The sequence below is a fragment of the Clarias gariepinus genome, chromosome 21 (genome assembly GCF_024256425.1).
Source record: "Clarias gariepinus isolate MV-2021 ecotype Netherlands chromosome 21, CGAR_prim_01v2, whole genome shotgun sequence".
NCBI classification, from domain to species: domain Eukaryota; kingdom Metazoa; phylum Chordata; class Actinopteri; order Siluriformes; family Clariidae; genus Clarias; species Clarias gariepinus.
In genome coordinates, this window is record NC_071120.1 from 3,024,889 (window position 1) to 3,135,050 (window position 110,162).

Genomic DNA, 110,162 nt, shown 5'->3' on the forward strand with positions numbered 1-110,162 from the left:
AATTGTGTGTTAATTAGTTTAGGAAGCATGTGTCAACAGGGGAGACTTTCTCATTCTCTCTATAGCGCTATTCCTGTGCATGGTCATGGGGGGTCAGGCCTATCCCAGGGGACTTGGGGCATGAGGTTGAGTACACTCAGGATGGGTTGCCAATCCATTGCAGGGCGCACACACACACACACACACACACACACACACAGACAGACAAGATACACACCAGGGTATTTGAAAATGTCAATTATCATGATCTGTCTGTCTTTAGGAGGAAAGTGGAATATCCAAGCTCTTTGGACTGTGGGAGAGAACCCGGAGGAAACCCACCAAGCAGGGAAACTCCATGCACACATTGCGGGAATTGAACCCAGGACCTAGAGGTGCAAGGTGACAGTGCTACAGTAACCACTAAGCCAGAATACAAGTGCATAACTTCCATGATTTTTACTGTGGACAAACCAGTAATACCAGTTACATTTCATACTGCAGATCAAAGCTAAATGAAAAAGGCCTTGTACATGTAAACACACACCTGGGTCATAACATGAAGTCATAAGGAAAACTAGGGCAAAGGTGAAGTGATGTATAACACCAAGACAGCAGAATTAAACCACTGGAGTCTAGAGACTCACATCCGCACAAAACACACATGTAGAGAAGTGCTGCACTGAGAGAGAGAATCACATCATGAATAGGAGTTTATATTTTAGGTGAATTATTAGTAGTGAAACTGGACAAAAGTATTAAAGTATTACTGGTTCTTTGTTATATTTTCCTCCTAATTTTATCCTGATATCCTGATATCTTACTTTCACTTTCAGTAGAAACTTTTTTTTCTATTTTAATTGGTCAGAGCTGTGATTCCTGCTTGTTAATCCCTTTTTGTCTCTATTTTTTCCTGTAATAAGATGGAATAAGTAAATTATAATAATAATAATAATTATTATTATTAGTAGTAGTAGTAGTACAGTAGTCATTTAGAGTATGAGAGTTTAGACTAAAATCTGCAGTGCAGTTATGAAAGCACTGATTTTTCTCACTTTTTTAAAAATCTTTCATCAGCAGGTGAGTCCTGTAATGTTTACTCTAATTATTAGAAAGTGACCGCTGAAAGAGTGAGGAACTTAATATTGAGCTATTGTATCGATATGTATAAATATGTCACTGAACTGAATGCCTGTTTGAGTTTATCCTTAAAAACTAAAGAGCTACATCTGTGATGTCACTACTGGTTGAGTGACATAAAGGTCATAATAAAACTAGGACAAATGATAAAACTGAGGTGGGTAAAAGAGCCAAAAATTGTTTTCAAATAGGAGTAGTTGTACTTCAAAATAATATTACTCAAGTAGAAGTAAAAAGTGGTCATCCAAAATATTTCTCAAGTAAAAGTTAAAAAGTATTCGGTGAAAAGACCCTCAAGTACTGAGTAACTGTTTTATCTTAATATCCGATTTATTTATTTTAGAAATTATGTAAGCAGCCAGACAAAATGATAAAATAATGTACAAATTCTGCCTTTTTCCAAATAATAAAATAAATGAAATAAATAAAATAAAATTACGGAGCCCTGGAAGTCACCTAGAGGAGAAAAAAAAAAAACAATCTGTGGCAACAGGTTTGTAATTTGTGCCCTCAGTTTAATAATCCGTTCCCACAACTTCTTAAACTGTTCCCTCAGTTTACTTATCCGTGCACTCAGATTTTGTAATCCGTACCCACAAATTTATAATTCTGTGCGCACGCTTTTGCAATCTGTTCCCATAGGCTTGTATACAGCCTTCTTTTAGAAGAACAGGAAGCTTCCCACTACGTGTTAATGAATCTTATTATCCTATTTATTATGGATTGTTAAGTGTAATACACCGAACTGTCTTACAGCATGCTTACAGTTATTCTCTAGCTATCAATTGTAGCAGCTTTGAGGTAGAATACTGTGATTTAATAAGAATGATTTGCATTAAAATCTTGTGATAATCAGTACATTATTATAATTATTATTGTTGTTATTATTATTATTATTGAGATTATTATTAAATGAGGAAGAAAGCAGTTAGTCAACAGTCTGTCATAAAACACAAATCCGGGTTTATTAAATAGTAATAATAATTATTTTTATTTTATAATTATAAAATATTACATTGAAGTACACTTATTATAAATTAATTCAGAAATGCTTTATTTATAAATAACCTGAAAATTAGTCCAAATCTGTCTATCCTATAGGGTGAGGAAAAAGTAAGCTCAAGGTGGATGGAAGCCTAAGGGTAGACAGAGACTGTCATTGGGCAGCAATTCATATGATGTATATAAACCATAAGATGCTGAATTGACTTATTTACTTTTACCTTTTATAGTCGGAAAAACACATTTCCCAAGCTATAATAGGTATGCTATAGTTATAATAATAATAATAATAATAATAATAATTACTACTACTACTATTACTGCTAGTAGGCGTTTTGTTACATTTAGGCTATGCATTTAGAATAAGTTTTTATCCAAAAGAATTCCAAAAGAGAAAGAAAGCAATTAATAAACAGTTGGTTACAATACACAATGCCAGGTTTATTAAATAATGACAATAATAATAATAATAATAATAATAATAATTGTAACGTGCTGATTATCACAAATTATCACAATATTTGCATTATAAGCATGCTGTAAGAGAGTTTGCTGTATTACATTTAATAATCCACAATAAAACAATATGTAATAAGATTCATTTACACGTAGCGAGGAGCTTCCTGTTCTTCTAAAAGGAGTCTGTGTACAAACCTGTGGGAACAGATTGCAAAAGCGTGCGCACAGAATTATAAATTCGTGGGTACGGATTACAAAATCTGAGTGCACGGATAAGTAAACTGAGGGAACAGTTTAAGAAGTTGTGGGAACAGATTATTAAACTGAGGGCACAAATTACAAAACTGTTGCCACAGATTTTTATTTTTTATTTTTTTCTCCTCTAGGTGACTACCGGGGCTCCGTATAAAATAAATGAATGAAAATAAATATATTTAGAAAATATTAAATTAAGGAAGAAGAAACACAAATTTCCGATTCTCACTTTTTTTTCACAACATAAAGCTTTTGAAACAAATACCTACTGTAGGTATCGTGTATGTTTAAACAGTGTAAACTATTTCCAGTGTAAGATATACTGTATATTCAGTTTCAGTGGGTGTTCATCCTCTTCTGTTGTAGCATTGGAGACAGGTGCCTCTGCTAATTTTTATGCTTTCATCACATCTACCACAGCTGAAGATTTTTTTCCACGCTAAGCAGCCAGTTTGTTTGTGGTCATGTGACTACATGTGGTAATTGTTATTGTGGCTTATTGGTCAACCTCCACCTGCTGAATTTCTCAAATTCAAATCTACTCAAGTAAAAGTAGAAAGTATGGTGCGGTTGAACTATTCATAAAAGTTTTTTTTTTTTTTTAAGTTACTTAAGTAAATGTAATGGATCAAATGTAACTCGTTACTACCCACCTTTGCAAACACATGAGGCAAAGAAGTTTATAAAAAGTAAAATAAAATTTAAGTTTTGAAAATAAGTCACTTTAGAAATAACAGTGCTGAAGTATGACAGCAAGTCATTAAAAGAAGTATTATAGGTAAATTATCTTCTTAAATTTAGTGTTATCTTCTATATAAACATAAACTGTTAGATTAGATTATACTGAGATTATGGTATAAAAAAACAACAACTTAAAATCATATTTCTTTTATTATGTTTAATTTAATGTGTGCTAAAATCTCTTGCAGGGTTGGGAGAACTAGAGGGCAAAACTTTAAAGAGACTTCCGAATCAACGTCCATTACATCCCATAATTATCATCCATGAATTCCAGGCCCATTCCATTTAGACACTGATTGATTCAGGCTCCAACCTGAACCTGATCAACTCCTCCACAACAGGAGTTCTCTATCACTCATCACACACACACTGCACCTCCTTACTTAAATTAAGGATTAAGGCTAATTACTCTAAGTAGATTTTTTTTTCTTTATTATGAACAGATCTTGCTCCGCTGTTGTCCTCAGCCTTCCCCAGCTATGCCTTCACACCCTGCAAATTGACTGGGCTATGAACACTATCACAAAGTGTAGGCCGCCCTCCTGCCCATCATCCACTGTGCTATGCTGTTTCTCCATGTCCCATTGCCATTACCAACATACCTGCCAAATACCACAAGCTCAAGCAGGTCTTTAAGTCTCACAGCATTTCACTTTTTTCCACATCAACCATACATGAAAGGTCGCCTTTATTTGCTGGCACCACATAAAAGGGAGGGAGGCAATGAACAAGCATAAAAGGTTCTTCTTATTTTAAAAAAATAAAATAGATCCTTTCTTCTCTTTATTAATTATCAATGGCTAATGAGATAACTAGGAAGAACCACTACATCCTTCCCCTTATGACAACATTGAGTTTCTCATAACATTAAGTTTCTTCAGGAGCTCCAGAAACTGCTTAAAGGAAATTTTTACTCCAAGGCAGACATGTGCAACTTTCACAAGATGTCCACCCTGTTCATTGGTTTTGTAATTTTACCATTGAGGACAGAGATAAAGCTGACAAGTTGCAGGCGGTCAACAGGCTGACCCTGGCCAAACTATGGGAGCTCCAGAGGCTCCTGGTCTTTGCAAACTTTTACCCATACTTCATTAGGAATTACAGCTCACTAGCAGCCCCACTAACTTCTCTGACCTCTACCAAGACCTGTTTTTACTAGGACAAAGAAGTGGAAAAGGCGTTCACGGAACAAAACGTTCACATCTGCATAATGTTTGACAAGACAGATGGTCAATATTTTTTCAGGAGTCTTACTTGATGCTCTCTAACATCACCCTGAAACGCCCCCCCCCCAAAAAAAGTTCCACAACATGCAAGAGTATTCTCTCACCTCCCTGTCTGATCACCACTGCCAAACTGGGTATTGAGATGAAAGTCAGGGAGGTCCTAGCCCATGAAACTGGTCCCAGTAGTGATCACCTCTTTGTTTCCTAACCTTAGAGTCTCAAGTCCTGGCTTTAAGCTTTCATGTCACCTGGGCCCAACATGAACCCAACATGAACCCAGTGCATTGTTCAGCAACATTTTTGGTAGCTCATATTAAGGAGCACATGTCCAATTTTGTGGTGGCATGTGACATTATTTTTATGATCTTTGCCATGGAACACTTTTCCAAGACCTTACACTTTGTCCCACTTCCCAACCTTCACTTCACCAATAAAACCGCAGAGCTACTGATATCTTTTGGCTTCATGGTCGCACCTGTGGCATCATTTCAGGCCGAGGACCAAAGTGATTATTGATTTATTTGTTCCCAGATTGAAACACAACTTTTAAAGTCTGTTTTCACTTTCTCAGCTATGACTTTGTCTAGTGATTTATTTCTTTGATGACTGAAATCACAGCCTTTAAACTTTCACTTCTTAACTACAGCTCCTCCTTGTGATTCAGACTTATCTCTTTACTGATTGAAACCATGGTTTTTGAAGTTTTTGTTAAAGTGTCTTCTTCTTTGTCTTTTGGCTGTTCCCTTTCAGGGGTCGCCACAGCGAATCATTTGCCTCCATCTAACCCTATCCTCTGTATCCTCCTCTCTCACAGCATCCATAAGTCTCCTCTTTGGTCATCCTCTAGACCTCCTGCCTGGCAGTTCCAACCTCAGCATCCTTCTACTGATATATTCACCATCTCTCCTCTGAACATGTCCAAACCCCCTTAATCTGGCCTCTCTGACTTTATCTCCAAAACAACTCATTCTTGATCCTATACATCCTTGTCACTCCCAAAGAGAACCTCAACATCTTCTTTTTGTTAAAGTGTGAAAGCAACTATTACTGCTTCCAAAAACTACTTTTGACTTTGACATTTGTCCATATATTGTGTAAATAAAGTAATTCAGTTAGTTCTGAAATAATTCTTTACTGATTAGTAGATTCTCAGTCTTTTTTTTATCAGATATGATAGAAATAATTGTAATTATTTTATAGTGGTTAAAGACACTTTAACAGAGACACTTACAAAGACACTTTTTTAGTTTCTTTTAAATTATTCTTGTTATTGAAGTCATCTGTCATGATAAACGAGACATAATGTACAGTATGTTTACATTTTTGAATCTATAAAAACTGTTGACATTAGGTAATTTTAACCCCCTCTCTACTTTGGAGCCCACTTTTACAGTGTGGGTGTCCCATTTTAACCAAATCATAAAAAAAAAATGGGGTTTGGTCATTTGACATGTAACAACCTAAGCTGTTTAAAATCATATAATGTTATATATGACACTAAAACTATATTAAAAGAAGGCATGAGCTGTGCCACTTTACCTTATACTCTTACTGATACACACAGTTACCAGTACTTCTTTACTGGAGTCACACCAGAAATAAACTTCCCAGAATTCACTGCTGTTGGGATGCTGGATAAAGAGCAAGTGAACTACTATGACAGCAACCTCAGGAAGTTCATCCCCAAAGCAGACTGGATAAAGAACGCTCATGCTGATGATCCAACTGAGTGGGACACATATAGCTAGATGCAGGTTAAACAGGAAGAGTTCAAGCATGAAGTGAAAACATTAAGTATTGATTAAATGTAAAGGAAATGTAAATGTGTGTGTGTGTGTGTGTGTGTTTGTGCATGCAGGAGTTCACACTTGGCAGTGGATGGTTGGCTGTAACCTTGATGATGGCACCACTGAAGGTTACTACCAGTTTTGTTATGATGGAGAAGATTTCATCAGCCTGGATGTGAGAGCTTGAACCTGGATTGCAGCTAAACCTCAAGCTCTGATCACCAAACATGTTTGGGAGCCTGATGATTCTTATAATAGGTATGTGAAAGACCACCTGAAGTATGAGTGTATTGACTGGTTAACAAAAGTATGTGACTCACGGCAATACAATTCTGGAGAGAAAACGTAAATGTGTCGGCTCTGTAACGCACACACCCAAAGATATTGCACACTCCGGGAAAACAAGAGTGACAGCAGTCAACAAATTCCAAGAGAATTTACGATGCAACTTCACCAATCGTTTACATAATCAATCATCTTTGAGTAATCATCTCTTTTGAATCTCTGCATGTAACGGGTGCTGTGTGTGGGCTTTGAGAAACATATAGCAAAAGAGGTGATCAGGTGGGAAAAGGTCTTTTAATAAAGGAAGACAGAACACTCACTCACATAAGGTAAATAAGGGACAGCAACACGGGGTCCAAGTGAAACCAAAGGCTAAGTAAAACCGGACCTAAACAGTACAATAACTAAACTAAACAAGAGCTACGCTAAGGCAAGGGGGTAAACAAGAATAAGTGCTAGACATGACTTGGAGACACACATGGCTAGCTGCTAACACATGGCTAGGCAAAACCCAGGCTAGGCTAAGCACAGGCTAGGAGATAGCCTAACAACCTAGGAACAAAACATGACAGTACATAAACCAAACTTAACCCAAGAACAACACAAACCAGGAGCTAGGGAAGTGGCATGACACCAAGAACATGGAAGCATGCCACCCACTTAACTTAACAGAAGTTAACACATCAGATGCCAGACGCAGAGCAACTGAACAAAGGGCTATTTATCACAAAACTAATCAGTCACTTCTAATTAGATTCCTCGGTTCAGGTGAGCGTTCCCGTCACCTGACCGAGGTGTACTCTGGGAAATGAAGTTCTTACACAAGAAAACACAACTAAATTCAAAATGGAGTCTCTGCATCTGGCTCCCTCTAGGGGCTAACTGTGACACTGCAAGATTTGATTTTCTGCTAAACTTGTGTCGATGTGCATTTTGTACCTATGCTGTTTTAACAACTCAGCCATGGTGGGGGATAAGACTCAACCTGACAGATGGAGAGAGACTGACAGATCAAATGTAAAGCCTGCCCACTAAGAACAGTAAGAGGTTCACTTAGTGCAAGACTATTCATGTCTTTCTCTCTCTGAAATTAATGTGTCCATAGAATGGTGCTCTTGTAACGCGCTCATGCACAACATTGTTAATCACTGTAGTAATTATTCTCAAAGACTCTTAATCATTTGTTTACAGAAATCCATAAATTTAACTGAATGTTTTAAAATGAATGTCTCTGTCTGTGTCTCTGCAGTTGTTCCCGAGGTGTCAGTGTTCCAGAAACACTCTCCTTCTCCAGAGGTGGTGTGTCACGCTACAGATTTCCTCCCTAAAGCAGTGATGATCACCTGGCAGAAGGACGGAGAGGACGTGCATGAGGACGTGGAGCTCAGAGAGACGTTACCCAACCAGGATGGAAGCTTCTAGCAGAGAATCATTCTGAAAGTCCCAGCTGATGAGCTGCAGAAACACACCTACACCTGCGTGGTTCAGCACAGCAGCTTGGAGAAGGAGTTAGTGCGAGAAGCACCAAAAGGTCCTAATAAACTAGAGCTGTAGAGAGTGAAAGCTGATTTCTTGCTGCAGCAGATAATAAAGACTCTGTGCTGATTTAACAGGTGGAGGATCGATTGCTATCATCACTGCTGTAGTCGCGGCTCTCGTCGCTCTCGTCGCCCTTGTTGCTGGAATTGTGGTCTGGAAGAAGAACTCTGGTGAGAGGAGGAAGGAGGCAGATGTGAAGTTTTCAGACTAATTATCTTGTAAAAGCAAATCTAGTACACAGATTTGATATTAACTGTCTGTCCATCATCTGTGTTTCAGCCTTTAGACCTGTTCCACCTGGATCCTGTATGTGAACCTTTATGATCCATAAATGATGTTTAAAACCACTACAATATTTATACACAGTGTTTAGTCACGTGATGGAGGTGAATGTTTTACAGTCTCCGAAGAAGAGTCTTTCTCCTCTGGATCTGGAGATGTAGAGAGTGTAAGCTGATTTCTTGCTGCACCAGATTAAACAAGACTTTGTGCTGATATAATAGATGGAGCACTGATTGTTTTATCATTATCATGGTCATGGTTGTCATCGCTCATTGTTTATTGATAAAGAGAACTAAGAAGGCAGATATAAAGTTTTTAAAACTCTTATAAACTCTAATTCATAAAAAAAGAATTAAATTAATATTTTGCTTATTTTATATTGAACATTTTTACAACTTAGTAACTTAATTTAATGCAGTGATTCAAATCCAGTAAATAATTAGATACTTGCTCTCTGTCCATCATCTGTGTTGCAGGCTTCAGAATGTGAAAGATGCTGCAATCAGAGGCACAACTGAAAACAGACTTTGGCATTTGTTCTCCACTGATTTGGGACTTACACTTGTGTGGCAGGATATTAAGTCTCCAACAGACACAGTTATCCAGCCCATCGAGCCCTGGAAGACTTCTGTCAGGCCGTCAAAGTAGCATTGCTAAGATAGAATAATAATGTATATGACTGTTCTGCCTCATATCTTTAAAAGCAGCAGGTTCCACTAAAAACCTAAACCACACAATCAGGTTTATTTCACACACTAACTCTGGTTTACAAATGATTGTGAATTCTTTTTTTTTTTTTTTAACTAATAATAAATATATAAAACTTCATCTGCACTTAAAATCCTAAGTATTCAGTCATGTGACTAAACGGAACCTCTGTGAATCTTGTGTGAATACAGTTAGAACAAACTGGTCTGCATGTGGGATATCTGTGAATGTAAAAACAATCACATAATCTTAAAGAACACTAGAATCTTACCTTAATTTAAAGTAATAGTTCACTAAGGTCCAAGTATGGTAACTGCCACATCCTTAATTTAATACCTGACCATTAACAATAATAAAATCTAATACCTGTAAGAGTGACTGAAAATACTTTAACGCTGTCAGTGACTGCTCCACATCCACAGTGTTACATTTTATATTTTACACAACGTCTGAAACCCAATGGCCTATCATATATTTAAGTGTGTTAATCTTAATTTGTCTGGTCCCATTTTGTTTATCTCCTCAGGATTGGCCTATGTGTTTAAAATGTGTTTTCATTTGAATTTAACAAGCAGCGTCAGAGTTAATAAACTGACATTATTCACCTGCAATGAACATCTACAGTAACCTCGACAATCTAGGTTTTACTAGCCAGACTATACTTACCAGCTTACTAATAACTTACTTGAGGAGGCAATTCTATTCCTGAACACCATGTTGATTTGGACGGCCTACAATCCAGCTCTTGTTCTGACATCCTTATTTTTTACAGAGAGCTGCTGTACAAATCAATATGCTGCCCATATTTATACAGTTATATCAAATTTACCCATTTTAAATAATAAATAAGGCAAACAATAAGTGACAGTTGATTTTAATATAATAATTTAATGTGTGGTAAAAACTGAGTCACATCTGTTACTGTACTTCACTGCAACAAACACACAGATGTAGTGCATACACTAATCTTCCCTTTCCTTCATTTTATAAATCACTTCACCATGTCTACTGTACATCATGTACACGATTTTCAATCTGTGGTTTAAACTTTAAAATAATTTGCATGAAAAGTTGCATTATTCTTTAAAAAAAACTGTACATTTAGAGATTATAAATTTTCTACTTTTTTTTAATACACCAGTATATCTTTCACATGTTTAAACATCTTTCACATGTAATATTATACCCATTTTTGCTGTTGCACCACCAGAATAGAATGTAACATTTTATGTGACTTCGTTTTTGGTGGCAAAGTGATGTATTGGTAAGCACTGTTGTCTTGCACCTCCAGGGTCCGGGTTCGATTCTCAGTCAGGCTTGATTCTCGTCTCTGTATGCATGGAGTTTTCATGTTCTCCCCATTCTTGGTGGGTTTCCTCCACAGTCCAAAAACATTGGCATTTCCAGATTGCCTGTAGTGTGTGAATGAGTGTGCGCCTGTGTCTGTGTGCTCGCTCGCGCAGGGGTGTGTGTGTGCTTGCTCGTTAATATAGCAATTGAACACCTGCAAATTTTTGTCCAGTACTGTAGTCAGTCCCCCTTTTATGAATCACCAGCATACCTTTTGGTTCTGGTTAGCTGGAAAATACAGTGGAACCTCGGATTACGAGCATAATTCGTTCCGGAAGTGGGCTCGTATTCCAAAACACTCGTAAACCAAATTTAATTGTCCCATAAGAAATAATGAAAACTTCAATTATTCGTTCTACAGCCCCAAAAAATAAATACATAAAAAATAATTAATACAAAATATAAAGTAAAAATAAAACAAATTAACCTGAACTTTACCTTTCAAAAAAGTAAAAAATAAATCCCAGCAGATAAGTGTTCCCGTTTGTGCTCGCAGGTGCTGTGTATGTGTGTGTGAGGCTAGAGTAAGTGGAGATTTTTGCTTTCCGCCCCTCCTGTCTCCCCCTTCTTATCTTAAACGCACACACACATTAACTGAAAGACTGTTGTTCTCTTTTAAATTATTAAAGCTTCTCCGCTTTATTTGTAATGTTGCTTGCAACAGCGTAACAGCTCGTTAATTTATGCTCGTGTAATGATGAGATGGACAAACTGGTCGATACATGCCCGTTCTTTTATTTGCTGCATTGTCAGGTTATAGTAAAAACATTCGGGTGGATCCTGCACTTAAATCCAACAAAAAATAACTACTGAAAAACCAAACTCAGGCTCTATATCCTAGCTTACATCTCGCATTCGCGTTCACACACACTGGACTACATTACCCACAATGCATCTCCCGCACTGGACTATGCTTCCGTTAACAGCGGTCATAAATCAACGTCTCTCTCCCGCTACACTGTTTTCTCTGAAAATTAGCAATAAACATCGCTAATGACACTCGTGTGAGCGCAAACTAACAGAATCACTGCTGTAAAGTAAGACAAACAAACAAATGACCCAGCACCTTACCACTGAAAAGATTTGCGACAGAGCAGAGTGTATGTCCCCCGCCTTAATTTCTGTGCGCGTGTGTGTTTGTGAAGGGGGTTATGGCAGATGTAAATTCTTGAGAAAGGTAAAAAGGATGACATTTGATGGTCAATAGTTTCAGGTTGCGTGTGCAGGAGCAAGTGAAAGAAACAATGCTTATGCTGTTGCACCAGTTGTTTAGCATTAAACATACCTTGACTTCCCCGAGTTCCATGTCCTGTCCACGTGTTAAACAGAGAAGAACTGGGCCGGCTGGATGGCGTGGTCCGGCACCGCTGGGTTCAGCCATGTCTCAGTGAAGAATTCAATTCAATTCAATTTTATTTGTATAGCACTTTTATCAATTGACATTGTTGCAACGCAGCTTTACACAATCAAAAGAAGGAGGTTGCAGTCCCGAATGTCTCCCTGGAACCTTACTTTAACTTTTTTGTGCATGGGCTCTCAGCCTGTTCCTGATGCCGGCTTGTTTTCCTCAGGGCCGCCACTTCGGGTCGCGTCCTTTGTTCTCCCTCAAGATCTCACTCTGCCAACTTGGATCCGGGATTAAAAACGTTAAATTGTGAGTACATTGTATACCAATAGAAATAGGAGTATCTCTATCATACCTAATGTACTTAATTGTGATAAATTTGCCGGTTTTAGATTACTGAAAACTAACTTAAAGAACAAAAACAAAGAAAAAGGGGTTGGAGCGGTCATGACGGCAGCCAACCACACCAGCGCCATCTTTAAAACACTTTATGAGGCTAACCAGCTTCTGGTTGAAGCTAGAGAATCACACTGCTGAGGAAGGTCTGGAGAGATGTTCTTACAATCCCTCCACGCCAAGGTTGATGTTGTATTTCTGCTATACAAGTCCCGGTGAACTTAAAAGTAACATACATTCATGTTTAGACAGATGTGACAAAATACATTCAAACCTAGTGCTAAAAATGTGACTGACTGCAATCAGCAACTCTATCTTTAAATACAAGTTAGTGCACAAGAAATGGCAGCACTAGTTGCATGTGTGTCCTAGCTGAAGTGTTGTTGGTACATTTGTAACTCCCAAGTCTCACCATTTACCAGTCCGTCCCACTTCCAGTGCTGCCTAGGGTATCAACCACCCTTGTTTCCATCTCAGGAGGAGAAGGTCAACATCCTGTCTGCCCAAGCTTTCATCCACCTTTGTAGGAAGACTTGGTCTCTAGTCAGAAAGACACTGCTATGACTCCGCAGAGCCTATAAAAAGCTAGCAGTTTGTAGGCACTCTCAGGCCCCTAAATACAGGATAGGACAGAAAGTCATGCTTTCCACCAGAGATATTCCTCTAAAGACCACCTCCTGCAAACTCTCTCCCCTTACATCGGTCCCTTGATAATCCTTAAGATTATCAACCTCTCTGCGCTGTTAAGCTCTTGCTCCCCTCAACCATGCAACAGATTAACTCCATGTTTCACGTGCTATCCCAACTATGCCATCTCGATTCATGCCCACGCCTAATCGCACTTCCCTTTTGACTATGGCTTCTGTTTCATGTTTTTGGATTGTCGCCTCACTCTTTGATTTCGCGGCTTTGATCTTGCACTTCCACTTTTGAGTACCACACTCATTTTGCGGTTTGGCTTTGACACCTCACTGACTGAATTGGGAAATTTTTGATCCTCACTTCTGCCTTTCACCCACGCTCTAGTCTCCTGCAGCAGTCACTCATCAGCAGCAAAATCAGCCTTTTAGATTCTGTCAAATAAGGATGCCACAGTGCATACATCATGGTCCAACGTATGTCAAGATTCTTCATGAGTCAGTTAAGTGACTGGAAGTGATGATGGCTGATATATATAATAATAATTATAAAAATGAAATATATGATATTTTATGGAAGAGGATTAGGGTCACAATAATTTAAATTCTGAGGTTTTTTTTTTCTCAGAAAATTCTGAGAATAAAGGCAGAAAAAAAGTTTATTTCTTTTCCATAATATAAAAAAAAAATCTATGAAATAGTTTAATAGTTTAATAAAACTAAACCAGGGGCTGTACATGAAATCCACCAGGTTTTTGTAAAAAGTGCCCGGTCAGCTGCAAGTCACATGCCTGCATCCACCCATTGTTATTTTATAGATATTTTACAACATTTTATAGATATTTTACAACAGCGTCCCTCTCACACCTCCCCAGTGACTAACAATAGAAAATCATACTGTCCATTGCTCCACACCCTAACCCTCACAATAAACTTTACAGCTCCATCATCACCCCCTTACATCTCTTCCACCTTGTCCAACAACAATGATGTATCCTTTACTCTGCCCACCCCCCTCTCTGTTTCAAGATGTCAGGTGAAGAGGCAGCTGGAGAGACTGAAAACAAGGCTGCAGGTCCTGATGCCGTCAGCCCCGGAATTCTGACGGCCTGTGTTAACCAGCTACTGTATGTGGGATTGTACAGCATCTGTTCAACCTAAGCATGTACCAAGGCAGGATGTCTTCCACAGTGTGTAAACCTTCTCCTAAGCCTGACTCAGGAGAAGGTTCCCACACTGTAGAAGACATCGTGCCTTGTTCCAGTCCCTAAATGACTAAAGACCAGTTGCCTTTACATCCCATCTAATGAAGGTTTTTGAGAGGATGGTGCTGGCTCATCTGAGACCTCAGGTCAGCACTTTCCTAGTTTGCCTACTACACTCAGGTTGGTGTGGATGATGCCATCATTTACCTTCAGCAAACTCTTTATCACCTGGATAAAGTGGGTAGTGCTACAAGAAAAGTTGGAAAAGATGCATGTCAATGCCTCCACAACCTCCTCGATCATCTACTGATGGACAGACCACAGTTTGTAAGGTTGTGGAAATGTATGTCAGAAAAAGTGATCAACAGCACCATGGCACCGCAGGTAACTGTACTCTCTGCTTTCCTTTTTACGTTATACACTTCAAACTTCCAGTACAACTCAGAAACCTGTCACTTGCAAAAGTTCTCAGTTGACTCTTTTGGGGTGTGTTAATGGTGGTCAGGAAACAGGGTACAGAGACTTAGTGGACAGCTTTGTGAATTGGTGTGAGAAAAACTATCTCATCCTGAATGTGACTAAGACCAAAGAGATGGTGGTGGATCTAAGGAGGACCAAGTCTACCACGAGCACAGTCCACATTCTGGGTGAGGAGGTGAAGTTGGTGGAGAACTACAGATATCTTGGGGTTTAAATTGACAACAGATTGGACAGAAAATGCAACACAGATGCTGTCTACACAAAAGGACAGAGCAGACTCTACTTCTTGAGGAAACTCAGGTCCTTTAATGTCTGCAGCAAGATGCTGCAGTTCTTTTATCAGTCTTTTGTGGCAAGTGCAATGTTCTTTGCTTCCATCTGCTGAGGCAGCAGCATCAGAATCAGTGACTCCAAGAAAGGCTCAATACTGGGCACTCCCCTGGAGTGTTTGAAGCTTATAGTAGAGAGAAGGATGTTAAACAAACTGCTAACCATCATGGAGAACACCTTACAGTACATCCCCTCCACAACATACTGGATAAACAGCGGAATACTTTCAGTAAGAGAATGCTTCAGCTCTGCTGTGACAAAGAATGTTACAGGAAGTCTTTTCTGCCAATTGCAATTAGACTTTGCAATAACTCTGTTCTGTCTCAGCAGAGTGATCTCCTTCTCTGACATCACCATAAATATGCTCATATACATTCTATTTTCATTGCACTATGGTCACATCCTTCATTCTTTACATCTTCTTTTTTATTAGTACTGTATTTGCTGGTTACATACTTGCTGGTTCATTCTCTACTACTTGCTGGTGCACCTTATGTACATTTTCATTCCCACCTGTATTTACAATCATTATGCGCGTGTACATAGAAGCAGTATTTTCATATTCATATATTATTTGATAGTCTTTTTCTACCTCTTAAACTTGACACAATTTTTACCTCATTAATGCACCTTAAATTGTTAACAGTGTTCATTAATGCACCTTAATTGTACTTAATTGTAGTACTTCATTGCAATTCTTTCAATTCTTGTTTGCTGCTTAAATGTTGTATGTTATTATATGTTGTATATACTTCATATTATGCTCATGTGACATTAAGGGCAAAAAATAACTCTGTAGACCAGAATGTCTCATTTTTGTCAATGCAGAAGAATCTCCCTAAGCAAACAGGAATTTTTGGTTGGTCACGGGGAGTTCTGGGGGGCACATGTGCTAGGGCCAGGGGTAGCTCAGTGGTTAAGGCATTGAATTACGGTTCAGAAGATCCCAGGTTCAAACCCCACAACCACCAAGTTGCCACTGTTGGGTCATTGAGCCAGGCCCTTAACCCTCAACTGCTCAGATGTATAATGAGATAAAAATGTAAGTCGCTCTGGATAAGAGCGTCTGCCAAATGCCTAAATGTAAATGTGCAGCCTGTTCATGTCTCTGCCAGCAGCAGTGCGGTTGGCCTTACTTGATGCTTCTCTCTCACACTCACTGATAAACATAAGACAAGAGAAATATTTTTATGTCCTGCAACTAACATCACGAGCTGTCATGGTGATTCTTTATTAGAGAAAGTAGCTAAAATCTTTTCATTAAATCTAAACTAAATCTAAGTTGGCAAGGCTACATCATAATAATAATTTGATTGCAAACACACAACAGCCATTTTGCAGCTAAAATTAATTAGAGTTCATATTTAAAGTGAATTATTAATCATATTAAACATTGAATTATAATAAATGGAATATAATAAAATAATTAGTGTGGATTTCATTTACACAGCAGATATATTTATTTAACCTAGGACAATGCAAATAAACTAGGCCTAAATATAAACAAACTACAGTACATTTGCTTTGTAATAATAAATTGATATTTAACTAATTAAGTTTGAACAACAATAATCATACTACTCATCATCATTTTAAACATCTTTGCATTTAAAATGGAAAATAGAGTCATGATCATAAAATCTTTCCTCCTCCATTGGCATTTAATCCTGCACTCGTATAATCCTCCTCATTTCATCTCAGAAACTAATGACACACCCTAATCCTAGGCTCTGATTGGTAAGAACTCCTCCCCCCAGGTACAGGGAAATGTCCACATTAGTGTTAGTGTAGAGCTGTACTGTGTGAGAGTTTAGACTGAGAGATGTGGCGCTGCAGAGCAGTTATGAAAGCTCTGATTTTCCTCACATTTTCTTTTCATCTTTCATCAGCGGGTGAGTTCTGTAATGTTTACTCTCTTTATTATATTTATTTACTCTATAATATTAATGTTTAGCGCTGTGATAGTAATACATTCACTTTCACTCAGTCATCATCTATACCACTTTACAGTATCCTGTATTCAGGGTCACGGGGGGCCTGTAGCCCATCCCAGGAGACTTAGGTAATAGTTAGTTAACAGTGATAATAGTTAGTTAACAGTGACTTAGGTAATAGTTAGTTAACAGTGATAACCATTATGCCTTTGTGCTGCCCAGTAATAAATTTAGTAAATACCAAATAATTCAATACTCTGTAAATGCACACATTATTATTATTATTATTATTATTATTATTATTATTATTATTGGCTGGTCATTTAAATATTTTTTTATATATATTTTTGCATACATAACCAGCTGCTCATTTCAGTAAAATCACAACAGTAATGTTTAGATAAGTTCTGTTTAAAAATTCCTGTGGCACATTTTTCACTTCACCATAATTTATAATGTAATCTGTAAAAAATATACAAAAAAAATAGATTTTGTATTTTAAATTATATATTTTTATTTCTTTATTCATATTTAATGTGCACAGGGGTTTATTGCACTACTTTTTAATAAAAAAAACCTTAATAATAATAGATTTTGTAAGTTTTATTACAGAATATTAAAGTTGTGTTTTTACACTTCTTACAGTCACACACTCTATGCAGAAGTTCTACACTTGGGTTACACCAGGAATAAATGTCCCAGAATTTACCACTTTTACTCTTGTGGATGGAGATCTGTGTGACTATTATGACAGTATCATCAGGAGGTCGATTCCGAAGACAGAATGGATCCTAAAGGTCAATGATGAATATCCGCATTTCTGGAACTTTGTCACACAGAATTGTCAGAGTTTGCAAGAGATCTTCAAAGCTGGTCTGGAAATAATAAAGAAGAATTGTAATCAGACTACAGGTACAATTAATCCAAATTAAATATAAATGATAAGAATAAACAACTAAATGAAGAGTAAACGCTAGTGCGAGGTTTGAATGCGGCATATAGAAATAGATGGTGTGTGTATGTCTGTCTGTCTGTCTGCAGGAGTTCACACACTGCAACTGATGCTCGGCTGTGAGATTGATGATGATGACGGCACCACTAGAGGATACATGCAGTTAGGATATGATAGAGAGAGTTTCATGACGTTTGAATTGGAAACTAAAACCTGGATTTCAGCCAAACCTAGAGATGTAATTAACAAACATATTTGGGATTATGTTAATGGTTTGACTGCTGAGTACCAGAGGAACTATGTGAGCACCATACAAGTGGTTAAAAGAGTTTGTGTCTTATAGCAGGAAAACTCTGGAAAGGAAAGGTAAAGTCTATCTGTTTGGAATACACACACACACACACACACACACACACACACACATACTCAGATCCTGCACACACTATTAACACATTCCTTCACTAGAACACACACTTTTTAATCCCATACAGCACATAAAAGCAACATCTCATACACATTTTTAGCTCCGTGACTGATATTTACAGATATATTTAACATTTAACGTAGGCTTAGGTACTGTATCTTACTGATGTAATAAATAATCTGAATAGACAGTTAACCCTTCGTTAATCATGAGCATAATTTGTCCCAGAAGTGTCTATATCAAAATAGAAGCTCATATATCAAAGCGAATTCCCCCCATAAGAAATAATAGAAACTCTGACATTGAAATATTCATATTAAAATAATCAATACAAAATATGAAGTAAAAATAAAACAAATTAACTTGCACTTTATCTTTAAAAAGAACACACACACACACATTAAAAAAAATCACTGCTTTCTGACAGAGAGATTCTGGAAACTGGATCTTTAATAAGGAACCTTTTTAATCACACTTGTTTTTGCTTAACGCGCTTGCACACACACATTGTCACAATGTTATAGTAAACAGTACACACACAGATGCTGACTATACGATTGACGCACACTGAGACTGAGCATGGGAGACAATTACCCATAATGCAACAGCAAGAGAAAGAGAGAGAGAAGAACCATTGGCTCAAACCATTGGCTATATCAAGACCTTATTTGTTTATCATGTTTTTAAAAGGTTTCTATCTCATCTTGCTAAGCACTTGCAGACTGAGTTACTTACAATCCAATTTTTCTGAACAAAACTTAACTGTGCAGCATAAAGCATACAGCCAAAAGTGTTGATTATATAACAGCTTAATTTCACTGTGACAGAACCAGCATTGGGTGTAACACGTTAGAGTACTTGGATTACTTTTTTGATGTAACGAGTAATCTAGCGCGTTAGGTCGCCATTTAAGTACTTAGTTATTTACTTACTTTTTTTCAAAAATGTAATCCATTGTTTAGACAATGCATGTAATCCGTAAGCCAGACAGCAGTGATTCCAAATCAATTATTGTTTGTGTGTGTGTGACTATGCGAGGACCGACGCACGGAAAGATGGAAACCTAATCACAGCGCCAAAATTCATGTAGGTGATATAGGGGTATCAGTAGTTAACAGATTATGGGCCAAACGTCACTGAGTGATGATGGTAGAATAATTATAAAGGTCGTGACTAAATGAACCTGCATGAGAAATCACAAAGGAGTTTTTATTTTCTGCAATGGAAAAGTACTCAAACTAGTTACTTTTATCAGAAAGTAACGCTGTAATGTAACTGAATATTTTTTAAAGACAGTAATTTTGTAATGTAAAAAAAAGTAACGTTTAAAATGTTTAAAAAGTAACGTCCCCCAACACTGTGTCAGAACTAAGGTGGCAGCAGAATTGGGCAACGTGTTGCCACATGCAAATTAAGAGGAACTACTGTACAATTCACGCTCAAGTTTGCCAAAGCTCTAATGGAACACCTGTAACGTATTAATCCAAAGGTTAAATAAAGCAAATTAATATCAGGAAGTACAAGCTCCAGTGAGTTTCTCCTTATGTTACCAAGCTTTATTATAATTAACTGACTAAATCAGGTATGATCTTGTTTTGCTAGGTGAATTCTAAAAACTACTTTGTCCCTTGGAACGTTGTTTATAGATCACGTGACCTTTGTCTGTGTCTTCTTCATGATTTTGATATACTTTGTTTGCCTGGTTACAACTATAAAAAAAAAAAAAAAACTTTTACCTGCACTGGCATCCTTATGGTACTTTATAACAATAGTGCGACTGTCTAAATTATTTTGCATTGGAATCTATTTTTCCAATATTATTTATTAAAGACATCTGACAGAGGTTTAAAATGTCTGTCCCTCTGTGTCTCTGTAGTTGTTCCTGAGGTGTCTGTGTTCCAGAAACAGTCTCCTTATCCAGAGGTGGTGTGTCACGCTACAGGTTTCTTCCCCAAAGCAGTGATGATCACCTGGCAGAAGGACGGAGAGGACGTTCATGAGGACGTGGAGCTCAGAGAGACATTACCCAACCAGGATGGAAGCTTCCAGAAGAGAAGCATTCTGAAAGTCCCAGCTGAGGAGCTGCAGAAACACACCTACACCTGCGTGGTTCAGCACAGCAGCTTGGAGAAGGAGTTAGTGCGAGAAGTACCAAAAGGTCCTAATAAACTAGAGCTGTAGAGAGTGAAAGCTGATTTCTTGCTGCAGCAGATAATAAAGACTCTGTGCTGATTTAACAGGTGGAGGATCGATTGCTATCATCACTGCTGTAGTCGCGGCTCTCGTCGCTCTCGTCGCCGTTGTTGCTGGAATTGTGGTCTGGAAGAAGAAGAACTCTGGTGAGAGGAGGAAGGAGACAGATGGGAAGTTTTTTTATGTATTATTTTTTATGTGATATTGTCTGTCCATCATCTGTGTTTCAGGCTTTAAACCGATTCCACAAAACTCTGCTCAAGGTAAATAAATGATAGCTTCTTCAACGATATTTAAATTTAAACAAATCGTTTAGTTCAGTTAAAATTCTAACTCTGATTATGCTGTTTTACAGCCTCAGAAGGAGATTCTTCCTCCAACAACTCTTAAAGTGTGACTGTGTGTCTTCCTGCTGAACTGAGAGAGTAAGACATGATGGAGTTTACAGTCTAATATGGAATAAACATCTGTGTGTGGAGAGAAAATCCAGCGGAAAAGCCTGAACTAACATTTACTTGCAGCTCAGAGCTCATCCTGTTTCTGTCTGTTTGTTCTTTTAGGAGATGAGAAGAGCAAAATGAGGAACATGCACACACACACACACACACACACACACACACACACACACACACACACACACACACACACACACACACACACACACACACAATTCCAGTGGTGTACGCTTTCATTGCCAAACTGTTACAGCTCACGGCTATTATACACACGCTGTACATCAGCTTTTAAACCTGTTCTGGATGATGAACACACCTTCACACATGACTTAATTTACCTTCATACACACACTTTCTCTCTCTCTCTCACACACACACACACACGCACACACACACACACACACACAGACACACACACACACACATCAAAACTGTGATCATTGTACTGAATTTTCACAAAGAGGTGCAGTTTAATATCAGCATACATCAGTCAGCCATAACATTACAACATAAAACACTAATCCCACTATTATGTACACTCAAAAAAATAACTCTTTAAATAAACATAATTAAATTATAGAAATTAAGAATTTCCACCTGAATTAATGGCTTTCTTTTAGCATTAAGCAATTTTGTTTTGGCCCAACTTAATGTTTTTAGGTTCAGTCAAATTAATTTTATTAGGTTCATTTAACTTATTTACTACAGCTGCATCCAACATAATTTAATACTGTTAACATAAATGAATAGCGTTGGTACAACACATTTTTCAGTTGTAAATTAAGTTGATCCAACTCAAATAAATTTAAATTTCAAGCCCTGGTCAACAGGAAGGAAGCATAAGACAAACGGGATAAAACGGAGATTTTATTTTACACCAGCAGCAACTTACAAATGAGGTCTCAATTTGAAAAGTTGTACAAAACATAAAACACCACAAATAAGTATTAATCATAGAAAAACAATTAAACACCAACAGAAACGTTTTGTACTTGATAACTGTACGTTATGACTTTTAAATATGACCGTTAGAGACGGTTGGTCAGGAAACTCCTGAAGTCAGATGCAGACAGGACACTTTCACTCACAAACTCCTGTGGAAAAATATAGAGATAGATATTCAATTAAAATCACAAATTCGCCACAATTGCCCACTGACATTCCACTGGCGTTCCGCGACGTTCTGTAAGGACTGCAAGCTTCTGGGAGGGCCGGCAAAAAAATTAGACATGTTTAATTTTCCATTAAACTTTATTTTTTTTTGCACGGAAAGATGGAAACTTACTCACAGCGCCAAAAACTTGTGGTGAATCATGATGAACTGTACTTACTGCCACTGCGCGAAACCGCATAGGTGAGATAGGGGTATTTACAACTCATGAGAACAGACCGAAACCAGAACCGAACCGCAGATTAAGCACGCGCATATAACCGTCTGTGTTTTAAGTGTGATTAAAAATAAAAGAAATAGCTTAAACCTTAAGCCTTTTCCACACGCCCGCCAAACGTTTGTCTTCTCAACAAACTGTGTTCTCTTCTCGCGATATCTTCTTGTGATGTTTGCTCTGATATTTCTGCTTTTCATAGTGACACGATATCTTTGGTTTATCTCAACATGATTGAATACATGTAATACATGTTAAGTTGTTGAATTTCATGCAAATACAACATGATTTATTCATGTTTATCTTGGAAACATGAAATGATTATGTACAAAACACATATTACATTTTAGTACATGTAACAGGTAGCCAGGTTCATTTTTTTGAGTGTATGTTCCTCTTGTGCCAGATGGGCAGCTCTCTGGGCTTGGCTCTGCACGGTCTCCGTGTGGGTTTGCAGGGTGGAGACCAGGTCCTGGGTTCTTCAGATGTGAGAGGTATTGAAGTGATAAAGTGACTAAAGTGTAAAAGAACAGGAGTGAACACAGGAGAAGCAGGAGTTCATGCTGGAGGATCAGCAGAACTCCAAGCTTTTATTTTCTCTACAAGTGGAAACACAAATCAACTAAACCACACACTACTCATCACATTATTTGTTATTTAACTCAGTCTAAAGCTAAAAACAAACCATTAAACACCTTTTCACAGTGAAACTATTTGAATGAAAAACAAAGTGTATTTTCTTCACTCTGTGTTCTGAGGTTTATTTTATATCTCTGTTCTTTTAAAGCACATGATCTCAGTATCAGTTCTACATTTACGCTTATCTTCTCTACACAGAATACAGCTGAGGAAATGCACACATCCTACTTTTTTTTTTAAATATACAGTGCCATGCAAAAGTATTCACTCCTTTAGTGTTTGTTCTGTTTAACTGCAAATCATCCTGGAATTTTTTTTTTTCGGAGGTTGTGCCGTACCATTTGCTGAATACAAGACGTTTATGACTGTTATGAATATACTGTATATATATATATATATTTTTTTTTTTTTTTTTTTTTTTTTACAGAACCCACAATCGCCACTTCAACAGTTAACTACAATTTATCACACTTGAATCTGCAAGAGATTTCAGAAAAACAAAAAAAAAAGTGATTAATAAAATACCAGATGAGAAACATGATGGTTTGGTAAATGTATTCAGACCCCTATAGATCCTCTCTGTCTCATTCTTTTATAGCTGTGTATCTGCAGAAATGTCTTGCAGCTGCTGATGATTTACTTGTGTGTTTTGTGTCCCTGTCTTGTTATGTTGTCCAATATCTGTTAGTTTCATGTGATAGACTACTACATGTGATAGACTGTAACCCAACATTTCACTTTGAAATTTCCTGAAAGTGAGACTAATGATACTGATGATACTGAACCACCAACATTAAGGAAGAGACTCTGGTGTTAATCTGCAGTGTTTTTGTTGTCAGTATTTTTTTTTTTTTAGAATAATTAACAAAAAGCTGTTTGGAATGTTCACATAAAAATGCTCATATTTATTATAATAAACATTGTAAATAATTGCATATAGTATCGACAAGAAGAAGTTATTGTGAAGTTATTAGTTTAGAAGTACGTGGCATCAGGGGAAACTAAATACATCACCAGGGGAAACCATAATTAACAGTTCATTAATGTTAATCAATAAAGATGATTTAGAGAGCCAAAGTTAATTTGTAATAAATTATGGTTGGTGACGAGTGCATGAGGTAAAATGGATGGCCTGTTTACAATGTGACAGAAACACAAGTGAGTCTGAAGCATCTTCACTTAGCAGAATAATATTTTTTATCTTATCTGACCATTAACCCTCTTAAAGTCGCCACAAAAACACTAACAATAACACTGTTATGGAGCTTGTTTTAGCAAAAAAATAAAAATAAATAAACAGGGATATTGTCATGCTATAAAATTATGTTTTTAAAAGCTCTGTACAATATTCAATTTTATAATTTACCAACTGAAAATTTTTATCAACTTCTACAGGCCTCCTCTGAGCTCTAACTAATCATTGAGGACACAGAAGAGGTTTTGATTGAAATGATGGTAAAGTGATAAGAAAAAATCCCATGGACAGTGAAGACATTTTATAACTTAAGCTTTATTATATGCTGTTAAAGCACACTAATGGACATTAACATATTTTACTTATTATAAGCAGGAAACAAGTGCATGAATTCAAGCTGATTTGTATTGTGGCCAACACATAAATATCAGTTAAATTACACAATGCAGGTTAAAGCACAATGAAAAAGGCCTTGTACATGTAAACACACACCTGGATAATAACATGAAGTCATTAGGAAAACTAGAGGTGGGGCGGTTTATAACAACCAGACAAACTGGTTCGAAATTTACACAAAGCAGGTGAGTAGAAATAATCGTCTAAAGAGCAATAAACCAATGACAGGTCAGGGACAGAGACAAGAGACTCACGTCAATACAGAGCACGCATACAGAGAAGTGCTGCACTGAGAGAGAGAATCACACTACAGATGAGTTTATATTTTAAGTAAATTATTAGTGGCTAAACAGAACAACAGAAGAAAAACAGAAGAGTAATATTAATGCCTAGTTGTTTTATTTTCCTCCGGCATCATCTTACTTTCACTATCGGTAATGAGTTCTGATTGGTCCTAATGCTTCATTCTGATTGGTCCTAATGATAAGTTCTGATTGTCCCAATGCTGAGTTCTGATTGGTCAGGGTGGTGATTCCTGTTTGGTAATCCCTGTTTGCTGGTAGGGTTTTTGTTTAATACTATTGCCTCTTTAAAGACTGAGAGATGTGTCTCTGCAGTGCAGTTATAAAAACTCTGATTTTCCTCACATTTTCTCTTCATCTTTTACCAGCAGGTGAGTTCTGTAATGTTTACTCTCTTTATTAGAAGGTAAACATTAGAAAAGTGGGACTCTGTATCTTAATGTGTAGATATTTCACTAAGCAAAATTCCTGCCTGAGTTTGTCTGAATGTCTAAGTGACACTTCATTATAAAACTAAACCCGAGTTAGTGGTAAGTGAAATGACAAACACATGAGTGATAGAATTTTAAAAAAGTAAAATAAAATAAAAAAATTGTAACTTGGTCATATATTGAAATGTTGTCACTTTAGAAATAACATTTATCGGTGAAATGGGTAATCCAGTCATGTCATTTAAAAAGGAGTTTGTAGGTGAATAATCTCTTTACATTTAGTGAACTTTTGTACATTTTTATAATTTTTTTATGTAGATTAGAGTGTAAGACATCTAAAATATATATAATATCTAAAAATCATTAAAAGCCTTTTTTTACAGTCGCCCATAGAAATGTAAGATTTTTGATACTCTTTCACTTTTGCAAAATACATTTAGAGTCAAGCATTTAAGGTTGATATAAGGAGTCTACTATCCATATCCTCTAAAAAGATCTGGAGTTTGGTCAGTTAACATTTCAATTTAATTTAAGTTGGTTTTATTTGTAATAAAGTTTTTAACAATTGTCATTGTCGCAAAGCAGCTTTACAGAATGAAAAGTAATTATGGAAGTTTGTATAAATGTAAATGTGTATGAATTAAAATGATCAGATTGTGCCTGAGCAAGCCAAGGATGATGGGGACAGTCGGAAGGAAAAACTCCCCCAAGATGGTAATAGGAAGAAACCAGTGGAAGACTGACCATCTGGAGCACTGGGAGTTTTTCTGGTGGGCCGCTGGATGAAAACCATAATATTGCATCTCTTTTCTACACTGATGGATGAGTGAATCGATCGCACGGGCGCCTATTAATTAGTTTGTTCTATCCAATACGTTTCCTGAAACTTCTAATCCCATACGTGTCATTTCACTTCTACTTTACAGGGGAAAAGATGTTGATTCTTTCTCGATACAGCAAATTTCTTTGAGCAAATAATTAGTAATGATTTAATTGGAAGGGGGAAAAGAAAAAGCTGGTGCTGAGAAACATTATTTAGAATTAATATTGACATACTTTTCACTCGGGTAGCGAAGGGGAGGAGTGTTGGTCAACAGCAGGCACTGGTTCATCATCACTGAACCCACTGCACATTTAGCTTATACTGATGAGTGGTATATCTTACACTGCTTTAAGATAATCGGCCCAGACTAGCTTAAATATATATACTAGTAAGTGGTGTTAACAATTTGACTTCACATTAATGAGCTAATGTATTAAGATGTGGGATGTGGTGGACTGCTGTGCGCCAGGAAGTCCAGGGCCACTTTTTGGTCCCAGTCTGCCCCTGGAAGAAACCTTGAGAGGAACTAGACTCAACAGAGAACCCATCCTCATTTGGGTGATAACGGATAGCAGGGATTGATCTACAGTCATACTGTGTGTTAGGAAGCTGGAAGTTCAATATAACAGTTGATGTCTTTAAATTAATATGGAGTATTATTGGAGGCTCAGGTAGACTGTAGGAAGTTCTATCCCTGAACTCTCCCAAAGCAGACTACATGTGGCATCCATGTAATGAGGTCTCCAGCCAGAAGCAGGATAACAGGACGAGTCAGACAGGTCCAGAGGGCCAAAGAGGTCTGGATCACTGGCAGCTCAGGAACTACATGTATATAGCTCGACAGAGAGACAGAGAGAGGGAAAGAGCGAAAAGAGAGAGAATAGGAGAGAGCAGGAGAGAAGGAAAGATGACAGTTAGGTATGGTCACTGTCACACAATGTATAAGATTTATGTATATATTGTGCAGAGTGCAAGCAGGGACTTAACCAATCACTTTACCGTTACAAACCTGAGTGATCAATGAGAGTGAGGAAGACAGCATCTAAACATACCAGTTCACCATAATACTCTACGTCCATGAGTCCCCCAGATCTGCTCCTTTACCTATGGCAAATCTATTTATAAAAAGTCTTGTCTGAATAAATAGGTTTTTAGCCTGGACTTAAACACTGAGACTGTGTCTGAGTCCTGAACCATAATTGGAAGGCTATTGCATAACTTTTGGACTTTGAAAGAAAAAGCTCTGCCCCCAGCTGTAGTTTTCATAATAAGCGGTACTGACAAGCAGCCTGCATCTTTTGATTGAAGTAGGCGTGGCGACACTAGCAGTTCACTCACCATTTAATGCATTATATGTTAAAAGAAGTTTTTAAATCGATATGAAATTTCACTGGGAGCCAATCCATTAAGGATAAGATAGGGGTGATGTGCTTGTACAGTATCTTCTGGTTCTAGTGAGGACTAACTGAAGCTTGTTTATGCATCTAGTTGAAAAACAACCAATGTTTTTTTTATTATATATTGTATATATTGTTTTATTATATATATTCTCTAAGATCATAATAAAAAAGCAAGAAGATGAAATTTCCCAAACTGTACCACTTAACCAGTCTTCACCCTATATTCTTACAGATACACACAGTTACCAGTACTTATTCACTGGAGTCACACCAGGAATAAACTTCCCAGAATTCACTGCTGTTGGGATGTTGGATGGAGAGCAGATCAACTACTATGACAGTAACATCAGGAAATTCATCAACAAAACAGACTGGATAAAGAACGCTCATGCTGATGATCCGGATGTTTGGGACAAATACAGCCAGAAGCTGCAGATCGAACAGGAAGAGTTCAAGCATGAAGTGAAGACATTAATGCAACTCTTCAATCACACTGAAGGTGAAACACACACAGAGCTTTACACACTGTGTGTTACAATAAATAAGTTAACATGATCTTTAATATAAAAAAATCAATTACAAAATACAAATGAAAAAACAATTTTGTAAATTAAGAATAAATTATATGTAAAATGTGCTGTGTGTGTGTGTGTGTGTGTGTGTGTGTGTAGGAGTTCACACATGGCAGTGGATGGTTGGCTGTAACCTTACTGATAATGGCTCCTTTTACCAGTTTGGTTATGATGGAGAAGATTTCATCAGTCGGGATGTGAAAGCTGAAACCTGGACTGCAGCTAAACCTCAGGCTGTGACCACCAAACTCATTTGGGAGTCTGATGATTTTTATAAGAAGCAGGTTAATAACTACCTGAAGATTGAGTGTATTGACTGGTTAAAAATGTACGTGACTTATGGCAATGCGACTCTGGAGAGAAGAGGTAAATGTGTGATCCGCTCTTTACCTGTAACAAACACACATCTACAAAATAAATTAAATATTGCTGGGTCCCTGTGTAGGTGAAGAGGAGGACCGAGAACTGCCCGTCATTGTTATCTGTTCCAAATGCATTTTTTCGTCTTGGCTATCAGATTTAGAGTTACCTGCCAGTTTTTACCTGCAAGCCATCCTTCCATCCTTCTCCTCGATACAAAGGGACTGGACTGATAAAACAACACACACAAACACACACAAATCACTCAGACGAGCTAATAATATCAGGACTGATCTATAACCATCTCACAATTTGTTTATACCGACCCACCTGATCTTCTCTTTCTGCACTATATTGCACAATATTTATTTCCTTGAACTGAAACGTGTTACATTGTTGTGTTTGTCTGTAGCTCCGAGTTTGCACATTTGCACATACACTTTGTTGTCTGTCGTCTATTGTTGTCTTTTTAGTATGGAGTAGTTAACTTAACTGTATATGGTTGGAATGACTATAAAAGCCGACTTGACTTGACTTGACAGTAGCACTTCATTAGGTCAAGACTGGAAATGAAGTGAGCCCATCCCAGGTGCTCCACTAAGTCATACACTGGTGGGAGAGGGCAAGAGTCAAACTTAAAAACCTTTGTCAAGCCAGGGTAAGTTGTTACAAAGTCTTATGCTCTTATCAGGCTTGGGTAGCACAACAATGGGTTGGATCAATGGCTGGTGGATTTTTTGATGATGGCTCACTGGGAGCATTTTGGCTACCTCTCATTTAGCTGCTCAGAGGCATGCTTCTGGAGTCCAACAAGGCTGCAGAAAGACCACTGTTCCTAGGATTGTCTTAATATAGTTTTGGACTGTGTGGGTATGGCCTGGCTCTGTCAACCCTATTTTAAAACAGTCCAACCAGGATATGGTTTTCCCTACGTTTTTAGCAGATTTTTGTCTGTATGTGACTCTTTCTGTTTACCAGGCTGCTGCAGGCACTAGTTGACGGGGCCAGCTAGCTCATAGATTACCATGACCATGACAGCAGACCAGAAATTTGCAGTAAACAAAGAGTAAACAAGAGTGACAGCAAAAGTCAACACTTCCCATGTGACTGTTTTATGATGCAACTTTACCGAGCAATTTTTCATTCCTTTTTTCTAATCACATTTGTTCTGCAAAGTTGATGAATCACTATTATCCTTCTTGGCTTTATATAAAATCTTTAACCAATTATTAACTTTCATTTGCTTGATGCAGGCCAATGATTTGACTGATCACAACTATGGGAATGTCTCTGACATGGTTATTTAAGAAATGAGGAGCTCCTCGCTGAATCAGCTGGGCTTAAAATAATTGTTACCAGCTGAATCACATTAATCACTGTAGTAATTATCCAATCAAAGACTTTGCTTATTTAAATCCATAAATCTGTTTAAAAATTGTGTGTCTCTGCAGTTCGGCCCGAGGTGTCAGTGTTCCAAAAACACTCATCTTCTCCAGAGGTGGTGTGTCACGCTACAGGTTTCTTCCCCAAAGCAGTGATGATCACCTGGCAGAAGGACGGAGAGGACGAGCATGAGGACGTGGAGCTCAGAGAGACGTTACCCAACCAGGATGGAAGCTTCCAGAAGAGAATCATTCTGAAAGTCCCAGCTGAGGAGCTGCAGAAACACAACTACACCTGCGTGGTTCAGCACAGCAGCTTGGAGAAGGAGTTAGTGCTGAATGTGAGCCAGTGTCGGATCTTGACAGGTCGGGGAAACACTTTAAAATTAGATAAAACTAGAGCTGTAGAGAGTGAAAGCTGATTTTTTTGCTGCATGAGATAATAAAAACTCTGTGCTGATTTAACAGGTAGAGCACGACCTGCTATCATCATCATCATCATCATCATTATTGCAGCCATGGTTTTCATTGCTTATTGCACAAGAGGACAGTGCAGGTAGATGTAAAGTTTTTTTTCAATACTTTCTAATTCTTGCAGGTGCACTGTAAAAAACTACCTATAGAATCTACCCAAAAAATGTGAGGTAACAATTTGCATTTAATTTGTTTGGGTACATTTCACCCCATATTTTTCGTAAAAAAGTACCAAAATAAATTAGCTATAACATAAAAATTAAAATTAGGTAAAGCCTACCCATTGCATCACATGATGAATTACTTACTAAAATTAAGTAACATTATGTTTATGCAATGAGTAGGCTTTACCTATTTAAAATTAGCATGTTATAGCTAATTTATTTTGGTACTTTTTACGAAAATTATGGGGTGAAATGTACCCAAACAAATTAAATGCAAATTGTTACCTCACATTTTTTGGGTAGATTCTATAGGTAGTTTATGACTAACTAGCCATAATTTAAGTCACCCGACACAGTAGATTATGATTATATATATATATTTTTAATTAAACCATCATATAACAAAGAAACGAGGTACAAAACTATCTTTTATAAAAATACCAGAATAAGAGAATAACACTGAATAACCGTACTTGTGTAACTGTCCCCAACATAAAGCAAGGAAGCACTCTATTCCATTCAGTGTGGAGTTTAGCTGAGTTTACCTAAACAGTCAAAGGCAGACAAATGCACCCCATGCAGACAAATGAGTCCAATTCATACAGACAGGAAAATCCAAATCCTACAGACAGACATATGCACACTTTTATAAACATTTCAAATTGTCATTGAACATAGGATTATAACAATTCTTTATTTTTAACACATATATGGCATTGACCTAATCATAGCTCATAAAAGCACATCTTAAAGTCAGTTACTGTATATTCATGTTACAAAAGGAAAATGTTGTGTGACTGTCCTAATTTTAAGTAGTTTGTATCAAACCTTTTCATTTTAATGAAGAAATGGATTAAAGACATAATTTAGAAAACAAGTGTTCTAGATTTCAACACTATGTTAAACTCAATATCAACAACAGCACTGTTAGCATCATATACTGGACAATTGTATTTTTAATTTATGCACGCTTGCTGAAGTAAAAATTTATCTACAATTAAGTTAATATGTCTATAATTTTTCCAACACAAAAATACCATTTATTTGAGTGACAAACATTCTTAAACACATCTTTAAGATCAAGCAAGTGCATATTTTAAATGCTGTTGCTAAAGCTTAACTCCAAACTTCTTGTTTTACCAGCAAAAAACACAAATACTTATATTTAAACGTTAGCTTTCTGTAATTAAAGTTATTTCTATCTTTTTCGTTAACTTTATCTGTTAGCCTAGACTTTGGATAAGGCAGCCAGTAGCTAGCTACTGTATAAGAGTTGGCAATCTTACTAGCTAATGTTTCAGTAACTTAAAACAGATTGTGCTTTATTACTTTACAGGCATAAAATACGAGACAGTATTATATTACCGGTAAAACGTTTGAAATCGTGTTTTTTTTCCGTACTTATACCTAACTAATGCGGGGAAAAATACTTTTTCTCCTGTACATTAACATTAGCTAAGCTAGCTTGTTATGACAAATGTTTGCCTAAAGAAAGCTACAAATGTGAACTTCTCATCGAACATGACCACAAATCTTATGAGAGATAAGAATAAATGTTACCCTTTGCTTTCATGATATGATAAATAGACAGCATGTTACAAACATATCTTACCTTCAGCCCAGAAGCTTGACAAATGAACATGTGCCTCAAATAGCTCATGCTTACAACAGATCCAATGTTTTGGGGTATATATTACAATGTTTTTTTAGGTTGCAGTTATTACTATAAATAATTAGGTAGTGTGGGTGAATTTTACTCATTATTATATAATTAAACTTGATGACAAAAATAATAGGTAAATGGTAGACTATTTGCAAGGGTAGTATTTACCACCCACCAAAATCATTTTTTACAGTGTGGATTTATTTAACATTTTGCCCTCTTTTATTTTGACAAATTCTAAAAATTAGTACCTTAATTTCAATGATCCAAAACTAGTAGACAGATTTGATTCTAACTGTCTGTCATAGTTTCTGTCAAACCCTGTAAGTAAACCTTTATGATTCAGAAACCATTACGTTATTTATTTATTATTGTATAGTGCACTTTGTAATGGATTCTAATGTAAAGATGATTCTCTTCCTCCAAGTGCAAATGTATCTTTGTGTTGAACTGAGACAGTAAGACATGATATAGTTTACACTGTAATATGGGATAAAAATCTGTGTGTGGAGTAAAAATCCAGCAGAAAAGCTTAAACTAACATTCAGTCTCAGCTCAGAACCGGTTGTTGCTTTTTTACACTAGATGAGGTGATGGACGTGAGCGTGAACATAAAGAGAAGAAATACACCCCCCCCACACACAGGTTGGACAATGTTTAAATCAGTGATGTACAAATAAATTCTGTCCTCCATTACACTGAGGTTGACCTCATTAGTAAGCAGCAGGATTTCTGTTCTTCCCTGTGTGAAGTTTTGGACCTTCCTGTCTTTTGGGTGTAAAATTTCAGGAGATCACCTCCTGGTGGTGATGTTTCTTCCATTCTGATATCAGATGTGAACATCACCTATACCTATAGATTTAAAGTATACCTGCATGATTATGTGTGTCATGCATCTCCCGCCTATTTGGATGGTAGGATGACTCCATTAAAGTTTGGGAGTTCCGGTTTCCCAATAAAGTGGCCAAGCAGTGTTCAATTAAAACCAAAATGAGACAAATGTGTGTGGTGATGTCATTATGCAGCCTGTGATTGATTGAAATGCCTACTGAAGCTCCACCCTTGTTGCCTCAGAGACGGCATATACACAGAAATTAAAGAAGTAAATAGACCCCCATAGTTTTATGATAATATACTGTATATGCAAAGGAAAGAATAAGACATCTCCACCTTAGCCAGCTTAACAAATGGTGCACTCTAAACTATTCACTGTTAGGAAGCACCGTATCCTGTGTGCTAGAAGCGAATTATTTGCTCAAATTGTTTAGGATTGTAACAAAATCTAAGATATATAGATCATATATATTTGATTCAGGATATTTCTAAAATCATAATACTTACAGAATTGCAATACAAATCAAATCAGCACCTCGGTATTATAATAATATCGTATCAGGTGGCTCCTAATGAACACTAATAAACAAAGTGTTAATCATGTATTAATAGCTAAACCGGTGGCACGGTGGCTTAGTGATTAACATTGTTGCCTTGCACCTCCAGGGTCTGAGTTTGATTTCCAGCCTGGTTTGATTCCCACGTCTGTGCGCATAGAGTTTACATTTCTCCCCTGGTGGGTTTCCTCCGGGTTCTTCAGTTTGTCTAATTTCCAAGGACATGCAGATTAGGCTAATTGGTGTTCCCAAATTGCCCTCAGTGTAAACGAGTGTGTATGTGTGTATGCCCTGTGATAGATTGGCTTCCTGTCCAGGGTGTACCTCCTGGAATGAGCTTCAGGCCCCTGTGACCCTGAATACAGGAAACAGCATAATAGACAATAAGGGAGTGAGGAACATTTAACACATTTTGCTTCTAAGATCTGAAAAACCTGAGTATCAATTTACTTATGCATGTCTGTGTACATAACAGATACTGTTTCTTTTGAGGTTTTTATTATATTTTCTGTGTAAGTTAACTGGCTATTTGCTATACAAGTCCCTTTAAATGATCTGTTACTGTACAGTGTTATTGTGAAATATATAATAATATATCTGACTGTTCTGCTTCATCTGTTTAATAGCAGCAGCTTCCACTAAAACCTAAACCACATAATAGGGTTCATTTACATTATTATACATTTTACTGATGTAACAGACAGTTTTGTGTCAAACAGAGACTCTGTGTTTTATAAATGATTGTGCTAAAATTTGTGTCCAGATAATTATGAACAACTTTATCGTCACTTAAATATAATCAAGCTGTAACAGAAAATGTAAAGTCAGAGCAAGATCAGGTCAGACCGGTTGTGTTTTTAAATAGTACTGTACCTGTCACAGGTGTGTACTGTGTTTCATTTTACTTTCATTTTACTGTCAGAGAGCTTTCAGTGGTGACACAAATTGTGATTAATCACTAAATAACCTCCTGATCATGGGACTGAATTCATTTTATATCCTGAATTAGTTTTAAATCTATTTTTAAACCTTGGTCTCTGATCAACATGTGTGATATCTGTGACTGTTAAATACATGTATTTTGTATGTAAGTTATAATCAGTTCAGTTTCAGTGTTTCCTCTTGTGTAGTGATGTGTGACTGGAGAACTGTTTAAATCAGCTCAAACTTTGACCATAAAAACTCTACATGAAACACACAGGATCACAATCTCAGTAAAACTCTACAGTCAGTTAGGTTTAGTCTTAATAATAAAGTCTTAGTTTAGTCTCAGTCTTATTCAAACCCAAAGTGCCCCCTACTGGTGGTGTTGAAGTGTAATTAACTGAAGCAGTGTAATTATCACAATCATCAGAATCAGGAGTGAGAGACAGACGGTTTCAGCTCCAGCTCAAGATGAATGAGATTTAGTTAAACAAACAGCATGAATTTTATGATTTTATTAAATAAAGTGGAGGTTCATTCAGGTCTCCTGTAGATCCTCTCAGTGTTTCCTTCTTTCATGGCTGTGTATCTGGCCAGTGTGAACAGGTAATCACTCAACCTGTGGAGTAACAGCAGAACATCAGAGCAGGTGAAGAAGTCACACTTAAAGCTTCAGCATTCCTCTTTGAAACTCCTAATCTTCACCTGTTGAGATATCTGCTGACGTCAGGATCGGCTTCACCTGAACGCACTATAGGAGCCACGCTGCAGAGAGACAGGAAGTGACACGTGTGACCCGACCATGACCTCATAATCATACATAGATAAATCAATAGTGCAGATCCACAGTGTTTCTCTGTGTGTGTCACTGTGTCACTGTGTGTGTGTGTGTGTGTGTGTGACACTGACCAGCGCTCGGCCCGGCAACACACACGCTCTCCAGCTCCACCACAGGCTCACTGCTGAACTGCGTCTTCTCTGTGTAGAAGAAAAACACACTGAAACTAACACGCTGCACACACACTCTCACTACCCACACTGCTTATTTCACTGGACACACACTTATGTGACTCTCTCGGGCTGACGAGTGAGGAGTGGCCATGTTCGAGCCCACGTCCTGCAGCACACACTGGATCTGGGAATGGAAACAACAAAGCTGCAGTCAGAGACACTTTATGGTGCTCACACACATCCAAACACAACATGTTGTAAAATTAAACCAATGATTGATCCCCAAACACATACCTTGTCTACCATCTAGGCCTGATTGGTGGATTGCTGTAGAGATGGTTGTCCTTCTGGAAGGTTCTTCTCTCTCCACAGAGGACCTCTGGAGCTCTGTCAGAGTGAACATCGGGTTCTTGGTCACCTCCCTGACTAAGGCCCTTCTCCCCCAATCGCTCAGTTTAGATGGCCGGCCAGCTCTAGGAAAAGTCCTGGTGGTTTCGAACTTCTTCCACTTATGGATGATGGAGGACACTGTGCTCATTGGGACCTTTAAAGCAGCAGAAATATTTCCGTAACCCTCACCCGGTTTGTTCTCTGACATGAACTGTCACCTGTGGGACCTTATACAGACAGGTGTGTGCCTTTCCAAATCATGTCCAATCAACTGAATTTACCACAAATGGACTCCAATTAAGCTGCGGAAACATCTTATGGATGATCGGGGGAAACAGGATGATCAGGGGAAACAGGATGATCAGGGGAAACAGGATGTGCCTGAGCTCAATCTTGAGCTTCATGGCAAATGCTCTGAATACTTATGTATGTGTGCTTTTTTCAAATTTTTTTTAAATAAGTTTGCAAAAATCTCAAGTAAACTTTTTTCATGTTGTCATTATTTGGTGTTGTGTGATTGAACTGAATCCATTTTAGAATCAGGCTGTGACATAACAAAATGTGGAAAAAGTGATGCGCTGTGAATACTTTCCGGATGCAATATTCAGTTTAAAGCTAAAACAATCCATTAAACACTGGTTCACATTTGTACGACCCAAATCTCTCCCACAATGTATCTGTTCTGTCAGTGTAACAATCTAAATGAAGAAAAAAGTGGATTTTTTTAAACTCTGGATCAGTTCGATGATCATTTTCATCTTCTCTACACATAATACAGCTGTAGAAATGCACACAGAAATACATGTGTCAATTATTAGGATTTATTACTTTAATGACTTTAATTTATTACCAGAGAAACACAATCTTGTGGGACAGTTTCACATTTTTTAACAATTGTTCACCTGTTTCAGATAGATAGATAGATTTTATATTATGATTAAATATACTGTTCACTGTGTTTACATTCATAATCACACACACACACTATATTTACACACTCTGTTTGACACATATATATCGATATTAGATAAACTAAACTAAATGTAAACAAACTTATTTTCTTTCATAATAATAATAATAATAATAATAATAATAATATGCAATTTTAAAGTCTCCTTATATAAGATAATATATAGAGTGATGATGATAAACTCTTTCCTCCTCCATCATCTCCTGCTTTTACTTTCATTATAACCCTGCACTGCTGAGTTCTTCTCAGAGACTGATGACGCGCCCGAATCCTGAGTTCTGATTGGTCAGAGCGCGGGTTATAAAAGCCCCGCCTCCTTTGCTCAGAACATTCCCGCTGAACCCCGGACAGGACAGAGTGTGGAGTGTTTATCTCATCTATAAACTAGAGTTTTACCCGAGGATTAAATATGTGAGAACTTTTTAAAGATTATTATTAATCTTCTCTCTCACTGGATCAGAGTTTATACTGAGAGATGTGTCGCTGCAGTGCAGTTATAAAAACTCTGATTTTCCTCATATTTTATCTTAATCTTTCATCAGCAGGTCTGTAATGTTTATTATTTATTATATTTATTTACTCTATAATGTTAATGTTTACTCTCTTTATTATATTTATTTACTATATAATGTTAATGTTTATTATTTATTATATTTATTTACTCTATAATGCTAATGTTTACTGTCTTTATTATATTTATTTACTCTATGATGTTAATGTTTACTCTCTTTATTATATTTATTTACTCTATAATGTTAAAGTTTACTCTCTTTATTATATTTATTTACTCTATAATGTTAATGTTTACTCTCTTTATTATATTTATTTACTCTATAATGTTAATGTTTACTCTCTTTATTATATTTATTTACTCTATAATGTTAAAGTTTACTCTCTTTATTATATTTATTTACTCTATGATGTTAATGTTTACTCTCTTTATTATATTTATTTACTCTATAATGTTAATGTTTACTCTCTTTATTATATTTATTTACTCTATGATGTTAATGTTTACTCTCTTAATTATATTTATTTACTCTATGATGTTAATGTTTACTCTCTTTATTATATTTATTTACTCTATGATGTTAATGTTTACTCTCTTTATTATATTTATTTACTCTATGATGTTAATGTTTACTCTCTTTATTATATTTATTTACTCTATAATGTTAATGTTTACTCTCTTTATTATATTTATTTACTCTATAATGTTAATGTTTACTCTCTTTATTATATTTATTTACTCTATAATGTTAATGTTTACTCTCTTTATTATATTTATTTACTCTATAATGTTAATGTTTACTCTCTTTATTATATTTATTTACTCTATAATGTTAATGTTTACTCTCTTTATTATATTTATTTACTCTATAATGTTAATGTTTACTCTCTTTATTATATTTATTTACTCTATAATGTAATTGTTTACTTTCTTTATTATATTTATTTACTCCATGATGTTAACGTTTACTCTTTTTATTATATTTATTTACTCTATGATGTTAATGTTTACTCTCTTTATTATATTTATTTACTCTATGATGTTAATGTTTACTCTCTTTATTATATTTATTTACTATAATGTTAATGTTTACTCTCTTTATTATATTGATTTACTCTATAATGTTAATGTTTACTCTCTTTATTATATTTATTTACTGTATAATGTTAATGTTTACTCTCTTTATTATATTGATTTACTCTATAATGTTAATGTTTACTCTCTTTATTATATTGATTTACTCTATGATGTTAATGTTTACTCTCTTTATTATATTTATTTACTCTATAATGTTAATGTTTACTCTCTTTATTATATTTATTTACTCTATGATGTTAATGTTTACTCTCTTTATTATATTTATTTACTCTATGATGTTAATGTTTACTCTCTTTATTATATTTATTTACTATAATGTTAATGTTTACTCTCTCTATTATATTGATTTACTCTATAATGTTAATGTTTACTCTCTCTATTATATTTATTTACTCTTTTTTGTTAATGCTTACTCTCTTTATTATATTTATTTACTATAATGTTAATGTTTACTCTCTTTATTATATTTATTTACTCTATAATGTTAATGTTTACTCTCTTTATTATATTTATTTACTATAATGTTAATGTTTTACACTCAGGCAGTGATATAATGAAGATCTGACACAGTTACAAATACCTCATAAATAAATCATTAATTAATAACATTAAATAATAATATATTACTGTGTAAAACATGAACTTAGTATGCATTTTATTATTATTTTCTGGTAAAGTTGTGAGAGTAATTTATGCGCATGTGACGTCACTCCTGGTTTAAACATTTATCTGCGAAACTCTAACAAACCTATCACCTCATATCAATATTCTCTCTCTCTCCGTCATGTGTGTGTGTGGTGTTTTATCCTGTAAGTGTTTAGTAAAGTCTAAGTGTTTATTATTGACTGCAGCTCGTGCTCCTCACTCCCCCTCAGTGCTGTGTATATATACTAACTAAATTAAGATCTATATAGTAAAATAGTGTATATTTGTATAGATGTGATGTAGTTTGGTGTAGAACCGAGTCCAGGTCTGTCAGTCAGTCAGGATGAGGGAGAGCAGAGTGTACAGAACACACACACTACAGAGAGACACTCAGTCTTTATTACTCTTATAATCTCTTTATTTACATTTAATGTGATGACGTCATGTGTAAAGGAGTTTTAATATCTCATCAACTCATTTTATATTTTATATAAATAACGTTTACTGTGATAAATAAGTAAATAAATGATAATAGAAGTTGTGATCTTTTCTTATTATTATAAGATATGAACTTAAGGAAATGTTGAAACAAACAGATTAATGTGTGTAACCTGTTCATGTGTGTGTTTACACTCTTACAGTCACACACACTCTGCAGTACGTCTACACTGGAGTCACAGGAATAAATTTCCCAGAATTCACTCTTGTGGGTCAGGTGGACGGACAGGAGATTGAGTACTATGACAGTAACATTAAGAAGGCGATCCCGAAGACGGAGTGGATACAGAAGCATGAGGGAGAAGATTATTGGAACAATGAGACACAGAAAAGTCAGGAATGGCAGGAGATTTTCAAAGTCGATATGGAAACACTGATGGGTCGTTTTAACCAGACTAAAGGTAAACACACACACACACACACACACACACTCTCTCTCTCTCTCTCTCTCACACACACACACACACACACACACACACACACACACACACACACACACACACACACACACACACACACACACACTGCTGATACACACACACTCCTCTCAGCACTGTAAATAACACACACACACAGACACACACACACACACACACACACACACACACACACACACACACTATTCTTAGTGCTGTAAATAACACACACACACACACACACACACACACACACACACACACACACACACACACACTGCTGATAAACACACTCTTCTCAGCACTAATACTGTTTACACTTATATGTGTGTGTGTGTGTGTGTGTGTGCAGGAGTTCACACACTACAGTGGATGTACGGCTGTGAGCTGAATGATGATGACGGCACCATTAGAGGATATGAACAGCACGGATATGATGGAGAGGATTACATCAGCTTTGATCTGGAGACTCTAACCTGGATCGCTCCGACACCTCAGGCTGTGGAAACCAGGGACAAGTGGGATTCAAATAGTTGTTATAATAAGAATAAGGAGAACTACCTAAAGAACACCTGTGTCGAGATGTTGAAGAAGCACCTTTCTTACGGCAGAGAGACTCTGGAGAGGAAAGGTATAGTGTGTGATCTATTACTGTAACACACACACACACACACACACACACACACACACACAGTATTTACTCTGGAATCAGAATCAAATTTCCTATGATCTCAAAGAAAAATCTGATCCTTACACAATAATCTTACAATAAACTGCAGATCCATTAAATGTCAGATCTTTAAATAAAACCTCTAAGCAAGATTTTTAAAACAGTGCCCGTGTTTTCAAAACAGTACTCACGATTAGCACAACCACACACCCAATTAGCAAAACACTACAGACCCTTTGTATAATTAAACACTCTTGTAAAAACTATACACTAATGTTTAAAAAACACAGTTTTTCTTACCATAAAAAACACACGTTTCACATTTACCATACTCTGTTTGCACGAGTTACACTCTGCTGTGATAAACCTAAAAAATGCTGGTTTAAAAACAACCGAATCTGGGTTGTTTTTAACCCAGCTGCTGGGTAAATATTGGACTAACTAAATGCTGGGTTAATTTAACCCAGCAAAATGGGTTAAATATTCAATCCAAATGCTGGGTCATATTTAACTATAATGCTGTACTGTACTTACAGTACAATATGTAAAGTGACATGTTGTTACAGAACTATGAATCTCCATGTCAACATTTTGGGCATGTTGAGAAATAAATGAGTTTCTTCAGTGTGCAACATTGGTCTTGTGGAGTGTTTGGTGGATTTACTTTATATTTGTACTTTGTTTATGGTAGCCTACTCTAATCATACACTCTAAAAAACGCTAAAAAAAATTAGTGTTTTTTTTTTAAATTTGCTTATTTAAAAAAAGAAAAAAAATTATACATATAAATTTTTTTTTGTCCGACTAGTTGGTCTTGTGGTCTGCGTTGATTTTAAGCTAAGTACCGAGGAGATGCATTGTCATAGCTGGGGTCATACTGGCACATTACAATTACCCAAATATTATTACTTCCATCTAGTAGTTATCTGTACAGCTGACTTAATTTAGTCTGAGTCACAAGCAAGTTTGGTTAAAGAGGGCTACCTGGTTAGCTTACATGCACCAGTCATATTTGCATACTACTTGCCAAAGGGGGAAAGGTGTAAAATGTTGTTATAACTCGGGAGAAACACGGGCGACTTTTGACCGCGGAGTAAATTACTAGCTAGTAAAAAACGGGAGGTTAGCAGGTGTGTATATTTGTGAGAGGGTCAGTGTTTTGTAACACCCCAGCATTTTATTGTCTCAAACAGTGAGATTAATAAAGTTCTAATGTTAATGTGGTTGCTAATGCTAGCAACCTAACTAAATGCTAGCGTCATGCTAATACTACAGTTACAGTTTCGTCACCCTGCAAACATTCTACAGAGAAAGATAAAAAGCTCAGACATCTTATCCGTTTATTTCACACACAGCTGGGGTTCTTTGGCTAACTATAGCAGCTATTGTCAGCTAAATTATCTTACCTCAGACCAGCCTGAAAGTTTAAGTGTAACCTTAACACGGTAACAGTAATAAATCTCACATATAGTAATAATTTTTCAGTCATATGTGACTTAGGTGAGTGAACATGTGAATACAGACCTTGTATTTAACGTCATTTTCCCTTAAATGAACCGTCATCAGCGGTGTGAGAGCTCAAGAGAGACACGAAGCTCTGACTGACAGCCGCTGAATCCACCGGTGAACTTTGGGGGAGGAGCCACCAAACTTCAACCCAGCAGCTGGGTTACACAAAAACTACCCAACTCTCTGTAAATAACCCAGAAAAATGACCCAACAGAGGCAACCCAGCGCTTGGGTAGAAAAAACAACCCAGCGTTTTTTAGAGTGTATGATTAGAGTAGGTTACCATAAACAAAGTACAAATATAAAGTAAATCCACCAAACACTACACAAGACCAATGTTGCACACTGAAGAAACTAATTTATTTCTCAACATGCCCAAAATGTTGACATGGAGATTCATAGTTCTGTAACAACATGTCACTTTACATATTGTACTGTAAGTTTACTCTTACAAAAAAGAACACTAGACATTGTCTCTTCGCCTAGCTGGATCTGGCCGAGAATTTCATCAACATTACAGGCAATGTTGTCATTAGCAAAATGACACCTTGGAAAGAAACGTCTTGAATGACGAATACATCCTTGTATTGCTGCTACCTCCATCTGGTCACAGGCCTCCTCCAAGTGCTGATACTGCATAGAATACAGTATTGTAAACAGTTACTGAAACCGTGCAGATGTTTTTGATATGGTGATATTTTTACAATACCTATTTACCAGTCGAAATGTTCTTATAACACTTGCCACTGAGTAACAGCTTAGATTTGGCTGTACCCGCAGTCCAGCCTCCCTCAGCGTCAGGCCGTGGTTGACAACGTGGTCAACCAGTATTGCGCGGATCTCTTTGGTCAGATTCGGTCCTCTTTGAGCACCTTCTTGTCTTCGACTTCCTCTTCCTCTTCTTCTACCTCCAGCATGGCCTCCATCTCTTCCTCTTCCTCTGTTGATTCCTCTTTCTCCCCTTCTGCTCCTCCTTCTCGTCCTCCTCCTCCTTGTTGTCCTCCTCGTCGTCTTACTCTTTCTTTGACTCTTTCCGCAGAGGTATCAAATCCAGGTGCCATGAGTAAAAGTCCTCCCCAGTATTTTGTTCCAATCACCTAAATTAGCTAATTAGCAAATCCAGGTGATTGGAACAAAATACTGGGGAGGATTTTTACTCATGGCACCTGGAATCACTGTGAGTTTTTAGTGTGAGTTAGTGGAGGTGAGTGAGGCTGAGGGTGAGTGAGGGTGAGTGAGGGTGAGTGAGGCTGAGTGAGGCTGAGTGAGGGTGAGTGAGGCTGAGGGTAAGTGAAGGTGAGTGAAGGTGAGTAAGGGTCAGTGAGGGTGAGTGGAGGTGAGTAAGGGTCAGTGAGGGTGGGTGGAGGTGAGTGAAAGTGAGTGAGGGTAAGTGGAGGTGAGTGGAGGTGAGTAAGGGTGAGTGGAGGTGAGTGAGGGTGAGTGGAGGTGAGTGAGGGTGAGTGAGGGTGAATTGAGGGGAGTGGAGGAGAGTGAGGGTGAGTGGAGGTGAGTGAGGGTGAGTGGAGGTGAGTGAAGGTGAGTGAGGATGAGTGGAGGTGAGTGGAGGTAAGTGAGGGTAAGTAAGGGTAAGTAAAGGTGAGTGAGGGTGAGCTGAGGTGAGTGAAGATGAGTGAGGGTGAGTGGAGGTGAGTGAGGGTGAGTGGAGGTGAGTGAGGGTGAGTGGAGGTAAGTGAGGGTAAGTGGAGGTGAGTGGAGGTAAGTGAAGGTGAGTGAGGGTGAGTGGAGGTGAGTGGAGGTAAGTGAGGGTGAGTGGAGGTGAGTGAGGGTGAGTGAGGGTGATTGGAGGTGAGTGAGGGTAAGTGAGGGTAAGTACAGGTGAGTGAGGGTGAGTGGAGGTGAGTGAGGGTGAGTAAAGATGAGTGAAGGTGAGTGAGGGTGAGTGAGGGTAAGTGGAGGTGAGTGAGGGTGAGTGAGGGTAAGTAAACGTAAGTGAGGGTGAGTGAGGGTGAGTGGAGGAGAGTGGAGGTGAGTGAGGGTAAATGGAGGTGAGTGAGGGTGAGTGGAGGTGAGTGAGGGTGAGTGGAGGTGAGTGAGGGTAAGTGAGGGTAAGTAAAGGTAAGTGAAGGTGAGTGGAGGTGAGTGAAGATGAGTGAGGGTGAGTGGAGGTGAGTGAGGGTAAGTGGAGCTAAGTGAGGGTGAGTGGAGGTGAGTAAAGGTGAGTGAGGGTGAGTTGAGGTGAGTAGAGGTGAGTGAGGGTGAGTGGAGGTGAGTGAGGGTGAGTGAGGGTGAGTGAAGATGAGTGAAGGTGAGTGAGGGTGAGTGGAGGTGAGTGAGGGTGAGTGAGGGTGAGTGGAGGTGAGTGAGGGTGGTGGAGTTGAGTGAGGGTGAGTGAGGGTTAGTGGAGGTGAGTGAGGGTTAGTGGAGGTGAGTGAGGGTGAGTGAGGGTTAGTGGAGGTGAGTGAGGGTGAGTGAGGGCAAGTAAAGGTGAGTGGAAGTGATTGAGGGTGAGTGAGGGTGAGTGGAGGAGAGTGGAGGTGAGTGAGGGTGAGTGGAGGTGAGTGAGGGTAAATGGAGGTGAGTGAGGGTAAGTGGAGGTGAGTGAGGGTGAGTGAAGGTGAGTGAGGGTGAGTGGAGGTGAGTGAGGGTGAGTGGAGGTGAGTGAGGGTGAGTGAGGGTAAGCAAAGGTGAGTGAGGGTGAGTGAGGGTAAGCAAAGGTGAGTGAGGGTGAGTGAAGATGGGTGAGGGTAAGTGGAGCTGAGTGAGGGTGAGTGGAGGTGAGTAAAGGTGAGTGAGGGTGAGTTGAGGTAAGTGGAGGTGAGTAAGGGTGAGTGGAGGTGAGTGAGGGTGAGTGAGGGTGAGTGGAGGTGAGTGAGGGTGAGTGAGGGTGAGTGAAGGTGAGTGAGGGTGAGTGGAGGTGAGTGAGGGTGAGTGAGGGTGAGTGGAGGTGAGTGAGGGTGGTGGAGTTGAGTGAGGGTGAGTGAGGATTAGTGGAGGTGAGTGAGGGTGAGTGAGGGTGAGTGGAGGTGAGTGGAGGTGAGTGAGGGTGAGTGAGGGTAAGTAAAGGTGATTGTAAGTGATTGAGGGTGAGTGAAGATGAGTGAGGGTGAGTGAGGGTGAGTGGAGATGAGTGAGGGTGAGTGGAGGTGAGTGAGGGTAAATAGAGGTGAGTGAGGGTAAATAGAGGTGAGTGAGGGTAAGTGGAGGTGAGTGAAGGTGAGTGAGGGTGAGTGGAGGTGAGTGAGGGTGAGTGGAGGTGAGTGAGGGTAAGTGAGGGTAAGTAAAGGTGAGTGAGGGTGAGTGAGGGTGAGTGGAGGTGAGTGAAGATGAGTGAGGGTGAGTGGAGGTGAGTGAGGGTAAGTGGAGCTAAGTGAGGGTGAGTGGAGGTGAGTAAAGGTGAGTGAGGGTGAGTTGAGGTAAGTGGAGGTGAGTGAGGGTGAGTGGAGGTGAGTGAGGGTGAGTGGAGGTGAGTGAGGGTGAGTGGAGGTGAGTGAGGGTGAGTGAGGGTGAGTGAGGGTCGTGGAGTTGAGTGAGGGTTAGTGGAGGTGAGTGAGGGTGAGTGGAGGTGAGTGAGGGTGAGTGAAGGTGAGTGAGGGTGAGTGAGGGTGAGTGAGGGTGAGTGGAGGTGAGTGAGGGTGGTGGAGTTGATTGAGGGTGAGGGTGGTGGAGTTGATTGAGGGTGAGTGAGGGTTAGTGGAGGTGAGTGAGGGTGAGTGAGGGTGAGTGGAGGTGAGTGGAGGTGAGTGAGGGTGAGTGAGGGTAAGTAAAGGTGAGTGGAAGTGATTGAGGGTGAGTGAAGGTGAGTGAGGGTGAGTGGAGGAGAGTGGAGGAGAGTGAGGGTGAGTGGAGGTGAGTGAGGGTAAGTGGAGGTGAGTGAGGGTAAGTGGAGGTGAGTGAAGGTGAGTGAGAGTGAGTGGAGGTGAGTGAGGGTGAGTGGAGGTGAGTGGAGGTAAGTGAGGGTGAGTAAAGATGAGTAAGGGTGAGTGGAGGTGACTGAGGGTAAGTGGAGCTAAGTGAGGGTGAGTGAAGGTGAGTAAAGGTGAGTGAGGGTGAGTTGAGGTAAGTGGAGGTAAGTGAGGGTGAGTGGAGGTGAGTGAGGGTGAGTGAGGGTGAGTGGAGTTGAGTGGAGGTCAGTGGGGGTGAGTGAGGGTGAGTGGAGGTAAGTGAGGGTGAGTGAGGGTCGTGGAGTTGAGTGAGGGTTAGTGGAGGTGAGTGAGGGTGAGTGGAGGTGAGTGGAGGTGAGTGAGGGTGAGTGGAGGTGAGTGAGGGTGAGTGAGGGTGGTGGAGTTGAGTGAGGGTGAGTGGAGGTGAGTGAGGGTGAGTGGTGGTGAGTGAGGGTGAGTGAGGGTGAGTGGAGGTGAGGGTGAGTGAGGGTGAGTGGAGGTGAGTGGAGGTGAGTGAGGGTGAGTGGAGGTGAGTGGAGGTGAGTGAGGGTGAGTGAGGATGAGTGGAGGTGAGTGGAGGTGAGTGAGGGTAAGTAAAGGTAAGTGAGGGTGAGCTGAGGTGAGTGAAGATGAGTGAGGGTGAGTGGAGGTGAGTGAGGGTGAGTGGAGGTAAGTGAGGGTAAGTGGAGGTGAGTGGAGGTGAGTGAGGGTGAGTGGAGGTGAGTGGAGGTAAGTGAGGGTGAGTGGAGGTGAGTGAGGGTGAGTGGAGGTGAGTGGAGGTGAGTAAGGGTCAGTGAGGGTGGGTGGAGGTAAGTGAAAGTGAGTGAGGGTAAGTGGAGGTGAGTGGAGGTGAGTAAGGGTGAGTGGAGGTGAGTGAGGGTGAGTGGAGGTGAGTGAGAGTGAGGTGAGGGTGAGTGGAGGTGAGTGAGGGTGAGTGAGGGTGAGTGAAGGTGAGTGAGGGTGAGTGAGGGTGAGTGAAGGTGGGTGAGGGTGAGTGGAGATGGGTGAGGGTGAGTGGAGGTGAGTGGAGGTGAGTGAGCGTAAGTGAGGGTAAGTAAAGGTGAGTGAGGGTGAGTGGAGGTGAGTAAGGGTGAGTGAAAATGAGTGAGGGTGAGTGAGGGTAAGTGAAGGTGAGTGAGGGTGAGTGGAGGTGAGTGGAGGTAAGTAAGGGTGAGTGGAGGTGAGTGAAGGTGAGTGAGGGTGAGTGAGGGTAAGTGGAGGTGAGTGAAGGTGAGTGAAGGTGAGTGAGGGTGAGTGAAGGTGGGTGAGGGTGAGTGGAGGTGAGTGGAGGTGAGTGAGCGTAAGTGAGGGTAAGTAAAGGTGAGTGAGGGTGAGTGGAGCTGAGTAAGGGTAAGTGAAAATGAGTGAGGGTGAGTAAGGGTGAGTGAGGGTAAGTAAAGGTGAGTGAGGGTGAGTGGAAGTGAGTGAGCGTGAGTAAAGATAAGTGAGGGTGAGTGAGGGTGAGTGGAGGTGAGTGAGGGTGAGTGGAGGTGAGTGAGGGTAAGTGAGGGTGGTGGAGGTGAGTGAGGGTGGTGGAGGTGAGTGAGGGTGAGTGAGGGTAAGTGGAGGTGAGTGAAGGTGAGTGAAGGTGAGTGAAGGTGAGTGAGGGTGAGTGAAGGTGGGTGAGGGTGAGTGGAGGTGAGTGGAGGTGAGTGAGCGTAAGTGAGGGTAAGTAAAGGTGAGTGAGGGTGAGTGGAGCTGAGTAAGGGTAAGTGAAAATGAGTGAGGGTGAGTAAGGGTGAGTGAGGGTAAGTAAAGGTGAGTGAGGGTGAGTGGAAGTGAGTGAGCGTGAGTAAAGATAAGTGAGGGTGAGTGAGGGTGAGTGGAGTTGTGTGAGGGTGAGTGGAGGTGAGTGAGGGTAAGTGAGGGTGGTGGAGGTGAGTGAGGGTGGTGGAGGTGAGTGAGGGTGAGTGGAGGTGAGTGAGGGTGAGTGGAGGTGAGTGAGGGTGAGTGGAGGTGAGTGAGGGTAAGTGAGCGTAAGTAAAGGTGAGTGAGGGTGAGTGGAGGTGAGCTAGGGTGAGTAAAGATGAGTGAAGGTGAGTGAGGGTGAGTGAGTGTGAGTGGAGGTGAGTGAGGGTAAGTGAGGGTGAGTGGAGATGAGTGAGGGTGAGTGGAGGTAAGTAAGGGTCAATGAGGGTGAGTGGAGGTGAGTAAGGGTGAGTGGAGGTGAGTGGAGGTAAGTAAGGGTGAGTGGAGGTGAGTGAAGGTGAGTGAGGGTGAGTGAGGGTAAGTGGAGGTGAGTGAAGGTGAGTGAGGGTGAGTGAAGGTGGGTGAGGGTGAGTGGAGGTGAGTGGAGGTGAGTGAGCGTAAGTGAGGGTAAGTAAAGGTGAGTGAGGGTGAGTGGAGCTGAGTAAGGGTAAGTGAAAATGAGTGAGGGTGAGTAAGGGTGAGTGAGGGTAAGTAAAGGTGAGTGAGGGTGAGTGGAAGTGAGTGAGCGTGAGTAAAGATAAGTGAGGGTGAGTGAGGGTGAGTGGAGGTGAGTGAGGGTGAGTGGAGGTGAGTGAGGGTAAGTGAGGGTGGAGGAGGTGAGTGAGGGTGGTGGAGGTGAGTGAGGGTGAGTGAGGGTAAGTGGAGGTGAGTGAAGGTGAGTGAAGGTGAGTGAGGGTGAGTGAAGGTGGGTGAGGGTGAGTGGAGGTGAGTGGAGGTGAGTGAGCGTAAGTGAGGGTAAGTAAAGGTGAGTGAGGGTGAGTGGAGCTGAGTAAGGGTAAGTGAAAATGAGTGAGGGTGAGTAAGGGTGAGTGAGGGTAAGTAAAGGTGAGTGAGGGTGAGTGGAAGTGAGTGAGCGTGAGTAAAGATAAGTGAGGGTGAGTGAGGGTGAGTGGAGTTGTGTGAGGGTGAGTGGAGGTGAGTGAGGGTAAGTGAGGGTGGTGGAGGTGAGTGAGGGTGGTGGAGGTGAGTGAGGGTGAGTGGAGGTGAGTGAGGGTGAGTGGAGGTGAGTGAGGGTGAGTGGAGGTGAGTGAGGGTAAGTGAGCGTAAGTAAAGGTGAGTGAGGGTGAGTGGAGGTGAGCTAGGGTGAGTAAAGATGAGTGAAGGTGAGTGAGGGTGAGTGAGTGTGAGTGGAGGTGAGTGAGGGTAAGTGAGGGTGAGTGGAGATGAGTGAGGGTGAGTGGAGGTAAGTAAGGGTCAATGAGGGTGAGTGGAGGTGAGTAAGGGTGAGTGGAGGTGAGTGAGGGTAAGTGGAAGTGAGTGGAGGTGAGTAAGGGTGAGTGGAGGTGAGTGAGGGTGAGTGGAGGTGAGTGGAGGTGAGTGAGGGTGAGTTGAGGGCGGTGGAGTTGAGTGAAGGTGAGTGAGGGTGAGTGAGGGTAAGTGGAGGTGAGTGAAGATGAGTCAGGGTGAGTCAGGGTGAGTGAGGGTGAGTGAAGGTGGGTGAGGGTGAGTGGAGGTGAGTGGAGGTGAGTGAGGGTAAGTGAGGGTAGGTAAAGGTGAGTGAGGGTGAGTGGAGGTGAGTAAGGGTGAGTGAAAATGAGTGAGGGTGAGTGAAGGTGAGTGAGGGTGAGTGGAGGTGAGTGGAGGTAAGTGAGGGTAAGTTGAGGGGAGTGGAGGTGAGTGGAGGTGAGTGAAGGTGAGTGAAGGTGAGTGAGGGTGAGTGAGGGTAAGTGGAGGTGAGTGAAGGTGAGTCAGGGTGAGTGAAGGTGGGTGAGGGTGAGTGGAGGTGAGTGAGCGTAAGTGAGGGTAAGTAAAGGTAAGTGAGGGTGAGTGGAGCTGAGTAAGGGTGAGTGAAAATGAGTGAGGGTGAGTGAGGGTAAGTAAAGGTGAGTGAGGGTGAGTGGAAGTGAGTGAGCGTGAGTAAAGATGAGTGAGGGTGAGTGAGGGTGAGTGGAGGTGAGTGAGGGTGAGTGAGGGTGAGTGAAGATGAGTGAGGGTGAGTGAGGGTGAGTGGAGTTGTGTGAGGGTGAGTGGAGGTGAGTGAGGGTGAGTGGAGGTGAGTGAGGGTGAGTGGAGGTAAGTGAGGGTGCGTGGAGGTGAGTGGAGGTGAGTGAGGGTGAGTAAGGGTGAGTGGAGGTGAGTGAGGGTAAGTGAGCGTAAGTAAAGTTGAGTGGAGGTGAGTGAGGGTGAGTAAAGATGAGTGAGGGTGAGTGAGGGTGAGTGAGTGTGAGTGGAGGTGAGTGAGGGTGAGTGAGGGTGAGTGAGTGTGAGTGGAGGTGAGTGGAGGTGAGTGAGGGTGAGTGGAGATGAGTGAGGGTGAGTGGAGGTGAGTAAGAGTCAATGAGGGTGAGTGGAGGTGAGTAAGGGTGAGTGGAGGTGAGTGAGGGTAAGTGGAGGTGAGTGGAGGTGAGTAAGGGTGAGTGGAGGTGAGTGAGGGTGAGTGGAGGTGAGTGAGGGTGAGTTGAGGGCAGTGGAGGTGAGTGAAGGTGAGTGAGGGTGAGTGAGGGTAAGTGGAGGTGACTGAAGGTGAGTCAGGGTGAGTGAGGGTGAGTGAAGGTGGGTGAGGGTGAGTGGAGGTGAGTGAGCGTAAGTGAGGGTAAGTAAAGGTGAGTGGAGGTGAGTAATGGTGAGTGGAGGTGAGTAAGGGTGAGTGAAGGTGAGTGAGGGTGAGTGAAGGTGAGTGAGGGTGAGTGAAGGTGAGTGAGGGTGAGTGGAGGTGAGTGGAGGTAAGTGAGCGTGAGTTGAGGGGAGTGGAGGTGAGTGAAGGTGAGTGAGGGTGAGTGAGGGTATGTGGAGGTGAGTGAAGGTGAGTCAGAGTGAGTGAGGGTAAGTGAAGGTGGGTGAGGGTGAGTGGAGGTGAGTGGAGGTGAGTGAGCGTGAGTGAGGGTGAGTGAGGGTGAGTGGAGGTGAGTAAGGGTGAGTGAAAATCAGTGAGGGTGAGTGAGGGTAAGTGAGGGTAAGTAAAGGTGAGTGAGGGTGAGTGGAGGTGAATGAGGGTGAGGGAAGATGAGTGAGGGTGAGTGGAGGTGAGTGAGGGTAAGTGGAGCTAAGTGAGGGTGAGTGGAGGTGATTGAAGGTGAGTGAGGGTAAGTAAAGGTGAGTGAGGGTGAGTGGAGGTGAGTGAGGGTGAGTGAAGATGAGTGAGGGTGAGTGAGGGTGAGTGAGGGTGAGTGGAGGTGAGTGAGGGTGAGTGGAGGTGAGTGAGGGTGAGTGAGGGTGAGTGGAGGTGAGTGAGGGTGAGTGAGGGTGAGTGGAGGTGAGTGAAGGGATGTGAGGGTGAGTGGAGGTGAGTGAGGGTGAGTGGAGGTGAGTGTGAGTGAGGGTGAGTGAGGGTAAGTGGAGGTGAGTGAAAGTGAGTGAAGGTGAGTGAGGGTGAGTGAGGGTGAGTGGAGGTGATTGAGGGTAAGTGAGGGTAAGTAAAGGTGAGTGAGGGTGAGTGGAGGTGAGTGAGGGTGAGTGGAGGTGAGTGAGGGTGAGTGGAGGTGAGTGAGGGTGAGTGAAAGTGAGTGAGGGTGAGTGAGGGTGGTGGAGGTGAGGGTGAGTGAGGGTGGTAGAGGTGAGTGAGGGTGAGTGGAGGTGAGTGAGGGTAAGTAAGGGGGAGGGGAGGTGAGTGAGGGTGAGTGAGGGTAAGTAAAGGTGAGTGGAAGTGAGTGAGGGTGAGTGAAGGTGAGTGAGGGTAAGTGAGGGTAAGTAAAGGTGAGTGGAGGTGAGTGAGGGTGAGTGAAGATGAGTGAGGGTGAGTGGAGGTGAGTGAGGGTGAGTGGAGCTAAGTGAGGGTGAGTGGAGGTGAGTAAAAGTGAGTGAGGGTGAGTTGAGGTGAGTGGAGGTGAGTGAGGGTGAGTGGAGGTGAGTGAGGGTGAGTGAGGGTGAGTGGAGGTGAGTGAGGGTGAGTGAAGATGAGTGAAGGTGAGTGAGGGTGAGTGAGGGTAAGTAAAGGTAAGTGAAGGTGAGTGGAGGTGAGTGAGGGTGATTGAAGATGAGTGACGGTGGGTGGAGGTGAGTGAGGGTGAGTGAGATTGAGTGGAGGTGAGTGAGGGTGGTGGAGTTGAGTGAGGGTGAGTGGAGGTCAGTGAGGGTGAGTGGAGGTCAATGAGGGTGAGTGGAGGTGAGTGAGGGTGAGTGAGGGTGAGTGGAGGTGAGTGAGGGTGAGTGGAGGTGAGTGAGGGTGAGTGAGGGTGAGTGGAGGTGAGTGAGGGTAAGTGAGGGTAAGTAAAGTTGAGTGAGGGTGAGTGGAGGTGAGTGAGGGTGAGTGGAGGTGAGTGAGGGTGAGTGAGGGTAAGTAAAGGTAAGTGAGGGTGAGTGAAGGTGAGTGAGGGTGAGTAAAGATGAGTGAAGTTGAGTGAGGGTAAGTGAGGGTAAGTGGAGGTGAGTGAGGGTGAGTGAGGGTAAGTAAACGTAAGTGAGGGTGAGTGGAGGTGAGTGAGGGTGAGTGAAGATGAGTGAGGGTGAGTGGAGGTGTGTGAGGGTGAGTGGAAGTGAGTGAGGGTGAGTGAGGGTGGTGGAGGTGAGGGTGAGTGAGGGTGGTAGAGGTGAGTGAGGGTGAGTGGAGGTGAGTGAGGGTAAGTAAGGGGGAGGGGAGGTGAGTGAGGGTGAGTGAGGGTAAGTAAAGGTGAGTGGAAGTGAGTGAGGGTGAGTGAAGGTGAGTGAGGGTAAGTGAGGGTAAGTAAAGGTGAGTGGAGGTGAGTGAGGGTAAGTGGAGGTGAGTGGAGGTGAGTGAGGGTAAGTGAGGGTAAGTAAAGGTGAGTGGAGGTGAGTGGTGGTGAGTGGAGGTGAGTGAGGGTTAGTGAGGGTAAGCGAGGGTAAGTAAAGGTGAGTGGAGGTGAGTGGCAGTAAGTGGAGGTGAGTGAGGGTGAGTGGAGGTGAGTGAAGGTGAGTGAGGGTGAGTGGAGGTGAGTGAGGCTGAGTGGATGTGAGTGAGGGTGAGTGGAGGTGAGTGGAGGTGAGTGAAGGTGAGTAAGGGTGAGTAAAGGTGAGTGAGGGTGAGTGAAGGTGAGTCAGGGTAAGTAAAGGTGAGTGGAGTTGAGTGAGGGTGAGTGAAGATGAGTGAGGGTGAGTGGAGGTGAGTGAGGGTGAGTGGAGCTAAGTGAGGGTGAGTGGAGGTGAGTGAGGGTGAGTGGAGGTGAGTGAGGGTGAGTGAGGGTGAGTGAGGGTGAGTGGAGGTGAGTGAGGGTGAGTGAAGATGAGTGAAGGTGAGTGAGGTTGAGTGAGGGTAAGTAAAGGTAAGTGAAGGTGAGTGGAGGTGAGTGAGGGTGATTGAAGATGAGTGAGGGTGGGTGGAGGTGAGTGAGGGTGAGTGAGGGTGAGTGGAGGTGAGTGAGGGTAAGTGAGGGTGGTGGAGTTGAGTGGGGTGAGTGGAGGTCAGTGAGGGTGAGTGGAGGTGAGTGGAGGTGATTGAGGGTGAGTGGAGGTGATTGAGGGTGAGTGGAGGTGAGTGAGGGTGAGTGGAGGTGAGTGAGGGTGAGTGAGGGTGATGGAGTTGAGTGAGGGTGAGTGGAGGTGAGTGAGGGTGAGTGAGGGTGAGTGGAGGTGAGTGAGGGTGAGTGGAGCTAAGTGAGGGTGAGTGGAGGTGAGTGAAGGTGAGTGAGGGTGAGTTGAGGTGAGTGGAGGTGAGTGAGGGTGAGTGGAGGTGAGTGAGGGTGAGTGAGGGTGAGTGGAGGTGAGTGAGGGTGAGTGAAGATGAGTGAAGGTGAGTGAGGGTGAGTGAGGGTAAGTAAAGGTAAGTGAAGGTGAGTGGAGGTGAGTGAGGGTGATTGAAGATGAGTGAGGGTGGGTGGAGGTGAGTGAGGGTGAGTGGAGGTGAGTGAGGGTGAGTGAGGGTGGTGGAGTTGAGTGAGGGTGAGTGGAGGTCAGTGAGGGTGAGTGGAGGTGAGTGGAGGTGAGTGAGGGTGAGTGAGGGTGAGTGGAGGTGAGTGAGGGTGAGTGGAGGTGAGTGAGGGTGAGTGAGGGTGGTGGAGTTGAGTGAGGGTGAGTGGAGGTGAGTGAGGGTAAGTGAGGGTGAGTGGAGGTGAGTGGAGGTGAGTGAGGGTAAGTGGAGGTGAGTGGAGGTGAGTGAGGGTAAGTGAGGGTAAGTAAAGGTGAGTGGAGGTGAGTGGTGGTGAGTGGAGGTGAGTGAGGGTTAGTGAGGGTAAGCGAGGGTAAGTAAAGGTGAGTGGAGGTGAGTGGCAGTAAGTGGAGGTGAGTGAGGGTGAGTGAAGGTGAGTGAGGGTAAGTGAGGGTGAGTGGAGGTGAGTGAGGGTGAGTGGATGTGAGTGAGGGTGAGTGGAGGTGAGTGGAGGTGAGTGAAGGTGAGTGAGGGTGAGTAAAGGTGAGTGAGGGTGAGTGAAGGTGAGTCAGGGTAAGTAAAGGTGAGTGAGGGTGAGTGGAGGTGAGTGAGGGTGAGTGAAGATGAGTGAGGGTGAGTGAGGGTGAGTGGAGGTGAGTGAAGGTGAGTGAGGGTGAGTGAGGGTGAGTGGAGGTGAGTGATGGTGAGTGGAGGTGAGTGAGGGTGAGTGAGGGTGAGTGGAGGTGAGTGAGGGTGAGTGGAGGTGAGTGAGGGTGAGTGAGGGTGAGTGGAGGTGAGTGAGGGTGAGTGGAGGTGAGTGAGGGTGAGTGAGGGTGAGTGAGGGTGAGTGGAGGTAAGTGAAGGGATGTGAGGGTGAGTGGAGGTGAGTGAGGGTGAGTGGAGGTGAGTAAGTGTGAGTGAGGGTGAGTGGAGGTGAGTGGAGGTGAGCAAAGGTGAGTGAGGGTGAGTGAGGGTGAGTGAGGGTAAGTGGAGGTGAGTGAGGGTGAGTGAAGGTGAGTGAGGGTGAGTGAGGGTAATTAAAGGTGAGTGAGGGTGAGTGAAGATGAGTGAGGGTGAGTGGAGGTGAGTGAGGGTAAGTGAGGGTGAGTGGAGGTGAGTGGAGGTGAGTGAAGGTGAGTGAAAGTAAATGGAGGTGAGTGAGGGTGAGTGGAGGTGAGTGAAGGTGAGTGAGGGTAAGTGGAGGTGATTTCTTGCTCCACAGCCTTGTGTTAAACCCTTTTACTTACACATTATATTTTACAGTTTAAATGATAAACGATAAACAGTCAATAAATAAATAAAATTCCTTCCAGCCCCTGATGATGTTGTTTAGTGTGTAACTTATGATTGGTCCTGGCGTCTCAGAAACACACTCTGTGTCTTGGAGATCATTTATCAACATTCATGTCAATTTATTTATTAAATATTTATTATCAAAGTTAAAGAATTAACATTAACACTAAACCTTGATGTAGTCTAGCGGCTACGTGTGACACGCTAACCTCCACAACCCTGCTGTATGCTAATATTAGCTTAGTCGTCCTCACCTGCCAGGCTACTTCCATACTCATTAATAACTCATATAAAGCACTTGGTCTCTGTGGTTCTGTTCCTGAACTCCATGTTGAATTAAGTTCCTGTTCCACCGTCTTTATTTAACACACAGAGCTTCTGTCTCAAAACTATTGGCACCTGGTGAATTAGTCGTTCAACAACGCAGACTTGTGTGTGTGTCTGTGTGTGTGTGTGTGTGTGAGAGAGGTTGTTTACACATAAATGATACATTTACAGAGTAAACATTTATGTCTGGTTTGTTTTAAATAACTAAATATATTTTCCTGTCTTTCACATCTTTGCAGGCAAAAAATGTTGATCACAAGACACACACACACACACACACACACAGCACTTCATTTCACTATAAGAGGAAAAACCATGTAACCCTGATATTTAAAAAGTTTCACATATAAAATCACTTTTCTGCTTCGTAACACATGATGAGGAATAAAGTCGATTTTTATACCCAGAAACATTTGTGCTGTTACATCACCAGAATAACATTTAGCATTTTATGTGACTTTAACTTTCTTTTTTTTCTTTTTGGTGAATTTAAAAATATTGATTCTTTTACCATGATTTGGCGTCTCAACCGTTTGGAAGAGGTCTATATTGGGGTTTGGCACAAATATCTCTATATTTTCTATTTCTGAGAATGTTACTACAGGACCTGAGAAAGATTATAGTACACTGTTAGGAGTTACTGTATCTCTTAAACATGCACAAACACACCATTTTCACCTTCAGTTAAACATTAGATGAGATAATTGACACATGATTGACACTTATGACCCCTGCAGACTCCGCCCCTTCCCTCCAGGTCACATTAATATGCTGCATTGATTTTCCTGACTGAGTGATGCGGCACCTCGACGTCTCTCACCGTAAATGAGGAATGATTTGAGTTGATGAATGTGAGATTAAATCTATCAGATCCACTAGACAGCGTTACTGACTGTTATAGTTCACTATCACCTGTTTAGGACCTCAATAACATCATAGTGAGAAACACTGATCAAGTGTGTGTGTGTGTACAGGGTTTTATTGTAAACACCAGCTGACTGAGACGATCTGCTCTTCAGCTTCAGTAATGATGTGTTTACTAGAACAGGAAGAAATAAATAAACACTTCTACTGTAAATGACGACACTGAACGTCTCCTCACCAGAAACACACACGTTATTCCTCATCAGGGTTCACATGAGGCTTCTATAAATAAACCAAAACAGATCTTTTAATATTTATGTCTTTGTGTCTCTGCAGTTCGTCCCGAGGTGTCACTCTTTCAGAAAGAAGCCACTTCTCCAGAGGTGGTGTGTCACGCTACAGGTTTCTTACCCGAAGCAGTGATGATCACCTGGCAGAAGGACGGAGAGGACGTGCATGAGGACGTGGAGCTCAGAGAGACATTACATAACCAGGATGGAAGCTTTCAGAAGAGAAGCATTCTGAAAGTCCCAGCTGAGGAGCTGCAGAAACACAACTACACATGTGTGGTTCAGCACAGCAGCTTGGAGAAGGACATCGTGCTAAATGTGAGCTATCGCCAAATCCTGAAAGGTCAGAGAAACACATTCCTAATAAACTAGAGCTGTAGAGAGTGAAATCTGATTTCTTGCTGCAGCAGATAATAAAGACTCTGTGCTGATTTAACAGATGGAGCACCAAGTGCTATCATCGCTGCTGTAGTCGCGGCTCTAGTTGTTCTCGTCGCTCTCATCATTTTCATCGCCGTTGTTGTTGGAATTGTGATCTGGAAGAGGAACTCTGGTGAGAGGAGGAAGGAGACAGATGAGTAGTTTTAATGTACGTATATAATTTAATTTTTATTCTAACTGTCTGTCCATCATCTGTGTTTCAGGCTTCACACCTGTTGCACAAAACTCTGCTCAAGGTAAATAATCAGGTTCTTCAGTAATATTTAAACTTAATAAATGTTTTGGTTAAATTCTAACTCTGAACAATGTTTTACAGCCTCTGAAGGAGATTCTTCCTCCAACAACTCCTAAAGTCTGACTGTGTGTCTTCCTGCTGAACTGAGAGAGTAAGACATGATGGAGTTTACAGTCTAATATGGAATAAACATCTGTGTGTGGAGAGAAAATCCAGCAGAAAAGCCTGAACTAACATTCAGTCTCAGCTCAGAGCTCATCCTGTTTCTGTTCTAGGAGACACGAGGAGAGGGGGACAAGGACCAATGAACAATAATACAAGGCACTACAGGCCTCCTCTGAGCTCTATCTGATCATGGGGAACACAGAGGAGGTTTTGATTAACAGTGGAGTGGTTAAAAAAAAGTCCATAGAGAATTTAAGCATCTTATAACTCATGCCTAACTGTATACAGTATTGTAAAGTATAAACTGTACTGTGTATATTTGTGTGAGATGCAGTATGCACTGTATATACTGTAATGTACTGTAGTGTAAAAACACAATATTTTACTTAACAAGCTCATAACCTGAAAAGGATTGTTTTAGTCTATAAAACAGAAATACAAATCCAATTAGATATAGTAGGTCAAAGTGCACTACAAAAGGCATGTGTACATGTAAAGGCACATCTGTGTCATAACATGAACATTCTTTTAATTGTGTAAAGCTGCTTTGCGACAATGACAATTGTTACAAGCGCTATACAAATAAAATTGAATTGAATTAAATGAGGAGGAATGAAGTCATTAGGAAAACTCAGAGGTGGAAAGAGTAATAAAATGTTCTACTCAAGTAAAAGAACTGTTACTTTAGTGAACTTTTACTAAAGTACAAGTAAAGTTACCCTTATAAAATTCTACTTAAGTAAAAGTAAAAAGTAGCTCATCTCATTTTTTTTTAACAGCGGGGGTGGGGGTGGGGGATGGAACACTCTCGCATAATAAATCTGTTCCCTTTGTTGTGCTTGATATTAAAGTGGTGGCTTAAATATGACCAGCGGTTTGCTTCATAAGAATTTGTTGGCATTTCACTTTCAGCTGTGTCTGCATCACTGGCATCTGTTTTGTCTCTATCGTTCTTGTGAGTTTAGCGCGTTTGTTCTCCATCAATCAATCAGTGCAGTGGTTTCTGGGGTGCATTATTTTTCCTTCCCCGTTGTATTATTTGTATTTTTTCATTTTCATTCATTTATTTTTTACTCAGTAGTGAATATGATTTAAAATGTAGTGAAGTACAATACTTTAAACAAAACATACTTAAGTAAAAGTAAAATTACAGATTTTAAAAACTACTTTAAAAAGTACAAGTACACAAAAAATCTACTCAATTACAGTAATGCGAGTAAATGTAATTCATTACTTTCCACCTCTGGGAAAACTAGGACAGAGGTGAGGTGGGGTGGGGTGGGGTGTTAATAAATTCACAATTTGTATAAGCTCTCTATATTGTATAATATCGTATAAGTACTGCTGTAATGTTCTGGGTGGGATGTTTACATTTGGCAGATGCTCTTCTCCAGAGCAACTTATATTTTTTAACCTTCCTCTTATGTAAGCTTTCTGTTACTATTTCTTATGTTAACGGGTTGGTTTTGACCCGTCTCTTAAATCAGCCATATTACCCTCAAAACAATTATTTGTCATCCATTTTTTCTCCTTACCTCTTGGTTACTTTGTTACTCTTCCTTGTCCATTTAAAAGAATGTTTTTAATAATTTTGCTGTGACCTCGTGAGCTTTTACTTTAACAGCATACCTCTCGTTTTCAATAAAAAAAAATAATTAAATGAACCTCAAGATAATTTTTTTCAATAAATAAAAGGTTATGTTACCTGACTTTTACTGAGGGGTATTAGAACACATCTCTTAAATAAATTTGTTATATATTTTAATATTAATTACTATAGTAGCATCTATGGTGTTATAGGTCAAGTTTGACCCATATATATTTATTTCAAAGAAAAAGGCAAAAAAGTATTTTCAAAAATAACTTTAATATAAATGGAAAGCTAAACAAGTAAATCTCAAAATGTGGATTTGCAACGTCAAACAAACAATGAAAAATCAAGCAAATCAAACCAATAGAAATGAGGCACTAGTTCCAAAAAAACGTCTTTGTGTGCAAGAACATGAAAGTCTGGGGTTAGAGTCAGAGATCAAGGCCCATATTTTCTACGTGTCTTAGGGTATAAAATCCCTTTTAAGTGGCCAACAATTCTCACAATGATGCTATTTTAGTTCCATTTACAGGAGTAGGAATAAGAACTATTGATCAAAATTCTTAAAATAGGAAATCACTCCTATCTCCACCAAACTGTAGGAGAGCTCCGGATGTGTCCTAACTGTTAGGGGTAGTGAGAAAATGATGTCCAGGCAGAGATGTGTGAGGAGGAGAGAAGTTTTAGTAACACTGAGTGACACAGAGCTCATAAAAGTCATGTTTAACTGGTCCAATAAAGAACATGTCGTATGCTGTCTCCACAGGTAACTAATACTGTACGACTTTTTAGTAACAGTGAAGATGAAGCTTTGAAACAGCCGACAGTGTTAGAAATAATAAATTAAACTCTGCTCTTACAGCACCACAGATCCTGCACAGACTCACGCATGTCGCGTAGCATAAAATCAATAAAAAACTAGCTGCATTCATGAAGTTTTAAGCATTATCCATGGCACTCAAATTAAAATAATATTATTTATACAAGGATATACAGTATATACATTTTATATACGTACATTAAATTATTTGAATGTACACCAGTGGCGGTTTCTTTAAGACTGCAAGGGAAGCTCAGCTTCCCCTATAATGTCACAAAATTAATGGTCCAATTATGTACTATTGTATAAACATTTTATTGACCAAAAATGCGTTAGAAAACGTTCATCTCAAAGACGAGTTCGTTCAGAATCAGTTAGATATAGCAGGTCGGCTAACTTGATTTTCTCCGCATACATTCCCGTAGCGTCACAGTGCATTTCCCCGTTAAAGCCCAGCGTCCATTGACTTCAATGCGGCTGCTTTGAACGTTTTTTTTTTCAGTGCTTTGAAACTAGGCGGTCATTGGATAAACGCTGCGATTATGTCCCGCCAGGGCCAGGACGCTGGGATGCTGCATGATGATTGGAGGAGCTGTTTAAAGGGCGGAACCCCTTTTTTGATTAACAGCATGTCTTAAGTATACATTAGCCCTACAGAGATTCGAGTTCAGTCCCATGCGGATTTGCAGGTGAACTGGTACGACGATGCTGCACTCTGTATTGTTTGCTGGTGATATAAACCATTTTTGTTTGTACAAATCATTCTTTAAATAATATTATATTATATATTATATTATATTTAAATATATAAAAAAAAATTCTATTAAAAAACATATTATAGCGTTCTTGACTTTGCTCCTTGTTTCAACCTTGTAAAGTTAGTTCGTTCATATAATTAAAGTAGCTCGTGGAAGAGGAAACTAGCCAGCTAGCAAGCTGTGCATAATGGCAGACGCAGACGGTGCTATAACATAATGAATTTTATGATGAAGGCCTAATATGAGCTTTCCCTGTTTCAAAAGTTAGCAGCCGCCACTGATGTACACAACTGTTTATTTTAGATTCTCTATTATAAGCAACATTTCATTAACACGGCATATCTCCATGTTTGACACTCCAACACTTTGTTGCCAGCGTCCCAACTTTTTTGAGTTTAAAATGAGCTCATTTAGTGGATAAAAGTGTAAAATTCCCCTCTTTGAGTAAAATATTGGCTCATGTGATTTGAAAGTCTTTTAGTTTTTATTGTATTTAAATAAAAAATAAAAAGCCCCAACTTTTCCGGAATTCGGGTTATAAACAAGTGAGCAGTAACAGTCTAACATTCTACCTCTAAATATAAACATACTTAGTGTAAGAATGATGAAACCCAGAAAGCCGCAGTAACAGTCTTATACATAAGAACTTACACAGACAGCAGAGTGGGAACAGTACAGAGACAATTCTATCCTTCGGAATGTGTTTCCCTTGCTGTAATGAACATAGAAGGATAAAACTCAGCTAATTCATCTGTGGCGGGGAAACAAATCAGCAGAAACAGTCTGATAAGTGTGGAAACCTCTTATCAGACTGTTAAGATATATAAGGAAAATATAAGGGAAACAGTATCTGACAGTAACAGTGCACAGACTCTCCCTGTGGTCAGGAAACAAGTAACACTGGTGAGATTTTGTCTGATATTTATTTTCAAACATGTCTTTTAAGTAAAGTGGAGCAAAACCGTATTTGCCATCATAGAGACAGATACATAATAATAATAATAATAATAATAATAATAATAATACAAGATAATTTGCATTCAATTTGCATGATATTAACTAAGTAGGTTACAAACTCACCTTTATCTGAAATTAACCCAAACTGACTATAAAAGTAATCAGCATTGCTATTGGTTCCTTTTTTTTTTTTCATAGAAAATATTAAATTTAAATATTGTGTCAAAAAGTACCAAGGAAAATTATTCCATTGGTAAAATAGCATAAATAAATCATGGGTTGTTTATGGAGTGATTAAAAAACAGCACACCGTATGTTATGATAAGTTTCATTTTTTAAGCTGTGTAAAATTCTATGCCTCTTCCATTCCAGGTGTTAAAAAAAACGTTTAGAATCTGTAGATGGTCAGTGGTAGATTGTGAGCCAATACATTACATGACCTAAAAGGTATTAATTTTTTAAAATGTCTATAAAAAAATAATAATAAATACGCATAGTGCTAATAATCAATAAAAGGGTTGTGCCCTCTGCATAACATTTTACAATAGATTTTGAGGCAACAGGTCACATGACCTGGAAGTTATTGATATAAAATCATTTTAAAAAACTATAAAAATTATTAGTAAATATGCAAAGTATTAATATTAAATAAAAAAAAGGTTGTGCCCTCTGCAGAACAGGTGGCCACACATTTTAGAATAGATTTAGAGGCAATAGGTCACCTGACCTGGACGTTATTGAAATAAAATCAGTTAACTAAAATTAGTAATAAATATGCAAAGTGATAATATTTAATAAAAAGGTTGTGCCCTCTGCAGGTCAGGTGGCCACACATTTAAGGATAGAGACAATAGAATACATGACTTGGAGGTTATTAAAATAAAATCACTAAAATTTCCTAAACAAATATTAATAAATATGCAAAGTGATAATATGCAAAGTCATGATACACCACCATGCATCACACTGACACTAATAGTGACATTTATTTATTTATCTCTAATATTAATCTCTATAATATAAATATTTTAGGTGGACAGTAATTTACAGACGGTCCCTATAACTCTCGCACTAGGTGAGGTTCTGTCGCGGAGTCTGTTAGCGAATCTCCGCCTCAAGTCGGAATCTAGAAGGCGGCGCGCGAATATCCAACGTCCAACTTCAAAGCAACTTCACCGCGGTGTACGCGCACAACCTCTCGCGGGCGAGTCTTTCTCTGAATGCGCGTGGGTGGGGAGAAGAGAAACGCATGGGGGAACCAACTTCGACACAACACCTGTTAATCAATCAGCGCGCTCAGGTTTATTAATCTGCGCGGTTTAGTATTCAGTGCGCACGAGTTTGTTTTATCACATGACCATGTGAGAGGGTCCGTAGTTTTAGTGAAGAATAAACTAGCAAATAAGAAATTATTGTTAATTTTCTCTCTTACTGTGTTAGACTTTAGACTGAGAGATGTGTCGCTGCAGTGCAGTTATAAAAACTCTGATTTTCCTCATATTTTCTCTTCATTTTTCATCAGCAGGTCTGTAATGTTTACTCTCTTTATTATATTTATTTACTCTATAATGTTAATGTTTACTCTCTTTATTATATTTATTTACTATAATGTTAATGTTTACTCTCTTTATTATATTTATTTACTCTATAATGTTAATGTTTACTCTCTTTATTATATTTATTTACTATAATGTTAATGTTTACTCTCTTTATTATATTTATTTACTCTATAATGTTAATGTTTACTCTCTTTATTATATTTATTTACTCTATAATGTTAATGTTTACTCTCTTTATTATATTGATTTACTTTATCATGTTAACGTTTACTCTCTTTATTATATTTATTTACTATAATGTTAATGTTTACTCTCTTTATTATATTTATTTACTATAATGTTAATGTTTACACTCTTTATTATATTTATTTACTCTATAATATTAATGTTTACTCTCTTTATTATATTTATTTACTCTATAATGTTAATGTTTACTCTCTTTATTATATTTATTTACTCTCTAATGTTAATGTTTACACTCTTTATTATATTTATTTACTCTATAATATTAATGTTTACTCTCTTTATTATATTTATTTACTATAATGTTAATGTTTACTCTCTTTATTATATTTATTTACTCTATGATGTTAATGTTTACTCTCTTTATTATATTGATTTACTTTATGATGTTAATGTTTACTCTCTTTATTATATTTATTTACTCTATAATGTTAATGTTTACTCTCTTTATTATATTTATTTACTATAATGTTAATGTTTACTCTCTTTATTATATTTATTTACTCTATGATGTTAATGTTTACTCTCTTTATTATATTGATTTACTTTATGATGTTAATGTTTACTCTCTTTATTATATTTATTTACTCTATAATATTAATGTTTACTCTCTTTATTATATTTATTTACTATAATGTTAATGTTTACTCTCTTTATTATATTTATTTACTCTATGATGTTAATGTTTACTCTCTTTATTATATTGATTTACTTTATGATGTTAATGTTTACTCTCTTTATTATATTTATTTACTCTCTAATGTTAATGTTTACACTCTTTATTATAATTATTTACTCTGTAATGTTAATGTTTACTCTTTATTATATTTATATAACTATATATATATTTAATATATATATATATATATATATATATATATATATATTTATATTATATAACACTAGGAGGCGCTGGGGAGCAGGAGTGTCAGACTAGATTTTAGGATGAGGGCCAAAGTGTACAGAACATAAACAAAACAGAAAAACAAATTAAGTGTGTCTTATTAAAGTTTGAATGTTTTATTGGGATTTAATGTGCTGATGTTACACAGAGGAGTTTTTTGTTGTATTTATCGTATTGTTTGTACTTGTCATGGCAAATGGTTTTTAATTTTACCAAATTTTGAGTTGAGTAAAAGCAAAAAAGGTTTATTGAAGACTTACGTATAAGACAGCTCTGAACCATTCACACAGACAGACACCCCACAAAGTTCTATCACAAAGTCCTCAAAGTTCCGAGCTTCCTTAATTTCACATGGGTTTATATACCTGACACGTGCCTCATCGCTCCTCCGTTTTTCTTTGTTCGATCCAATTTTTATTTAATATTCATTATGTATGGGGCCTAGTGGTGTGGTGACTCCCAATTTCATACTTTTCCTCCCTCTTATTTCATCTTTTATTTATTATTTAGGTATGTCCGCGTTGGTTTTATTGGTCTTTCAAATTTAAATTCTCCGGCTTAATTTTTTCATCGGAGAAAGTTTTGGGTTTTTTTCCAAGATGCATAATAATCTTATTATTTTCCTATTCCCTTCCCAACAGTCATGTCTCACCTGTCCTTATTATGCTTATAGTTATTTTTATTTTTATCTCAAGATTACATCATATCCTCCTAAGACCCGAAAGAAAAAAAGTTTTCATATATTTTTTTTTTATATAACACAAGTCTGAGCTTGTCACATTCTGAGATGTCAGAAACATGTCCCACTGATTTTTTTTTTCAAAACTGTCATTTATTTATTAGTTAAAACATGTCTCTTGTAATAGACACTGGGTCGATAATTACTGTACAATGAATTTTTGTTCTATTTAGTAATATATAATATACTGTAGTTATATAATTACAATATAATATAATAAGTAATATAGTTGGAAGCAACAATGAGTGGGCCCAAGCACCCTGCGTCATCACCACCCGGGCAAGGCTATGATGTCACTCAATGTGATGTTACTGAATGTGATGTCACTCAGCATGATGTTCCACAGAAGGTTCTTAGCCAGTTTTTGGTGTATGTTTAAGGCATCAACACAGTTGCCTAGTTTGAGATATCAAAAATTTGCGTCCTCAATGTTTTTAGATCACATAGGCCCGGTTCAGTGTCGATTGCATAATTCCCTGGGAAGAGTGTATTAAATTCCTTCAGGTGTGTTTTGGCAGACAAAATAACTGCCTTTCTGTTGAGTTGAGCCCATGACATGCAATGTGAAATTTGTTTAGCTTAATGAGCTGTCATTCGTGCAAGTGTGTATGAGCTCTGCAGCAAAATCTCGTGTAAGGGTCTCGAGCCACGCCCAGACTTTCTGCCATCCTAATGGCAGCAGATTTCAATGTCTGCCAATTTTTGTAAGTTTTTGAGCATGTTGATATCCCCAATAAGCCCAAAATGTTAAAAAAAATAATAATAAAAAAATCCTACAAAAACCATACGGCTCTTTAAACACTATGATGACATAGTGCTGATGTCATAGTGCTTGAGCTCTAATAAAATACACATGTAGCTATAGAAAAAGTCTGGTCTTTTGCCAGTTTCTCAGAGGCCAGGTGGTCTGATCTGTACTGGATCCAAATGTTTGTGGCAGCCAGATCAAAGCAACATAGGATGGTGCGGACAGTCCATTTCCTTGTGCAGCTTGACATTGGATAGAGGCTGATCATGTGGTCCACTCCGCCCATGATTTTATTAAACTCTGTTGCAACAACACGTATACTGTAGATGCAGTAACATCGTGCTTGTCTTTTGTTAACCATCTTGGGCAGATATCCTGAGGCTCTATTCCATGGATGGAAGATGCCAAAGGACATTTCTTGTTCTCCAGGCATTTTGTTATAGCGATCTCCAAATGTTTCCTGACTATCATCTCTGATGCGCCTCTCTCCTGTTCATTGTCACTGGACATTTAAGACTTACAGACTTAAAAAAGATGAAGATTCCTTTAAGCGATCCAGCACTTTGATAGAGGTGAAATATTGGTGTAGGTATAGGTGGGATCCTCCTGGTAGTGACCCTGCCATGCAAACAACAGCATTTCTTACAATCCCCTGCTTGTCTTAAAATGTGTTTTGACTCCTGTAGACTTCAAAATTAAACACCAAACCAATGGGACTGACAAACACGAAGACCCTCCAACCTGTGCGATTTGGTTTCCCAGGCTCAGATTGGTGCACAGGACACTGGCCTGAAAAAGGAATCATAAATTTGGTTTCTGTTTAAAAGAGTCCTGACCTTCCAAAGAGTATCCTCTTTTTTCTGGTCATCCAGGATGGCAAGGTCATTTGATGAAAAAAATCAGTCCCTGGTTATTATTATTATTTCATTATTATTATCATTATTTTTCCCAATTTAAAAGACTGATCATTAAAATTTTGATTTATAAGATAATCCTATTCCTAACTCATTTTTTGATCATTAACCAATATGATTTTAAACATTGACGTTTGATAATATATGTATACATATACAGTAAAACCTCTGATTGTGAGTAACGCAGTTTACAAGTGTTCCACAAGCCGAGCAAAGAATTTTTATAAATTTTGACTTGAAAAATTAGCAAGTCTTGGTTTACGAGTAACAAGCATCATGTATCACTCATGCGCTTCTTGTTTTGTTGCAGAGCATAACGTGATCATAACTGAGCCAGTTCTCTCTCTTATGCAGCGAAATTGTGGGTAATCGTCTCTCCTGCTGGGTCTTAGTGCACGTCTCTTACTGGTATAATCAACATCCGTGCACTATAACACTGTGACCACTTGTTTGTGTGTAAAACATATTTTATTTTGTGTTTGTGTGTACAGCGCATGTAAAGCTAAAGCAAGTCTTATTAAAGAGGTTAAAGATCCATTTTCTCTCTCCCTCTCTGTATCAGCCTGCATTTGTGCGCATCTTGTCCAACACCATGCTCCTTCACACACACATACACATGACCTCTTCTCGTCTTCACACACACACCCCTGCTCTTCTTGCCTTCACACACACACACACACACACACACACACACACACACACACACACACACACACACACACACACTCTCTCTAAGGGAAACACTGCTCTGTCGTGATTTTTTTCAAAGGTAAAGTGCAGGTTAGTTTGTTTTATTTTTACTTTACAGCAGTGATTCCGTTAGTGTGTCGCTTATGCGAGTGTCATTAGATATGTTCCTTGTGAATTTTTCAGATAAAACAGTCTTTTCGTTAATGTGTGTGTACACAGCTTCACACACACACACACACACACACACACACACACACACACACACACACACACACACACACAGACAGTGCCTGCGCACGTAAATGGAAACATCTGTCAGGATTTATTTTTTACTTTTTTTAGAGGAAAGTGCAGGTTAATTTGTTTTATCTTTACTAAATATTTTGTGTTAATTATTTTTATGTTTTTTTTTTGGAGGGGGGGGGCTGTGGAATGAATAATTTGAGTTTTATTATTTCTTATGGGAAAATTCACTTTGGTTTATGAGTGTTTTGAAATACGAGCCGCTTCTGGAACAAATCACGCTCATAATTCAAGGTTCCACTGTATGGATCAGTAAATATAGTTATATTAATTAATATAATTAATTAATTATTATTAGAAACAATTCACAACCATCATTGATGAAGTTTGGTTATGAAGTGTAATATAGAGTGATAGTGTTAGCTGTAGTAGTCAGGGATAGTAATGAATTTGAATATTGATTATCGATCCTTTTGTTTCCTAGCTTTAAAAAAGGGAAGTCGGCCATTTGTGCTCTGTGTCCGAAAAAACTGGAACTAAAAGTTATTTCTATAACTTTTCCTAAACATCTCTAATAAACTTAGTTTGCTAAATCTTGGCAATGTACTTTCTGTACTTTTCTTTCTGCATTCAAGTTCCATATTTCTTGCCCTCTGTGTGTACGGGTCGTCCTTTCCTTACGTCTTGTAGACTTTTCTACAGTTTTCTACTTGATTAAAGTTAGAAAAGGAGTATAATAATAAAGAATAGGTAAATTAGTGAGTATTATTAGTATATTGTTAGGTTATATAATTACTTATTAACATAATTGTTTTAAATCTCCGCCTCCTGCCTGTGTATCCCTTTAATTCTGCATATTGAGTGTCTGCATGGCCTGTGTTTTTCTCTAATACGACGAGAGGACCAACTCTTTCACAGAGGCCTTCTGGGTAATAGACATGAAACATCGGCTCATTTAGAGTGATAATTTACTGATATATAATGTTCTGTGTGTGTGGGTGTGTGTGTGTGTGTGTGTGTGTGTTTACTGTTACAGTTAAACACACTCTGCAGTACATCTACACTGGAGTTACACCAGGAATAAATTTCCCAGAATTCACTGCTGTGGGTCAGTTGAATGGACAGCAGTTCGACTACTACGACAGTAAGATCAGGGAAATGATCCCGAAGACGGAGTGGATAGAGAAGAATGTGGGAAAAGATTACTGGGACAGTGAGACATGGAAAATGCGGGATGCTCAGGAGACCTTCAGAGTCAGTATGGGTATACTGACGCAGTGCTTTAATAAGACTGAAGGTAAGAGCACACACGCACACATGCACACTTCTAGGAACTGCAGAGATAAACTGCAGTGTGTGTTTATACACTGCTGCATTAGTGCTGTTGCGTTCAGTTATGTGTGGAGTGTGATCTACAACTTGAGAGCTCGTATCTAATCACACTCCCCATGCTTGGTGGGTTTCCTCTGGGTACAGGGAAAAAGTGGAGTTTAAGCTGATGTTTTATTCTGAAGAAAACAAACACACTAACACACACACACACACACACACACACACACACAGACACACACAAATAAACATACTGTACATGCGGATAAACATAAATTTTTTACATTCATTAGATTGGACACACAGTGAACATGTGGCACTTTTAGCTCTTCTGTGTATAATAACATAAGAAAAAACACAAAGAGAAATTAATGGAATAAATATAAAGTAAATCACAATTATCACAATTATCTGTGTGTGTGTGTGTGTGTGTGTGTGTGTGTGTGTGCACATGCACATGAGCAGGAGTTCACACATGGCAGCGGATGTACGGATGTGAGTTTGATGATGATGATGATGACACCACTATAGGATACGAACAGTACGCTTACGATGGGGAAGATTACATCAGCTTTGATCTAAAGACTCTCACCTGGACCACTTCGACACATCCAACTGTGACCACCAAGTACACCAGGGATGGTGTTGCTTTAAATAATGATCATGTGAAGAACTACCTGGAGAATGTTTGCATTGAATGGCTAAAGAAGTACGTGTCTCACTACAAAGAGACTCAGAGGAACAAAGGTAAAGTGTGTGAACTGTTATACTGTAACTGTGACACACATACACAGACACACAGTGTTTAACACACACCTACTGTATAGAGCACATTAACAGCTCTACAGTACAAAAACACCCACATGCTTTTACTCCTATGGCTTTCAAATGTAAATACTAATATGGCTTTATCTTTATTACATTTGGAGATATTATGTGTTGTTTTTTTCAAAAGTCTAAATACTTTGCAACTCTGCATTTTACAATTAGAGGATACTGCTACAGTATAGGTTCCCTCTCAATCATGCATGAAAAACTTTATTTTTTCTTCAATAAGAAGAAAGATGATATAAACAGACAAAGATGAACAGATGCTTTTAACAGTGTGATTAAACTCATGACATGCTGCTTCCCTCTTTCCTGCAGAATCTCTTCTAGTGTCTACATCTTCACCAGGAATACATATTATTCCTCATCAGGGTTAGCATGAAGTTAGCATGTTTAATAAAAAAAAAAAAAACATGTTTAATGTTGATGTGTCTGTGTGTCTCTGCAGTTGTTCCTGAGGTGTCAGTGTTCCATAAACACTCTCCTTTTCCAGAGGTGGTGTGTCACGCTACAGGTTTCTTCCACAAACCACTAAACATCACCTGGCAGAAGGACGGAGAGGACGTGCATGAAAACATGGAGCTCAGAGAGACATTACCCAACCAGGATGGAAGCTTCCAGAGGAGAAGCATTCTGAAAGTCCCAGCTGAGGAGCTGCAGAAACACACCTACACCTGCGTGGTTCAGCACAGCAGCTTGGAGAAGGAGTTAGTGCTGAATGTGAGCCAGTGTCGAATCTTGACAGGTCGGGAAACACTTTTACAATTAGATAAAACTCGAGCTGTAGAGAGTGAAAGCTGATTTCTTACTGCAGTAGATAATAAAGACTCTGTGCAGATTTAACAGGTAGAGCACGACCTGCTATGATCATCAACATCATCATCATTGTTGCAGTGCTGGTTTTCATTGCTTATTGCACAAGAGGACAGAGAAGGCAGATGTAAAGTTTGTTTTTAAATACATTCTAATTTCTTGCAGGTGGATTTATTTAACATTTTGCCCACTTTTATATTGACAAATTGTAAAAAAATGATACTAACTGTCTGTCCATCATCTGTGTTTCAGGATTCGGACCTTTTCCCATCAGTCCCTGTAAGTGAACGTTTATGATCCATAAAACATAATGTTATTTCTACACAGTGTTTAGTGCACTTTGTGGTGGATTTAAAAATGAAGACAATTCTTTTCCTCCAAGTGCAAATATGTCTTCCTGCTGAATTGAGAGAGTAAGACATGATGTAGTTTACACTGTAATATGGGATAAAAAAAATCTGTGTGTGGAGAGAAAATCCAGCAGAAAAGTAACATTCAGTCTCAGCTCAGAGCTCATCCTGTTTCTGTCTGTTTGTTCTTTCAGTGGAGATGAGGAGAGGGAGACGAGCGCAGAGTTTAATGGAGATTAAATAACATACAGAGAAGAAGTTCACCAACACACAGAGAGGATGTACAATATTTCTTTTTTCTATCTCTGCAATGGTTTTGACTCACAAATCACTTCTGTTCTTTATTACTCTGAGGGCGACATCATTAATAGTCAGCAGTATTTCTGTTCCTCCCTGTCTTGTCCTCCAAAGTTTTGGACCTGCCTGTCTGTTGGGTGTGAAAGTTTCAGGAGATCAACACTTACCACAAAAACACACAAACCAAATCATCTGGCACTAACCACCAATCCATGGTCACCAAGTCACTGTGGTCATGTGATGTTTCCCCCCATTCTGATGTGGGATGTGAACATCACCTGACCAGTACCTATATATCTACAGTATACCTGCATGATTATATGTGTTGTGCTGCTGCCACCTGATTGGATGGTAGGATGACTGCAGTAATGTGCGGGAGTGAAGGTCTTCCCAATAAAGTGGCCAAGCTGTGTTAATTTAAACCAAAATGAGACAAACGTATGTGGTGATGTCATTATACAGCCTGTGATTGATGAAATGCCTACTGAAGCTCCACCCCTTGTTGTCTCAGAAATGGCATATACACAGATATTAAAGAAGTAAATAGATTTATAGATTTATGATAAAATATATGCAATGTTTAAATATCTCTTAAGGGCATCTCTCTTATTCTACATCTGGGCCAGTTTTTACTCTTACAGCCACTAAATGAAAGTAAACAATAGAGATATGAAACAAAAAAGGCACTTCAGTTACATATCACAATTCTTTTGTGTTGTAATTCATGTATTGCCATACTGACTCTTTTTATATATAATTCCTTTATGAATACATATATGATAAAGAAGTGGTGGTAAAATGGTCACCGTTCCTCTGTAACCCTACAAATGGTGAACTCTAAATGATTCACACTTTTGCAGGAAGCAGCATCCTGTGTGCTAGGAGTGACTTATTTACTACGTTTATTTAGGATTGTGATATAACACTGTTAATGGATACAATCATGCGGCACACTTGTAGAAGAATTAAGTTAGATGTAAAAAAAAAAAAAAAAAACATCTGTTGTTCATAAATGAAGAGAGTGTTGAGGGTAACATTGTTCGTAGGAGGAAGACACACATTACTGTAATGCTGGTGAGTGATTTTCTTCCTGTATTTGGATGAAGGATTATTATAATTATTATTATAATTTTTTTTTTGAGGTTTTTATTTAATCATGTTTGATGTGAGTGTTTCCTGCTGTTCTGTTCTGTTCATCTGAGCTCAGCACTCATTATAATTATAGTGTAATCTGACCGGCGGTGTTTATTATAAATGGATGTTTGTTTGCATGAGTGTATAAATTTATGTATTTTTGTTATACAAGTCCCTTTGAATGATCTGTTACTGTACAGTGTCATTGTGAAATATGTAATAATATATCTGACTGTTCTGCTTCATCTGTTTAATAGCAGCAGCTTCCACTAAAACCTAAACCACATAATAGGGTTCATTTACATTATTATACAGTTTTGTGTCAAACAGAGACTCTGTGTTTTATAAATGATTGTGAATTAATTTTTTGTGAACTGATAATTATAAACAACTTCATCTGCACTAAAATATGTTAATTAATCTAAAACAGAAAAGCCATGCCAGGACTAGATCAGGTCTGACCAGTTGTGGTTTTGAATAGTACTGTACCTCTCACAGTACTCTGTTTGTTCTCAGTTTCATTTTACTTTCATTTCACTGTTAGGGAGCTTTCACATATTGTAATTAATTACTAAATAAACTCCTGATCATGTGATTAAATCCACATGCATTGCATATTGTAAATGCATTTTAAAGCCATTTTTAAACCTCGGGCTCTGATCAACGTGTGTGATATCTGTGACTGTTAAATACATGTAGAAGTTATAATCAGTTCAGTTGAACTCTGGGTTTGTGGACTTTGTGGTTTGTGGTGAACAGTTTAAATCAGCTCAAACGTTAAACATAAAAACTCACTCCATTAACCATAAACTTCACTCATGCACACAAACATTTACATACAAATATATGAAACAGTCACGTGTACATGTACAGTATGAGTGCTCAGACACAAAGATACTTATATAGAGATTATTATATACAGTGAAGGGTGCTTATATTCACATTCCACAAGTTTTAAATAATAAAATTTATTTCCGAGATTTATAATTATTTTTTTAAAAGATTGCATAAGTTCATATTCTAATTTACCCAAACTCCAAAACCCAAACTCCATTGTTATACTGCACAGCGCTGTTTAAATTCACATTAATGGGCTGGTGCTGCACTTTGTAGACGGTTCCTTACTCATGAACACTGCGAAAAGCAGTGTTTATTTGGGGTGCTTTCACACCTACAGCATTTGGTGTGCACCAAACGTGTTTGGTCCCTTGGTTCGCTTCATTAGCGTTGATGTGAATGCAGTCTCGGTACTTTGGTGCGCACCAAATCAATCGATCCTAAACCTGCCTGAAGGGGTGGTCTCGGACCGCTTTATCCGCTCTACTTTGGTACGGTTCGTCTGGTGTGAAAGCAACCAAACCAAATCTGATGAAATGGTATAGTTTAATGCACTTTGGGTATGAGAGATACGGGGTTGTGGGTAAAATTCTTTTCCCTTCCTGTTGACTCCATTACATTTTTCAAGCTATCGACTCGCGATGAAATCAAACCGCAGAGAAACGTGGAGATTCGAAGAAATTAAGTGTCTCTCTGTATTCACATTAAAGATGAAAAATGTCTGGCCGGGCTGTTTTGATAGGCCAACGGATTACCTGATGGATCTGCAGGAAGATCGCCGGTTAATTCCACGTCTCTTCTCCCTGAAGTGGCACACAATGGCGAGATAAATACACCAGAGCTGTTACTGTACAGTGTTATTGTGAAATATATAATATTATATCTGACTGTTCTGCTTCATCTGTTTAATAGCAGCAGTTTCCACTAAAACCTAAACCACATAATAGGGTTAATTTACATTATTATACAGTTTACTGATGTAACAGACAGTTTTGTGTTAAACAGAGACTCTGTGTTTCATAAATGATTGTGAATTAATTTTTGTGAACTGATAATTATAAACAACATCTTCACTAAAATATGTTAATTAATCTGAAACAAAAACATTGTGATGCCAGGACTAGATCAGGTCTGACCAGTTGTGGTTTTAAATCATACTGTACCTCTCACAGTACTGTGTTTGTTCTCAGTTTCATTTTACTTTCATTTTACTGTCGTTGATTGATTAATTACTAAACAATCTCCTGATGATATGATATGAATGCATTTTATATCCTGAATTCATTTTAAATCTATTTTTAAACCTCTGGCTCTGATCAGCATGTGTGATATCTGTGACTGTTAAATACATGTAGAAGTTATAATCAGTTCAGTTTTAGTGTTTCCTCTTGTGTAGTGGTGTGTGACTGGAGAACTGTTTAATTCAGCTCAAACTTTAACCATAAAAACTCTACATGAAACACACAGGATCACAATCTCAGTAAAACTCTACAGTCAGTGAGGTTTAGTCTTAATAACAAAGTCTTAGTTTAGTCTCAGTCTTATTCAAACCCAAAGTGCCCCCTACTGGTGGTGTTGAAGTGTAATTAACTGAAGCAGTGTAATTATCACAATCATCTGAATCAGGAGTGAGAGACAGATGGTTTCAGCTCCAGCTCAGGATAAATAAGATTTAGATAAACAAACAGGATGAATTTTATGATTTTATTAAATAAAGTGGAGGTTCATTCAGGTCTCCTGTAGATCCTCTCAGTGTTTCCTTCTTTCATGGCTGTGTATCTGGCCAGTGTGAACAGGTAATCACTCAACCTGTGGAGTAACAGCAGAACATCAGAGCAGGTGAAGAAGTCACACTTAAAGCTTCAGCATTCCTCTTTGAAACTCCTGATCTTCACCTGTTGAGATATCTGCTGACGTCAGGATCGGCTTCACCTGAACGCACTATAGGAGCCACGCTGCAGAGAGACAGGAAGTGACACGTGTGACCCGACAATGACCTCATAATCATACATAAATAAATCAATAGTGCAAATCCACATTATTTCTGTCTGTGTGTGTGTGTGCGTGTGTGTCATTGTGTGTGTGCGTGTGTGTCACTGACCAGCGCTCGGCCCGGCGACACACGGCTCTGGCCACATGCAGGGCGGCGCTGCTTTTCCCCCCAGACTGCAGAAAGAGAGAGAGTGAGAGAGAACCAGAGACACACAGGTGTGAACACAGGTTGTGTGAAGGAACTTACAGGCAGAATGAAGTGTGTGAGAGGAGGAAGCTCGGCCGTGTAGGAGTCGATCCAGCTCTCCAGCTCCACCACAGGCTCACTGCTGAACTGCGTCTTCTCTGTGTAGAAGGAAAACACACTGAAACTAACACACTGTACACATTCTCACTACTCGCACTGCTTATTAAACTGGACACACACTTATGTGACTCTCTCGGGCTGACGAGTGAGGAGTGGCCATGTTCGAGCCCACATCCTGCAGCACACACTGGATCTGGGAATGGAAACAACAAAGCTGCAGTCAGAGACACTTCATGGTGCTCACACACATCCAAACACAACATATGTCTGAAATGAAACCAATGTTAGATCTTCTAAACACACACCTTGTCTAGCTGAGGGATGAAGGTGTGTCCTTTCTCAAGACAGAATTCTCGAGCCAGCCTGAGGGAGGAAGAGTGTGTATGATGAAGACTTTAATACACTGCTTTAATAATGATATACAGACAAATGTGTGTCTGTGTGTGTGTGTCTCACCCGATGGCAGAAGAGAGCTCATCTGTCGTCCCCAAAGCTTCAAAGACACGATCCTCCTTGGGCCGCCTCTCTCCTGTGAAAGTGCTGGAAAACCCTTTAAAGAATAAAACAGGAACTTAAAATGACACTAAGGCTGAATGTGTTTATGTCCATGTACAAAGTAAAGAGAGAGAAAATTAACAAAGTTAGAGGAGGTGTGAAACCTTTATCTCCTGTTTTGGTGTAAATCTTGGGTATCGGCTGATCTCGCTCCGACTTTGTGCCAAAACTTAGAAAGGTGACAAAAAAAAAACTAAGGTTAATAAAACAGTAAGAGAATATCAGGAGGTCAGATTTTGACCAGATGATGGAAATCCCAAAACTTTAACTGTGTGTGAAGGTGAGAGAAGCTGTTCAATGACGCATGCGCACACACATACAGTTCAGTGATTGAACTTGATACAGAGAGAGAAAATGGATCTTTATCGTCTCTAATGAGACTTGCTTTTGCTTTACACACGCGCTGTACACACGCGCTGTACACACACGCATACAGACACAAAATAAAATATGTTTCACACACACACGTGGTCACAGTGTTATAGTAAACAGTAAACGCGTGCACGGATGTTGATTATACCAGTAAGAGACGAGCACTAAGACCCAGCAGGGGAGACGATTACCCACAATTCCGCAGCGCAAGAGAGAGAAAAAACTTTGGCTCAGTTGTGATCACGTGACGCTTGGCGTCAAAACAAGAGGCGCATGCGTTATACATGATACTCGGTACTCGTAAACCAAGACTTGTTGGAACACTCGCAATACGAGGTTCCACTATAATTTCCTAAGCACCTTTTAAAAAAAATAGAAACTATGCATACGCTGAAAGTTATAAACTAACAAAAGAAATTTATTCTGGGGGCCAACATACCCGTTGTAGATTGAAAATATGGTTAGAATGTGTGTAATACTGGATACTTAATCTACTGAACATTATGCAGCTCTTCCCTAAAAGCTTTAGCTCTTTCAGTCCCGAGGTGCTGGAGGTGTAACAGAACATCTGTGGCCTGTACGGATCTCTCCTCGCAGTCCTGCACACGTTAAAACCCCAGAATAATCCTAAACCTTAACTATTACAGTGTGAAATAGAGTTTAACACAGCTGTAGAGTGGTAAACAGTATAAGGACATTATTCATGAGTTAATTAATAAGTAAATAATGCACACACGTTACATTTTGCTCACTTAAACTCTCTTGTCTGCACAGGCTGTATTTTTACCTGTTCAAACTGGGTTTGATTTGCCAGATGACACTAACAAAACTTCCTATATCTGTGCTGACATCTGATCACCAAAAAATAAACAAAAAATAAATGAAAAGGAGTCAAATAATATCATGACTAGAACTAATACTGCAGCAGATTCACTACTCTTAGTAAAATGAACCTGTTTTATTTACCAGTTCCGTCTGGCTGAATGTGATCTACTGTGGATCAACTAATGCAACTAATACGTCACTAAATTTAAATTTCAAATTTAAAACTTATGCCCAGAAGAGGTTAAAACTTTACATTTCTAAACATTCCCCTTTTTCTACTGCATCCATATTTATTTTTGAGCCACGGTAACCGGATGTAAATACTGGCTCAAAGTTGTAACGTGTGTAGATATAGAAAAGTACATACAGAACCACGTTTGTTATTTTTTGACATGGGTCTGTGTAGTCACTAAATTGAGGAGGGCAAAAAAAATATTTAAAAAATGGTTGGAAAATAAATTACACAAGAATGTATTGGATTTGGCCTCACAAACAGAAGAACTTTGCGCAAACTAACTGCAGTATTTTATGACAGTTATATATAGAATTATTATATTATTATGGTACAGTGATAAAAAAATAAAATGTTTGACTTGAGATCATCAACATTAGTGACAGTGTTCATGGACTGGTAACTGTGGACAGATGTGGACTTTTCACGTGTTGATGCAACCAGGTGCTTTATGAAATTTGATATAGATATACAAGTCTGTGTTTTTTTGTAGAAAACGACATAAGCTGAAGTTCTAAGTAATGCTTGCTGATGTCTGTTCATAGATCAGAGCCTAAAGTCACAGAGGAAGCTGAGAAAGATGAATGTTTTGATCTGATTAAATTCTCTCTCAGTAACGAAATTTAATTCCACTTTATCACGTCTATAACAAAAAAACTTCATCAAATTCAGTTCAGAATTAAGCACATTACAGTTGAGGTTGTAGAGATCTCTGGCTCTCACTATCACACTGTACAGCGGCGCCTCGTCATACAAATGCCCCGCTTTAAAAATTTTGGCCTTAAGAACTGAAATTTTGCAAGAAATCTGCCTCAGAATACGAAACATCATCGGCATACGAACAAACAAACCGAGCTGAAGCAGATACCAGCTAAATGTGCATATATTTTGTGTGTGTTTTGGCATTTTGTGTAAGATTTAGTAAACACACGGCACCATGGGTCCTGAAAATGTTATCACGGTATCAAGAGGAAAACGGAGTCACTTTCAGTTTGGTTTTTAAAGCAGCCGGTGACAAGAGGAAACGTAAATTAATGTTAAGTAAAGTTTATTGTCTAGTTATTTAAGATATGATATACCTTTATTTATCCAACAGTGAGTGAGTTTAATATTTTTGGGTTGTTTAAACAGATTATCTGCCATTACATCACTTCCTGTGTGAAAATGCCTGAAGAACTTTTGCCTCTTGCCACTTGAATCTTGACCGCACCAATATGGCGGACGCGCATGCGCATAGCGGCGCGAGGCGAACACCGTACCCGGATGTCTATATCTATGGCAACACGAATTATAATACTGATGACTAACCAGTTATCTTAAAGTACAATGTGTATTAATGATTTTATTATAATTAGTTACCTTCTGATGTTTCCGCACAGAAGCTGCTGTGACTGTAAACACGTAGCATTAACACACTGAAGCAAACAGCGGCGATGTGCAGCGCGACATAAAGCTAATGCTAACGCCATTACACAATTATACAGTCTGTGTGCTTAAATCCAGCACATGTACTAACGCTAAAAACCAAATCTGATGAAAATGTTTCTCTCGGTACTGTTAATGCAGCACTATACAAAAGAAATCTACGCAATTCGGAAAATATGTCATATTTGCACCGATCACATTTGTCCCTCCTGCGACCCGTACCTGAGTGGGCGGAGCCCCCCGGTTCTGTTCTAATCTGTAAGCCTAAGCTTTAACTCGACACCTAGATAGGGCATAAGCATGATACTTCCATTTAGGTTGTGTTTCAAATCGCGATTTCGTACTACACTAAATTTTTATTAAATCAGCTGATAAAAAAATTTTCTTAAAACGACTTAAATTTACACAACAGCAGGTTAACTAAATTCTAGTTACGATTATAAAAGTCAACACGAACGTATTATAAAACAATAGAAAACTATAAATGTGCACTAATTATACTTGGCCTTGCTGCTATCCGTAGGCAACGAAAACGCCTAGATAGTTTGTAGCATCAGCGCCGCCATTTTGGGCGTGTTCCAATCCCCAAAACAGTTACATGAGTAAACTTGGAGACGCTGCATGTAACTGCATCAGAAATAAACAGACTATGACTTAACGTTGTCGGTTGCTGACATTTAAGCTTACGATTCAGAAAGAAAATATTCCGAAATTAACGCAACGTGTTTTGTTAGTAATTTGTAGGCCTTTATATAATAACAGTGTGGAAAGAGATTCGCGAGTAAACACTTTGGCTCCGTCTTGTGGACGCTGCATGTAACTGCATAAAAAAAACACCACGCCGTTGTCCGCTGCTGACATTTTAATTTAAGATTTGGGAGATTGATAATCCTATAATTAACTTGTAAACGTGTTTTGTTCGTAATTAGTAGGTCTTCATATATTAATAACTTTTTAATATACTTAATTTTATAGTCATCTATTTTTTATTCTGTTTTTTTGTTTCTTTAAGTCATTGTTTTTAGAGTGATGTTTTAATGATTAAAAAAGTTGTAGATTAAATTTAAAGGTCATTCTTGTTTCATTAAATAGTCATTTTATTTCCCCAGAGGATGATGGAGTCTGTTTCTTTTCTTAGACTTAGGGCTAAAAAGTACAGAAGCTCGTCATTTATATCCAGATGTGGGTAGTAATGACTTATATTTACTCGGTTACATTTACTTGAGTAACTTAAAAAAAAAAACTTCTCTGAGTAGTTTTACTGCTGCATACATTTTACTTTTACTTAAGTAGATTTGTGAAGAAGAAACGCTACTCTTACTTCGCTACATCCGGCTACACTCGACTCGTGAGCGTTAGTGATGTTCCTTGTTAATTATTCATATAAAGCAATCTTCCCGTTAATGTGCGTGTGTGTGTGTGTGTGTGTGTGTGTGTGTGTGTGTGAGAGAGAGAAACTTAAATAAGAGAGGAGGAGGGGTTACTGTGTACAACAAGAAGAGGGAGTGGGGGTCTGATTCCTCCTCTTATGAAGGTAAAACAGTAGCAAAACCCAAGAGCTTGCAAATTTGAATGTGAGAACTTGTAAACTGAAGTAAAGCGCAAAGATAAATGTGTAGTACACAATTGTGCCTGTCATTTTGTTTATGTGAATGGTACTTTACACATTTTGTCACTATTAATCTGCAACTTCGAATTTTAAACACAGGTGTTCTGAGTATTGTCTATGTGTGCAAATCGATAGATGCAGCTTTTCACATCAGAGCTGTGAGTATAAATGTCAACTTACAAATACAAATATTAATTTTACAAGTTCTTACATTCAAATTTGCAAGCTCACGGGTTTTGAAACTGTTTTACCTTCATATCCTCTCCTCTTATTTTAGCTCTACTGTAAGGGTCCACCACCAGAGGTCACTGTTTTTTATTTGTAGTTTTTGTTGGCTAACTCAGTTTCCCAGAAGGCACCTTGGTCAGGTGGTGCAAGTGCTCTTTAGTCTGGGAAACTGGGTCGAGCATTATTGGTATCACCACTGTCATTTGTGTGGGCATTTTGGTCTTTGTTTAGTTTATTTTGATTTTAGTTGTGTTGACTGGGGCTCTTTTATTGGCAATGTTTCTGTGTATGTTCTGTGGGTCTTTGTGTGTGGAGCTGATTCAGTCCTGTCTTAGGTGTATGTATGTACTGTTTCTTGTTCCCTTGTTTTCATGTGTGTTTAGCTAGAACAGGTAAGTAGATACAGTAGGTGTGTGTTTGGCTAGAAGTGTGTGTAGCTAAAATCTAGGTTAAGCTAACTAGCATGCTTCTAGCCATAGCCCCTTGTGTCTCTAGCTATTCTGTGTTTCCTGTCTGCCTAGTGTCCCAGTGAGCTTGGCCTTGGGATATCTCCCAGCCTAGCCACTGGGTATCCCTTGTCTCTGTGTTTCTGTGCCCCAATTCCCTAGTGTGTGTTGAGCTATTAGGTAAGTGTAGTTTAGTGCATGTTGGGGCTGAAGACATGTTTAGCTAGGTGTATGTGTAGCTGACTGCCATGGTTAAGAGCAATCTTAACCATGTTTAGCTAAAAGCCATGCCTAGCTGACTGCCATGTCTTTAGCCCTAGTCCCGTCTCCCTCTAGTCTCTATGTGTCTCCCTCTAGTGTCCAGTTTTAGCTCCATGCATAGTTTGTGTGTCCTGTTATGTGTCTGTCCTCCCTTTGCATGTGTCTCGCCACAGGATGTGTGTTTGTCCTCCAGTCTGTGTCCTGCCAGAGAGTCCTTGTTAGCACAGAGTTCAGTATTGTTTGAGTTTGGTTGTTCCTTTGTTTGTGTCTTTATTTATACTTTGTGTTGACTGTTCATTAAAGACCTTTTTTTTTTTTTTTTTTTTTTTTTTTTGCCTCTATTCTCTCTTGGCCCACGGTGATCAACACCTGCCTTTACACCCAGATCGTGACATCTACACACAGTGCCTGCGCGAATGAAAGGAAACACTTATCTGTCAGGATTTATGTTTACTTTTTTGAAAGGTAAATGCAGGTTAATTTGTTTTAAATTAAATTTCTACAAAAATGTAAAAATTGGACATTATGATCAAAACAGTTACTCAGTACTTGAGTATCTTTTCACCGAATCCTTTTTTTTTTTTTTTTTTTACTCTTGAGTATTTTGGATGACTACTTTTAACTTCTACTTGAGTATTTTGAAGTACAGTTACTCTTACTTGAGTACAATTTTTTGGTTACTTTACCCACCTGTTTATATCACTGATATATATTTTATGTTAAATGACCAAGTTACTGGATTTACCAAACATGATCATTAGCAAAAGAGTTTTAATGTGAGCACATTTCTAAAATTTAAATGAGTTTTTAGCAAAGAAAACTTTGATAGAGAAACATGTTATCTGCTGATTGTGATATTGTCCATTGATGTACATTTAGAACAGAAACTGAAACAGACTTGTGACTGCATGGTAAATGACACAGAATCATTATAAACAGTATTTTGTGGACTGGATGGTTTTATTCACAGATGGTTCGAAATAAACCCTACACAGCATTAACAATGAAAAAGAGATTAGATGTCAATGTCTTTTCCAATCTTTTCTTCTGAATATCAACCCACATAAACTTATGAACCTCAGGTGTCCACAGTTCAGGACACAACACTCTAAAAAATAAAACTGTGCTGTACTCAATTTTTTGGTGAAACATTTTTACACTTAAAAATATTGAGTAAATATAAAAAAATATAAAAATCATGTAAAATATACTTCAAGAATTGAGTACAGGTCAGTAAAAAAAAATTAAGTAAACCTAAATAACTATATTTAGTACAATGATGTACAAAATTGAGTAAATGTAATGAAAATTAGAAGTTAATGAAAAGTGAAAATGAGTAAAATAATTGAGTAGATAAAATTGAAGGTAGAAGAAACTGAAAATTATACTATTATTTAATAAACAAATGTTCTTCATTTACTAAATATTTTAACTGAATGAAAAACAATACACACATTTTCATTTTAATTAAACATTTATTTGCCAAATTTGACAAGACATGAAGTCTAAACTCAACATGGTTTACTTTGCAAATGACATGTAACAAGATCATAAACAAAGAGCTGAATTTATGTTATTAGTAAACAGTCTCAGAAACAATACTTATGCCACAAGTATTATACAGTTAACATGTGGAAAGTAGACTTTTGTATTAGAATCTAATGAGTCACATTTTACTTCTGAAAGATTGCACACCTTCACACTTCAGTTTCCTGCAAACTGTGGGATCCATGTAAATGTGTGTGCAGACCTTCTCAGGTCTTAAAGAAGCAATGACTAAATGTCTAAATGAAGACAGGACACTAAATATCCATGACCAACAGTACCATGCTTCACTCCATAATGATCGAAATTCCTTTTGATGATGCGACAAATGCACACAGTTTACACCGCCATCCCATAATGCTGGCACCTAAAAAAGGAACAATAGTATACAAATAAGTACAAGTGTGACTATTAATATAAAGTCTACCAGACTGGTAAAATAGTACTTCTGTTCAAATACATACTTTTTGGACTAATATACATCATCACACAGATCTACCAGTGGTGTTTAAGTCAAAGCGCGACTTGTGATGAAAATTCTCTAAAACGAAGACGTAAAACTGATTTGATTTTACGTAGCCCATTGCTGGTAAAATTCCGGTGAACATTTCAGTGGAATGCTTTTACACAAAACGGACTGCTTTGATCACCAAAGGCATTTTGCTCTTACAGAACAATGCACAACCTCATACATAGAAAAAAATATATAGAGAGAAATAAAGGGGGTGTTCTGTTATTCTGCACAATCAATGGTCCCGCTCTGACTTGAACGTCCCTTGTACATGTTTTTGTCCCTTGTATAAAAATGATACCCAACTTTATTTATGCATGACTACCAACTATATCAATTTTTTACTTTGATTAATGGAAAATCTAGTATACTCGAGTGGAAAACTTGTATAGTCTAGACTTATTATAGGTAAAGTGAAATATTTCAAGCCTTGTTTTAATTTCTATCTTTGATTCAATGGTTACACATTTAATACTTCTGTAACATTGAAAAAGTTGACATTTACCTCCTGTTTTATCTCCATTCAACTTCTCTTCATTAGTGGTGTTGGTGCTGTGAAAGAGATATAGAAAATATATAACATGTTTCACACAAACACACAAAATCAATCAGTTTTAGTTTCTTTTACTTACTGTACATATCAGAACATACATAACATTGTAAATATAAATATTTAAATTTCATATTACTTTCTCCCAATTCTAAGTCTGAGAGAAATGTTGTATTTTCACTAAATCTTTATATTTCATACCTTTAGTTACTAGTACATTACTTAGCACATTTATTTTATAACATCTGCTGCTGCGTGCTCAGTGTTTAATCATGTTATAAATACTCATATACAGTAACGTATAAAACACTGCCAGAACCCGGACACTGCACCTCATTTCTGCTGTTTAAACCGAATTTGTTCTGAGTTTCTTCCTTAAAGTGTCGGAGTGAAATGAGCAGACTCGCGGTTCAGTGTGTGAGGTGGACCGGTACACATGCGGTAATTATTTGAACATGTTAGTTTTATATCCCCGCCACAGTGGCGGTTGGCTGCGCAAAATCACCCATTTGGCGGGAGAAATTCAAATATTGCGGCACAACCGCGGCCGCACCGAGAAACCCGGACATGCACGCGCTGCTGCTCGGTGTTAAATCTCTCCTTTTACACCAGAGTTTAAGTGTCTGTATTAACGCCGCTTTAGCTGAGCAGTTTGGTGGTTGGAACAAACAAGCTAAATCACTATGAACCCCAGGACTGGCCTGTTGCTAGCTATCGTTAGCTCTGGAGCTCGGCTGTGACAGGATTCAGAACAGTAACTCACACCCTATAAAGTTGTGTGTGCAGGCAGACAGAGTCATTATTACAGTAACTTGTGTTAGCTGTTTACTCACCAGGATTTGTAAGGAGTGTTCCAGAATGTTCCAGGTGCTTCATGTCCATTCTCACAGCCTTCTTGTCTCTGATGTTACACCAGACTTCCCATGAGCACTTGCACAGGGCAATTTACTCAATTATTTAAGTTTTTGTTGTTAAACATAAATAATGTTGAGTTGGAATGAGTGATAATTGTAATTCTTGAAACTAATCAGTACAATTACTCCATTACCAGATATTTTGATTGAAATGTATCAAAAAATATTAAGTGCATGTTAAAAATATAATTCAGTTAGTCAAATACTGATTTTTACTAGTGAAGTAAACTTAAATTATAGTGTAAATGTAAGACAAAATTAATAGTTGTTTTTTTAGGCATTTATTTTGATTTGTCTAACTCAAACAATCATGTATGTGACTTTTAGAGATTTTATTAAGGTAACATAACCTTTTTATAACTGTGAAATTTACAAGGCCACAGAATCATTTTTTAGAGTGCTCTGTGTGAGGGTACAGGCTTATATACAGTATGTGATTTTAGCATCAATAATGTTTTTCTGCTAACTAAAGCATGCTGCCTTGGAGATGATATTAGTGACATCTCTGTTTCAGTTCGAACAACATATTCCATAATATTTATGAATACATTAATCCAAATATGTTCAGCAGTTAAAACAGAGGTTCTTAAACATTTTACAGCGAAGGACTCCTTCTACTGTAAAACAAACACCTCTGCATACATTTACTTATAGTAGCAACTTATATCTATGTACTGTGAATGGAATGTTCAAGAATAAGAGTATCATAAATTGGCAAATACTTGAAATACACATGTAAACAATGAGTGTGACATTTGAAATACAGTTTAAGAACAGAACAACAGTCTTTCCGTTAATGTGTGTGTGAGTGTTTAAATGAGAGAAGAAAGTTTTAATGTGTAAGATGAGGAAAGGGAGACAGGAGGGGCTGAAAGCAAGAGTCTCCACTTACTCTAGCCCTTTCTCTCTCTCTCTCTCACACACACACACACACACACACACACACATACACAGCGCCTGCATCCACAAAGGGGCACGCTTATCTGCCTGGATTTTTTTTTTTACTTTTTTGGAAGGTAACGTGCAGGTTGATTTGTTTTATTTTTACTTAATATTTTGTATTAATTATTTTTATGTATTTATTTTTTTGGGCTGTGGAACGAATAATTTAATTTTCCATTATTTCCTATGGGAAAATTCAATTTGGTTTACGAGTGTTTTGGAATATGAGTCCACTTCCTAAACGAATTATGCTCGTAATCCGAGGTTCCACTGTATAAGTACACAGGAAAAAGCACACATTTACAAGAGAAAAATAATATACTTACACAGGGAAACTAATATACGTACACAGGAAAAAGTACACATTTACAAGGGAAAAAGCACACACTTAAAAGGGAAAAAGCACACATTTTCAAGGGTAAAAAACACATTTATAAGTGAAAAAGCAAACATTTACAAGGGAAAAAGCACACATTTTCAAGGGTAAAACACAAGTGAAAAAGCACACATTTACAAGGGAAAAAAACACATACTTACAATGGGAAAAGCATACATTTACAAAGGGAAAAATCACACACTTAGAAGGGAAAAAGCACACACAAGGGAAAAAACACATTTACAAGGGGAAAAACACATTTTCAAGGGAAAAAACACACGTACAAGGGTAAAAAACACATTTACAAGAGAAAAAGCATATATTATCAAGGGGGAATTTTTTCTATGTGTATGACGTTTCCCTTGTGAATGTGTTTTTCCCCCCAATAATTTTAATGCTGAAACTCTTTCGCACAATATTCTATTTTTTTTAGATAAACGGCATTTCAAATGACACACTCATTGTTTACATGTGTATTTTAATTATTGGACAATTTATGATACTCTTATTCTTGAACATACATTCACAGTACATACAGTAGATATACGTTGCCACTATTTATAAGCCTACATATTTTTAAATAGTTGGTGTTTTTATGCAACCCATTGCAGTGTATGTGACAAATAAAATTTGAATTTGAATTTGATTAAGCTGTTAAACATGACACCCTGGTTATGTTTGCAGATCACACTTAAAGCATTCAGCTTGTAAATTTATCCCAGATTTCAGCTCATCTTTCCCATGAAACGTCAGGTCAGGTGAGTTGGCTGGCCAATCAAGCAACTAAATGGTCAGTGAAATAGTTGGTGGTAAAGTTTGACCTTGAGGGCTTAAACTCCTTCTGGAAGGTGTAGATGATCATCTTCTGGACAACTTGTTAGGTCAGAAGTCTTCCCCATGATCGAAGTAAAATATTCTAATATTTTGACATACTAAATTTTTGATTTTCATGGATCATTTAATCATTAATCATTTAAATGAAAACAAAAAGTTTTACTTTTTGAATAACATAAAAATTAATTTTTGGAAATGCACTATAAGTAAATGTATGCAGAGGTGCTTGTTTTACAGTTGAAGGAGTCCTTCGCTGTAAAATGTTTAAGAACCTCTGTTTTAACCGCTGAACATATGGCATTAATGTATTCATAAATATTATGAAATATGTTGTTCGAACTGAAACAGAGATGTCACTAATATCTCCAAGGCAGCATGCTTTAGTTAGTAGAAAAACATTACTGATGCTAAAATCACATACTGTATATAAGCCTGTACCCTCACACAGAGTGGAGTAACATCTGATTCTATTCAGTGTCATTTGCAGCAATGCTTTACATGCACTTTAACTGTTTTGCTAAATAATAAGCAAACTAGAAAGAAATACTCAACTATAAATTATATTAAAGACTTTATTTACAAATTAATAAAATACATGTATGTATTGGTGGTGCAAAAAGGCAGAGCATCAAGGGTCCGTCCTCTCCACGACAATCTACAACAGGGGAGAAATAAAGACATGTTAATATAAGTGTCTAGTAAAAAGACTTCATGGTGTTACTATGCAGCTCCATGGCATCTCTGTAATATACATTCACATATGGGTTTATAAGCAAGTTAATATCACTTCATGATGTTTGACATCATATGACATCAGTTTGACACACGCAGGCAGGCACGCACACAAAATTTCATAGAATGCAAGCTTTTAGTAATGCTGTGTATTAAAACCAATTATTTGGTTTTGCTATTAAGGATTGCTGCAAAATTTGGCCCCATCTCCACCATTCATTAACACACACATCATGTCTATGAAGAGAAATGTGTCCCTGTCCCCTGATTAAGATGTGCTCAGTGGTGTTCTTAAAAAAAAGAGGGGTAAATAGTTCTGAGCACTCACCTTCTGCTCAGGATGTAAAGCTGGTGTAGAAATCAGCTGATACACAGGCAGTTGATGATTTACACACAGTTCACTGTGAGAAGAAAAATACACAATCATACATATTATAAGGAGTATAAACATATATTTAATGACTTTATGATAGGATAGATAGAACCTGAACAAAAGCCCCTTTTCTTGACTAATACATACATTGTGTAAGCACATAACTAACTATTCAGAAGATCTCTAGCTATGATAAAACCACTACATTATACAGCAGTATACATTATATGGCACTCAGGAGCTCCAATAAACTACATACAACAATTCGTTAACCATCTGTAACATTTAGCATAACAGGAGCAGCTCAGGGATAATTAGCAATAGTTGATAGGCAACAGTTAATAGTTGCTGCTATCTTAGCTCTTTTAGTAAGCTAGCGCTTAGCATAATTATATTAACTTGCTTATAGATTCATATTTGGAAAGGCATTTTACAGAAACAATAAAGCTAACTGTTTACATCACGTATATGTGTCCAAATACACTATTAAACTAATATATATTAATGAACAAGCTAGTTTCCCCATGCTAAGCACTAGCAGTTGATGTCAGAGGAGCTGATGGTTTACATCAGTGTTTAATGGTCTAAATCAGATAATAATTCTTTTAATCACTGCCATTTACACTCGGCTCGGCAGTTCCCCCAAACACTCCGATAGTATTAACACTGCTACAAAGTTATCATTAGTGCCTAAAACAGTAACATCTGATTAATTTTATATATTAAACATTACCTGGTAAGTGTGTGCAGTTGAAAATTTAGTGAATATTATAACGTTATCACGCTATAATTCACTGTATACTCCATGATGTTAAGTCCTGGAGCTGATATCCGGAAAGGTTCCGTGTTCAGTTATGTTTTGACCCCACTCCCATAGTGCTTTGCGCATTAGCTTTAGCTTTTAGCTTGCAAAATACAGAAGGAAAAAGAGTTCTCACACGGGAAAAAAGTAGTTGCGCACAAACAGGAAAGAGCAGACGGCTACACGGGAAAAAGCACACATTTTCATGGGAAAAAAAGCACATTTATAAGGGAAAAAAAGCACATTCATAAGGGAAAAAGCACACCCCACTAAACATTGGACGTCGGATAGAAGTGCAGATCACGTCTATATTGGGTCTGTCGGTCCATGACCAGTCCTGGACATCTATTCGACGTCCAAACTAGGTCCACTATTTGGACGTCCAACCATGACCCAATTTGGACGTTGTTTTGACGTCATTTTGACGACCTAATCTGGCTTATTTTTTTTTATGTCATTTTGACGTCCAAACTAGGTCCACTATTTGGACGTCCAACCATGACCCAACTTGGACGTCGTTTTGACGTCATTTTGACGACCTAATCTGGCTTATTTTTTTGGGATGTCTATGGCAGTGGCAGTAAATGTGTTTTACAAAATAGTGCCTATCAACATATGATTATACATATGAATACAGATTATTTATAAACAATCAAGATTTATTATCTGTATGTCTATTTATTTATTAGGTAGACCATATATATATATACAGATGGAGCCACGCCAAATAGCCGCGGCCGTGTGAATGGCGTACGAATGGCGTACGGCTGCCCTATGCACGCCGTAGTCCCCCCTCCTTTTTCTTCGAGAAAGGCGTGTCAAGATTTCACAGTAAACACGCCCATTCAAGCCCTATTTATGCATTTACCTGGTTCCACCACTAGATGGCGCTTTGTTCTCAAGGACACGTTAACACAAGCCAGCAATTTAGCTGCGCTGAGTTGCAATCACGTGATTTTAACAACCCGCTCCCACCCCCGCCGAACTGACGCTACCAAACTGCACTAGAGATGAAGATGGCGGCTTAATGGACTATTCGCGGTAAGTGGTGTTTTAATTTATAAAATTTGTTTGGGATTAGTTTACAGTTTATTTCCCAGTTTAGTTTTTTTTATCGGCCATTTTGAAAATCACTGGCAGCACCAGCAGCGGTCAGATGTAACTTTAGATAACTTAATGATCTGTTTACCAGGTCTGGAGTTAACATTACAGCTTACTGTCAGTGTCACAAACTCACAATGTCACTCCTCTTCAACTAAAAAGACACTAAAGCTTCGAAAATACTATTAATGTCCCTATTACAAAAGCTGCACTACCGGATGAAGAGTGTTTGTGCTCTATAAAAATGCCTTTAGAATCTGACCGCGTGCTGTCTGGATAAATTCAGCATTTATTTATTCTTTGGGTAAGAGTTAATATGCAGGTTATTTCTGTGAATATAATGTGATGCAGTTCATGAAGGACACAAGCTGAGGATAGATGTACAGGAGCTCGCGAGCTAAACGCTCATAACCCGGTTTATATTTTTCTCAATTTGGCCGTGACTTTGCGCGGTAGCGCGAGCGCTTAGTTACCGAGATGGATAAAAACTCTGAAGTGTTTATCAGTTTAGGGAGTGTGAGGAGGGGGAGGTGTGTGTGGGGAGGTGTGTGAGGAGGTGTGGGGGGCTTCAGTACTGGGTAAGTTATAGTTTGGCTTCAGAGATGAACTAATATATACGAGTGTTATATCGCCTAACTTATTTGTATGAAAAGCGCATTTTAATTTAATGCAGACGATAATACAGACAGACCGGGGTTAACACTAACAAAGTTCAATGGTTAAAGTTATCCCAGTTTATTTACATTCCAGAATTCCCCAAAACAGTATTTTACACACTCTGTGGTGTAGGTTTACTAATATCTTTTATATTTATTACAACTAGATATTCTGTAAAGTTTATTTATCTTTGTCTTCACTAAATTCTCCTGATGTCGTTAATCAGAGCTCTGCTGTGGAGGACTGGGGGGTCAGACGGATGACGGTTGGCCTTTTGGAGCTACTGGAGGAGCCTGAACAAGCTGTTGAGGGAGCTGTAGGAGGGATGACGTCACAGTGCAACAGCTTTAGAATGATGTTTGGTCAGGTCTACTGTATGTTCTGAACATAGAATTGCAAAACGTCTGATACTTTAGGGGGAAAACAAAGAATTAAACAGTTCCCTCTTTAATATTTTTTAAAAATGATATTTTAATTTAAAAGAACCAGATAGAGACTGATAAGCAGCTGGTGTTATCCGGGTATTTTAATGACCTTTAAGCAAAAATTTAACATGTTTTTACCTGTTTTATACAAATTATTGTTTTACCTTTGACTAGTTTTGGAAGAATAAATTTTATTTTTAAAGTCATCTGTGCGTGTTTTAATTGTTGGGGGATTGTTTGTGTATTTAAAAATACATTTACTTAAACCAACAACTTCAATGTGCAAAAATGGGACCCGACGTTGTTTTAAATAGACAAAGAGTTAGGCTAATAATAATAATAATTATTATTATTTTTATTATAATAATAATAATTATTATTATTATTATTACTGGTTATAGAAACAAATTAAAACAACAGTTAAACACTTGATCATATGTATCTGTGCTAGTTTGTGACTATGTGACCCATAATTTTTTCTCAGTATAAAAGTTTTTTTTTTTTTTAAGAACTCCATTAAAAGAGCAAAGACAAACTTAGAAGGAGTGGAAGGTAAGAAACCTCAGTGGAGAATACTGACTGTGACATGGTGCTAATTACTCTGTGTGTGTGTGTGTGTTTTTGGCGGGGGGAGGGGTACTTCAGACTTACTTGTCTCTGCCCAAATGTTTGTGTTAAAGCAACGGAGAAATGCCGGAGCGCGCGCACACACACACACACACACACACACACACCTCATCCACAAACGCTTTAACTGTTGTCTTGTAAATCGTTGATTAAACCTATGAACACAGCTGTTCAGCATCAGTCCTAAACACAAGCGCAGGGTCTGTTTTTGTCCTTAATTCAAAGACAATATTTTAATAATTTACACAATGATAACATGTTGTTTATGTTTAATGTTTATTTTGCGGGAAAAGGTAATAAGCAATATTTAAATATATAACAAAAATAAAATAAAATAAAACAAACCAGGAAGTAAGTGTTTCATACATTAAGGTGCTGTGTATAACTAAGTGCCCCAACAGACATAGCAACAGTGTAGAGAGTGTGTGCGCTGTGGGGGATTGGAAGGTGAACGAAGATAATCATTTACAAGACAAAAGAAGTTCAGAGGTGTGTTATGCCCTAAAACGCCTCCCCCCCCGGCACGGATTGCCCCCCATTACGCAATCGCTATCTTCAAAGAAAAGCCGCCGCCCCTTTTCATTCAAACGCATTAGCGAGTGTTTTTTCTTTCCCTCCGCTCGGTTTTGTGAACACAGTTGCGTTCAGTAACACGATGGAACCAATTACCTAAACAGCAGCAACAACAACCATTATGATCACACTTTGTTGAATTTATATTGCTTAAATATTTCGCAGCTCTGTCCTCTTTGCATTGCTACGTGTTTATTTACTTCCTTTTCGTATCGCACGTATAATGCACTTTAAAATCGACACTATTAAACTTGGAAATGATATAATATCAAATCAAACATCACGTTATTAAAATTAACGAATTTGTCACTACTCTTCTCTTATGCAGCACGGCTAAAAAGATAATAAAAATTACACCAAAGTGCTCCAGGTTTGGTGTCTGTGAGCTTTTCCTAATCAGAGTTAGACGGGGGGCATTTTGTGGCTGCCCCAGTTACACTCTACTTAGATATTACACAGAGGAGAGTTCATTTCTGTTTTCTTCATCCTAGCTTAATTTCATCTCATGAAATAATAGTAAGTTTTGGAGTTTTGGTATGAGTTCATCTCCCCCGCCAGTGTTGGGACAGGGTAGCATCGTGGCAGGATTGGTGTAACTTTTCTTATCTTTTTAGCCGTGCTGCGTAAGAGAAGAGTAGGGACAAATTCATTACTTTCGTTACTAGACATGGTCTATTTTGTCTGCAAGTGAAATACATCGACACGTTAATAATTTACACCACGATAACATTACTGCAGAAGGATCTAGAGACGTGACTTTGAGACGTTCACAGTATATTCGAACCGTAGACAGTGTTTATTTTGCAGAACATTACAAAACAGCCATGTCCAATAAAACAGTGCATCTTTAATAAGCCGCATTGGTTTCGAGTCAGTAGTAAAATTAACGAAAGACTGAGAAGCCCCGTAAACTTGACCCTGACAATAATAGTCGATCTTATATTTATGTTTATATATATATATATATATATATATATATATATATATATATATATATATATTATTATTTTTTTTTTTTATGTTCGAATTAACGTTTCAGGGTAGCCTATATAATTTGTCTTGTCATCTGTTTACAGCGTTGGCTGATTTTGTGATTGAGACCCATGGGTTACATTGAAATATTTTTTATTAGTAGTAGTAAGCCAGGCTTTAGTAACCTTGGACAAATCACAATATAAGCCCTCTCTCGCGCTCTCTCTCTCTCTCTCTCTCTCTCTCTCACACACACACACACACACGTACACACACGAACAAGTAAAACATGAAATCGCGTAAAACCAAATGAAACTATGGCAAAAATATATAAGCAGTAAAAAATACAGTAGTATCCTGTAGGTGATCCCTGTCCTGATAACAGGCGCTGACCCTCTGGAACTGTTTAGTTCTGTTAATATTGTGTTCAAGTGTGAATGTTTATGGGCATTTAATCTGTCTCTGCCGCCGCATTTATTCACCGTAGTGATAAGTGATTAATGTCCCATCAGATCTTCGATGGGGGAACGTTATGCTGGTTAAATGACTAAAGACATACTGATCCGTATGAACAGATATTTGTTCCAGATATTATGCGCCATTAATCGATTTGTTATGCCAATTTTTGACTATCAGCGAAAAAAACATCAGCGAAAACATCAAAAATATAACGAAAACAAACTCAAGCAGAAGTTAAATTTCAAGCTTTACTTTGCAGTAAAATATTATCTACCAGTGTATTAAACGGAAATAGATAAAAACACCATAATGTAAAATACTCTACATAGCCCGCATTTGTATTCCGTACCTATAACGACTGGTATAGATAAATTACAGATGTTACCGTCTTTAAGTATTATTATGGATGTCGTGAAAAATATTGCAATAAGTAGTTTTATTAATTAATTTAATCATTAATTAAAATAGCATAAGCATCATGGATTGTGTATTGAGGGATTTAAATCTGTTTTATGAATCGTTTTTTATCCCTCTTTTTTACCACATCATCTTTTTATGAAACTATGTTGACGTAAGTTATGTTATATATATTAAATATATTAACCGGCTGCTTGGACACTGCAGTTAACTGAAGCAGTCAATGCTCCATCTGGCGGAATTATACAGCATTGCAACTATCTTTTTAGAAAGCGCATGGGGGCGTTTATGGGGCGGGGCATCGTTAACTACGTTATCGCGGGGGATCACATTCCGTGCACGGATCGATCATGGTCCTGTCACGGTCCTGTCATGGACCTATCATGCTCCAAGTGGCTGTTTGACGTGGCTCCCACTGTAGTTGTCATTTGTGCACTTGTAGTGATCTTCCTACAGAGAAGGATTATTTTTCACACATTGGCACTCATTTGAAGAGTAATGAAACTGTTCCTTGTATGTTTGGGGGTTGTAATTTTCAAACAAATGTATACGGAACATTTCACTCTCACAAGAACAGGAAACACAGTCGACATACATTGAAAGATTTCAAGCCAGACATAGTTAGAAACGCTCGAGTTTCACAAGAATCCTCTTATAATCCTGAGGAAGATGCAGGCAATCAAGATGACTCTGCAGTTGAAGCAGACAGTGCGTGTTCAAATACTGATGTAGATGTAACCAATAACTTGCCTGAAGTAATTGAAAATAATTTTGCAGCAGCGTTGCTTAAGTTAGAGCATTTTGCACATGTCCCAGGCAAAAAAATTGATGAGTTCTTAGAGGAACTGCACCACTTAAGTTCAGCAACATTACCCCTCTCCATTGACATTCTTGAAGGGGTATTTCAGAAACATAGTCCCACAACTGATAGGTCTGCGGTAACAGAAGTAGCAACTGCTCTCTGCACTTCTAATCCATTGCTCAAAGCCATAGAGAAGGGAGGTCCCTTAAGCTCAACTTATCTCTGCAACAAGTATTATCAAGAAAGCTTTAACGTTGTAGAACCCATTGAATATGTTCTTGATGTCAAAGAAAACAGAAGTTTTCAGTATGTTCCTGTACTGAAGTCTTTGCAGCAACTCTTTAAGAAAGATGTTGTGGACAGGGTAGTTGAAAACCACAGAACACAGCAGAGTAAAATGGCGAGTGGTGAACACCACACTTACAAATCTCCTCAGGATGGTTCACACTTTCAGCAAAACATTTTTCTGTCAGGGGATGAGATGAGGATATTGTTACGTTTATATGTAGATGATTTTGAGGTCTGCAATCCTCTGGGTACTTCTCGCAGGAAACATAAGCTTTGTGGAATCTACTGGACTCTGAGTAATTTGCCTCCAGGCTCATATTCATCACTATCATCAATTTACTTGGCATTGTTGTGTAAAACTGATGATGTAAATAAGTATGGTTATGACCGTGTCTTACATCCTCTTCTTCAAGACATGAAAACTCTGGAGCAAGACGGTGTTTTCATTTCATTACTTGGCAGATTTGTTAAAGGTACGATTCAGGTTGTTGCAGCAGATAACTTGGGGGCTCACAGTATTGCAGGTTTAAATGAGAGCTTTTCTAGTGGGTATATCTGCCGATTTTGCACAGGAACAAAAACAGACATCCAAACAAAAGAGGTAAAATCAGGTGCATTCACCATTAGGACAAAAGAACTCCATGACTCTCATGTGACCTCAGCTCAGGAGAATGGGACAAGCTGTTTTGGGGTGAAAAGACAATGTGTTATAACCAAAACGCTTGCCCACTTCAGCGTTCACACAGGCTATCCTCCAGATATTATGCATGATCTGTTTGAGGGCATAGTGCCAGTGGAGCTTGCACGGTGTTTGGCATTGCTTATATCCAAGAAGTATTTCAGTCTTCAAACCCTCAACAAATCCATCCTGCACTTCCCTTACAAGTGGGCCGACAAGACAAATAGGCCGCATGTGATCCCTCACACCTTTTCAACTAGGGCTACAATAGGTGGAAACGCATATGAAAATTGGGCTCTAATAAGACTACTCCCATTAATAATTGGGCACCTGGTGCCTGAGGGTGAAATGGCATGGCAAATACTGTTGGACTTAAAAGACATTGTAGAGCTTGTGGTTGCTCCAACACACACAGATGAGTCCATTGCCTATCTTGAGGGCAAAATTTCTGAGCACAGACAAAAGTACCAAGAACTCTTCCCTGGTGTGCAATTGCTCCCAAAACATCATTATTTGGAGCACTATCCTCAACTGATTAGGATGTTTGGGCCTCTTGTGTGCCTCTGGACAATGCGTTTTGAGGCCAAACACAGTTTTTTTAAGCAGGTTGTGCGACACACCAATTGCTTTAAAAATGTGCCCCTCTCGCTAGCCACTAAGCATCAGCTCATGATTTCATATCACTTGAGATCATCTAGTTTTGAAGAAACATCCCTAGAGGTTACAAACGTCTCAACAGTCTCTCTGGATTGTTTGAAACAAGAAATAGCTCAGACTATTGAAAAGAACTTCCCTGGTACAACTGAAGTTCACCTTTCCAAGTGTGTGTCAAGCAAAGGTGTACATTTCAGAAAAGGGATGATAGTTGCTCATGGTTCTACAAGTGGACTCCCTGACTTTGGGGAGATTCTTCAGATTTGTGTTGTTCAGGAGAGACTGTGTTTCATGGTTAGAAGGCTTTCTGGGTGGTACAGGGAACATTTTAGAGCGTTTGAGCTGAGTGTATATCCTACCAGAGAAACTGTACTGATTGAACTTGGTGAACTAGCCGATGACTACCCTTTGGCAGACTACTTTGTTGGACCTCTAAGACTGGTGACATTAAAAAGATACGTACACATAAGGTTTGTTTTCTTTAATATTAAATGTATCTCAATGCACTGTCTTATTTCAGGGAAGTGTGACTTCATAATGCCACATTTATTTCCCAGCTCTTTATTTTGATTTCATATATTCAAATGAATGGAGCATAATTGAAACAGATTCAGACCAAAGCAACAGCAGAGGGATGGCACAGAGTCACATACAGCAGCACTTTTCTTCAAATCATTCTCCTCCTCGTTTTATTTTCTACTCTCTCCTTCTCATTGTAATTTTTGTCTTTTTTCACCTACTGGTAGTGGTAATGCTGCCCTGGTCTTGTTGCTTTGATCTGCTTTGATAATCACGGCCCATTCATTTGAATGCAAAATGGAAGTGAAACAGTTTGGGAATAAGTTTGGTATTATGAAATCACAGTTCTCTCATTTATTTCATGATTATTTGATAGCCATATTAAATCGGCATGGCATTCCCTACTTTTGTACTCATTGGTGTTTTAAAATCAGATTACCCTTGCTTAAACTTAATTTTCTCTATCCTCATTTAGGCGATCGTGAAATGGCTGCTCCAGTGAAACTCAGAATCATTCTTGGAGAAAACGATTCCCAGAGATTGATCCTTCCAGGTGGTATGCCAGAGACTGTCATTGAACTCGTACAGGAAATTAAGAGACAATGTGGAGTAGATGGGGACTTCAGGCTTCAATTCATGGATGTTGAGTTTGGGAATGAATTCACTAACTTGGTCTCAATGTCAGACATCCAGGACAAAAGCTCCATCAAGGTCATCTTTAACTCGGTTGCACCTGCCCAGCCTGATGGCACCCCGCTCTCTCTCTACTCAGCTGCTGCCTCCCGCACTCTTAATGACTCCTCATCCCTTTCATCTGCTGGTAGCTCATTTGATACAGACATATTGTCTTCTCCTGAGTCCACCTCCTCGAGATCCACTGTTTGGCCCATTGTCTTCCCCATGCCCCGGTTTGCTTATGATAGTCAGCTACAGCTAGACAGGGCCAATGCTGCTTTTAAAGAAACTGGAGCTTTGTTGAATCCTGATACAAAACTTTAATCTGCTATTCTTGATGGCTTAGCTAAAACGATTGTCCAGTACAAAGTGTACCTCTCTGACAGGGAGTTTGATGAGGTAGCAGAAGCTCTGGTAACTACAAATCCATGTTTAAAAGAGCCAGGTTCAGTGACTGGGTATGGTGGATGGAAGACAAGCCTGAAGATTAAACTTGCTAACTACCGAACAAAACTCCGACGGCTTGGATGCCCTGAAGTGACTGTGAATGCCTTAACACACAAACCTGAGAGCAAATGCAGTCCTGCATATGGTGTAAAGAAGCCAAAAAAAGCCGAAGTGAATTACTGCCCCACCTATCCGGCCGGTGAAACACCAGAGACACTAGAAGTAATAAGAGTGGCACTCCTCTTAGAAGTAAATAAGAGAAACAATGAGCACAAGTTGGCGGCAATGATGGACAAGACCTTTGCACTCAGAAGGCAAGAGGTAGTTTCGGAGGCCCCCATGATAGCTGATTTTAAAATGAGGTGGCCAGCTCTCTTTAGTGTGCGTGAGGTAAGAGAACGACTGCACTGGATGTGTAACAATACATGTTGACAGAATCTGAGGTTACTCAAACTGATGAGGATTTACTGAAGGCCAGCAATAGCAGCCTTTTCTGGCCTTCTGACAAAGTAAACTCATATTTAGATAAATACATGTATTATGCATTTACATTTCTTGAACAGATAGAACTGCTATTTCAAATGTGTACCAAAAAGGTAACTGAGTTTTTGTTTTGTTTTTTTGTAGGTGAGTACAGAGTTCAAGAGAATCACAACGATCCATTTGAAGTCAAAGTTCTTCTCCGAGCTTGATGTTCACTCTGCAAACCTGATGAAGGCGTATGCCAAGAAAGGTGGAGTTCAAGGGAAAAAAATCAAGACCATCATGGCACCCATAACCCAGGTATGATACCAATGTAAAAGTGACAAAAATCACTTAAAACTTGGTCATTGTAAAAATGACTTTGAGCACCACATCTGTTCCCCCATTAGGGGTCATCTGTTTAAGAGTGAGGGGCATCATTAAATCCTGAAAAATCTGCTTTGAAATCATAAAACTCTGCAATCTGTTGGAATGCAGTTTTGAAGCACAGAAAAAGCATTGGCACTGTATACTATTATACACGTCTGACAAAGCACTCAAAAGCTGTCCCTTTTATCGTCCCTTCTTTAATGGACATGGCAGGTATTCTTACCACATTGGCCACTGTGATTATCGTAAAACTTGAATGATATAAAGTGGAATGGTCTGTTCTTCACACATTTCAGGCAAAGTTATGTCTTAGGTGACATCTTTAGGTAGGTTACCTAGGTTAAGAAACATTAATTTGAAGCTTGAAATGATTAAAGGAAAACACAAAGTAGTAAACGATAGTAAAATAACAAAGATTTGTCTTAAAAACTTTTAAACATACTATCCCAAAGGGATTAACATTTAGTTTAAAGTTCTTAAGTGTGTAAACCTACACTGCTGGTGTGTTGAAATGGTGTTCATAGTGTTTTGTTTTTTTCTCTGATCTTCATATTAAGACTGACAATATTGAAGTCAGAAGAGAATGCATCCTCAAAGGTCTCTGCGTGTACCTTAATGAAGATCCAGAGAAGCTGGTGAAGCAATACCTGGTATTTTAATTTATGTGTTCATTATGGAGATTATCAGAGTTGGAGTGGATGGGGTTTCCTGTGTGTTTCCATTAGATTTAAAATTAGTTTTAATGGCCTTATCCTCTCTCACTCACTTAGTGACGCGCACCATACTGTAGTGCAATCCCAAACCGCCCCCTACCTGCTACAACTTTACAACCAATTGTCACTCCAAATCAAGTCACTTGCTGTTGTGTAGAGTCACTTAAATAAGGGGGAGGATATAAACACATCGACTTTTGGGAAGTCCTCGCCTTTCTCAGACTGAGACAGGAAATAATTGGATAATGATGGATGTCACAATTAAATTTATGGTTAAGTGAGTTTGTGAAAGGAGAATGATTAAGCGACTTAATTCCAGTATTTAGCACTTTGAGTCTTTTTTCTGGTTTGTTTAGGATGAACTAACTAGAGTGGTGGACACAGAAATGTTGACGATGGGTCCTGTCTTGACTTTTTGACTCGTTTAGAATCGCCTTTGAACGCTTCAGAGTGGCTGTCTACGAGCATTCACAAACATGTCTATAAAACAACCCCTAACGTTCGTTTTCAAAACTGTGCAACTCACCGAGTGGTTAATGGTGTTCGTTGATAACGTTGGTAACGGAACCCAAAGGCCCACCAGGTTACTGGATTAGAGTATAAGTCTTTGTAAATAAATATATGAGAGAATCCTTAGTTACTTATATAATTCACCCAGAGGCGTTTTAGAACCATTTCATAATGTCTTATACAAATCACACTGCACCACCAGAGGAGAACCTCATCAAATATCAGACAGGTATTTGGACAGGGACACAACTTTTGTATTTTTGCCTGTATACACCACCTCAGTGGATTTGAAACGAAGCAAACATATCATGGAGCTGTGCAGTTTTAGCTTTAATTATTATTATTATATTTTTGGTTTTGTTTCTTAGTTATGGTGACAAAGTAAAAGAACAGAATGTCTGGCTTTAATACAGTCCAAAGAGGTGCTGATGGAAGTGGAAGTCATCATTAGGCAGATAACATAAAACAGCTAATTTGCATAAGAGTATATTATATACAGTAAGTGTGATATTATACTTAAAATGCATGAAATATGTTGATCTCAAGAAGTATTTGAAATACTTACATCATACTTACAAATGTACAAATCTTATACATAATATTTTTAAAAAGTATTTATAGATAGTTGTAATGTCATGGTTTTAACTTTCTTTAGTGTCTTCAGAGACGGGGGGGGCAGTGAGAAATGTGAAGAGGGCATCATGTGTACACATCATGTTCGAGCACTGTTTTTCCTGTGCTTATAGTAACAGTATTGTCCTTGCTGAATTGTGTTGTTAGCTGCATCAGAAGCCTGGAGAAGTGGAATGCACTTTGTCAGGCCTCTACCTTCAGACCTGTCCAACTTGGGTGTCCCACAAGACTAAGCTCCTGCTGGTATAGCTACGGACACTGAGGCACGCAAAACCCCCTGACCACAATAAGGTGGCAATCCCTCAGGGGGGAAACCGAAAAATAAAAATTAAATAAATAAAACAAAATAAAATAAAATAAAATATCCTTAATCCAGATTTTATCAATCAATGACATAACATTTATCTTAGCTGGATGGTCTAATTCTCAAAAACGTTTAACCTAAAGTAAGACTTAACACACTATAACTAGAATATTTACAGAACTGAAAGGTTGTCTTATGAATAATAATAGGAAAACTAAACTAAGTTAAAACAGATGGGCTATAGAACAGATCATATTATATGTTTATATAAATTATATTTTTTGTTATTTATTTTTTTATAGTAAATAATCAGCTCTCTTCTCTCCAATCCACTCTACAACAACAGTCTCCTATTTCCCTTTGGAAAAACTTCCACTAATTCATCCATGAACTACAGTGTGGGTAAATGAGTAAAAATGGCAGAAGACAACATCAGGTTCCTCTCCTGTCAGTTAAGACTAAGAATATGATGATATCATGTGCACAGATTCACCAAGACTAGACAGCCTCAGTTTTCCATGATTTTTTTTATATTTAATATTTTATTTTAATTAAATGTTGACTGTTTGCTGTTTTATTTCTCCAATAAAACCCAGGTTTGCATCTAAAAGATGCCTGATATCATGATATGTTCCTGTAACATCTAGAATCAGGATACATGGATTAAGGTCATAGTGTCCAGTTTACATTTCTACATTAATAACTAGACTGAGATTATTAATTTAAACTCTGAGCTGAAAGGAGTTATCAGTTGTATAATTCCTGGGGAGGGACTGGGGGACATGTCCACCTAGTGAATGAAAGAGGAAAATCTGACCCCTCCAATAAACCCATGAAACAGTGCTGTACATACAGTATACAATCCTGTACTGTACCTTGTTATACTCAGGCAGTAGGAAGTGGTATTTAAAGTAAGAGACTGGTCCTCCTCAAAGGGAACAATACATCCTGTATCAAGTGAGAGTTTAAATGAACCCCTACATGTGTAACAGCCTTAGATAAGGTTAATCCGCTTTCGTCATCCTTTTTTCACTGCATTTTTTTTCCATCCGACCTTAGGGGGGAATCTTTCCACTCTGTCTTTCCGTCTCTCACCTCTGACTGAGAATCTTGCATTGGGTATTGTGTGATTTTTTTTGTTTGTTTGTTTGTTTACTAAGTGTCCCTTCCTTAAATGTCTTAATTGTTTTCCTGTAAAACCTTATTTCCACATCACTATTAAGTATTCCTACATCAATAAAAACCATAATGCTGTTGAAAGGTAACACAGGGTCAAATACAGATAAGGAGAATATTTTTTTCAGAAAGATGTACTGACACCCACACAACAAACCCACAAGTGCTCGCTCAGAAACTAAAAGCAGCTTCTGTCCATTTCTGAGAAAGAAGTACCGAGTAGTTTGAATGTGTTCCAACCACAAACCCCGTGCTTAGCTATATTTAATTTCACCTCCACTAACACACTTTCATAAACAACAACAGGCAAACTTACCTGCTTTTTCTTTTCTGTTCCTTAGCCAAAGACCAAAGACCAGAGACTTACTGAGGACCGAACAAAGAGAGTAAAATGTGTTACAGCTTTTTCTGAATTGATAAAAGAGGTTTTCTGTAATTTAAGTAAACACAAAATCCAAAGCTGTGATTATCTTGCAAAATCAAAAATGTAATAAAAATGATTTTATCTGTACAAAAAGCCAGCCACTGCATAACTACTAATAAATACTACAGGACAATTATTACAAGAATCACAATTATTACAAAAATACTTAACATTGTGCTTTTGGCATAGCAGCATAAAAATTGTATTTAGGAATTTTGCATATCTTTGTATTCCGGAAAACTTATTTATTTCTATTTATCTATTTATTTGTATCCTGCAAAATTATAAACATATACTGTAATTTACTATTATACTAATACATACATTATATATATATATATACTATTATACTAATACAGTATATATTTCATTCTGCCTCAGCATTGTGATTCTTGTCAAACCACAAGAAGTTTACTTCTGTCACAGGCAATGTTCTCCCTTGTGTGGTCTGGGCAGAATGTCACTGAGAAAAAAAAAAAAAAAACCTAACTAGGTGAATCCTGTTACTAAATACTAAGTGATTCATTTAATAAATGAGTTTTAACAGTGTGCAGTTTTCTTAAAAGAATAGGGGCTGTGTTTTTAGCAATTCATACAAATTGTTGTAAATTAACATATTGGGATCATTAATATAAAATTAATGATACATTATAAAGACCCGACACTGTAAAAAAACAAACAAACAACAACAACAAAAAAAAAAAAAACAGGAAGCCTCATCATAAAAAAGTTAAGTAACAAGTTGCACAGCTTTTTTAGGTTTACTCAATTTCTGTAAAAATTTGCTGCCCCCCAAAAAATATTTTACATTACTGTTTATTTTACACATTGTAAGCTCAAAATCTTAAGTGGACTCAACTTGTAATTCAAATATTTAAGTCAGCTTATTGTTTGTGGGCTCAACTAATTATATTTCTGTAGGGTTGCCTTAGCCCAACTTTTTATCTACCTAAAAAGATAAGTTGTCTCCCATTGATGTAGTTTGTTAAAGTGATCGTTATCTATAAAAACAGGTTGGCCCAACAATACTCTGACAATTTAAACACACAAACATTACTTAACATAACTTTATTCTTCCAAAACCAGTCAAAGTTAAAACGGTGATCTGGACAAAACAGGAGAATACAATACTATTTTGCTTAAAGGTCAATAAAATACAACATCATAACCATTTTTAAAAACTAGGAAAGATTTGACTTCTAAAGACTATTTTTTTCCAATGTGTCTGACAAGAGTGTCTTTACAAGTCCAATAATAATTGTTTGGATGGCTTCATAGGTGTACGTCTAGTCATTTTGGAATTTGGAAAATGTTTCGAGAGACCTGACCAAACATCACTCCTAAAGCTGCTGCATTGACACCCAGATCCTCAAAGACTAGAGTCCCCTCCAACACCATGTTCATGCTCCTCTAGTAGCTCCAAAGGGCCATCCATAAAGCAGCAGAGCTCTGGTTAAAGAGAACAAGGAGAATAAGGAGTCTTGTGAAGACAAAGATGATAAATGTTACTGAATATCTAGTTATGATCAAAAGTAAAACATATTCATAAGGTTATATACTACCAAAGTGTAAAACACTTTCTGGAAGTCTAATGATTTTTTAAAGCTATGCATTGTTTCATAGTAAAACCCATGAGAATATAAAAACTTTTCGAATATGAAACAATGTATAGCTTTGAAAAAAATCAATAGTTTATCCTGCATATCTTTGGACTGTGGGAGAAAACCGGAGTACCCAGAGGAAACCCACCAAGCATGGGGAAACAATGCAAACTCCATGCACACAGAGGGAATCGAGCCTGGGCGGGAAAGCCTCCTGGGATAGGCTCCAGGTCCCCGCGACTGAGAATAAAAGCAGTAAATAAGATGAGTGAGTGAGAGTGAGCTCCCTATCTCCTGTACAGTGTACCCAACGTTAGCTAAGCTCATCTCAGTAATGTCAGGGTGTCTCATTATAACGATAGGCGGAAACATACCGGCCTCATGTATATAACACTGTGTAATATCTGTCTAAAATACCTGTAGGCTAACTATAACATAAATAAATAAAATTAAATACTCAATAAGTACTTACCGAAATAATAAAGAGTCCACAAAACATCTTCACCTCTTTAGTGCAGTCTGATAGCGTCAGTCCGGCAGTGGGGAGGAGGCGGGAGTCTTACTGTATAAATCATGTGATTGCATCTCAATGAAGGTAAATTACTGGCGCAACTTGATTTTTTTTTATTTATTCAGTCTGGGTCTCCAAAGTTTTCAAGAAGTAAGAACCACTGTTAGAAGTTGGTATTTGTACAATACAGTATACTGTATTAATTCATTCAACATTTATCTAGTTGGATTTTTTACAGTGTAATATTTGTGCAAATGTCTAAAAATCTAATTCAGAAATTATTTAATGTAACTCTAACCACATTAAATCCAACAGCAACTACCTGATCAGCATTCATACATAAAGTAAGGGGAAATAATTCAGAAAGTATTATGTATTAAATATTCAGTCACTTTTTAATTTTGCTTTGATTTATTATGCATCTAATGTACAGTATGAGCATAAACAAATATATGTATATCTTTTATTAAATCAACCATACTATATGTACGTAAATGTTACATAATAATTAAGTTGTATATATAATAGCTACAAAAATAAATAAATAAATAAATAAATAAATAAATAAATAATTCTTGTCCAAATTACAGCTTGTGTAGCTATAAGAGACATTCACACAACAAGTAATAATCATGGGCTTGGAGTTTCTCAGGGACAACATTATTATATACAGTAAGACTTGTAGATAAAAATCTACAGATGTGTAGCAATGACCTTTTTAAATGTTGGTACAACTGGTACAATCTTGTGTTGTACATTTGGAAAGTAAACAGACAATTAATTAATTAATTAATTTATTATTATTATTATTATTATTATTATTAACAACAACAACAACAATAATAATAATAATAATAATAAGATATAAGAGGAGGCACTCAAAAAGAGTGGCAAGATTAAATTAAATATGAAGAGTTATTTAATTAGTTAAAAACTGTGGCATTTACTGAGAAGCATCTGTTCTATTAATGAAGAAACTTTGCTTCATATTTTTTTAAGAAAAATATCTTAAAAATCAGCTGCACAGGTAATGGAGTAAATGTTTCGACACACATGGCATTGTTTCCACTTTCCACACCCCCGTTACACATATAAATCATTTTCCTGGCAGGGAGTTTCCTCTCTCTCTCTCTCACTCGGTACACAACTGCAATGGTCCAGTTTACAACCTTGTTTCTCTTCATCCTTGGTAAGTGTTCATAACCTTATTTTTATTGATTAAATCAAAAACAGATAGAAGGTTTGGAATATCCCTGTTAATGTCATTTATCACTTGAAAGTTAATTAAAACACTTAATTGCCCTCCTTTTGTGCAATGTCAGTTAAGGAAGTACATTTAAGAAACATTTAGAAATTTCTAGAATATTTAATATGTATTTTTTCTTCCTGTATTATGGGTCAAACATTTTAAACAAGACGTGTATTTGTTTCTGTGTTGCAGGTTTGCTCCCAGAGACTCTGTGCTCTTTAACTTTGGAGGCAGAAACTGGAGATAAAGTCAGTATTTGTTGCCAACATGAGCTAAAACATTCAGATAAGATCTTCTGGTTTAAACACACGAGTGATTCAGTGCCACTTCTTCTCGGGTGCAAGCAGTTTTATACATCATCTCCATCAGAAACGTGTTACTTCTTTACTGAGAGTGAGAGAATAGTGATGTCTGTTAATGAGAAGAACACGTCTCTCACCATCACTGCAGTAAACGTCTCTGATACAGGACTCTATTACTGCAGCTACAGGAAACTAGACGTAATGATCTTTAGTAACTCGTTCTCTTTACAAGTGAAAGGTGAATTTATAAAGAGTCAATAAAGTGTAATAAAATATATGTATTAATGTAGGTATTAATTGTTGACTCGGATAAAACATCTGTGGTAAAATTAATGTTTTCCCCTTTTTAGGGGAAAATAAAACTCTTTTAGAAATCTCAGAAAAAGAGGAAAAAAAATCTGTTTCAGAGAACTTAGGCAAAGCAAAAGGTTTGTCATGTTTGTGTTTACATGTTTTTAGATGTTTATCTCATTTGCAATTTGTGATTTTGTTATAAAGACGATTTTTCCGCTTTTCCATGCTCCAGACTCTCGTGCTGTGCTCTTCACGCTGACTCTGGGGTTTGGTGCAGTGAGTGTGATTCTTCTTATTGTCCTGATCTTCATTATACTGAAGCACAGAAAAACTCACAGAGGTAAGTAAATAAATGTGCAAATAAACAATTAATTTGTGGTCGCGTTGTCTGGAAATCTGTGTCCATACAAGAACGCTCACAGAAAACATAGAAGGCAAATTCCACAGATTAATTATTGTGAACTTTCCAACAATTGGTTAAAAATCAAAATAAATTATTAAAACTGGAAATAAAGAAAAATATACACAACTCTTTATTTCAGATATCATGCTAATTAATTTGTTAATGCATAGTAATTGAAAATTTAACTAATATAACAAACAAAAAAAATCAAAACATAAATGCTGTTATGCTAATACTGACTGAGCAAAAAGCAGCTTTTTGTAGCTATCTTGGAGTCTATATGCTCTTGTTACTTGCATTTGTAATTCTGAGTTTATTTTCATCAAATTCCCTCAGAACTCAATGGGTTAATTTTTACTTCGTTAGGGAACATCACTGGTTTCCAAAATATAACTTATTCATATTTAACATATTGACATTTGTGATGAGGACACTCATAATGTCTCCATGATGACTCAATGCCGTTCATGTGTGTGTAAGCAATGCTGCAGAGTAGAGCAGGCCACCACCAATCGTGTCAGCTAAACAGTGTGGTGTAATTTGAGGAATTTGGTTTGCTTTTGCAACCAGCATATAATACGGTGCACATTTCTTTATGTACTGTATACTCCTTCATTTCTCTATATATTACTTCCAAATAGCCATACTTTCTTGTATTTTTTTTTTTGCGGTCTTGAGAAATAGTTTGTTCTCTCATGTTTTCTGGATGCTGAATGCTGAGTTGTTGGAACAGAAGAGAGGAAAAATTAGGTTGCTACTGAGCAGCCAGTTACAGTAAAACATTTGTTTCCATTTCTTTTAATTTATTTACGTAATTTCATTTAATATGAAGAAATTGGGGGGCTGGGGAGGTGCTGGTCAAGATCTTTATACAGTACTTTATATAGGAAGTTCTATCTCATAATTTTCACAGTCTTCCAGATTTTTCCTTAACATTCATCTTCAATCAGCTACATAAAAAAGAGCAAATAGTTGGTGAATGTTAAAAAAAAAATAATCTTTTATTCACTGGAAATGTAATTGGCTGTACAGTACATACAAGTACATCATTTCAAAATAGTTTGCTACAGAAATTACATTGGTGTTTGTTTTTACTTTAGAAGTCAACAAAATCGGATTTGATTATAAAACAAAATTGTAGATCTAAATTGTAGACTAAAACTTTCTGATGTTCTTTGTTTTACTTTAGGTGATATCACTGATAAACAAGATAATGAGGTAAATCTCAAAATGCAATTTTTAAATCAAAATGTAGATGCTGTCACACTTAGAAATATTAACATGCTCCTTAAATGTGAATAAAACAAATTACTGTATAATCTGTAAGCTGTCTTGATATACAATGCAGAATTTGATGTTGGGATGATAAAAGGTACAACAATGATTAATGATCAACTTTATTTCTACTAACAATAGTGGAGGAAAAAAACTGTTTTTATACTGTATGAGTGCTCTCAATGTTTTTTTTTTTGTTTTTTTTTACTTTAAGTAGCAGATATAGTTTTTTCCTTTGGAGCAACGAAACATGATAAATGTTGTTACTGATGTGTCTTCTGTGTCACTGCAGGAAAAGGAGCCTGAATCAACTAACTACGCAGGTCTACAGTTCACTAACAAGAAAACCAAAAGCACAGGGAGAGATGGAGAAATTGTAGATTTAAATATTTTATATTCTGTTATACAACAATAATTTTGCCCTTATTAATGTTGAGGAACATGTTTATATAACATCGTATATAATTTATTGTTTATTAATGGTAATCAGTGTTGGAAGCAGAGGGTTTTGGTTTACTGGTTTTTATTACAGTAGAAAAAAAAACACTGGTTTTCACTTTTATTATTTATTTTATTTTAATGCACCTTCAGACACACACACATTCCTTTCAGATTCAGATCATATATAAATGTATTTATTAATGTATGTAATTGTATGCAATTATGAAGGTAATCTATGTAATTTTATGCAGGTTAAAATAAGTTCATGAAAACTGTGAATATTTAGTTTGTTGTCAAAACTTTATGAGCTTTAACATTACCCTATATAAATAAAGACTCCATGAGTTGTATTTGACTGAAGAATGTCAGCTTGAATGAAAATTAAATGAACATATTATAAATCTTTCTATCATTATTGTAACAACTGAATGAAATGCAAACACTATAAAAACAATGAGCTTGTATAATTGGGTTTTGTACTCAGGGACATTTTATATGAATAGTATGGCTTAGAGCCCTTGTTTTTTCATAAAATCATAATTATAATAATAAAAAAAAAAGTTTTGCTTTATATGCAGCGAACATTTATTTTTTAAAAAAGATTATTTTGTTTGTTATGAAAATGCAACTGAACTACCAGAGGTCATATCCGTGACATGTCCCCTAGATTTCATCTCAGTATATATAATCTACAGTTGTGTATTAGGGTACTTATTTTATTCTAGAGTACTTTCCCCAAAATGCATTTAAAGTAGAAACCAAAAGCATAGTGACTAAGCACATATAATCTAATTTATATACAGATGACATCACAACAACAATTAAATTAAATTAAATTAAATTAAATTAAATTAAATTAAATTAAATTAAATTAAATTAAATTAAATTAAATTAAATAATAATAATAATAATAGTTATGGCTATAACAGTACTGGCTTTATTTTTTTATTTTTTTTTTACAATTTAACTCAAGTACCAAAATATTTTAAACAGAATTGTAATTAATAAAAATGACAAAAATAATATTAATAAAAACAAAAAATACTTTCTGACTAATTACCAATATATAAAAAGAAAAAAAAAGGAAATACGTAAAAAAAAACCTACATGGGTTTAATATTTAGTCAAACTATTTCAAATATGAATATAGGTTCACCATATTATAAATAATATAATTTCTGATCTGAGAAAACTGTATCAAGTGTATTAATTGTGACCTCTAGTGTTCAAATTGTGTAATTGCATT

At 38.2% G+C, this 110,162-nt stretch overlaps 6 protein-coding genes and 3 long non-coding RNA genes across 9 annotated transcripts; 5 read left to right on the forward strand and 4 right to left on the reverse strand.

Annotated features, from left to right (window-relative positions):
• Nucleotides 1-18,251: 18,251 nt before the first annotated feature.
• On the forward strand, nucleotides 18,252-20,867 carry LOC128509201 (BOLA class I histocompatibility antigen, alpha chain BL3-7-like). Its single transcript, XM_053480826.1, has 3 exons — nucleotides 18,252-18,271; nucleotides 20,334-20,615; nucleotides 20,698-20,867. The coding sequence occupies exons 2-3, from the start codon at nucleotides 20,420-20,422 to the stop codon at nucleotides 20,850-20,852; spliced, it is 351 nt and encodes a 116-aa protein (XP_053336801.1). The 5' UTR covers nucleotides 18,252-18,271; nucleotides 20,334-20,419; the 3' UTR covers nucleotides 20,853-20,867.
• Nucleotides 20,868-22,896: 2,029 nt separating this feature from the next.
• LOC128509716 (class I histocompatibility antigen, F10 alpha chain-like) lies at nucleotides 22,897-30,550 on the forward strand. The gene is made up of 5 exons (XM_053481550.1): nucleotides 22,897-22,984; nucleotides 27,909-28,175; nucleotides 28,348-28,614; nucleotides 30,060-30,356; nucleotides 30,459-30,550. The coding sequence occupies exons 1-5, from the start codon at nucleotides 22,897-22,899 to the stop codon at nucleotides 30,548-30,550; spliced, it is 1,011 nt and encodes a 336-aa protein (XP_053337525.1).
• A 4,556-nt stretch (nucleotides 30,551-35,106) lies between these two features.
• Nucleotides 35,107-35,531, reverse strand: LOC128509215 (uncharacterized). The gene is made up of 3 exons (XR_008356016.1): nucleotides 35,516-35,531; nucleotides 35,312-35,371; nucleotides 35,107-35,225 (listed from the first exon to the last, which is right to left on the reverse strand). It is a non-coding gene; the product is annotated as an uncharacterized LOC128509215 (long non-coding RNA).
• Nucleotides 35,532-37,158: 1,627 nt separating this feature from the next.
• LOC128509185 (RT1 class I histocompatibility antigen, AA alpha chain-like) lies at nucleotides 37,159-57,452 on the forward strand. Its single transcript, XM_053480810.1, has 7 exons — nucleotides 37,159-37,462; nucleotides 39,813-40,070; nucleotides 40,438-40,716; nucleotides 56,554-56,863; nucleotides 56,945-57,060; nucleotides 57,152-57,184; nucleotides 57,265-57,452. Exons 1-7 carry the CDS (start codon nucleotides 37,393-37,395, stop codon nucleotides 57,297-57,299), a joined length of 1,101 nt encoding a protein of 366 aa, XP_053336785.1. The 5' UTR covers nucleotides 37,159-37,392; the 3' UTR covers nucleotides 57,300-57,452.
• A 5,477-nt stretch (nucleotides 57,453-62,929) lies between these two features.
• Nucleotides 62,930-70,771, forward strand: LOC128509717 (popy class I histocompatibility antigen, alpha chain E-like). Its single transcript, XM_053481551.1, has 5 exons — nucleotides 62,930-62,999; nucleotides 68,551-68,811; nucleotides 69,309-69,590; nucleotides 70,120-70,416; nucleotides 70,737-70,771. Exons 1-5 carry the CDS (start codon nucleotides 62,930-62,932, stop codon nucleotides 70,769-70,771), a joined length of 945 nt encoding a protein of 314 aa, XP_053337526.1.
• Nucleotides 70,772-74,792: 4,021 nt separating this feature from the next.
• On the reverse strand, nucleotides 74,793-79,018 carry LOC128509197 (corrinoid adenosyltransferase MMAB-like). Its single transcript, XM_053480821.1, has 9 exons — nucleotides 78,745-79,018; nucleotides 76,061-76,125; nucleotides 75,858-75,951; nucleotides 75,707-75,764; nucleotides 75,522-75,594; nucleotides 75,342-75,439; nucleotides 75,204-75,268; nucleotides 74,998-75,057; nucleotides 74,793-74,911 (listed from the first exon to the last, which is right to left on the reverse strand). The coding sequence occupies exons 1-9, from the start codon at nucleotides 78,852-78,854 to the stop codon at nucleotides 74,827-74,829; spliced, it is 708 nt and encodes a 235-aa protein (XP_053336796.1). The 5' UTR covers nucleotides 78,855-79,018; the 3' UTR covers nucleotides 74,793-74,826.
• A 4,118-nt stretch (nucleotides 79,019-83,136) lies between these two features.
• Nucleotides 83,137-84,876, reverse strand: LOC128509219 (uncharacterized). Its single transcript, XR_008356020.1, has 3 exons — nucleotides 84,794-84,876; nucleotides 83,916-83,962; nucleotides 83,137-83,266 (listed from the first exon to the last, which is right to left on the reverse strand). It is a non-coding gene; the product is annotated as an uncharacterized LOC128509219 (long non-coding RNA).
• Nucleotides 84,877-87,580: 2,704 nt separating this feature from the next.
• On the reverse strand, nucleotides 87,581-88,936 carry LOC128509222 (uncharacterized). Its single transcript, XR_008356023.1, has 3 exons — nucleotides 88,865-88,936; nucleotides 88,087-88,159; nucleotides 87,581-87,681 (listed from the first exon to the last, which is right to left on the reverse strand). It is a non-coding gene; the product is annotated as an uncharacterized LOC128509222 (long non-coding RNA).
• A 17,145-nt stretch (nucleotides 88,937-106,081) lies between these two features.
• On the forward strand, nucleotides 106,082-109,057 carry LOC128509196 (uncharacterized). Its single transcript, XM_053480820.1, has 6 exons — nucleotides 106,082-106,141; nucleotides 106,394-106,741; nucleotides 106,854-106,931; nucleotides 107,030-107,137; nucleotides 108,390-108,418; nucleotides 108,768-109,057. Exons 1-6 carry the CDS (start codon nucleotides 106,105-106,107, stop codon nucleotides 108,888-108,890), a joined length of 723 nt encoding a protein of 240 aa, XP_053336795.1. The 5' UTR covers nucleotides 106,082-106,104; the 3' UTR covers nucleotides 108,891-109,057.
• Nucleotides 109,058-110,162: the final 1,105 nt, after the last annotated feature.

Bases quoted from the DNA above. Each gene is read 5' to 3' on its own strand.
- LOC128509201 (XM_053480826.1), top strand. From the start codon at position 20,420: ATGATCACCTGGCAGAAGGACGGAGAGGACGTTCATGAGGACGTGGAG. The intron at 20,616-20,697 runs GTCCTAATAAAC...CTGATTTAACAG, and splicing joins AGTGCGAGAAGTACCAAAAG to GTGGAGGATCGATTGCTATC.
- LOC128509716 (XM_053481550.1), top strand. From the start codon at position 22,897: ATGGGCAGCTCTCTGGGCTTGGCTCTGCACGGTCTCCGTGTGGGTTTG. The intron at 22,985-27,908 runs GTATTGAAGTGA...ATATTCTTACAG, and splicing joins GGGTTCTTCAGATGTGAGAG to ATACACACAGTTACCAGTAC. The intron at 28,176-28,347 runs GTGAAACACACA...GTGTGTGTGTAG, and splicing joins ACTCTTCAATCACACTGAAG to GAGTTCACACATGGCAGTGG.
- LOC128509185 (XM_053480810.1), top strand. From the start codon at position 37,393: ATGTGTCGCTGCAGTGCAGTTATAAAAACTCTGATTTTCCTCATATTT. The intron at 40,071-40,437 runs GTAAACACACAC...GTGTGTGTGCAG, and splicing joins TCGTTTTAACCAGACTAAAG to GAGTTCACACACTACAGTGG. The intron at 40,717-56,553 runs GTATAGTGTGTG...GTGTCTCTGCAG, and splicing joins AGAGACTCTGGAGAGGAAAG to TTCGTCCCGAGGTGTCACTC.
- LOC128509717 (XM_053481551.1), top strand. From the start codon at position 62,930: ATGTGTCGCTGCAGTGCAGTTATAAAAACTCTGATTTTCCTCATATTT. The intron at 63,000-68,550 runs GTCTGTAATGTT...TTACTGTTACAG, and splicing joins TCTTCATTTTTCATCAGCAG to TTAAACACACTCTGCAGTAC. The intron at 68,812-69,308 runs GTAAGAGCACAC...GCACATGAGCAG, and splicing joins GTGCTTTAATAAGACTGAAG to GAGTTCACACATGGCAGCGG.
- LOC128509197 (XM_053480821.1), bottom strand. From the start codon at position 78,854: ATGGCGTTAGCATTAGCTTTATGTCGCGCTGCACATCGCCGCTGTTTG. The intron at 75,058-75,203 runs GTCAGTGACACA...GTCTCTCTGCAG, and splicing joins TGTCGCCGGGCCGAGCGCTG to CGTGGCTCCTATAGTGCGTT. The intron at 74,912-74,997 runs GTGAAGATCAGG...GTTACTCCACAG, and splicing joins GTCAGCAGATATCTCAACAG to GTTGAGTGATTACCTGTTCA.
- LOC128509196 (XM_053480820.1), top strand. From the start codon at position 106,105: ATGGTCCAGTTTACAACCTTGTTTCTCTTCATCCTTG. The intron at 106,742-106,853 runs GTGAATTTATAA...TCCCCTTTTTAG, and splicing joins GTTCTCTTTACAAGTGAAAG to GGGAAAATAAAACTCTTTTA. The intron at 108,419-108,767 runs GTAAATCTCAAA...GTGTCACTGCAG, and splicing joins CTGATAAACAAGATAATGAG to GAAAAGGAGCCTGAATCAAC.